This window comes from Porites lutea, chromosome 14, assembly GCF_958299795.1.
Source record: "Porites lutea chromosome 14, jaPorLute2.1, whole genome shotgun sequence".
NCBI classification, from domain to species: Eukaryota; Metazoa; Cnidaria; class Anthozoa; order Scleractinia; family Poritidae; genus Porites; species Porites lutea.
Window position 1 is genome coordinate 7,010,605 of NC_133214.1, and position 144,179 is coordinate 7,154,783.

General features: G+C 37.4%; 9 protein-coding genes and 1 pseudogene across 11 annotated transcripts; 7 read left to right on the forward strand and 3 right to left on the reverse strand.

Moving 5' to 3' along the window:
• Window positions 1–771, forward strand: part of LOC140925050 (arrestin domain-containing protein 3-like) — a 9,512-nt pseudogene extending 8,741 nt beyond the window's left edge.
• Window positions 772–1,153: 382 nt separating this feature from the next.
• On the reverse strand, window positions 1,154–8,370 carry LOC140924656 (uncharacterized). Of its 2 annotated transcripts, XM_073374686.1 has the most exons (4): window positions 8,245–8,349; window positions 7,172–7,205; window positions 2,704–3,015; window positions 1,154–2,326 (listed from the first exon to the last, which is right to left on the reverse strand). In XM_073374686.1, exons 3-4 carry the CDS (start codon window positions 2,986–2,988, stop codon window positions 1,463–1,465), a joined length of 1,149 nt encoding a protein of 382 aa, XP_073230787.1. In that variant the 5' UTR covers window positions 2,989–3,015; window positions 7,172–7,205; window positions 8,245–8,349; the 3' UTR covers window positions 1,154–1,462. The 2 variants fall into 2 exon arrangements, with proteins under 2 accessions (XP_073230787.1, XP_073230788.1); XM_073374687.1 differs by lacking the exon at window positions 7,172–7,205 and having other exon boundaries at window positions 8,245–8,370.
• Window positions 8,371–19,039: 10,669 nt separating this feature from the next.
• Window positions 19,040–19,582, reverse strand: LOC140925051 (uncharacterized). Its single transcript, XM_073375008.1, has one exon. It carries the CDS (start codon window positions 19,580–19,582, stop codon window positions 19,040–19,042), a length of 543 nt encoding a protein of 180 aa, XP_073231109.1.
• A 7,966-nt stretch (window positions 19,583–27,548) lies between these two features.
• LOC140924636 (uncharacterized) lies at window positions 27,549–87,320 on the forward strand. 2 transcript variants are annotated; one of them, XM_073374664.1, is made up of 6 exons: window positions 27,549–28,725; window positions 29,003–29,095; window positions 75,673–75,750; window positions 76,630–76,722; window positions 78,325–78,423; window positions 81,036–87,320. In XM_073374664.1, the coding sequence occupies exons 1-6, from the start codon at window positions 27,762–27,764 to the stop codon at window positions 85,040–85,042; spliced, it is 5,334 nt and encodes a 1,777-aa protein (XP_073230765.1). In that variant the 5' UTR covers window positions 27,549–27,761; the 3' UTR covers window positions 85,043–87,320. The 2 variants fall into 2 exon arrangements, with proteins under 2 accessions (XP_073230765.1, XP_073230764.1); XM_073374663.1 differs by lacking the exons at window positions 75,673–75,750; window positions 76,630–76,722 and having other exon boundaries at window positions 27,631–28,725.
• On the forward strand, window positions 31,531–37,551 carry LOC140924923 (uncharacterized). Its single transcript, XM_073374908.1, has 2 exons — window positions 31,531–31,717; window positions 33,557–37,551. Exons 1-2 carry the CDS (start codon window positions 31,531–31,533, stop codon window positions 37,549–37,551), a joined length of 4,182 nt encoding a protein of 1,393 aa, XP_073231009.1.
• LOC140924652 (D-inositol 3-phosphate glycosyltransferase-like) lies at window positions 47,333–52,832 on the forward strand. The gene is made up of 2 exons (XM_073374682.1): window positions 47,333–47,391; window positions 51,561–52,832. The coding sequence occupies exons 1-2, from the start codon at window positions 47,374–47,376 to the stop codon at window positions 52,815–52,817; spliced, it is 1,275 nt and encodes a 424-aa protein (XP_073230783.1). The 5' UTR covers window positions 47,333–47,373; the 3' UTR covers window positions 52,818–52,832.
• Window positions 87,321–90,345: 3,025 nt separating the features above from the next.
• LOC140924638 (uncharacterized) lies at window positions 90,346–111,559 on the forward strand. The gene is made up of 6 exons (XM_073374665.1): window positions 90,346–90,485; window positions 97,568–97,641; window positions 100,178–100,234; window positions 102,878–104,111; window positions 104,611–104,709; window positions 105,768–111,559. The coding sequence occupies exons 3-6, from the start codon at window positions 100,232–100,234 to the stop codon at window positions 109,577–109,579; spliced, it is 5,148 nt and encodes a 1,715-aa protein (XP_073230766.1). The 5' UTR covers window positions 90,346–90,485; window positions 97,568–97,641; window positions 100,178–100,231; the 3' UTR covers window positions 109,580–111,559.
• Window positions 111,560–112,242: 683 nt separating this feature from the next.
• Window positions 112,243–118,323, reverse strand: LOC140924666 (vesicle transport protein USE1-like). Its single transcript, XM_073374697.1, has 7 exons — window positions 118,195–118,323; window positions 118,016–118,065; window positions 116,964–117,042; window positions 116,195–116,375; window positions 115,833–115,866; window positions 114,471–114,636; window positions 112,243–112,520 (listed from the first exon to the last, which is right to left on the reverse strand). The coding sequence occupies exons 1-7, from the start codon at window positions 118,303–118,305 to the stop codon at window positions 112,341–112,343; spliced, it is 801 nt and encodes a 266-aa protein (XP_073230798.1). The 5' UTR covers window positions 118,306–118,323; the 3' UTR covers window positions 112,243–112,340.
• Window positions 118,324–122,348: 4,025 nt separating this feature from the next.
• LOC140925053 (uncharacterized) lies at window positions 122,349–126,143 on the forward strand. The gene has a single exon (XM_073375009.1). It carries the CDS (start codon window positions 122,349–122,351, stop codon window positions 126,141–126,143), a length of 3,795 nt encoding a protein of 1,264 aa, XP_073231110.1.
• Window positions 126,144–128,262: 2,119 nt separating this feature from the next.
• Window positions 128,263–138,499, forward strand: LOC140925055 (uncharacterized). The gene is made up of 3 exons (XM_073375011.1): window positions 128,263–129,028; window positions 138,335–138,398; window positions 138,496–138,499. Exons 1-3 carry the CDS (start codon window positions 128,263–128,265, stop codon window positions 138,497–138,499), a joined length of 834 nt encoding a protein of 277 aa, XP_073231112.1.
• The last annotated feature ends 5,680 nt before the right edge of the window (window positions 138,500–144,179 follow it).

Consider the following 144,179-nt stretch of genomic DNA (forward strand, 5'->3'; position numbering starts at 1 on the left):
TTGATTGGAACTTGTCAATATTTGTGTAATGTTCGGCATAGTAATTGAATAAACTCAAACAAAAATCGGTTCAAGCATGGCTTTAATAATAGAAAATCAGGATCGCTTCGTACACAAAATTACCCGCCCGGCGTAGCGGGCTTTATTTTGTTACGTATTATCATCTTAAATTCTGCTTGACGTTTTGTGTTCAGGTCCACCTGTCGCCAGCAGCAGCGAGAGACCTGGGTCTTCTTCTGGCCAGCCATATCAATATTACAGAATGATGTAAAACGCCATTAAAATAACAACAGCAAGAAAATAAAAATAAATAAATAAAAAATAGCAGAAGGGGGATCTAAGTATATAATCCATGTGTGTTTTTTAGCTTTTGTATATATATATATATGCAGGTAATGGTCTCCTGATATATGTAAATGTTTTTTTTTTTTTTTCATTAAATTAACACTTCAAAAACTCATAGCGTTTAGTTCGTTTTTTCCCAAGTCAGCTTGGAATTTTAGTAATGTACGATCTGTTTACTGTATTTTGTTTACTGAATTGATTTGCAATGATCCAGATTACCATTGGGGTGCTAGAGAATCTCAAAGAGATGTTTTGCCCATGGTATCAATTTTTTTGAGCAACTGCAGCAAATAGGCGTGCCAGTAGTTACATTACTGACTATGAACAGTTATAAATCTATGATAATTTGACCTGAAGATAAAATAGCAGGTCGCGAATTTATTGACACGGTTAGCTGTTACTTTCTGAAAATTTATCTTTCGTCGAATTCAAACCTATGCCTCTCAGATACTAACAGGGCGTTATTACTAACTGAGTTTCAGAGCCATATATTACAAGCCGGGCAAAACTCAGTGAGTTTATGAAGGGTTGCACCATGGGATTCTACAAGTTTGATTGGGTAAGGATCTTTGATACACTATAGTCAGCAATTACACCGCCTTTGGTTTTAACCGTTTGTGACGTCTTTTCCATGATTAGTAAGAGCATGTACGATGGTAACTTGTGGTCCATTTGCTACAGTTATTATTAAAGTCTTTTCACAGAATACAAGTGAATACTCTACACATAAGTTCCATTTTCTTTCATGTGTGCTAAAAAATGCAGTGGGAAGGATCAGGTATGTTGCTGTTTGAAAACATCATAAATGTTAGGTTTATGATTAAGTTTTCTTATACAGAAGCCGAAGGGGAATTGGCTCTTCATTTTTTGCTTCTCTCTTCTCATGTTCATAGCATGATAATCGATCATGATAGTAGTTAATTGTAATCATTTGAAAAATGAGTTACACATGATCTTAATCATTTTTTTATTCTTTTAATTGGATAGACCACCGATGCAGAAAATGCAACTTTCTGTATGCATACACAAAAAATGCCTAAACTAAAAATGTATGCATAAATTAAAAAGGTATTCTAGGTGCTTTGTAAATGAGCTCTCAGATGCTGACGGTGGGAGTCTAGGATTCGCGGGCAGGAGCTCCATCGCAGTCTGGGAGAGGATTCAAGCGTAGAACAGATGGAATACTGGAGGAATCACATGTATAAGGGCCCAAGGATGTATCTGTCAGTGTTGGTCCACCAGTAGTCATCCCAAGATGCTTACGGTCATCAGACAGGAAGGCGTTTCTGTTGTTGGCATCGTACTCTGTGGTTGTACCTCTTCCGTGTGTAGCTTGCACCCAAGGACCACGGTCTGTTCTGATCCATGCTGGACCCCACAAGCCCTTACGGCGGTAGCCATTTCCAATCCAATCTTCAAGAAACGAGTAGGGATTCTCCAATTTCTTGCTTGCTGCCTGAGGACGAACCTGGAATGATGCTAACAGTCGCCAGATATTCAGCTCTGGGATGCGGAACCAACCCGTAAAGACGACCTTGTCGCTCTCTTTTGCATCTGGTCTCACGTTCACCATGAGCTGATATGTGTTGCCTACCTTCCAGTCATAGGTAATATAACTCTGGCCACCCGTCCCTTCGCCTCCAAAGCGTTTAACAGTGACGCCTTCACCATGGGCAAGCACTTTGACCAAGTCGTCCGGTGATGCATTTGGATCGTCTTCTGTCGAGGTCTTGTCCCAAATGGAGAAGAGGACCCACTTAGGAGAACGATCTTGAATGCCCATGTAGCCTCCGGTGAAACCATTAGTCATGAAGTAACTGCTACCCGCTGTCTCTTTAACGATAACTTCGTTGTAGAACCAGGTAACCCCTTCCCGTTGTACTTCTCGATTGGCGGGCGCTGACCACCAAATATGAACCGCGGGTGAACGGTATGGCTGTTCAGCTACGACCCATTTATTTGAGAGGTAAACTTCACTGACCTGATAAAGAGATGTCATTCACTTATCACGAGATAAAGCAAAAAAGAAAGAAGGGTTCCTCCACGTAGATTTGTACTTTAGAGTTTAAGAAATCTTGGTTCTATATTCTTCCAGTAAACTCGTAAGAGACTACGCCGGTGAGCAAGGCCACATAGTATGTTCTTATACGTGACCATGGCTTGTCGAGTGAGCAACACAAAGATGATAATACGTACTCTGGACAGATGTGAACTGACTATATGTCCTGGCTTTAGGTACTATACTTTTAGGTTCGTATTCTTTTGGGAAGAAGGAAGGAAGGGAAGAGGGGGTATGGGTTTATTTATTCCTTCTCCCACTTTCGCAACAAAAGGCAGTTTCCTGACATCATCACTTACCTTGAATTTAGGGCTCCAATTTGCTTCATATGGTTCTTCAGCGGGCTTTGATGATTCAAATCCCCCTGTGCTACCATCAAGGACATCTTGCATGTACTGGGTTGCAGTAATTACCCACGAACTACCTGTGTAGAACATCATTCGGCTGTTACTTTGACAAACCCAAATGTTTTTATTTCGAACTTTGTCGTCTGTGAGAGAGTATTCTCCAGCACTTTTAGCGTAATCATCACCCTCCACCAGAACCAGCCTTAGTTTGGAAACATCCTTTAGTTTGGAGGCCATTTACGTGGTTTTTCTGAAGCTTTTCACCTGTGGAGAGAAAGCGGTAAAAATTTCAACCCTTTGTTCAATCCGAACGTTTCATAAGAAGATGGCATTATTAATTTTTTACCCCACGATTTATAGTTTTCGTACATCGTTATTTGTTTTTGTGGCTACATGTACTGCCTCCTATACCAGGCGAAGCGTGACAAAATCAAATGTGCGACTTTCAATGCATACATTTCTCTCAGTGCTATAAAATAATAGATTTTAATAAGGTTTAAACTTGAGAACAGGGAATGAAACAATTTTTTGAAATGCGTTAGAACAGTATTTTATTTGTTTTATAAGTTAGAAATTTCCCCATGGAAATCGGCGTGGTACTGTTGCTCTGCTCTTCTGTCATTCTAGAAGATGAGAGGTCATTGATAAAACAACTCAGTTAGGTAAATAAAGGGATTACAGCTGGGTAACAAATGAAATAACCAAGAGTAGAAAATGTATTTTATCGTACTGTCTCTAAAGATAAATTCAAATCGAAACAAAAGTCTTAAAAATCTGCTCTGAAACCCGCGCTAACCAAATTCGGCAAGTTGAGTGTAAAGGACAGAGGCATTGGGATTTTTGGTGTTGCGGTTTCGCTATTTCTTAGATCGGTTTTGCGGTTTTAATGTTCATTTTGGTATGCGGATTTTCCGTTTTTTAGCTTTTGGTTTTCGGATTTTGGTCAAAAATACTAACGGGTTTTCGAATTTGGTATCTGATGTGGTTTTAGGTTTTTCCCCTTTGGGTTCCGGTTTGTCTTGTCTCTCTTTAATCTGAGCGGCAATTATGCGCTTCCACTGATCTCGAATAACCTCTGTATTTTCCCTTGTCACCTGTATCGCATTGATTAGGATTTTGATAACTAGGGTGTGAAATATATCGAATTTGACCGTTTTGCACGCGGTTTTCGATTTTGATCGAATTTTTTTCGGTGTCGCGGTTTGCATGATTTTTTTTTCTAAGGTTATATGCGGTTTCTAAATGACCCCAAAGCCCCCTCGTAAAAGGAAAGTGCACACTGTTCGATATGTAAATTATTTGAAAATATTTGTGAAGCTGGACTTGAAATAAGTAGCATTATTATCCAACTGTGCTTCGTAGAGTACAAATAATGCGCGAGACGAGTACAAATATCGCATGATATTTGTACTCCAGAAATATCCGCGAAATTCGCCCGCACCGACATAACAATTGGCGTGTTGGATAATATATCTCTTATAAGACGTTTTGTTGTGTAGTATCGTTGAGTATTTTTACTTGTTTGTATTTTGACTCGCCCTATGGGCTCGTCAAGATATGGCAGAACTCGTAAAAATACTCAGCGATACTACACAACAAAACGTCTAATAAGATATATGTAGCTAGTAAACGTAATTCTTAGTTGCAGCGCAGACCTAGAACGAAAGTGGAGTAGATTAAAGTACTAGAGTAGGTTCGAACTGAAATACGATAATCAAAAATGAATCAAGGCTTAGACATAGGGTTAGCTTAGTAAACATGCAAAGAGATATTAAAATCGACTAAAAAAGTTTCCGAAAGTCTACATCGGACACAACAGGGGCACCCAACGAGAATATAGTTCCAAACCACTTAAACATAGCATTGTTAAACGTATTTTAGTATTTAAACGGCAGACATAGGCATATTTTTATCCCCTAAAAATTTTTTATTTGTTCGGATTTCCTAGCTGAAAGTCTAGTGATCCGAAAAATATAGGGATCAAAACTTACCTTTTCGAAAACTTCAGCCAGAAAAAAGGCTCCCGGAAATTCTAGGTGACCTTTTTAGGGTAAAAATCCGTTAAAAATGGCCAATTATACCATACACCGAATGCAAATATGGCGGACCTCTCGGCCGGCCCGGGTCTAGTTGCGCGAAAGCGAGGCTAGTTAGGCCTCGAGAGTTTTGTTTTGACTGCGCGTCTTAGCGATTGAGTCGATCGATATGGTTTGCATCGAGTTGCTGCATGCCTGAGGGCCACCAAAAAGAAGATTTTACTCTAGCTGGAATAGCCTTTACTTTCCCGAGATCTTTTCACAAAGAAACCTAAGGATTCATGCGATTCGGCGCGGCGATGGGAAGCACTTTACAGCGAAACTGTGCTCGCTCACTTGCTTTAGATGAGAAGACTCACGAAAGTATTTGAATGAAATAATCTTCACAAGAGATGGTGCTGTTCCAAGGTGTTTGCATGGTCTGTTATTTATCCAACAAAAGGTAAACATTCTCGAGAACGGGAGTATCCGCGGTGGACCGTAAGATCTTTTAGATTTCCCGCTGAAAACAGCTGCATTAAAATATAACAACAACAATAACAATCGCCTGTTAATCCTACAAGAGTGGTCTGTGAAACTATGTAAGAACCAGAAGAAAGCGACATATTTCAAGAACAGTCTTTGACCAAAATGCACTGAAAAAACTAACGGAGGAACCGTTGCCAACTAAGAAAGTAAGAAGAAGAAAAAAGGTTCTGGAAGAAAGAGAGCGTGCAAGTATTCGAGCATAGTATTTGACCTTGCGCGTGATGTATTTTAGCAACTTGTCGAATGGTTTCGAGATAAACTAACAGCGATTTTCCAAAAATTGCTTCTTTTATGGCACTGCTCAAACTCTTGAACACAGGATCGTGAAGACTGTGAAAAATCATTCGCCCTTGTTGTTTGTCGCTGTGTCCCTGAGAGCGCCTAAAGATTGGTAAGTCGCGACGGCGGATTCACTCATCCTCGAGGATATTTACCTTTCCTTGGTAAGAGAACGGACAAAGCAAACTTGAAACAGAACCATGAATCTTTCAGTTATTCACCCATTATAACAGTTTCGTGAGTCTTCTCTTCTGAAGTGAAGCGAGCACACTTTCGTTCTTTTAAAAGATAACTCCGTGATAGTAGAGTGCCTCCATTCGCCGCGCCGAATCGCTTGAATCCTTTTCTTTCTTCGTAAAGAACTTTGGCAAAGCGAAGATAATCAACTTTCGTCTCTGCTGGAGTTAAATCTCCTATTTGATGGCTCTTAAGCACGTAACAACTCGGAGGAAGCCATATTCATCGACTGGATCGCTAAGACGCGCAGTCAAAACAAAACTATCGAGGCCTCACTACCCTCGCTTTCGCGCAACTAGACCCGGGCCGACCGAGAGATCCGCCATATTTGCATTCGGTGTATATCTTAGATGTTCGAAAATCCTAGGAGAGGCAGGCAGGCACGAAATTTTACAAAAAATGTTCCGAAAATTCTAGATCTCAAATCGTCTTTCGAACAGATATTTTCCGAAAATTGACGTTGGGTGCCCCCTGACACAACTCTGACAGCATACAAGGGTGCTGAGAACATAAAATTCAGGTAGTGTAAGAAAACTCAACTAACTGTAGTGACTCTGAACATATTTAGATCACAAAAACAATGATTTAGTAAAATCAGACCATTGATACTCAATGGCGTGACGTTGGCAACACTTTTTAAAACGTTAAAAAAAATTACCCCGGCAATCGCCACTAAAACTAAACAGAAGGTAAACAAAAAAATCTTACAGTCAAACCTGTATTAAGCGGACACCCTCGGGGAATGCTGTACTGTCCGCTTAATACAGGGTGTCCGCCTAATACAGGTTTCGATATATAACGTCATATGAGGTGTCAAATGTAATTCAAATGAACAGTGGAAGCGTTTAGAATATTCCCAGAGACAATGACGATAGACGGTTGCATTAAAATTTCTTTATCATAGTGAACCAGTTGATCACAGTTACATAAACATGGATTGCCACTCAAATTTGAAGAAATCAGATGAGTGAAACAAGCTCTATACAAACAAAACGAAATAGAAAACAATACTGTACTGTGAAACTAATCAAATAAGCTCGTCAAGTCACGTTTTTGAATGTAAAAATCGAAAAATTTGTGGGTGGCAATTCGAGGCAATCATTCGCATTTCCGGTGTCTGGCATGTTGGGTGGTGGAATTTAATTACAAGTGTCCGTTTAATACAGGTTGGCAACAATGGAAATGGCCATTTCAGGTACTTTTTAGGTGTCCGCGTCCGCTTAGTAGAGGTGTCCGCTTAATAAAGGTTTCATTTAAAGTAAATAAGCGAGGTAAATTTTGGGACTTCGGCTACTGTCCGCTTAATAGAGGGTGTCCGCTTAATACAGGTTTCACTGTACTTTGTTGACAAATGGAAGCTGATCCTACGATCGTCTAGCGAGCCAATGTAGTAAACAAGCACACGTGATTACGCTAATCGTGTGACCTACGAAAAGTGAATTTCCTAAAAAGATCATTAATATTTTTGCATATATACTAAACATGTCACTTAAAAGCAGCGTAATCTGATAACGTGCACGTTTTGCTAAAGTAATAGCTCTAATTATGATCTGGAAAACCTAAAAAAAAAACGTGGAAAAAAGGGGATGTTTTAAAACTAACACAGACAAAACTAGGACAGAACAAGAGTGAATATTAGTCCCGAGGTTACTACTCGAACTATTCGAACCTCATCGGACTCAATATCTTTCTCCTTTCTACAGAATGGACGGCATAGCCTTTCATGTTTACGTAAAGAGGAAGTCAAGTCAAGTGGAAGTCTATGGGACTAGAAATAACATGAGAAATGGTTGATGGAGTTCTCAGGGGGGTAGGGCGGGTGTTTATTGCACTATTATAAAACTTTAAGTTTTAAAGCGAGAAGTGACAAGAATTATGAAAAGTATCTGGTACATAAGAGAACAGTACTTGATCAAGGACAAAATTCTTCGTGATTACATCGTAAGCAATGCATGAATGCCAATAAACAGCTAGACGAAATCATAAATTGTCAGTATAACTCGAAAGTAGGTCACATATATGTGTACATGAATGATCATGATTGAAGCTAAGACAATTTCTCTTCGTATTACGGTATTTGACTTAGCCTGTGCCAGGCTCTCAGATAGTATAGTGCGGACGTATTAAAACGAGCAAAGCGAAAATAAGACGAGATCTTAAGTTTCCTGTTTTTCTTAGAAATAATTTTACATGCATGACTGAATTTTCTAACATTTGACCAGTCTTTCTGGAAGCTCTATTCCCTTCAACCAGCTGTTTTCGATGCACTTGTAGCCTGAGTATCAGGCGTTTCTGGGGAAAAGGGGACTCCTCTCCCGTAGCCCCTTAGGAAGGCCTGATACTCAGGCTAATGCACTTGTGCCTAAAAGCTCTTTTTCCAGGCTTACCGTCCTAACACTCCCACATAACCTACCAGGACTATTTGCAGGAGTCCACTGTCTTGTGTTAAAATATCGGACAGAATTATAGTTAAACTCGATTTCCGCCGTCTCCCGGGTCCGGTCTATGATGGATGAGTGCGGGCTCATTTTCCCGAACAGCGGCTGGTAATCGAGCCTAAATTATAGTAGAACCTCCCTAAATCGAACTATCAAGGGGCTGGTGCTGAATGTCAATTATCCTGTTAATAATTGATAAGGAATCATGTTTTACCATTCTTGCACAATTAACAATCATTTTCGTACACTTGGTTCGTTTTTCTGATAACAGTGTTTAGTTTCGAAAGTTTCGCTAAATGTATCAAGTTTCACAAATGTTATATCACGTTCGTATCAATCGCGATTAAAGCCGAGTTGGGACGTGTCAATCAGCTACCTTCTGACATAGCTGATTGACAATAATGATGGGGGTAATTATCAAGTTCAAGTTATCAGGGTACCGTAAAATTCCGAAAATAAGCCCCGGGGCTTATATTTTTCAAAGATTCTTTTTGAATGGCTTATTTTTGGAGGGGCTTTTATTCGGAGGGCTTATCTGAGGGAAATTTACGTTTCAAAATCGATTGGGCTAGCCTTATAGTTGGAAGTACATTTACCGTTGTTGCTTTGTTTTACTTTGTATTTGAGGGCAATTTTCCAAGTACAAGCTCCCGGGGAGCTTATATTTGGAGGGGCGATTTAACGGAGGTTTTTTTGGCGTTACCGATTTGGGGGGCTTATATATGGAGGGGCTTCAGTTTCGGAATTTTACGGTATATTTGAGCCGAGGGAAAGTAAAATTAGTTTGAGTAATCCGCGAGTTAACCACCCGATTAGAAAATGACTGAAAAAGTAGGGTCAAATCCAAGGGAAATAGGAAATTGTTCGAGTTAGCAGGGACTTTGAGTTATCCGAGTTCGAGTTAGCAGGGTTCCACTACATATCTAGTACAGGCCTGCATCTAATATAAGCATGATTAATTGTGTGATAACCCGCGACTTAATAATTGGAATGAGTTTGGAAAGGATAACGCATTTATTTTTTTAAGCGCCCCAGCGTTTATTACTAATCTATTGCGTCTCCAGCGCACTGCTTATCAGCCGTAAATAGCGATTAAAAAAATAATCGTCATGTTTTTAAAACGATAACAAGGAAATGACCACAGTAAAACATAAATATATCATTCACTATCTCATTTTGGTTGGGTAAATGGCTTGCGCCTTGTATGCATGTAAGTATTTGGTTGATGGAGGGTAATCGATTAAATACAGTAATGATCTAGACTTTTACTTCATCATCACCGGGAATGTCGCTCTACTCTCTAAAGAGTCGACCGAGAATATCATTCTCTTTTACACAAAGAGGAACTCAAAAGCTCTTCTTTCAAGTAGTGGTCAATACGAGCACATAATTAACATAAGAAATGGGTGAACAAGGTTCTCAGGGAGAGAGGGGGGCGTTAATATATTAGTCAAACTTTTCCCCCAAACAGTTACCATCAAGCAGTTTTTCCCTGTAGCACCAATCCATTCTCAAATGCTGATGGGGGTTTCCAGAAATTGGTTGAGAAATGTGAAAATTAAGTGCACTATAGCTAATTGCATCTTTATAAAGTTCCTGTATTTCTGAGAAATCATTTCATACGCATGACCTAATTTTCCAATCCGTGAAAATGAATAATTTGACCTTCACGACATGAGTTACTTTTAGTATTCTCCTGACTGGGGGAATCATGTTATGATTACTTAATTCGAGGCAAATGAGATTATGGCTTCACAATACATGTATGTCATTGTCCTTCACTTTAAAGCTTTTCAAATCAGTATAATTTGTATATAAGAATGAAACGGCAGCAAAAAACTACCCGTAAATGCGATTGAACTTTGTAGATGATTCATGGATAAAAGCTTAAAAAAACATCGAATCACTCCAAACATTTGCACTTATCATCGATCGGCCGTAAGGTGGAGTGTCATATATCGTCTAATCGATTATTTTTCCCTTATTTTTTTTTACTAGCGCAACAGACTTAGCAGAAAAGGAAGGAATGCTCGTAGTCGTAGACAATTGCTTGAAATGTATTTGAAATTTCAAATAAGGTCCCCTGTGAAATTTCAAAATGAACCAGAATCCGCTTTTTCACGGAGCTCTCGCGCGCGAAGCACGCCAGCGGAGCACCACGGGTAGGAAAATGAAGTAATCTACCCATCCGAGAAAATTTGGTTATCACGTGACCGTACACCGCCCGAAAAATAAAGTAAAATAACTCAATCAACAGGTATGGCAACCCAAATGCAACTCGAGGTTATTTTCGCGGGAAATCGCATAGCCACCGGCGTCTTGTAAAGCAGAGACAACAAAAGAGTCAATAAAGACGAAAACGGAAAGCGAAAATTGTTTCTGCATCAAAATTGTCTAAAGAATTAAGCTTAGATATATATTCTCATATCCACAAATTTGGAATATAGAGCAAGAGAAAGACAGAGAAAAAGAGAAAGTGGGCGGCAGGCCAGCGAAGCTCAACGAGAAAAAGGGTGACAGGGATTTAGAGCGAGAGATAAAAAACCGAAGGAGACATTTTTTTGTTGGAAGAACAACATGAAAATTTTGTAGCGGTGACAAAATGAGAAATGCTAGCGGCCACCAATGCAAGGTGAAAATGAGCGGCAGTGAAAAAAAGTGAACGGGAACACGTACGACATTTCCTCCATAAAACGTGTAACGGAGAAGTTTCTGGAAGTTTCGTGTTGTAGTCGTGCAAAAGAACGGCAAAGAAGTGTACAAAAAAAGTATGTGCAAATGGAGGATAGAGCCTCGTCCCGTTTGTGAGGTCTGGCTGTCATTGTGGGTGTGAAAAAGGATATCAAAAGGGACGGGTGGGTGTCCTTCTTCATCATTTGCCACTGTGGTAAAAAACTCAAAGAGGCATTTACAACACGATAACTTCATTTCTTTCATCACCCTCACTACACCCATGTTCGAAAAAAAAAAAACAATAAAAAACCCTCCCTTGTGTCAGTAGGACTAAAACCTCGCCTCTCGCTTTCTGTCATCAGTACTCACAAGGCTTTGTCCTTGGTCCTCTACTGCTTACCGATACTCGATGACATTGGCTTATTCCTTTCTTCCAAAATCCATTCATAGCATCTAATCACCCATGCCCGAAAACAACACTTAAAAAAAGCCTCGCTTATATTAGAAAAACTTCAGCAGAAAGGTAATTATGGATTAAAGAATTATTCGCGGATGCCAAATCCTGACAGCTGCGCAAGTTTGTATTGTCCATTATAAGACCTTGTAACCCCTTTTTTAATGAAATCTTTGTTCTTGCCCTTTTTTTAATTTTAAGGTTAGTTCTATCAGGACTGCCTATTTCCCCGGAGCTAGCCTGTTCTTAGACGGTCTTCTTAGGCTCCGTAGCAAGCGTTTCCTTGCGGTTTCGGGCAAAGAGGGACGATGAACGAGAGCGCGGAGTTCAGATTGTGGGGACCGGAGCGTGTTTTAAAAAGCGTACACGGGGAAAACGAGGAGAGATTTCCTATCGCTTTTTTTTCCGCGTCATGTTTTCGCCCGCGCTCTTAGGCTCCTGGCTCTGTATTATCCTGGATTCTACTGAGGCACCCAGCGAGAAGTAGGCTGACATGAAGGTCCGCTGCTTTCTTTTGCTTGTTTTGTTTTGTTTTGTTTTTTTGGCTGCTTGTTATTGTCACTTTTTTGCGTTTTGTTGTGTCTTCTTCACCTATACGTAGTACATTAGAATGTAAACAAATTGTTCCATTTTCTCCGCATCCAAGTCCTCTTTCCGCTCTTCCTTTCTTCCAGCCTGGTAATTTTTCACGTGACACATCACGTGATAGCGTTTGACCAATGAAATCATCCCTTCATGCTTCTTACGAAGCCAAGGGGAGCCGAGGAGGAAGCGGTGCAGAGAAGAGAATCTGTACAATTTCGTGAGGAACTTTCAAACTTCTAGCTGTTTTCATCGTCTTGCAGTCATGGGCTGATTCAATCTTCTCACCAAACGTTTCCTTATGCCTAACTGTATCGATATGGAAGCAAAGATGGCCTCCAGGTGGCTGCATTTTCGTTGCAAGATTCCTGAAGTTTAGGTAAGCATTAAGCGTAAGCGTATTGAATTTATAATCTAACTTTCTTCCTGTAAATTCACAAGGCCTCCGTTGTTTTTACATTCGAAAAGAAAACTGCAACTTATAACTTTTCTATTAGGCCTCAAGGCATGTGCAAGCAGTGATCTTTCTGCGGTCGAGTACACGAGACATATCGCGTGACTCCAAGGAACTGAAATACGTCTTGCATTGTAAATTACAGCAGAACCAGCCATGCATTTTACAGCTTTTAAGTTTTCTCACACCTTATTTAAAACAGTCATTATGATTTGGCCCTTCGATGTGGCCAGTCATTGAAGAGATTTACAATCACCTTTACGGAAGATGCCAGACGTCAGACTCAGGTTGTGAGTTTCTCATAATTATTAGGGAATGAGCAGATGAAAACTTTGCAAAATAAAAATTAATATTCATTACTGTTTTCCTCTTATAAGCGCTTGGGCTCTTGTGACAAATTTCAGCTGAAAGGAGACGGGCACTTATTGGCAGAAGGTCACTTATCAAGTTTTCTTTTCAGTGGATTGTAGCTTTATTAGTTTTAGCTAAATTTTTAATAGAAAAGCAAATTATGAAAACGGTAAGCCAACATTATTGCCTTTCATCTGTTGAAAGAGTGGTTGGTAATTTTTAGTGTACCACAGGCCCATTACACACTTAACATGTGTACATGGATTGGTTTGCTTATTTTTGATCTCATTATTATCATGAAATATTGTTTCTCTCATCAATAGACCTTGTCACGGTTTTCGACGCCATCTTGACGAGTAGGCAAATGTGTGAGAAATTACAGTGTTTGTATGAGAATCTAGTGTTGAATAATTTCCGTAAAATGGCTGTTCTGAAAAAAATATCAGTTGTAAACTAAAGCTACAAAGCAAAGGATTGTCCTAAAAAATTTTGGGGGCGTACCTCTCTATATATAGGCTTGCTTTAGATTTTCCATATATATGTCTGTAATTTTCCCAGGACTTTCTTACAGACAAATGTATAAGAAATTTAAAAAGTGGTTCTAGGTCTTCTAGTGCATGTAACGCCCTCAAATTTTTTCATAAGAGTCCTTAGGAATAAAGCTTTAGTTTACAAATCATATTTTTTTCAGAACAGCCATTTTACGGAAATAATTTGAAATTTGATTCCCATACAAACCCTGTAATTTCTCACGCGTTTGCCTACTCGTCAAGATGGCATTGAAAACCGTGACAAAGTCTATTAAGTGGAAATAGAAACATGTTTTCCTTGTATCCTAGCTATTTAAGAAAGTGAAAGGGTGGGGAGGGGCCCAGAGGGGTAATCCAGATTTCAAGTGACAGGGATGCATGATCGAAGGATTTTTAGAGGTTTGGACATTTTAGACTCTGGGATTTTTTTGGGTTGAAAATATTGGCGAGCATTTTTTCTGGGAGCTTGATTTAACCCTTTAAGCCCCAATACCCACGTACAAATTCTCCAAACTGGTCTCTATACATTTCCATAAAGAATAAGTAAAGAGAATGTGATAAACTACCGAGGCATTTTCTCTTTGGTGATCATTTTATAAATTCTCATAACCATTTCTCTTGACAATCTATGAATATACTTAGGAGAAAACTGGTGTTGATCACTATTGGGACTTAAAGGATTAAGAAGGGATTTTTTGGGTATTCAAAATAATCTGAAGATTCAGATGGTATGATGAAAAAACAAACACAAACATTCAATTTCTATTATTCATATTTTTCGAGTTATATCATTTAAAGCCTGCTGCAAATTTTAAGGCTTAGAAATTTGGCATGGGATTTTTTGGGGTTAATTTTTGGTCCAGGGATTTTTTGGGGATTTTGTTGGAAGCCCTAAGGTTTTTTTTTGGTTTTGATTTTTGCCCCCATTCGATCATCCCTGTCACTTGAAATCCAGAGTATCCCCAGCCCTGGCAGGAGGGGGAGCTTATTCACAAGGGGCGCTTGTTTGATATTTTATATACATGTATGGCCTGTAAGGTGGGCACCTTTTTGGGGGAGGCCAGTTATTAGACCACGAGTTTATTCTAGAAAATACAGTAATTGCCTAAAATGTGGCAATGTGAATATCAAAGTCCTGTACACTGTACATGATACAAGCATGAAGCTACAAACCATCATAGAATTGAAGTAACTCAAAGAAGGTGTTACAAATACAAATAGAAAAAGGATTTTTACTTTTCCGTTTTGGAATCCTGGAGTCACATTTGCAAAGCCTACCAGTCAAATGCCCTGCTACAGTAATGGATATCTTGGCTGAGTGTGTGGGGGAGGGGGGAGGTTAGACTTTCAAAAAGTCCTTCGTAGGATTTCATATGGCGCGGGACGAAGGACTTTTCATACTTGATTGGCGCCAATTTTACCGACCCAAAAACGGGTTAGTGCGCTTGGACCAATCAGAGTAGCTCCCAAGGACCCTTGGGGATAAGGCTGTCACTCACAAGTCCTAAGGGCATTGAAATGTGACTTGCGGTGGGATTGATTGCGAGGTGAAGTTGACAGGCCAAACACGACTCATAAGCTCATGATAGTGTGATACGTGACTTTATAGTTTTGCTCTAACGAGAATACCTCCCAGCGATTTTGCTCTGTTATATGAAATGACGGCAGGCTCGTTGTATATTTCTCTCAGTAGTGGTTGATCTTAAATTAAGTGCCATTTACTCATTAAAATGTTTTTAAGGTTCTGCAAAGCAAGGTGGTAGGTGGTAAGGAAAGGCAGCATTTTCTTTCGCACTTCGTTGTTCTTTTGTAAACCTGACTTCCGATCAGTAAATATTACCTCAGAGGTGATTTTTTTCCATGAGATTGTGAGTGTAACCTCTAGTGCAAAGGCGTTTTTTGAAGTTGTATATGTTCTCATAGAAGGATTTAGCTGGTGAGTTAGTTCTCAGAAGTCTAAGGGCTTTGCCCTTTATGGGACATTTTCTGACCCCGTGAGGGTTACAGGAAGAGAAATGCGTGTAAGGTTTAAAAATTGTGTGCGGATGTCAAGGATTCCTTGGTTGTGAAATCTCTTTTCCCAATATTGACTCGAGATTGAAACAAGTTCTTGTTTTTTTCCGGCCGCCTGAGGTCGTCAACTTTTGCACAAAGTAAACAAATTTGCTCCTTCGATGATGGAGATAAACACACACGTTCAATAGATTTACTTAGAGTGGAATCAGCACATTCCACCATTGAAGTCAAGGACTCACAAATGAAACCTGAAACCCCAAATGCGAGTCACGTCACTCCCCATTTTTGGCGGGAAGTGCAAATGCAAACCCTTCAAGCGAGACAAGTCGACCTCTCGCGACTTCGTTGCTCGCGGCCAAAAAAGGTTCGCTCGGCTCGCCAAGAGGTCGACTTGTAGCAAGTCTAGGGGGAGGTTTATTGACTGGTGAGTAACAGTACCATCAGCCAGGCAGTGTAGCAGCACTGGTCCTATAAAAGCAATAATTATATGTAACTAAGCGAACTGCTCTTTGTCTTTACGCATTGCCCTTGATTTTATTGTGAAGGTTCCTGCTACCAATCAGTTCAAATTTCATGATGTGTGGGTTTCAAAGGTCAAGGATGCATGTACCAAGCTTTGGTAAGTTATTTTGAAATATTTGATGATTTTCTCATAATAAGAATTTTATTACTGCAGAAGAAATGTTTAGTCTTATCAGAAACTCATAAGGGGTTGAAACGTGTAACTCTCATATGTTTGCTTTGTCCAATGCTCGTAATTATTCATTTTCGAAAGTACCATATTTGGAACGAGAAGAAGAGACAATTGACCAATCAAACTTTGTAAACAAGGTCACGTAATTTTACTTCATCTTCCCGCGCCCTCTTGAAAAAAATGGCCGACAAACGGGGGAAAAACTCTCGAAAGCAGAGAAAGCTTTCAAAGGTTGAAACCAGGAATCTTACCGAAACACTGAGCAGGATATTATTGCCTCACCACCTGGGCCAAACATAACATTATGAAACCCATTGACGTCCTCGCAACTTCTTCAAGTTGTCATCTCAAACAACGATGCCTCGTTGACCCAATGCACAGTAAACTTATACTGCAAATAGGCTTTTAAAATTCTTATATTAAAAGTCTAGAATAAACAGTAAAAAATACTTTCGAATTAAATTCATTAGCTGCGTATCGAAAAGTGTGCAAAACCTGAACCTGACATCTTCGCAAAAAGTGATGCGTGTAATGAATGTGAGAAGCATTTACAGTGCGTTTCACAAAACTTTTGACGAACGGTTTCCGAAGTTCATTTCAAATTCCCGAAGTTCACCACGAACTTGGCAATTTTATTACATAGTTGTCAATCAAATCGCGAACTTGAGAACGAAGTGTTGAATTTCACGTGACAGTTCGAAGGTTCGCAAGTTACGAATTGCATTTGATGCGCGTGGAAAATTGAACTGGATAAATAATGGCAGATTTATCGAATTGGATGGAAACCTTCAAGGACAAAATGGATGATAAAAGTTATCAGATCATTTTTGAAACACTCGCTGCGAACCAATTTACGAGTAGGCTTCAACTAAAACTTCTTACCTCGGATCAAGTCGACATGATGTTTTCAAAGGAACAAACCTTACCTTTAGGTGCAAAAAGCTTGCTGATGTATCAATTAGATTTCCTTAAGGAAGAATCGCCGCTTCCAGTTCGAGCCCGGGGGCATAAAGCAGAGCGAATGAATATCGATGAAACGTCCCAACCCCGAGAAAAGAACTCGAAGTCTGAGGTGGAAACGCGCCGGGTAAGTTTGCACGTGTTTTAAGCGGGAACATTTTGGTTCGTTGTTGAATTCACCATTCAGTTGAGTCTTCGTCTAATATTTAAATCATTTCCGTTCTAGTGTGTTCTTCCAGCTTTGCAAGAGCAGGGAAAAAAATTTAAAGAACAGCTCGAAAGGGGAAAACAAGAATATCGAGAAATTGAAATGAACTTGGAGTCTATGATGATCCAAGTGCATGAGCCTCCAGCGATTGGAAGTGCTAAAATAGTCTGTAGTTATTGTCACCATAGGGGTCACCGCAATCAGATGACGAAACCATGTCAGCTGAAGAAGTGTGTCGACTATACGTTTTGCGGAATTAAGGAGAAACATCCCGAATATTTCAACAAGCTGAATTCCTTGAAGGTGGATCTCAAGAGAAAACAAAAAGAAATTCACGAGCTTGAAAACCAAGCCAAAGCTATGGAAGATTTTTCATCGAACAATGAATTTCATTTTATAAAAAATTTAACCCCTCGTTTGTATTCTGTGGATCCCTCGTATAAAACAAACAAACCCAAACTTATGCGAGATGTACGTATGCTGCGAAATTTCCTTGATGGAAAAATTCCGAAAGTATGTGCGGATGATCCCGAGCAGTTACGAATTCTCCTTGCAAAATGCAAAAAAAATCTTCGGCAGGTGGCCAATTCTCCTGATTTGTTCGAAGAAGGAGAAACTTATGCGAGTGTAGAATATTGTAAAGACATGTCGCCGGTTAAGTCTAGTTATTCTGCAGATGGAGGTAAAGAAAGCGCTAGTAAACAAGATACATTTAAATTACATTCGAAGGACGACACTAAAGATGACTCCACTTTATCAAGCGAAAGCGATGATTGCCGACGTAAAAAACGCAAGCGAAAGAGGAAGAAGATTAAAAAGAAGAGGCGGCACCATTCAAGTTCGAGTTCGACTTCTGAGAGTAGTGAGGATAAAGTTCGCGCGGCCCGCCTAAGCAGACATTCGTTTACACTGCCACACTATTACCACGGATATCCAATTCCTTTCAATACCGGTCACAGTGGAAATATACAGAATGTTGCCCTGAACACATCACAAGTACACGGTATGCACTTGGAAAATACACAACATCCGAATTTTGCGAATATGTTTTATCCACAAACTCCATTTCCTATTCCATTTCAACTTCCTGTTCACAGTTTTCAAGCGGCTAACTCAAATATTCTGGCGAATTCTACTTCTAGTACCGTTACTGAAGAATCGCGTGGATCCTATACCCAGAATCCCCAAAGTCCTGGAAGATGGGGTGGTTTAAATACGCTAGTAAATGTTGCCACGCACTTTGCAGACACTGATCCGAAACAGAGCTAATGTAAAACTTTCATCATGTATCATGTACTCTGACTCCTTGGCTGGTGTATAAAACAGTTGTGTTCAAAAACGTTTTGAATTTGTAATAGACTTTTGGTAAAATAGTTCACTGTGAACGACAGAACACTTTCAGTTAGGTTTTTATCGCTTGTATGAGTTTTGTTCTGGGAAATAAAGGAGATTTAATAATTTTCCGGGAAAATCCAGTAGATTCAGTGTGTCATTTAGACTGTGCTAAATACTTTAATTACTGTAAAAATTTAGAAACATTTCCATTGATCAATTTATTTTAACCAACAAAGCAAGCGAGGTTTATTCTATGATGTCTATGATGTTTGATCCTGAAATATAAAGTACTTGAGAGGTACTGAGAAACGACAGAGAAGTCCATCTTCACAGACGACCTGCTACTTTTAGATTGTTTACAGTGCAGCTATGTAAATAGAAAGCTCAAAAACACGAAATTGAAACCTATACCCGTTCCAAACTTTTACCGGATACTCGTCTGGTAACATTTGTTCAGTGGTAAATTTTTACAAAACATTTTTAGGATTACAAATTAACGGAAACTAGTAATTACTAATCGACGTAACCACAATGTTTGAAGAAATTGCGAGACATTCCAGGAGTGATTGTGCTCAGACCTTGGAAAATAGCAATATCTGTGTGAACTTCGGCAAACTTAGAGTGCCTTCGAAGCCATCCCTTCAATTGCCTGAAACAATGTTCGCAGGTATTATACTGGGGATGGTAGGGTGGTTGATAAATCAAAGCAATGCCGCGGGCTGCCAATATATTTCTTAAAACTGGTTCCACATGTCTGGCATGGTGAAAACCGCAATTATCCATAATTACGGTATCACCAACTTTAAGAAGTGGGTTCCCAAAAAAATCTTCTTCTTCTAATGCTTCTGCGAAGAAATTAAGAAGTTCAAGTCCATTAGAAGGCCCAGGTAACAAATTGACGTGTCCAACGCCATACATATTATGCAGAAGATTTACGGTAAAGGTAGCATTGCTTGCGTATCGCTGAACTTCCAAAGCTGGATGGCCTATTCTTGAATGTCCGTAATGTCTATTTCCAGTCGTCTTAACTACTGAAGACTCATCAAAAAAGTGCATTGTCCTTGGATCAATAGTCGCGCAAACTGTTAAGTATTCAAACAATCTGTTTTCATTTTCAGGTGTCAATGATTCTTGCGGAATAACGCTAATTTTCTTGTAAGAATAGCCCAAATCGTGCTTTAAGCTACGGCTTATCGATGAACGCGACGGGACATTTTCAGGCAAACACACGTTGTCTTCCACCAATTTGTTTTGGATCTCGCTGCTGTAAATGCTGGGCTTTAATTTTTTACAGTACTCAATATAAACATTAACATCGTCAGTACGCGCTAACCGAGTATTATTTCCCCCTTTTTCGGCTTCTGAATTCCCTCTACGAACGAAGTTGTCCACGATGTTGGCAATGGTTTGTTTCTGTAGACGTAGCTCTTTCCTTATTTGAGTTGGCCCTTTCCCTTCTAACCAGGCCCCGGTTGTTCAAACGTAGGATAGCGCTATCCAGCGGATTAATCACTATCCAGCGGATAACGCAATTGTTTCCCGTAATACGTATCCGCTGGATAGTGATTTATCCGGTGGATAGCGCTATCCAGCTTTTGAACAACCTGGGCCAGCTTTCAATAATTTTCTCCCTGACAGAACTTGGGATTGCTTTTCCTTGCGCTGTGAATGGATTCATTTTAATAATAATTACCAACCCAACGGCTGTTTAACCGAATAGCGTGAACTTCCCTTTCAACGAACTTGGCAACTTCCCAACGAAGTTCGGCGCGAAATTTACAACTTTGGTTCAAATTTCCCGACTTGATTGACAACTGCGTAATGAAATTGCCAAGTTCGTGGCGAACTTCGGGAATTTGAAACGAACTTCGGAAACCGTTTGTCAAAAGTATTGTGAAACGCACTGTAAGCTTAAATTCAGCTTGGATGTTGTAGTCACGATCATGTTTTGAGCTAATTTTATGAATGAACAAACTCAAAACAATAGACAGAGAAGTCGTTTCTTGAAAATTTTTATTCAAAATCCAAAAAGTTAATCCTTTAAAGCAATTCGGAAAACACTATCTGGATCGTGGATCCATTCACGCAAGTGAAATCGGCTGAGCACATGGCAAAATTCAACACAAAATCCATCTCAAATCGGGGCACATTTTGTAATTTTTCTTTAGCGCCGAAGAGAAAACTTTAAAAAAACATCTATGAAACATTTAAAAATACATAGCTTCCCTTTCAAAAACGTAAATGTCTTGGCCATAGAGTGCAAAATGTACCTGAAAATTCAGCAAAAACTTCACTGCCTTGGTTGCATTTCAAAACAGACCATTTTTGCGCTCCATCGTAAAGAAAACAAGGTTGAATTCCTCGAAGGACGATTTCTTGATGAAAAGCTTCCCTTCCTCCACAAAAAGAAAGCTGAGCATTCTTTTAAACTTTCTCTTTCCATTTTTTGTCCTTTAACGGTGTATTTTTAACCTTGAAATGCAGAACTCTTGTCTTAAAACATCTGCATGGTGCTTGCATGGCGGCCGTTTGTTTAAAATGGATATCTGCCACTAAGGTTTCCAAATATGGTAAAAGTGAATATTCACGAGCATTGAACGCGAGTTACAGGTTTCAACCCCTTATGAGTTTCTGGTCTTATAGTATTAAAATTCCCTGGGGTGGCAGGGATGGGGGCGGGGGGAACACTGAAGGGAAGTTTGGGTAGGGGTTTGTTGCCAAAAGGCCTTCAAACCTTCATCCTATTTAAACAAAAAACCATTCTCTTCACTTCCCTGTTTAAGATAAGAAAACTCATTTCATGACCCTGATCCATTTCCTTAAACTGGCATCAAGGGATTAGATTAAAATAATAAATGGAATCACACTTTTTGAGTCTTGTAGACTGTGGATCACCAAATATTCACACCCTGTTTAAGTAAGGGTCCGTGTAAGAACTGGGCAAAAAAACAATAGGCCAGTGCGATAGCGGCAGTTATTTTTTAGGTGCTAATTTCTCTAATCAAATTATATTTGAATGCTCTGATTGGTGAAGATCAGGGCAAAAAGTGTGAAGTTTGAATTTTAGAAATGAATTAAGATAGCAAAAGAGTCATTCAAACAACTTTTTATTTTGCCTACTGCTTTGATATGTTAAAAAATATAACATATCTAAAATTTAGACGATTTCTATGCACCAAACCCAAGCAAATTTAAACTGATATAAAATTACGTGAAAATGGCACAGGAATACATCAATCGGCGACCTTGTGAAAGACAGCTACTTCGGTTCTCACAAAGGAAATGACAAAATCGTGATCGGAAACAGCAGTTCTTCAAGCTCACATGGCGAATGCGCTGAAGCCGCGTGTTTTATTTTGCCACCATAAGGAACAACAATTTCATCAAATCATGTCGAAGGGTTATCCTAATGGCCCGCATTTAAAGAAAAAGACGATTGTCCGTACAGAAAAAAATTCACGGATGTTCGGAGAATTTGGTTGCAGAAGAAGCTCTCTTCGCAGTCTTACATGGTAGATATATTTTTAGTCTAAATATCTCCACAAAACCTACTTTCATTCTTAGAAAAAGTAAAGGCAACAGTTACAGTCAAACTTGCATGATCTTGCATACCAGGTAACACTCACAACTAGTGAGAACTACATTTGTATTATATATGATAATTAATCGGCTGCCGTCTTACAACTGTTGCAAAATTACAATGACAAATTTCAATTTGTTCGTCTTAAGTTGCACTTAGTTCAAGGAAACAGTCGAGAAAGAAAACATATCGAATTAGAGAAGAGTAAAGATACACAGAATACTGACATTTCGAAAAGGACAAAGTAACTACACAGTCACATCATGTGGAGATGCTAGAATTTATTGGGTTCAGCTTACCTCAAGCTCACTCAGGCGGCTTCACATTGCTTTAAGAAATTTAATTTATTTCTGTATAAAGAACAAATCTATTGCTTCTACTCTTTGTGCCCAGCTATTTTCCACAATTACTCTGAATCATCACTGAATCAAAGCGATCTCCTCTTGACAACATAAACAACTGCTTCGGTCCTACTTGTCCACATGGCTACTCGACAACAAGTTGCTGCAAACGCTGCTGCAGTAGGACTTTCACGATCACTCTGATGATAAAATACATTGAATAAAAGCAATAAACAATCGATAAAGGGAAAACTATATGTACTGTAGATTTAAGCGATGAAATTGACTATATTTCTTTAGGTAATAGACAAATTTCCTCATATCTCAAATATCACATCCAAGATGGTTCACAACAAGGTCACGTGTGTGTTGCACATTTTCCGCTCTTACTTTTGATTGGCGCATAGAACAATGCCTAAACTTGGCCGTGTTAAGAGGTAAACGATAAAAGAATGGCAAAGATAAAGCTAAAAATGTTGTTTTTGTCAGGTTTCTCGCTGTTTCTTTGGTAATTTTTTAATTTCAGCCAATCAGAACCCTTGATTTAATTGAAAGTAATGATTAAAAGTTAACACCTTTTAATCGATATTTTTGCCATCTGCCTGCGTAGTTTTTACACGGACCATTACTTAAAGCTCAAATTTAATAAAAGACACCCTGTTCAAGATGCTAAATAGTGAAATTTTATAACTTGTTTGAGACGTAAGACTCCCATAAACCCTACCCTGTTCAGCAGAACATGCCTGTTTAGGCTAAATAAATGAAGGAAGTGTACCCTCCCCCCCCTGGGGAATGTACATCTCAGTATCCTCCAGACAGTGGAGTCCAGGACTCCCCTTTCTGTCAGCATACTTATGGGATAAATACTCTTTTGAAAAAAGCATTAATGCTAATAAAGTTGGGATGAAAGAGGTTATTCTTTTGAAAAGTACACCTTTAAAAAGAATTAAATTGTTTATATGTAGTTGTAATGCAAATTAAGTTACCCTGAAAGTGCCAGCCCACTTATCACTACTTTATTTATATCTTACCTTGTGGCTTTTCATTTTGGTGGTTTTTGAAATTTTTGTGGTTTCCATCAAGATCCACATACAGCTGTAAGAAGTAAACCCAACCACTGGATAGAGATTTCATACATAGCACTATCCAGGGTTTGAAAAACCAGGGCCAAGACTTTAATATTATTTTAAACCTAGTTTGGTTCAGAATTTCCTTTCTTTCTTAGTCCGTGTTAATCATACAGATGTACAGTGTGTAGTACACAATAAAATTCTGGTTTACCCTGAGAACAGATTTTACCTACAACATTAATTTTCAAATGTGGGTTTACCTGTATGTTGACTCAAATAAAAAATATAATGCTGAGTTGTCAAGATTCAGAAGGAGAAAAACCAGACTGCAGCAATCCCAATATTTAGTTGTTGGAAATTATAAAAAATTGCCAATCCACAAATTATATAAATTAAACTCCCACAAAAGGAAAGTGTCAAATGGTACTTGACAACATTGCACCTTAATTTAGTATGTGTAGTTTCTTTCTCTGTTCCTGTTTTAGTGTTCATGTCTGCAGTGTTGAAGAATTTTTAGGATTCCTGTGATGTCAAGGCTGAAGGAGGTAAGAAAAATTCATTATCTGTTAGTTATAGTAAATGAATATATTTTTTTAAGATTGAAGATCCTATAAACCTCTACCACGCAGTCCTTGTCAACTGTTTAAAGTTTTCACACTAAAGATCAATTCCACTACTCAAAAGCAATACTAAATTCTCAGTGATTCTAATAGTGCATAAAAAAACATTCCTTTTGTATGTTACCAAGCACAAATTTCAAGAGAGATAATACAACTAGAAAAATGTATCCTGAGTATTTTTTTCTGTCTTTTTACATTTTCTCCTTTTATTCAAGGCCATTTAAATGATGAAACGTGATCTATGACGTCAAAAAATTATTTTGTAGAAAACAACAGAACGACTAGTGTCATGGTCTCAAAAAATCATGTGAATTATAAGGAATTACAGGAAAATACATAGTTTTTCAAAAATATAATAATTATATTTTTGAAAAACTATGTATTTTCCTGTAATTATTTCATCAAAGGGATAACATAGATGTAAGCAAAAACAAATGGTAAAGAAAAAATTTGAATAGTAATTCTTTATGAGCTTTAAATTGTAAATATATGATAAAAAGGTAACATTAGCCAACTTATTAAAAATCTAATATAGATTTTACTAACAACATAATTTTTTCTGAATTTTGTGGCTCACAGCCACTTTGATCTCAGTCAAGAAACTATTTCTCTCTTTACCTCTCCTCTCACAGGTCCTTAATTTTGTGGTATCCCATCCAGGGAGGGGTGGGGGAAGTTGGACTGTGAACAGTTCTTGGCAATTCATGGTACTCAAACCAAGATAAGGTGTACAGGTGTACTGTATTGTTTACATACATTTAGTCCACACCTCTTAGTGTGGTACAGGCGTACTGTGCTGTTTACGTACATGTAGTCCACACCTCTTAGTGTGGTACAGGTGTACTGTGCTGTTTACATACATGTAGTCCACACCTCTTAGTGTGGTACAGGTGTACTGTACAGTTTACATACATGTAGTCCACACTTCTTAGTGTGTTACAGGCATACTGTGCAATTTATATACATGTAGTCCACACCTCTTAGTGTGGTACAGGTGTACTGTGCTGTTTACATACATGTAATCCACATCTCTTAGTGTGGTACAGGGATACTGTGCAGTTTACATACATGTAGTCCACACCTCTTACTGTGGTACAGGTGTACTGTGCTGTTTACATACGTGTAGTCCACACCTCTTAGTGTGGTACAGGTGTACTGTGCAGTTTACATACATGTAGTCCACACCTCTTAGTGTGGTACAGGTGTACTGTGCTGTTTACATACATGTAGTCCACACCTCTTAGTGTGGTACAGGTGTACTGTGCTGTTTACATACATATAGTCCACACCTCTTAGTGTGGTACAGGTGTACTGTGCTGTTTACATACATGTAGTCCACACCTCTTAGTGTGGTACAGGTGTACTGTGCTGTTTACATACATGTAGTCCACACCTCTTAGTGTGGTACAGGTGTACTGTGCTGTTTACATGCATATAGTCCACACCTCTTAGTGTGGTACAGGCGTACTGTGCTGTTTACATACATGTAGTCCACACCTCTTAGTGTGGTACAGGTGTATTGTGCTGTTTACATACATGTAGTCCACACCTCTTAGTGTGGTACAGGTGTACTGTGCTGTTTACATACATGTAGTCCACACCTCTTAGTGTGGTACAGGTGTACTGTGCTGTTTACATACATGCAGTCCACACCTCTTAGTGTGGTACAGGCATACTGTGCTGTTTACGTACATGTAGTCCGCACCTCTTAGTGTGGTACAGGTGTACTGTACTGTTTACATACATGTAGTCCACTCCTCTTAGTGTGGTACAGGTGTACTGTGCTGTTTACATACATGTAGTCCACACCTCTTAGTGTGGTACAGGTGTACTGTGCTGTTTACATACATGTAGTCCACACCTCTTAGTGTGGTACAGGTGTACTGTGCTGTTTACATACATGTAGTCCACACCTCTTAGTGTGGTACAGGTGTACTGTGCTGTTTACATACATGTAGTCCACACCTCTTAGTGTGGTACAGGTGTACTGTGCTGTTTACATACATGTAGTCCACACCTCTTAGTGTGGTACAGGTGTACTGTGCTGTTTACATACATGTAGTCCACACCTCTTAGTGTGGTACAGGTGTACTGTGCTGTTTACATACATGTAGTCCACACCTCTTAGTGTGGTACAGGTGTACTGTGCTGTTTACATACATGTAGTCCACACCTCTTAGTGTGGTACAGGTGTACTGTGCTGTTTACATACATGTAGTCCACACCTCTTAGTGTGGTACAGGTGTACTGTGCTGTTTACATACATGTAGTCCACACCTCTTAGTGTGGTACAGGTGTACTGTGCTGTTTACATACATGTAGTCCACACCTCTTAGTGTGGTACAGGTGTACTGTGCTGTTTACATACATGTAGTCCACACCTCTTAGTGTGGTACAGGTGTACTGTGCTGTTTACATACATGTAGTCCACACCTCTTAGTGTGGTACAGGTGTACTGTGCTGTTTACATACATGTAGTCCACACCTCTTAGTGTGGTACAGGTGTACTGTGCTGTTTACATACATGTAGTCCACACCTCTTAGTGTGGTACAGGTGTACTGTGCTGTTTACATACATGTAGTCCACACCTCTTAGTGTGGTACAGGTGTACTGTGCTGTTTACATACATGTAGTCCACACCTCTTAGTGTGGTACAGGTGTACTGTGCTGTTTACATACATGTACAGTAGTCCACACCTCATAGTGTGGTACTGGCGGACTGTGCTGTTGAGACATTCTTAGTAACCTGCATCATCTTTGACCTTTCACACTACAAGTTGTCTCTGTCCCCCTCCCTTTCAAGCATATAAATAAATCATACTGGGCCAGTCCACATGAAGAAGTGTTACAGTACATAATTAATTAATACAGTGTATTGTTTAAGAATAAAGGGGGAGGGGAGGGGAGTGGAAGCTTAAAAGAGAGTGGGGGCTTAATAACTTTCTTCCCTGAAAAGGGAGGGGCTTATTTGGCGGGGGGCGGGGGGTTAATAGAGGGTTTATGGTATAGAGTTGCACATATACATGAGACACCACAGGTCACCCAAACTCAAAAAATGTCCTGCATGTTTTTCTAGTCAATTTTTTCAAGTGCACTCGCCGGCAGAAAAGCAGTGGAAGACAATGCTCAATTAAAGTTTACAAGAACTTACTATTAAAAAGGCTTTTTAATAACCTGATATAAGGCTCTAGTTTCGTTTCTCTTTGTAAATAACAGTCTGGTGGGCAAGGCGAAACGAAAAGAGAAATTTTAGCGGTACTATGTAAGAGAGAGTGTATGAGAACTGCTAAAATTTAGCCTGATCTCAGGTTAGCTTTTTAATTAACCCTTAAATAAATTTATACCACTTTTTTTAGGAATTGTCATCCTTTCCTAGCACAGCCTCTACATCACAGGAAGACCATGAAAGCATTTCAGAATCCACTTCCAGCAAATTGAGGGTAACTCTGTTAAGCAGTGAATGGAGATCAACAAAAGGAGGCTTGTCAACCATTAACCGAGAGCTGGCCATTCAGTTGGCTAAACACCCCAGCGTGGAGGTCAGTGTTTATCTCCCCAAGTGCAGCGAGGAAGATAAACGAGTTGCTGCAAGTCACAATGTGCATCTTATTGAAGCAGAGGAAATGCCAGGTTTAGAACCAAATTTCTGGTTATCTTGTCTGCCGGAAGACCATTCTGTGGACTGTGTGATAGGACATGGAGCCGTTCTTGGTCGGCAAGTGCAGATCATAAAACGACATCATCATTGCAAGTGGATTCAGGTCGTTCATACAGCTCCTGAAGAGCTTGGTATGTACAAGTCCTACGCAGATGCCATTTCAAGAGGCGAGAAAAAGCACCAGGCTGAGGTTAAACTCTGTGAAAAAGCTGATCAAGTTGTAGTAGTTGGTCCTAAGCTGGCTGAAGCTTTCTCCGGTTATCTCCGTGTCTGTGGAAAGGATCAAGATGTTCTTAATCTTACCCCAGGCGTCTTCTCTGAATTTGCTGATGTAAAGCAAGCTACTGAAGAAAGAAAAACATTCAGTGTTTTAGCGTTTGGACGTGGTAACAATGAAGACTTTCAGCTGAAAGGATATGACATCGCTGCTCGCGCTATTGCTGAGTTGAAAGACGAGCCACAGCCCTATAAGCTGTTGTTTGTTGGAGCTCCAAGTGGAGAAGAGGAGAAAGTAAAAGATTTGTTGCTCCAGCAAGGCATTGATCGCAGTCAACTAACTGTGCGTTGTTTCAATGAAAGTAGAGAGCAGTTAGCCCGGTTGTTTTGTGAAGTTGATCTTGCTATAATGCCATCACGAACTGAGGGCTTTGGTCTTGCCGCCCTTGAGGCTTTATCTGCTGGTCTGCCTGTGCTTGTCAGTGGGAACTCTGGTCTTGGAGAAGCTTTGAAAAAAGTTCCTTTTGCTTCAAGTTGTGTGGTACAATCCGAAGATCCTAAAGACTGGGCCAATGCAATCAAAGCTGTTCGTGGGAAAGATCGCAAGTTGAGACTTAGAGAGGCCAAGGTTCTCAGAGGAGAGTATGCCGAGATGTACAGCTGGCAGGATCACTGTAACAGACTTGTGGAACAAATGCTTGCCATTTCTCCAGGTAACAGGCCCACTTTGTTACATAAACTGGTCCTTATAATCTGTACTGCTGGCATTAGGAGATGTAGGCCGGCGCAATTACAATGACAACAGTAGTGAGAACCTCACCTCAACAAATTTTTCCATAATCTCGTTTGATAACTCCTTCAGAGAAGTCAGCCTACATTTACCAATATCACAGAGTTGTAAACAAAGAACGCGAATATAATTTTTTCGTGACGTCTTATTCCCGGCCCTGAGGCTCAGAGGTGAAGAATTGTATTGCTAATCTTTTGTAGGTCCCAGTGCAGATGAGCAGAACGTATCTAAGAAAGCCATTGTGATCTGTCAAGATGAAAACCCCTCTCCTTCTGAAAAACGTCTTCATAAAGGTACACTTGAATCTTAGAAACATGAGCAATATGTCCACAAGAGCAATTAATTGTTTTCCTTGTAGGAGATATACTTCAGTGTAATATCGGCTCAATGATTATTCCGTGCTGAGATCTTAAATTAACAAGGAATGGTTGAAGCCCTGAAAAGGACTCGTTTAAGACTAAATCTCAAGGTTATTCTTTGTCACATTGGAGCAGCTTCACACTGGTTACAGGTTAACAACGTTTGATGCCGACAAATTATACTCGTTTCAGGTTTACTCATGCTAAACAGGGTAATACACCACAGTATAAGGAAGTTGCATTTTATCATAGAGGCTTCGTAGTTTTGTATAGGTTATTTTAAGTGAAAAATTAATTTCAGCTTTGGACTTCTAAATGCTGGCCATTGCCGCGGTGTAGAGGTGATCAGTAACAATTGATCGCCCCATTCCATAATCCGGAAAATTTGTGCTAGTGGTATCAGGAATCCGGGAATTTTGTTTCGTGGAGTCCGTAATCCTGGACGTTGGAATAAAACGATTTGGATCCGGAATCCAAGTTCCACTGTCGAGGAATCCGGAATCGACAGCGCGGAATCCAGGTCCAAGACTGTCTTGGTGGTGAAATTGAGCTGCTCTGTAGTTGGTTTGATTAGTTCAATTTAACAGAGCTCTGCAGCGTCTGGAAATTGCAACCTTCAAGGCTCGAATAACAGTCAGGCCTTTTTCTGTCCTGTTCACAGTCCCTCTTTTTGACTATTTTGGAATCCCCCATAATACACTCTGTCTTCTCCCCAATTTTGCACAAGTTATTGTCTTCAAATGCTCTTTGGAAAATGTAGCACTTCCAGGAGCATTTGAAAACAATGGTGAATGCAAAATTTGGGGGGCAAACAGAGTGTATTAGGAGGGATTCAAAAATAGATAATTTTCTCTTTAGAGATCATCGAGCGCGCGCGGAATTAATGATCGCAAGTGCAAGGGGGTCGCGCTCCACGCTCTCTCGCTCGCTTCGCTCGCGTGCTCGTCGATTTTCGAGCTTTCTTTAATGGCCACATTTATGTAGCTAGTTCATACAATGTTTTAGTAGAAAAAATCGCAGATATAATGGATACGAGGATTGATTATCAGTGTATGAAGTGTAACGGTAAACAAAAGTATTGGGGCAGAATATAAAACAGTAATTGATTTGATCTTAGGCTTGACAAAGAAACGCCAGTCTTCCAAGAAAGGCAAAAGGCCGTTATCTTCAAGTAACATTCCAGCTCCAAAATGCTCAAGGCTGTTGAAAGATGAAGGTAAGGTTTGTTTTTGCTAATTCTTAAATAAAGGTTAGTTGTTTCTTTTTATATGTACAACTGTCTTAGTGCGGAAGATGTTTCTCAGGCAGTGATGCAGGCGGCTAGTAAGAAAATCCAAGTACACCCAAAAGGAGTCGAACATCTAACCATCTGTTTTCTAGTCCATATGCTCTATCACTAAGACAGGCGGCTCGGAAGAAAAAATTCAAGTATTCCCCGAATAGGAGTTAAACCTATGACCTTCTGGTTACTGGTCCAGATGCTCTACCACTGAGCCACCGGAGACTGGTGGGAGCTTAGGCCACTAAACTAGGTTCACGTGTCAAACATCTTGGGTACTGCTAGGAGTATTGTAGGACTACACTGACACACTGCATCGGAAGTACCACAATGTGGATGATTAGTGGATGGAGGTTAAAAAAAAAACATAAACACAAGTTTTGTAGGGAATTAGCTGGGGAGTGTATGGGCAAAAATAATTGGATCATCGCTAGTCTGGTTTAATTTCAGGTACAAAAAAGGGGAAAAGGCCGTTGTCTCCAGGTGGCACTCCAGCATCAAAAGTCCCAAAATCTCTGGGAGATGAAGGTAAAGTTTGCTTATGCATGATAAAGTTTATAACCATTTCAGTACTGAAAGCAACATAGGAAGAAGAAAGATCTGCATGGACGAACTTGTGTTCTTAAATTTTTTTGTGCCCCCTACCACACCCCTTCCCCCTCCTGCTTTAGAGATGGATACTCAAGATGCTGGAGTCAATCTTATCCGTTCAATAGCAAAACTTAAACTTCTCAAGTTTGATACACGCTCTCTCTATTTTGAGCGTGCTTCATATTTCGCAAAGTTGAACCTGGTGAGTACAGAATTTTTTTTATTTCATACATACTGGGTGATTCTGTTTGAGTCAACCTGAGTGAAAACATGGTTCCCGCCTTTATACAACAAATCAGAAAAGCGAAACGAAACGGCTTTTTCACGTTTGAGTAGAACGTTTCGACCAATCACAGCGCCCTCACCAAAAGCAACCGTGTTTTCGGTAGCTTTGTGTTTTCATTAAAGGTTTTATTCTGGCAGCTTTGTCAAAAAGTTAAAACGTTTAGATTTTTGGTTTGGATAATATCTCAAGAAAATTGCCAGAAGAAACTAAATAATGGCTGAAGGAGAAATCCTTCCCGCTTTGCAGAAATCCGTTAACCAGTTTATCGAGGAACAGAAAAAGAAACAAACGTTGTCGAAAGCTAGACGAGATGTTGGCTCGCTCTCCGAGTTTCTGAAATCCAAGCAAGAAAGCAGAAAAATAGAAGAGATTCAATCACAGGAACTCAATGATTTTCTGAGTGAGTTTATAGTTACTGTTACTGTTTATAGTAATAGAAACGCATCAAGCGAGTTCTCGATCGCGACTCATCCGATGAGGACAGCCCGCCTGCTGTACCATTTCAGAAACAATTTCTTGTCAAAGCTTTTTTATTGATAGTACTATTCGGTGTTTTAGGGGTCATTTAATGATGTAATCATCGTAGACTGAGTCTTGAGTCAGTAAATTGTATTTCATTTTTGATCAATTTTTTGTCAATATTTTAACTCACAACATTTGTAGAGCCCAACGAATGATGTATTTTTTATGGAATTTGGTTTGAGCTGGCCCTTGTTTCTTAAATTCGCTGGTCATTTTTTCTAAATAAAGAGAAGTTTTCTTAAATAAAAGAAGAAATGTTAACTCAGTATGTATGAAATAAATAAATTACTTCATGGGCAGGGGGCTTGTACAGAATTTTCACACTCGTTGTTTGCATCAGAAATCTCACTCGCTCGCTGCGCTCGCTCGTTCGATTTCTGATACATCACCAACTCGTGCGAAAATCCCGTACGCGCCCACTGCCCATGAAGTAATCTCTATGTTCGCATTTTGGCACACTTCCTCTTTGTCAAACGGTAGTCAAGTCCTGTTCCTGTCAATTCCTTGTAAGACGGTTTATGGTGAAGGGATTTATTTGTGCGAAGGTAGTGTGGCAAAATACAATGATGCTTTTCTGGTTTGATTGTTTGTTTTTTAACTAATTTTACGTGGTAAATAGGCCTCAGGAATTCAGAAGCTGAAGTATATTAATTCTTTCACCCCTAGACCGAGTTATGGCGAGAAAATTTGTCATTCTAAGATTTGAATCTGTGAACGAATTCCTATGTTGCTACCACTTAACTGAACTCTCTGTGGTAGAACTTTTCCTCAGTGATATTTATTTCCTGGGGTTTCACTAAAAAGAAATCTGGAATCTTTGTGAGTTTTCCCTTTTCCGCTCTTAGGAGTGAAAGGCAGTTAACTCTGTCGATCCTTTTTTTTATGTAAATGCAGGCAGGAGTGGCTGGAAATTGATTCCTTATAAAACAAATAATGAACTTTGTTTCTCAGTGGTGCCACGTCGGCGCGTGAGTGAAATACACAAAATTGGTTTTATCAACTGAGTCGTCATAATTAAATTGGCCACCGTGAAGAGGTTAAAAAGCTACGTTCGGTTTCGAGAGCTAGCCCCTTGTTAATTGTTTTCGTTATTCAACATTTTTTTAAAAGCCTATCTGTAATGAAAATACAGTCAAACCACAATGTGCAACCACCTCTCATAAGCGAGCACCACTCCAAAACACCAAACGTTACCCAGTCAAAGCATTTCTGTTGGAACCTCTCGTAAACGGCGATCACCACTTGTAAGCGTCCGCGACCACTTGTTAGGGCCGACGGTTTTATATTTTTGTTGTTGTTGTTGTTGTTGTTTTTAACCTCTCGTAAGCGACTACTCGATGCATGGCCTGATCTCTTTGTTCGCTGTGTGTACTATGCCACTCAGTGTACATTGTATATGAAGAACTTTTAGCGACAACATAAAACTACACATATCGTAACTAAGAAATTACATGCAAAACATTATCTTCTATGAGGTAGCTGAGTCCGGACCTTTTCTCGAAAGAGACCCCCTGTTGTTCGATTCTTGTTAGTGACCAAGTCCCGTAAGCGACCTTTAACTCTCTAACATTTTGGGTCAGTAGTAGCTTATTGGAGGTTTCCCTGTGTTTGTTTTATGTACAACTGAACGTCCAGGAAGAGAAAACAAAAACACTGACGTCGGCGAATACTTCAAGTAGCATATTATTTTAACTCCCTGTAAGTACTCAATGTAAAGAGAGTTTACAGTTATTGTATGGAACAAAGGGAGGACACCATTTTACAGATACCCCGTTCGTAGCGTCAGCTCCTCTTGTTTGTGGTTACTCACAGATATTTCCGATCTTCTTGCTTCCAACAGCTGGGGACAGCTTGGTTCTTGAGAATTTGCTAAAAATGGAGTACAAAAGGCGCTCGCAACTAAGACCACTTCTTTGGGATAGCACCATCCGGTTGCCCATAGAACAAGTCTACACAAGACTGAAAATCGTTTCAAGAGGAAAACTGGCCATCCAGCCAAAAGACGACGAGGTGAATGTGTTCGACATTTTTAAAGTTCCTGGCATAGGTGAGGATGTTATGACGATAGTAGAGGGCAGTCCTGGAATCGGTAAAACTACGTTTTGCCTTAAACTTGCTTATGACTGGGCTCATGGAAATATTCCATTTGAATTCGTGTTTCTTCTTAAATGTCGTGACATTGATGGAGATATAATGGAAGCTATCAGTGAACAACTTCTGCCCAGAGATATGGAGAAGTCTGTAGAGAAGTTGTTGCACTTGATGAAGGACATTCGTAACCAGGAGAAACTGATGTTAATCATTTTGGATGGATTGGATGAGCTACCTGAAAAATCACGGCACCATGTAGATGAGCTGCTTCAAAGACGAATTTTAGCCTTTTGCTATGTCTTGGCTACGACACGACAAGAAAGAGGAATCGAAGTTCGGAAAAGCGCTGTCTTTGACATTCACTTGGAAATCAAAGGGTACACGGAAAGTGACTCTATTGCTTACATCAGAAGACACTTTGAAACCATTGATCAGTCACCAAAGGGTGAGAAGCTCATTGAAGAAATGCAACAGAACACCTTTCTACATGCACTTCGAAATAACCCACTAAATTTACTTCTCCTTTGTGTTGTTTATGAGCACCACGAGGGAAAATTGCCGACTTCCCGGACGGAACTTTACCAAGTCATTGTGCAATGCCTTTTGAGACGATACTGCGCCAAACGCAACCAACCAGCCCCTAGGAATGACATCGCCTTAAAGAGAAAATTTGAAAAGGAAATTCTTGCCCTTGGAGAGCTAGCTTGGTTATGCCTGCTGAGTGATCGTTATGGTTTCCGCGAATCTGAATTGGATGAGTTTGAAAGTAGATACCCGGGATTGGTAGCACGTGAGCTAGGCCTTCTTTACAAGGAAGAAAGTTTAAAGAGATTAAAGCCTGAACATGAGTACTACTTCCTTCACAAGACCTTCCAAGAGTACGTGGCTGCCGCGTATATCGCAGAGAAGTTAGTAAATGAACAGTTTAATGTATTTGATCACTTTCCCTTTGCCGACTTGGTAACGAAATATCCACAAGTGTTTATTTTTGTTTCTGGGATGCTGGGCGAGAAGGCAGCTATCCTATTCACCCAGATTGGCGTGAAGTTAAAGAACTCACCTGGCTGGACCAACCTATTGTTCTGGGACTGGAACGAGGATTGCAGGGAGGAGACAGCTACTTTCTTTATTGAAAGCTTTAATGAAAGTGGACATCCTGAACAAATGGCAGCTACTCTATGTAAAGTTATACCTTTTCCAAAGGTCATAACCCTTCACCCAAGTGAAGATTACAATCCTTTTTTTGTTGATGTTTTAATGGCTTGTAAGAGCTTTTCAAATCTACAGACACCTGTTGAACTCTATGCTGATACAGATGGTTTTGGAGTGAGTGAATTATTGAATTATATAGAATCCTGCCCGCAGCTGACAGTCGTAAGTTATGCTAATAATGAGAAAGAGTTTACGTCCTCTGATACAGATCGTCTTTGCAAATGGTTTTCTGCGACCAAGAGTCTATCAGAGTTTACTTTTAAATCCATAGATCATTCCAACAGTGAGGAAAGTGACCTGCTGGTTCAAATTGTACATGGGTTGGCTTCATGTCGAACTCTGACAAAAGTAACGTTTTCTTTGTCTGGACATGATTATAGCGAGGGTTTTTTCAATGCGCTTGAAACTGGATTGGCACCGCTGACGTCTGTTGGTCTCGAGGTACATGGCTTAATGAAGTACACTACGACAGGGGCCTTAAAAAATTTTTTGTCAAATAAATCCTTGAATTCGGTTTCTCTTTGTATTGTTGGAGGCGTGCAGGATTTTTTATTAGCTGCTGTTAGTGAAGCCTTGGCAAGACAAACACTTTTAAAATCTCTTGATCTTCATTTTGCTGGACCGCTGAGTTCCTTTAGTGCCAGTTTCCTGGAAAAAGGGCTTATGGAAAATAGTTCTTTGAATTATATAAGACTGTGTGTCCACGGTGAGCTCCCTGGTAACTGGCATTCTGTAGTGGAAAATCTTCGCTTGGCGAAAAGGCGCCCCGTTTGCTGTTGTATTTATCCAAACACCTTTAACAACGTTGCAAATAATTATTTTCATCCTGTTCTGGTTAGGAAACGGCTAAATGTAAAGCAACACTTAACTGTTAACGTCTGGGGTGAGATGAAATGCGAAGCGGCAGAAGCTCTTTGTGAAGTCTTGGCGCCTTCTTCCATTACTGTTTTCACCTTAAACGTGCGTGGAAATTTGAAAAGTGAAGTTTCTAATTCCATTGCAAGATGTTTGGAAGAAAACAAGACACTATCTTCCCTGTCCATCAATTTATGGGGCGAGTTGACAACAGAGGGAGGTATTGTTCCTTCCAGCCTTTCAAAAAACAGTCGCGTTCAGTTAAATGTACATGATGTGCGCATAGGCCCAGATGAGTCGAACGATGTTCTTGTTACCACTAACGATAATCCTGCGGCATTGACAGTCTTTTTTACTAACGTCAAGGAGAGAAGAAAACAAAACGTTCGTCTTACAATCAATAACGATAATAATGTAACCAAGGAGTGGACACGTTGTCTAGGTGATGCTTTGGCAGAAAACACATCCCTGACCACGCTTGATCTTACAGTCAACAGCTGCTTCGTGGATGCAGATTTGGGAGAATACCTTGGGGAAAGTTTATTGCAAAGCACTTCTTTAACATCTCTTAGTCTCGCATTCAACTTTAGTAACATGAAAGCAGGATGGGAGTGCAAACTGGGTGAGCGTTTGATCAAAATGGCATCTTTAACCACACTCAGTCTTGAAATAAACGGCGACGGCGAGTGGAATCAGAAGGATAGTTTGAGTCCTACACTCAGCAGCCTTGACGATGGTGAGGAGAATCAGGAGAATTGTTTGAGTCCGACTAAACTGAGTAACGTGCTATCGGCAATCAAATCATTATCTTCCCTTTCTGTTGCATGCAGTATAAATAGCATGTATTCATTTTGGGATGAGGTTGTAGCTGACTGTTTGATAAAATGCACGTCACTTAAGGAACTTAGTCTCACATTGAACGTAGGTAAATCAGACAGTTGTGGCGGTCTTAGTGTCCTTTCTTACGGCTTGATGTCAACAAGGTCATTAAATACATTATGTGTCGCAATTTTTGTTAACGACCTTAGTGATACGGGTTTTTCAAGTACGTTGGATAGTCTTACACAAGGTCTGTCATTAAACTCGTCAGTAACTACAGTGACATTAACAATAACTGTGGCAGAATATCAAACAGGTTATATTGGTTTGCCGGTCACGTTCGATTATGGACTGTCAATGAACACGTCAATAACTACGTTAAATGTCACAATGAATGAGTATGGTGATGGAGAATCGCATATACCCCTGTTTCTGCGCTACTTTGGGGTGTTTAGAAGTTTGGAAGATAACACATCAGTAACCACATTCAATCTGACCGTCAACAGTAGCAAAGAAGTGAGTGATGACTGGTTAACAGGCCTTTCCGACACCTTGATGGCAAACACCTCATTAACTACTCTGAGATTAAAAGTGAACAACCATTGTGCTACAGGTGAAAGTCGTTTATATGACTTTAGCAAAATTTTAATAGAAAGCAGATCATTATCCTTACTTGAACTCGATGTAAGTTTCTATGGAAAAGAGAGTGGGTGTCATAAGGTTTTAATTCATTAGAAGAATACAGGTAAGATTTATATGCTTTCCAGTCCGCAGGAACATATGTCAGTATCAAATGAAAAGTGATCTACAATAGAAATGTGGTTTAATTTTTCATTAATCTTGAAGTCACCGTGACAACCGACCCTTAAAAATAAAGATTCTAATTAAAAATGCAAAATGGTCAATCTACAAATGTTTGTTTCAAGTTTGGACATTTTATGTTTTCTCTGTTTCCAAATTAAAACGACTTTCCTTCGGTCCCGCTGAAATATTTCGTAACCATTCTAGTTTCAATATGGTTCTCCGATCGCTATATCGCTTTCGTTAAGTTATCATTCATTAAATGGGTAGTCACAAATCCAGCTAAATTAATCTAATTGCTGCCTTAAATTACGACCACGCGTGATCAGAAAATCATTCTGTTCAAGCTACATCACACACGTTTCCTTTGATACCGGGATATTTTCTTCTGGAAGCTCAACCTGAGGTCCATTATGTTCACACCACTCTGTAAAGCGTTAACGTTACTAGATACCTTCAGGGGTGTCTCACGTGCAATTAATGTAGGCTATTTTTTCTTATGGAAGCCCAGCCTGAAGTCCGTTATGTTCACACTACTCTGTATAGCGTTAAGGTTACCAGATACCTTCATGGGTGTCTCGCGTGCAGTTGAAAATGGCAAAACCTCGTTCATAGCGCTTTGACTTTCGAAAGACTGGAAAAAGTCAAATTAGTTAAAAACAAATCGCTTTGAGATTTAGCTTTCGAAGGCCGATTCGGACGTACGCATTAAAAAATCGTTTACAAAAACCGCCAGTGCAAGTTTTATGCAGCGTAGTTTGGACATAACTCACTTTAAAAATTGCACTTTGTTGCTGATCAGTCTTTTAAAGTCTCCCATTGTCAATTCAACTTACCTTGTTGCACGATGCAACACAATCCCATTCCTCGTGAATCTGTTTCAGCTTTTTCAGGTCAATTTATATGGAAAAAAAGTTGTATCGGGTAGAAAGGATCAATCCGCCGCCTACCTGAGCTACCCTGGGTGAGCCACCTTTTCATACGTTCCCTTAACCCTTTAAGCCCTAAGAGTGATCAGCATCAAATTTCTCCTTGTAATACCAATGCCTTGTGAAACAGAGTGGTCATGAGAATTACGGACATGATCACACAAGATTATTTTGCTTGATATTTTATTAACTTCTCCCACTGCTTCTGTTGGAAATGAATAGGGGCAACAAATGAGAATTCATATTTTGATCTTATGGGTTAAAGGGTTAAAAAATGTAGCGAACCGTGTAAATGTGAAAAAAAAGTGGGTTTGGCCAGAAGGGTGACCCGCCTAGCCGCGGGTTCACCCTTTTGTGAAGGTATAGGGTCACCCTCCTAGCTGATCCAACGTTTCTCCATACAAAGACTTTAGCTCGACCAGCTAGGTCAACTTGGTCAAGACGAGACAATCAAAGTATGTGCGAGCACTGTTGACTCGGGTAAAGGGTCAACTATTTTTTTCGTTGACTCAGCTGGAGGCTGATCCTCTTTTTCTTGACAACTTTTCTTCATATGAATGGGGCGTAAAGGGATGAGATAAAACTACACATCAAGCGGCTGGCACTCCTCAGTGCTGTAAAGGAGTATTTCTGTGTACATATTTTGAAATTTTACATTGTTTTGAGTCTCAGACTGAACAGGCGGGATTAGCTCAGTCGGTAGAGCGCTTTACTGCAGGGCGGGAGGTCGCGGGTTCAATTCCCGGGCCTGGACCATTACTCAGGGTCTTAAAAAACTGAAAAATGAAGGTAATCTCTTTGCACTTCAAGCGGCTGAACCTTCGCGTGGCTCGGATGACCACGTAAAATGGCAGTCCCGTCTCCAGTAGGAGACGAAAAAATAGTGTCCCCAATTAGTACTTTCGTCGTAAATACATTTGCACGCAAGTGGAGTTGTACGCCTTCTGATCCAGTGAGGCCAAGGTTTATACAACACGAGTTACCAGTAGTTTTAGAGTTTGATAAATATTGTAACTGAGTATTGTGACTTGTACGCCTTCTGGTCCAGTGAGGCCAAGGTTAATACAACACGAGTTACCAGTAGTTTTAGAGTTTAATAAATATTGTAACTGAGTATTGTGACTTGTACACCATCTGGTGCAGTGAGGCCAAGGTTAATACAACACGAGTTACCAGTAGTTTTAGAGTTTAATAAATATTGTAACTGAGTATTGTGACTTGTACACCATCTGGTGCAGTGAGACCAAGGTTAATACAACATGAGTTATTAGCAGTTTTAGAGTTTGATAAATATTGTAACTTGTGATTGTGACTTGTACACCCTCTGATCCAGTGTGATCAAGGTTAATACAGCATGAGTTCCTTGTAGTTTTAGGAATTGTTAAATATTGAAACTAACGATTGGTATAGTATTCCTATATTTTAATAGAGTTTATTTGGTAGTGACAAATAAAAAGAAAAGAAATTATGATTTATATATTAAAATATTTAAACTGTGTTTCACCATGATTTAGTTTAGTTGGCGTTAAGCCAAGAGTGATTCTGTTGTGAGTCGACTGTATCTTTATATGTGAATCAGCAATGAACATTTATTACAAACAAGCAAGAGAGAACATTGCAAACTACCTTTAGCATCAAATGCGCCAAATTTGGTTTTTAGAATAATGTAGTATCATTTGAAACTCATCGAAATAAAGTTTTGTAAAATAAAAATGCGTAGTATTAAATTCTTTTTTGTAAGGCCTAGGCCAAACGTCAAACTTTTCATGAGACGAAACAAACTTAGTGAGTTAAGTTCATGAAATGATCCACGTCTGGTTCAGTTAAGTTTGTTTGAATGAATTTGGGTCGTCCATCACGTTGTATCCGTCTGTTTAGACGGGTAGAACGGGTGAAGATCGTCTCCGGGACGTCCGTCGACCTTCACACGCAACGAGCTAAACCAATAAAATAAAAAATTGTATAATAATGTATACTTAGCCTTTTTCGGGAGAAAACTTATTAAACTGCGTTTTGATCTGTTCGACGCGTGCTTAGTTCGACGTTTGGCCCAACAGACGATCTTAACTTATTTTAGCTCGACCCAAATGAGAGTTTAGTTCATCTTTTGAAAAGTTAGACGTTTGCACTAGGCCAAATTCGGCTTGCATTCGTATTCTCCGCAGCGATCAGGAACTAGCTTGCAGTCGAGGAACATGCGTCGGGGTGGTGGGGATTCTCCTCTTCAACTCCTTTATGAGCCCCGATTTCTTGCTTGTTCTAGACCATCAAATAGAATAGGGAAGTGGTGTATTTACGGTGTGAGTTTTATAGTGGCTACATGTACCTTGGTTTTTCTTCAATGTGGCCTCTTGGGGTGGTTGTTCATTTAATGTTCGTTAACATCCTGAAGTGCCTTAAAAGTATTCACGAACAAATACTCGCGAAAGTCCTGTTAAGAGCACAGTCGTTGGTCGTTCTCACACTAGAGACGGATTATAAGTCTGAGAAGGGTTATCCATTGGATAATCGCGTCCTACAGATAATATGTCTTAATTTGAAAATGGAACGGTTTTAATTTTGGATGAACAATCCGCCTGACTTTGTCCATCTGTTTATCCGTCAATTTTGACAGATTTTGAAGATGAATTATCCACCTTAATACCGGTAACAGGGGCAAACCGAGGATAGAACGAGAACCATGTGCTACTCTTGCAGCACAGTTTCAGAGCACGTGATTGTTAATTGGGAGACTCGGGTTCAAACACGGTTGGGCCATCAATCCGGCACAAGAAATGACATCTTTCTGGGTGAGCACAAATACCTTTGCGTCAGCTTAGATGTTCTCAGCCATGAGCCAGTGATACTGAGGCGTTGGGCTTGAATCTTACACTTGCCCAATCTGAGTCGCGGTAATTGACTGGAACTAGTTTACAATCGAGGCTCATTCATCTAATTACCACGCATTAGGCTCTGTTGCAAGCTAGTTGCAGTCACCTATCAACACTGCGAATGCGGTCTATTTAGTAAAAACGTAAATAAAGTCTCCGCTTTTCGAAAACAGCATTCGCCATTTGCACATCTCTTGTAATACACCTTGTTTATACCCTAAAATTTTGCAAAACTTTTTTTTATTATTTCTCCTGGGTATTATAGTCACCCCAAGAAAAATTGAAGGCAATGCGTATACTAAATGTGAAAGAGAAGGGAGTGATATCAAAAGGGACGGGCGAGTGTCCTGTTTCATATTTGCCACTGTGGTAAAAAACTCAAAGTGGCATTTACAACATGACAACTTTATTTCTTTCATCACACTCGGTACACCCATGTTCGAACAACAAAAAACATAAGAGATTATGTCAGTAGGACTAAAACCTCGCCTCTCGCTTTCTATCATCAGTACTAACAAGGCTTTGTCCTTGGTCCTCTACTGTTTACCGATACGTTTACCGATGCGTTTCTTCCAAATCCACTCATAGCATCTTATCACCCATGCCCGAAAAAAAAGACACTTAAAAAGGCCTCGCTTATGTTAGTAAAACTTAAGCAGAAAAGTAATAGTGGAATAAAGAATTATTCGCGGATGCCAAATCCTGACAGCTGCAGAAGTTTGTATTGTCCATTATAAGACCTTGTAAACCTTCTTTTAATGACATCTTTGTTCTTGCCCTTTTTTTAATTTTAAGGTTAGTTCTATCGGGACTGCCTCCTACCCTGGAGCTAGCCTGTTCGTAGACGGTCTTCTTAGCCTCCGTAGCAAGCGTTTCCGTGCGGTTTCGGGCAAAGAGGGACGGGGAACGAGAGCGCGGAGTTCAGATTGTCGGGACCGGAGCGTGTTTTAAAAAGCGTACACGGAGAAAACGAGGGGAGATTTCCTCTCACTTTTTTCTCCTCGTCATTTTTTTGCCAGCGCTCTTAGGCTCCTGGCTCTGTATTTTCCTGTATTCTACTGAGACACCCAGCGAGAAGTAGGCTGACATGAAGGTCCGCTGCTTTTCGTTTGTTTGTTTCCTTTTTTTTTCTGTTTTTTTTGTTTTTTGTTTTTTGCTGCTTGTTATTGTCACTTTTTTGCGTTTTGTTGTGTCTTCTTCACCTATACGTATCACATTAGAATGTAAACAAATTGTTCCAATTTCTCCGCATCCAAGTCTTCCTTTATTCCACCCTGGTAATTTTTCACATGACACATCATGTGACAGCGTTTGACCAATGAAATCATCGCTTCATGCTTCTTACGTAGCCAGGGGAGCCGAGGCGGAAGCGCTTCAGGGAAGAAAATCTTTACAATTTCGTGAGGAACTTTCAAACTTCTAGCTGTTTTCATCAGTCTTGCAGTCATGGGCTGATTCAATCTTCTCGCCAAGCGTTTCCTTATGCCTAGCTGTGACGATATGGAAGCAAAGATGGTCTCCGGGTGGCTGCATTTTCGTTGCAAGATTCCTGAAGTTTAGGTAAGCATTAAGCGTAAGCTTATTGAATTTATAATCTAACTTTCTTCCTGTAAATTCACAAGGCCTCCGTTGTTTTTACATTCGAAAAGTAAACTGCAACTTATAACTTTTCTATTAGGCCTCAAGGCATGTGCAAGCAGTGATCTTTCTGCAGTCGAGTACACGAGACATATCGCGTGACTCTGAGGAACTGAAATACGTCTTGCATTGTAAATTACAGCAGAACCAGCCATGCATTTTACAGCTTTTAAGTTTTCTGACACCTTATTTAGAACGGTCATTATGATTTGGCCCTTCGATGTGGCCAGACATTGAAGAGATTTACAATCACCTATACGGCAGATGCCAGACGTCAGACTCAGGTTGTGAGTTTCTCATAATTATTAGGGAATGAGCAGATGAAAACTTTGCAAAATAAAAATTAATATTACTGTTTTCCTCTTATAAGCGCCTGGGCTCTTATGACAAATTTCTGCTAAAAGGAGACGGGCACTTATTGGGAGAAGGTCACTTATTAAGTTTTCTTTTCAGTGGATTGTAGCTTTATTAATTTTAGCTAAATTTTTAATAGAAAAGCAAATTATGAAAAAGGTAAGCCAACATTATTGCCTTTCATCTGTTGAAAGAGTGGTTGGTAATTTTTAGTGTACCACAGGCCCATAACACACTTAATATGTGTACATTGGTTTGGTTATTTTTGATCTCATTATTATCATGAAACATTGTTTCTCTCATCAATAGACCTTGTGACGGTTTTCGACGCCATCTTGATGAGTAGGCAAATGTGTGAGAAATTACAGTGTTTGTATGAGAATCTAGTGTCGATTAATTTCCGTAAAAGGGCTGTTCTGAAAAAAATATCAATTGTAAACTAAAGCGACAAAGCAAAGGATTGTCCTAAAAAATTTGAGGGGCGTACCTCTCTCTATATAGGCTTGCTTTAGATTTTCCATATATTTGTCTGTAATTTTCCCAGGACTTTCTTACAGACAAATGTATAGGAAATTTAAAAAGTGGTTCTAGGTCTTCTAGTGCATGTAACACCCTCAAATTTTTTCATAAGAGTCCTTAGGAATAAAGCTTTAGTTTACAAATCATATTTTTTTCAGAACGGCCATTTTACGGAAATAATTTGAAATTAGATTCCCATACAAACCCTGTAATTTCTCACGCGTTTGCCTACTCGTCAAGATGGCATTGAAAACCATGACAAGGTCTATTAAGTGGAAATAGAAACATGTTTTCTTTGTATCCTAACTATTTAAGAAAGTGACGGGGTGGGGAGGGGCCCAGAGGGGTAATCCAGATTTCAAATGACAGGGATGCATGATCGAAGGATTTTTAGAGGTTTGGACATTTTAGACTCTGGGATTTTTTTGGGTAGAAAATATTGGCGAGCATTTTTTCTGGGAGCTTGATTTAACCCTTTAAGCCCCAATACCCACATACAAATTGTCCAAACTGGTCTCTATACATTTCCATAGAGAATAAGTAAAGAGAATTTGATAAACTACCGAGGCATTTTCTCTTTGGTGATCATTTTATTAATTTTCATAACCATTTTTCTTGACAATCTATGAATATCCTTAGGAGAAAATTGGTGTTGATCACTATTGGGACTTGAAGGATTAAGAAGGGATTTTTTGGGTATTCAAAACAATCTGAAGAGTCAGATGGTATGATGAAAAAACAAACACAAACATTCAATTTCTATTGTTCATATTTTTCGAGTTATATCATTTAAAGCCTGCTGCAAATTTTAAGGCTTAGAAATTTGGCATGGGATTTTTTGGGGTTAATTTTTGGTCCAGGGATTTTTTGGGGATTTTGTTGGAAGCCCTAAGGATTTTTTTTGGTTTTGATTTTTGCCCCCATTCGATCATCCCTGTCACTTGAAATCCAGAGTATCCCCAGCCCTGGGGGGAGGGGGAGCTTATTCACAAGGGGCGCTTGTTTGATATTTTATATACATGTATCGCCTATAAGGTGGGCACCTTTTTGGGGGAGGCTGGTTATTAGACCACGAGTTTATTCTAGGAAATACAGTAATTGCCTAAAATGTGGCAATGTGAATATCAAAGTCCTGTACACTGTTCATGATACAAGCATGAAGTTACAAACCATCATAGTAAGTAACTCAAAGAAGGTGTTACAAATACAAATGGAAAAAGCATTATTATATTTCCTTTTTGAAATCCTGGAGTCACATTTGCAAAGGCTACCAGTCAAATGCCCTGCTACAGTACATGGATATCTTGGCTGAGTGTGGGGGAGGGGGGAGGTTTATTGACTGGTGAGTGACAGTACCATCAGCCAGGCAGTGCAGCAGCACCGGGTCTATAAAAGCAATAATTATAATAATTATATGTAACTAAGTGAACTGCTCTTTGTCTTTACGCATTGCCCTTGATTTTATTATGAAGGTTCCTGCTACCAATCAGTTCAAATTTCATGATGTGTGGGTTTCAGAAGTCAAGGATCCATGTACCAAGCTTTGGTAAGTTATTTTGAATTATTTGATAATTTTGTCACAATCTGAATTTTATTACTGTAGAAGAAATGTTTAGTTTTAATTTGGTCAATGTAATTTAACTAAGTTAACCACCACGAGCTTAGCGGTCAAGCGGTTCATAAGATTAGCGGTCTAGCGGTTCACAAGCATAGCGGTCAAGCGGTTCACAAGCATAGCGGGCAAGTGGTTCACAAGCTTAGCAGTTAAGCGGTCCACAAGTTTAGCGGTCCACAAGTTAAGCGGTCAAGCAGTCCACAAGCTTAGCGGTCAAGCGACCCACGAGCGTAGCGGGCATCCAGCGGTCAATCCCATAAGTGCAGGCTCACATGGTTTGTGGTAGCTTTGTACACAGCTAGGATCTGTGAGTTCTTCATCAAGCGTTTGTACAGTGGTCTGTGGAGCGGTTCATTTAGCGTCTTCCCCCCCTCCCATCCCTATTTTTCTTCCTTCCACTGTTTCATGAGTGTGACGGGTGCCTGGCATGGGGGCTCATGGCTGGGTTGCGGGGATTTGCCAGCCATGGGGGCAGTTTTCTATCTAGGGGCTGGCTGGCCACAGTGGAAGCCCCTGGGTATCCCAGGCACCCACCTTCCACTTAAGCGAGGCAGCTGGTTAATAGTATTAAAATTCCCTGGGGTGGCGGGGATGGGGTGGGGGAACACTGAAGGGAATTTTGGGTAGGAGTTTAGCACCAAAAGGCCTTCAAACCTTCATCCTATTTAAACAAAAAACCATTCTCTTTACCACCCTGTTTAAGATAAGAAAACTCATTTCATGACCCTGATCCATTTCCTTAAACTGGCATCATGAGGTTAGATTAAAATAATAATAATGATGGAATCAGACTTGTAGACTGTGGATCACCAAATATTCACACCCTGTTTAAAGCTCTAGACACCCTGTTCAAGATGCTAAATAGTGAAATTTTATAAATTGTTTAAGACTTAAGACCTCCATAAACCCTGCCCTGTTCAGCAGAACATGCCTGTTTAGGCTAAAGAAACGAAGGATGTCTACCCTTCCCCCCTGGGGAATGTACACCTCAGTATCCCCCAGACAGTGGAGTCCAGGACTCCCCTTCTGTCAGCATACTTATGGGATAAATACTCTTTTGAAAAAAGCATTAATGCTAATAAAGTTGGGATAGAAAGAGGTTATTCTTTTGAAAAATACACCTTTATAAAGAATTAGATTGTTTATATGTAGTTGTAATGCAAAGTTACCCTTAAAGTGCCAGCCCACTTAGCACTACTTTATTCATATCTCACCTTGTGGTTCTTGATAAATCTTTATATCGCTGGTTAGAGATTCATCCATAGCACTATCCAGCATTTGAATGCTATCCACTTGATAAATCTCTATATGGCTGGATAGAAATTCATCCATAGCACTATCCAGTGTTTGAACAACCAGGGCTAGGACTATAATATTATTTTAAACCTAGTTTGGTTCAGAATTTCCTTTCTTACTTAGCCTGTATTAATCATACAGATCTACGGTGTGTAGGTGACAATGAAATTCTGGTTTACTCTTAGAACAGATTTTACCTACAACATTTTCAAATGTTGGTTTACCTGTATTTTGACTCAAATGAAAAATATAATGCAGTTGTTAAGACTCAGAAGGAGAAAAACCAGACTGGACCAATCCCAATAATAATAATTGGAATAGGTCTAACAACTAATTATTAGTAATGTTGCAAATTACAAAAAATCATAAATCCACAAAATTATTATATAATTAATTAAACTCCCACAAAAAGAAAGTGTCAATTGGTACATGTAGTTTACGACATTGCACCATTTTTTACAATGTGTACTTTTTTTCTCTGTTCCTGTTGTAGTGTTCATGTCTGCAGTGTTGAAGGATTTTTAGGATTCCTGTGATGTCCAGGCTGATGGAGGTCAGCAAAATTTGTCATCTCTTAGCTAATAGTATTAGTCAAGTGAAGGTTGATTTTTCTTGGTATCTTGTAAACAAGTTGTAAGGTTTGAAGTGTGAGAATTAGTTCTAGTTGTGGTTTTGAATGTTGGTGAAGGGGTGTTAATCATATCAGACTCTGAATCAGGGGAGGTCTGATTTGAAACCCCACTGTTCCATCTCTTGAGTTTTAACTCAGAAAAAACAGTCAGCAGTTGTTAATAACTACATATTGTCAAGACATCAGGACTAATTTCAGTTGCATGCGTGATAGATCTACACTGTTTACTCACTTTTCAGGGCAGTTTTTCAAAATATGCACAAACGTACTTGTCACCCATTTAAAGTTTTCGTACTAAAGATCAACTTCTCTACAATATCGTTCAAAAGCAATACTAAATTCTCAGTGATTCTTACATTGGGTTAAATAAAAAGGGAATCCACCAGGAAATTGAGTAATTTTAATTTTTAGTGGACAAAAATCCTGCACCAGAATAATTTAAAGCATATTGCATTGTTTTTTACATTTTTCAAGGGTAAGAGATGTAATTAGTCTTCTGTGATAACACCAAAGAAAACTTCTCATGGGAGCCCGAGAAAATGAATAATTATGTCTTCATTTTCTTGGAATCCCATGAGAAATTTTCTTGGGTGATATTATGGATGACCACTTACATCTTTAGCTCTTGAAAAATGTAAAAAGGATGCAATATTGTGAAGATCAGCTCCACGTAATTATCAACTTAAGATGAGGAAATAGTCAAAATATGACCTGGCCGCAAACTTGGCCAGAATAAAGCCTTATGTGCCCTAGTTACAGAATCGTTGGTTTAAGTACGATCGAGTGAATAATAATTTTTTAACGATTTTTTTTCTCCCTGAGGCCTTTATTATTCTGCAGGTACAAGCTTTTTGTCCACTGAGAATTAAAATTACTCAGTTTCCTGGTGGATTCCTTCTTAAACATTCCTTTTGTACTTTACCAAGCACAAATTTTAAGACAGTATTTTGACTATTGTGAGTGTTTTTTCTGTCTTTTTGTGTTTTCTCCTTCTAAAAGTAGATGAAACGTGATCTATGATGTCAAAAAATTGTTTTGTAGAAAACAACACAATGACTATTGTCATGATCTCAAAAGATTGTGTGTATTATCAGGAATTACAGAAAAATACATAGGTTTTTCAAAAATATAATAATTTCGTCAAAGGGATAACATATATGTAAGCAAAAAGAATGGTAAAGAAAAAATTTGAATAGTATTACTTTCTGAGCTTTAAATTCTAAATATCTGGTGAAAAGGTAACATTATCCGACTTAGTAAAAATCTAATTAATGTCACTATTCCGCTTAAGATACGCATGAAAAGGTAACACAGCTAAATAGCGCACGCAGGCAAATAAGACAATTGCTACAAGATGGCGTAATAAGGGGGGGACACAGCCCTGTGGCAGGTTCTAGCGACTTCTGGTTATGCGCACAGCAAAAACACAAGCCTCACTTATCGCCCCACTCCCGTGGGGTAGGACAAGAGTATTGCCAGAGCCTTTCTTATCTCCCCAGCGCCGCACGGGCTGGATCGGACAAGATTAAGGCAAATGAATAAGATGGCAAGACACAAGCAATGCCAAAAGCTTGGGGGAAGTCGCAACGCAGACTTAACCGCACCACAAGGAGTGACCCCCCAAACTTTATTGATACCTAACACAACAAAACTCCTCCATAGGGAGGGAGGGTGGGTAACAAAATTACTGTAACTGTTTGCTTTCATGCAAGCTAGGCGAATAATGACCAGGTCTGAAATAGCAGAACTTTATAGCTAGACAGTGTCTTAAATCTCGACCAATGAATACAGTTGTACCATAAGCTACCTAGTCTTATCATGATTAAAGTCTAGCCATGAATAGGGCCTTGAAAACAGGGACCAATGTGCGCGATGCTAAGAAAAATATGATGACAAACATACGACAAATTAGTCAGGTTCCAACCACGAACAGTTTTGTTTGTATCTTAAAATTAGCGTGCTTTCATTCATAAATAAGGCTTTAAAGATTGAACAGAGCATACATTGGGGCAGGCTACCTTAGCCTACCCCCCCCCCCCCCCCCCTGGGGCTTCATGTTCCATTAACTACATTTACCATCTGGTAAATGTCTTATTAAATATAGATTTTACTAACAACATAATTTTTTTCGAGTTTTGATCTTAGTCAAGAAACTATTTCTTCCTTTTCCTCTCTTCTCACAGGTATTTAATTTTGAGTTTTTTTTTTTAAATTGGCTACATACCATTGGGAGCTGCAATGCTGTGGTGGACTAGTATCCCATCCAGGGAGGGGTGGGGGAAGTTGGGCTGGGAATAGTTCTTAGCAATTCATGGTACTTAAACCAAGATAAGCTCTTACTGTGTGGGCTTCAATGGCTTGTTTCAACCCTTTAAGCACCAGTATCCACACACAAATTCTCCAAACTGATCTCAATGCATTCCTTAACCCTTTAAGCCCTAAGAGTGATCAGTGTCAAATTTCTCCTTGTAGTATCACTTCTTTATAAAACACCGTGGTCATGAGAATTGAGGACCTGATCACACTAGATGAATCTAATTGATGCTTCAGCAAATTCTCCTCACTACTTCTATTGAAAACAAATAGGGACAACAAATGAGAATTTGAATTTTAATATTAGGCTTTAAAGGGTTAAAAGAATTACATGTAGTTCAGAGAATTTGATTAACGATTAAAGCATTTTCTCTAAGTGATCATTTTATTCATTTCGTATCATTAAATTGGAAGTTTACTTGCATGTACAGTAGTCCACACCTCTTAGTGTGGTACATGCGCACTGCACTGTTGAAACTCTCTTAGTAACGTGCATCATCTTTGACCTTTCACCCTGTAAGTTGCCTCTGTCCCCCTCCCTTTGAATCATAAATAAATCATACTGGGCCAGTCCACGTCAAGTGTTTACAGTACATAATTAAACAGTCTAAAAGGGGAGGGGAAGGGAGGGGAGGGGAGGCTTAAAAGAGAGCTGGGGCTTAATAACTTTCTTCCCCTGAAAGGGGGGGGGGCTTATTTGGCAGGGGGTGCGGGGTTAATAGAGGATTTATGGTATTGGGGGTTTTCAGTGTCATGCAATAAAAAATAAAATTGCAAACCATTCAATACAGAAAGTCCAGAATCTAGGAGAAACGTCTTACCCAAATTTATAGAGCTTTGTATGGAGACGCCATGTTTGTGTCCCTTTGAGGGGCACAAATATGGTTGCCGGAAACCAACAGAAACATCTATTTTTGAGTTTTCCTACTAGTGGTGAATTCATCGCTTGAGAAAGTCATAAAGGATTAAAGTGATGTTTATTCTGAGACAAGGAATGTTTAGATAGCAAAATCTCCCAAAACTGGTAATGTTTTTAACCCACATAAGAGCATTCCCGGCCGCCAGCTAAATGCTGCGTGACGCAAAAGCCTAGAAATTTAAACGTCCTCTATGGCAAAATGAAGAACCCTTTCGAACCAAAACTTTGTTTAAATAAAGGTGTTTAGGTGCTGCAATACCTCATGAAACTCAGAAGAATCGATAGTTTCTTAGTTTGAATTTTTGGTGACGTAATGCGAAAACCGAGAATACATATACATGAGACACCACAGGTAGCCCAAACTCAAAAAATGTCTTGCATGTTTTTCTAGTCAGTTTTTGCAAGTGCAATCGCTGACAGAAAAGCATTGGAAGACAATGCTCAATTAAAGTTTGTAAGAACTTACTTCAGTCAAACCTCTTTAATACGGACACCAAAGGAACAGAACCAAGTGTCCGCTTTACAGAGGTGTCCGTATTATAGAGGTAGGGAATGTATGATTTTTGGCATTTCTGGAACCAAACGAACTGTCCGTAATAGACAGGTGTCCGTATTATAGATGTGTCCGTAAGGAGAGACTAGACTGTATTAAAAATACAAAATACTTTTAAATAACCTTAGATCAGGCTCTGTTTTCGTTCCTCTTTGTAAATAACATTCAGGCGGGCAAGGCGAAACGAAAAGAGAATTTTAGCGGGACTACGTAAGGGAGAATGTATGAGAACTGCTAAAATTGAGCCTGATCTCAGGTTAGCTTTTTAATAAACCCTTTAATAAATTAATGCCACTCTTCTTTTAGGAATTGTCATCCTTTCTTAGCACAGCCTCTACATCACAGGAAGACCATGAAAGCAATTCAGAATCCACTTCCTCGAGGAAATTGAGAGTAACCCTGTTAAGCAGTGAATGGAGATCAACAAAAGGAGGCTTGTCAACCATCAACCGAGAGCTGGCCATTCAGTTGGCAAAACACCCCAAAGTGGATGTCAGTGTTTATCTCCCTCAGTGCAGTGAAGAGGATAAACGAGTTGCTGCAAGTCACAATGTACATCTTATTGAAGCAGAAGAAATGCCAGGTTATGACAACCCAGTAGACTGGTTGTCCTTTCTTCCTGAAAGCCATTCTGTCGATTGTGTGATAGGACATGGGGCTGTTCTTGGTCGGCAAGTGCAGGGTATAAAACGTCAGTGTAAGTGCCAGTGGATTCAGGTCGTTCATACAGCTCCTGAAGAGCTTGGTATGTACAAGTCCTACGCAGATGCTATTTCAAAAGGTGAGAAAAAGCACCAGGCTGAGGTAAAACTCTGTGAAAAAGCTGATCAAGTTGTAGCAGTTGGTCCCAAGCTGGCTGAAGTTTTCTCAGGTTATCTCCGTGCCTGTGGAAAAGATCAAGATGTTCTCAACCTTACCCCAGGCATCTTCTCAGAGTTTTCTGATATAAAGCAAGCCACTGAAGAAAGAAAAACATTCAGTGTTTTAGTATTTGGACGTGGTGACAATGAAGACTTTCAGCTGAAAGGATATGACATCGCTGCTCGCGCTATTGCTGAGTTGAAAGACGAGCCACAGCCCTATAAGCTCTTGTTTGTTGGAGCTCCAAGTGGAGAAGAGGAGAAAGTGAAAGATTTGTTACTTAAGCAAGGCATTGATCGCAGTCAACTAACTGTACGTTGTTTTAATGAAAGCAGAGAGCAGTTAGCCCGGTTGTTTTGTGAAGTTGATCTTGCTATAATGCCATCCCGAACTGAGGGCTTTGGTCTAGCCGCCCTTGAGGCTTTATCTGCTGGTCTGCCTGTGCTGGTTAGTGGGAACTCTGGTCTTGGCGAGGCCTTACAGGAAGTTCCCAATGGTTCAAATTGTGTGGTGAAATCAGAAGATCTTAAAGATTGGGCCAATGCAATCAAAGCTGTTCGAAAGAAAAAACGGAAGCTGCGACTGAGAGAGGCTAAGCTTCTTCAAGGAGAGTATGCAGAGATGTACAGCTGGCAGGATCACTGTAATAGACTTGTGCAACGAATGCTTGCTATTTCTCAAGGTAACAGGTTCACTTTGTAATTCAAATTGGTCTTGTTATTGTGTATTGCGCTGGCATTAAGAAATGTACATTTGTAAGTTCACGCAATTACAATGACAACATTAGTAAAAACTTCACAACAACAGATTTGTCTCTCTCTTCTTAATAACTCCACCAGAGAACAGTACTAGAGAGGTTTGCCTACATTTGCCAATTTCAGACAGTTTCAAAATCGTGATATCTTTCAACGTCTTATTCCCGTCCCTGAGGGTCAAAAGTAAAGAATTATTGTATCACTACATTTGTGTACTCTTTTTGTAGGTCCCACTGCAGTTGGGCAGAATTTATCTAAGAAAGCCACTGTGATCTGTCACGATGAAAAACGCACTCCTTCTGAAAAACGTGTTCATGAAGGTACACTTGAATCTTAAAAGCATGTGCAATATGCCCACAAGAGCAATTCTTTGTTTTCTATGTACAGTGTTCAATCTAGGTAGCGTTTTTGAGCCATTGACGCGGAATACTCTGTTCGCACCCAAAATGAAATTATCGTGGAGTCATACTGACGCAAAAACGTTACGTCATATATAAGTACTTCCAAAGCAGTAGGTAATAATAAAAGTACATTTTAAAAAAAGGTGCGCTTACTAGCCTGAAATGAGCGCACAGAATGGCTGTCATTCAACTTCAGACTTCATGCTTACTATTATTTTTCATGTCAGGCATTCCATGCAATTCTGAGAGAGACCGGAGCGTACATTTGGACGCTCTGCATACATTGCTTTGCCGATTGATTCACACTCATTTGTTGACTTTGTTCTTTTGTTTTCATTCCATTATGAAACGGCAACAAAAGCTACAGTGTAAGTTCATTTTTTACAAAAAAGAGAATGGCAGTTTTAATCTGAAAGGGATGAAGATGTCCATTAGAGTTGTTTAAAGTTTTAATATCATGGTTTGACCCACTCCATTTTTGAATGACCAATTTCTAGATTGGAAACTGTATGTAGGAAGGTCTGGGAGATGTACTTTAATTTGGTTATTTCCAGAATCCGGGAAACTTTTGCTTGTGGAATCTGAAATCCAGAAAACGTTTTCCTTTGGAATCCAGAATCCAACTCAAGGAATCTGGAATGTCAATAATGATTGTAATCCGAAATCCATGCTCCTCAGTAGTTAGTAATTGATTCCATCCTACTCGCTCACTTTTATTTCTACATCATCTCGCAACATCGCTCTCTTGTTCACTCATTTCACAAAACTCATTCGTTAATCTCACTTCATTCACTTCATTCAAATTCGTTCGCTTCGCTCACTCATTTTCATTCAGTTCATTCAGTTCGTTTATCTCATTCGTATTGTTCCATTCGTTCTCAAGTAGTCGCTCACATTGCTCGAAGATCTAGAAACAAAAGTGAGTGAGTGGGTTGTAATCAATTACTAACTACTGTATAATAAAGTAGTTATAGTGAATTAAAAAAAAAAAAGAAATAGAAATATAAATGCTTTTTAAAAAAGTAAAAGAAATGGATCTTAATAATATATATAGGGTTGGAGGATTAATATTTTATACTGAAGAAGATTATCTTGTTTTTAAAAATATTGATAAAAATATCAATCAAATAGTTAAAACAGTGAAAGATGGTATCATTGATTTATATGGAATTTTTAATAATAATGAAAAAATTAGAGTAATAGAGTTTAAATACGAAGCAGGAAAAGAATTGTATGAATTGTTTGAAAAAGCGACAGATTTATTATATTATGAAGAAGATTCTATCGAATACAAAGTTGGTTCTCGTTTTTACGATAGGATTAATTTAATAAAATATACTGAGTTTAATGAATGAAGCAGAAAAAATAAATTTGATTTTAATAAAAAAATAAAAAAATAATATAGCAATGTCTCAGCAAAGTAAAATTCCTTCATATGCTTCCAATTACAAAAGAGAGTATCTTTTTGTAAGAGGTTTAAATAAGTATTTTAAGTGTTTTTCGAAAAAACTAGATTTATTAAATCATGGTTTATTTGAAAATAACTTTTCTAATACAATTAAGAAGTATATGAAAAGATTTCTTAGAGCACAAGAAAAAGGAAAGTTTAATAATCTTAATAATATTTGTTTTAAAAATGATGATGATGATGATGGTTATGATTATGATGATATTATTGAAATCTTAAAAATTAATGATCTTTTTAAAGGTTTTAAAATACGTTATGATTTTTTTTGTGAAAATGGTGATGATGGTTATGATAATGTTGATGGTGAATATTTTGTTGATGGTAAACCTTATAATGGTTTTGAAGAATTTTATGATATTTTTGAAAAAATTTTTAATCAAATAAAATTTAAAAAATATTATTGTGTTTGTGATAGTGATAGTGATAGTGATAGTGATAGTGATATTGTTACTAGTATGGTATACGATAGTGATAGTGATATTGTTACTAGTATGGTATACGATAGTGATAGTGATTAATTCTAAACTTATAACATTTTATGTTACAAGTTTTTTATTTAGTATAACCAACTAATAAAAATGGAACCAAGATCTAGAGAAACTACTCCTACAAAAGAGGATTTGGATTTTATAGTTGATGATGGTTATCGTCATGATGAGGATCCAGATTACATTCCACCACAAAGATACATTCTTGAAGGACCAGATTTTAATAGATTAACCAAAAATGCTAAAAAACTCGGTGCTGAATCACTTGATTATTCAACTCGTAAAAATAACAAATATATGGCTACACTTCCAGGTGGAAAGAAAGTTCACTTTGGGTCGACACCTAAATATCCAGACTTTACTATTCACAAGGATAAAGAGAGAAGAGATAAATATTTGTCTCGTGCTATGAAGATTAAAAATAAAAAGGGAGAATTAACCTATACTAATCCAGAATCGAGTAACTTCTGGTCTGTTAATTTACTTTGGCCTAGAAAATAAAATTAAATATTATGTTGAAAGAAATAAATTTTAATATAAAATGGTTTTCATATTGGAAAATGATAAAAAGTTTTATACTCATCCTATTTATGAAAAATATGCAGCAAATAAATATGGCGAAATTATGAATGTTAGAATAAGAAAACCTATGAGAGGAAATTTATGTCATAGTGGTTATTTAATTTTTGGAATATATATATCAAAAAATAAACAGAAAACTTATATTTCACATCGATTTATTTATGAGTGTTTTTACGGAGTGATAGAAAAAAATAAATCTATTAATCATATCAATTTTATTAGAACAGATAATAGGTTGGAAAATTTGGAAGTAGTAACAACAAGTGAAAATAATAAAAAATCAGCAATTAATAGAGATTATAGTTTTGTAAAGAATAATCATAAAAATAGGAAAAAAGTTAAGGGAATTAATTTGTTAACAAATGAAGAATTTATTTACAATAGTTTATACTCAGTTAACAAATTATTAGGTATTAATGCAGGTCAAGTTAAAATGATTTGTGAAGGTTTGAACTATTGTAAATCAGCCACTTCAAAAAAAGACGGTCAAAAATACACGTTTGAATATTTAAAAGTGGTTTAAGGATTATCTAAATATTAATAAAATGCAGTTGACAAGTTACGAAAATATTACCCAAGACAATATCGTGTTTAATGATAGCAAAGAGTACAAAGTAAAAGATAGCAAAATCAAATATAAACGTATTCCAATTGAGATTAAATATACAAATAAGAAAAAAGGTCCACTTGTAATAGAAACTCCAGTTCTTTTCTCTTTTGGAGTAAATGAAAAGAAAAACCAAGATACCAAAAAGTTAGTAGGTTACTCAATACCAGTATGTCTTTGGGCTAAAGATAGTGAACCCAGTACTAAAGAAAAAGAATTTTTTGATGTTATTAATAATATAACAACTGCATCACAGCAATATTTAGAAAATGAATATGGTCCTGATATGGCATCAAGTTTATCTTCACCACTTTACCATAAACAAATAGAATACACAGACAATAAAGGAAAAAAGAAAACAAAAGTTGATGAATCATCAGCACCAGTTCTTTACGCAAAACTTATTTACTCAGAAAAAACAAAAAAAATTTTATCTTTGTTTAAGGGAAAGGGAGGTCGTGATCTAAATCCTTTTAAATATCTTAATCAATACTGTAATGTTAAATTGGCTCTAATAATTGAAGGAATATTTATAAGTAAAACTGTAACATCTTTACAAATAAAAGTACATGAGTGCTATGTTAAACCACTCAAACCTAGAGAGTCTTTACTAGCATTTGAAGAGGAAGAAGAAGAGAGTGATAGTGAGGGTGATTATACAAAAGATGGTCTTGAAGCATTACTTGAAAAAGTTAGTGATGAAGAGTAATAATAGTATTTATTTTTAATACATTATTTTTGTATTAAAAATCAACCAAATCTTTTAAACTTACCCATGAGTTAAATTTATCAGGATAACCACTCCATTTTACTAATGCCATTTTTTTCTTATTATCTCGTCTGATAATCTTTTCTATTCTATATGTTTGCTGTTTTGCTTTTTGTAATTCTTGCTCGTAAAAAGAACCCTTAATATCTTCACCCATCAAATCAACAATACTATACGTAATAGGTTTTGTTGGAAGAACTTTATCAATTACAAATATTTCCTCTGTCCAGTTTGGTGTATAACCTTTATCAAATACCTTTCTCTTATATTTTGAAATTCTAACATGATCACCAATTGCAAACTTTGGTTTACCAGGTTTCAAGTAAATCAAATCACTGTACAAATTAGACCAAACTTTACGCTCATTCTTTTTTTTACTTGCTTCAATAGGAGTCATTTTTATACTGGAATGATTAGTATTATTATAATCATCAACTAGTTTATCTATCTTATTCCAGTAAACAGTATTGTTATTTACAGTAAACATCTTCCACATTCTGTTTTTCATTGTTTTATTCCATCTCTCAACAACACTTGATTTCTCTTCATTTTCAGTGTGATATAACTTAATTCCTTTACTTTTCAAAAAATCTTTAAACGTTTTACTTATAAACTCAGAACCTTTATCAGTCCATAACATTTGAGGTTTACGTTTACTTTTGAATATGACATCGAATTCTTTACTAACAGTTTCAGTTTTCTTATCTTTCATTCCCCTTATCCATCCATACTTACTAAACACATCAATAACCATTAACAAATATTTAATCCCTTTATTCCACTTACTAAACTTTTGCATTTCAACTAAATCAGCAGCCCAGATATCATCAATTCCGTTTGAGACTACTGATCTCTTTTGAAAGTTTCGTGTGATTGGTTTGTGAAGTTCGTCGGCTAATTGTTGAGACCAATCACTACTCAACGCCGTCTCGCGTTTAAACCAAGACCAAGTTTTTGTTTTGTATTAATCAAGAATCTAGCAGTTGAACCCCACTTTGGCATTTCTCCATATGGTAAGTCGTCTAATGATTTTACCATCTCTTTATCACAATCACCTTTGCTTCTACCCATGTCGTAACAAATATCGTGATAAGCTGCTATTTCATCAACTTTGTTATAAGGTTTAACTTTCCAATCTGTCACTTTTCCACTTATAGGGTCATAGCTTAATTGTTTTTCTAGAGGATTGTATGGTCCCATATACTTATATTTTCCTGGAGTCCATCCTGCTTTTGGTTTTGGAAGTTTTCCTATCAATTTGTGAACATCAAATCCTTTTCCAGATCTACCGTCTAATTCTAGTCGATTGGTTTTATACTTTTTATTCAGTCTAACTTGTGTTGACAGTTGATCCATTGCTGTTCCAACAGAATCTTGAATAAATGGAGTAAGTTTATTTATTCCATAGTTTACAGCTTTCTTTTGAACGTTTTTATTTCTCATTAACTCACTTGCTCCATATTTACCCATTTCAACTGCTTTTTTTCCCATCCAAGGTAAACCGTAATGTACAAATCCATCAACTGCTGTACCGATAACAGTATCAAAGACGCCCGCCCCTTCAGACGGGCTGATTAGTTTTTTGACTTTTTTTTAGTTTTTCTTTTACCACTTCCAGTTTGAGTAGCTGTTCCAGTTTTTACGTATCTAACTTTTTTAATTCCACAAACTGCACAATGACAGAAGAATTGAGTTCTACCTCTTTTATCTTTTTGGTAACCACTTGGTTCTGTGCAAGGAGTTACTCTTTTATCTTTAATGCAATATGATTCTTTCATTTAATATATGCTTAGATAAAAAAAATGACTACTAGATCTAATTTTCTTAAAAGTGAGCTTGAAAAGATATATAATAACCTTAATATGAGTTATGAATACGCTGATCATTCTAGATTGGAAAATGATAATAAATTTATAAAGATATTTGAGTTGCTTATGGAAATAAATGAGAAATCAAATACTCTTAACAAAGTTGTAAAAGGTAATTATCTATTTATATAATAAATGGAGGCTAAATTTTTTTCTGAGATTGAGAAAAATATTGATGTTAAAACAATCAAGGATTTTGAAAAAGAAGTGAGAACAAAAATATATAATGAGATGGAGAGTCTTAGAAAGAAAAATGATAATCTTTCAAGAGTGCTAATGGTTATTGAATGTGAGATGTGGAAAAAAATTAGAAATGAGGAATATTCATGGTTGAAATTAAATAGTGATAAAAAGAAGAAAATTTATAGACTTATTGACATTTACTTAAATTTTGTTGAAATAGTTGATAGTGTTAGAGATTTAAACACAAAAGTTGAGAAGGTTAAACTACTAAAGAATACACCAGTTGATAGTGAATAAAAACGGTTTAAAAATAAAATAAATAAGATAAAATGGAAGAAAGTTTAACTAAATTATTTAAACTAAATGAAACATTAATTAGTAAAAAGGATGAAATTAGAAAAAAACTTTTTGAAAAATGTATTATTTCGTTTGATGGTAAACATATTGATGATTCTTCTTTTTTATATAATATTTCAAGAGAAATGAAAGATAAAGATTATGAAAATCTTAGAATTAAATATCAAAGATTAAAAGATATAATATATTATATTAATCAGTTAGAATAAAAAGAAGTTTAAATATAATATTTTAATAAATATTATATTAATAACCAAAAAGATATAAATTTGGATTAAGTATCTGATTAGTATCAGTAGTATATTTATCTAGGATTTTTCTTTGTATTTTATATATTTCATCACTATCTATATCTACTTCAACAGTTTCTTCATATTTTGGAAGTACTTCTTCATGGGTTTTTAAACGCTTATAGACTGAACTTATCGTACATCTTTTATGATCTTGATGTCGTTCCTGTAAACTTCTACTTGTGTATCCAATATATACTTTACCATCAGGAAAGTGATATGTATAAATTTTAACTTTTCTAAATGGAGATTGGGATAATAAATATAAATTGTTTAAAATTTTTTTATTTTCTTTTTTTAGTTGTTTTATAAGTTTTTTTTTTTGATTGTTTATTTCTTCGTGAGTTAAATTGTAATAAGGCTCTTCGTGAATTATTTTTGGTTCTCTTCCTTTCATTGGATGGTTTAATTCCTTTATTCTTTGTTGAGCAGGTATTGGTGATCTACCTACATAGTATACTCCATATTTATCTTCTGCTATGTATATATATCCTGATGTTTTATCCATTTTATTTATATATTTATTATTTTAATCTATATTTATCCTCCAAAGTATGCTTTTATAAAATCACTATTGTCATCATCAAAATGAGGATTATGTATTACATCTAGAATACTATTACCCATCTGTCTCTCTAACAAATAGTATAAACACCAGTAACCGCAAAGAACAGTATTACGATTTTGTATTTCATCCATTGAGTAAACTATTTGTTTTCCAGAAGTATTAAAATATCTTAATGCTTCATTTGGCATTATTAGTCCAAATGGATCAAAATACTCAACTAAATTGTCTATATTTCTATAACAAACCCAATGTGTTCCAGGACCTGTAATATCATCTAGATTAATTATTCCACATTCTTTTCTAATCTTTTTTGGTAGTACATCACGACTATATATTCCTCTGAAATGTTTAATACCAAGTCTTTTTATCCATTCCATAAGGTCAAAGTTGGATAAAGGTTTAATTACAAAATGGTACCTAGAATGGGAATTGAGTTGAATGGGCTGTTTTTTCCTAGTAATAGTCCTTTTCCCCTGGATTTGGGCTTTTTTTTTTTAACTCCCATTCCTATTGGGTTGTTCCATGTACCTATAAAAGGTGGTGAGTGATAAGGATAACCTTCACCATAAGTAGATGGAGGAGGTGGAACGTAAACATTTGATGTATTGGATGAATTACTTCTATCTACTTGTAGTCCAGAACCAAACATCTTAGATACTAAACTAATTGCCATTGGTATACCAATAGAAGCAAGTGTTCCAAGAAATCCTCCTTCTATTTGTTTACGAGTTGGTTTAATAATTAATCGTCCACCTGTTTGATGTGCTTTGTTAATTTGGTTTATTTGTGATTGTGTAAATTCTCTTACAATAGGTGGTAGCATTGGGAAAAATTTATGGGGGATTGTTATTCCTTTTCCAAAAATTTTATTTAATCCAATTTCTCCAAGTGCAGTGGCAGCACCAGTAGCCAATGCAGGAACAACTTTTGATACTCCTTTTATAGCGTAAGGTAATACTTTTGCTCCAAGAGATGCGAGTGATGAAAATAAGTTTCCACCATGTTTTACAGAACGTCTAATCTGTGTTTTACTTATCTTTATATCAGATCCTGTACCATTTGCAATAGATTTTTTTATTTTAGAAATTTGTCTTTTTGTTAGCATTAACTCATCAGAACCTCGAAGTTGTCCATGTTTTAACCGAAGAGTTAGTGGTGATTTATTTAATATTGCAGAAGCCAATTTTGACTTTTGTCCATCTGTAAGTTTTACACCGTATTCAATATAAGTAGTCATTTTTATTTGATGTTTATATTATTTTGTTTTAATACTGGTGGTATTACAAAAGACGCCGTATATTTTTGTTTTATTACTGGTGGTATTACTGGTGGTGATTTTTTTAACCAGTAAAAATTATTACAAAAGACGTATATAATTTTTGTTATTAAACAAAATAAGATATAAATTTTTGTTATTAAACAAAATAAGATATAAATTTTTGTGTAATAACAACAGACGCCGCAATAAGTTGAGTTTTATCAATTCTTAATCAAGCTCTTAACAATAGTTTTCCATTTTGTTGTGTTATTTCAGCTTCAGTTTCGTGAAGTACCAGAGCATAAACATTGTAGTTAGCTGCAGTTGTTCCAGATAACTCATAATGAAATGCAAGTTTTGTCACCCCATCTTTTATGTCTAGTTTTTGCTTGGTTAAGTCAAAATATACAAACGGACATATACTTTCAAAAGTAGTTCTATTAAGAAGTGTACCTCCTTGAAAATCATTGTTAGCATAAACATACTTCATAACATCTCTAAAAACTCTTGAAGGATCTGTTGAAGGTTTGTAGTGAATATTAGGATATTCATTTCCATTTCCTACCTCAAGATAACACCTGTCAAGAGTTCTTGGATCTGTAGAAACACTGAAAGTATTATACAAAAATGGATTTGCTGTTTGTGAATCTATATTTGGTGTGTTAATTATAAAAACAAATACATGTCGTGGTTTTGATATACCATTTGTAATTCTAAAATTACCAGTTCTTTGATTTCCAGCAATGTTTCTCTCAACAACCTCTTTTAGATAGGTCCATTTATACGGTTTAAGATAGTTTTCCATAAATAATTTACTTCCTTCTGCATTGGATACCAGCCTAGGTACAAAAAGTTGAAGACGAGTAACTACTACTCTACATCGATTTCCTCCAGCCCTCCAAATAAGATTATCATCTTTTTCAATCTCAAAATTTATTTCGATTTTAGTGTTAGGAAGAAGTTTATCTTCAAGTGCCTCAAAAAATGAATACCTATTAAGTGGAATTTCACAGCGTACTGTGGATGATGTTCCAAGTAAAGCTTTACGCTTTGCAAATCCTTTATTATAAGATGATGGGCTGTTATCTAACATAAAACCTGCTTCATCAGCACCACCAGCAGCATTTTGACGATGAGTAACTTGTCTTTTAATAAATCTATTTTTATTAGCAGACGTTGATGTATCAAGATAATAAAATTCATTTGTTGCAACTGATTCAGCGTAAGTTTTGTTATATTCAAGTAAATTTTTTATATTTACACTATGATTGGCGTAATTACACTGATATAGTTCTTTTCCATTTGCTAATACTGATAATCTTGAAATAAAACTATTTGCTCCATTTACAATCCCCATTTGATCATCTCTATATGCAATATACTGAGCGTTTCTAGCAGCTGTAAGACTGTCATCATCTACATTAGCTCCAATAACAAAATTAGTTCCATCATGTTGTTGAACTTTAAAATCTATTGCTATTCTAGCATTATACCAATCAAATGGTGTTACTTCACCTGAATTGTCAGTGATAAATTTAAGGTTATTTCTATCTTGATCAGTGTCGTTTGCTGGAGCTGTATTAATAGCTTGTTCCAGATCAAAAACAACATCTTCATATCCCTCCAGATAATTTGGATTTCTAAAAGACTTCATTTTATTTTAATAATTATATAATTTTTTTCTTAGTTTAACGTACCTCCACTAAGAATGGAATTCACTCTTTGATTTATTTCTTGTTGAGTCATTTTTCTTGTTGGTAAACTTTCAACTTTTTTATTAAAAGTAACTTTTTTTGCAGGGGTTTTTCGGGTGGATTTTACCTTTTCTTTGGATAACATTTGCACTATTTTATGACCAGCCTTTTTACCAGAATATTCACCAGTTTTTGTTGCAGTCATTTTTAGTAATTTATCACCACTTTTTTGAGCACTTTTTTTAGCAGTTTTTTTCATTGTCTTTCCAAATATTTTTTTACCAAACGATTTAAACCCATCCATCATTCCTTCTCCATAAATATGTTGTCTTGTATATCTACCCAATTCAGGGTCAAGTTTCATTTTAAACTCTGATTGTCTCATCATTTTATTTTAATAGTTATATAAATATGAAGTATTACATCGAGTGAAGAAGTAAAGTCATATACCAATCTATACCGTTAAAATTTACTGGTCTTCCAACTGAGTCTGTAACAAATATTCTCATTTCATCAATTTTAAACGCAGAAACGTCACAATATAATGGCCTTTTAGGTTCGAAAGTAAATGGAAAAGATCTTGTTAAATTATCAGTTGGTATTACAGCAATGGTATTTGTATTTATTCCATTTACAATACTATTAGTTATTGCGGTTGTGTTTATATTTAACACATCAATAGAATTTGTTATATTTGGTAGTTTTGTTCCATACTCTGTTTTTGTAATAAGTTTTTTTTCAAATCCAATCAGGTCTCCAAATTCTGTTCCTCTCAGATCTAATTGATAATCACCCTCAATTGATATGAGAACTCTGTAAGTAGATAGTATAAATGTTATATTAATTGAATAAGTTTTATTTCCACTTGAACCTGATGAGTGAGATTTTTGATCCATATACTGATGAATGTAATCATTTATATCTGAGTAGGAATACATTCCATCTGTAAAAGTAATTGTTTGCCAAGTGGATCCATCGTGAGTATATTTAATCTTATTATTTTTATAATCACTTCTAATGTTGTACCAAGAGTAAGTCATGGACAACCGATCAAGAGCAAGTTGATGTTTCTTTTCAGGGTCAAGTTTCAAAGATGGATTAAACTTAATAGTAAAATCACCGGGTCTGCTTGTTCCTCTTTTTTCCCTATTTATTGAAGAAATATGAATAGCTCGTTCTTCCATTTATCTAATTGTTATATAAGTTTTTAGTAAATCATTTAGTTGTTTTTTTGTAATTACTTTCATTTGGTTTAGAAGATGTGCTAATTTAGAAAACTCAGGTATCACACCATTATTTCCAGCTAGAATTGATCCACCTAGTAATTCAAGTCTGTCTAGAAGTTGATGCGGGTTGTTAAAGAGAGTAATTCCAGAGCCAATTTTTTTTTTATAATTGTAAAGATCAGATAAATTTTTATAATATGTGCTTAATGCGTTATAATCATTAATATTAACTAAAGTTTTTTTTTGTGGGCTTAAATTTATTGATTTCGCTAATATGTAACCTTCTGTATTTTGATAAAAAATAGAAGTGTTTCTTAAATCATTTTTTAAATCTGATAAATTTTCTTGAATAGCCATCATTAAATTTTCAATATCTTTAATATCCTTATCTAAATAATAATAAGGTAAATTATCATAACCATAATTTTTTAATATATCAATTCTTTCTTTATTTGTTAAATATTTGTTTAAATCATCTTCATTAAAAATAGCAATTTTATCTTTACCTTTTACACTTGCTTCACCACTTTTTTCTAACTCTTTAGTAACTGAATCACTAAATTTAAAACTTCTAATTTTTTCACCTATACTAGGATAACTTGTACTAGGATCACTTGTACTAGGATCACTTGTACTAGGATCACTTGTACTAGGACTAAAACTTTTATTAATATCTTCTAATGCTTTAGTAAGAGCAAATCTGTTTTGATTAAGACCATCTGTAAGAGCAAGTCTGTTTTGATTAAGCCCTTGAGTAAGAGCAAGTTGATTAGCTTGAAGTTGTGCTATAGTTGCGTTTTGCTGCTCATCAATACTTTTTTTAACACTCTCTTGAGATTTAATAAGTGGTTTAAATGTTTCTGTAAAACCCTCTCTCATATCTTGTTTTTGCCATTTTGTTTCTTTTATAACATCTCTCACCTGTTTAGTCAAAGCATCAGCCTCAATTTTATTTCTTGCAAGTTTTTTGTATTCTTCAATATCCATTTTATATAATAAATATATAACTATTATATAAAATGGAAATACCAAATTATGATAGTGTCGATGACCCGGATAAAAAATATAAACAGTTATTTCCTTACATGCCATCAGATACATTTCGAATGTTAATCTGTGGAAACAGTGGAAGTGGTAAAACTAATTTGCTTTATCATATGTTAATTAAACCACTTTTGTATTATGATGAAATTTATCTTTACGCTCGTAATCTAGAACAGGATAAGTATCAAAAGTTAATTCAAAAAATGAGAGATTTAAGTCATAAAATGGGATATGAAATACTAAATGTAAGTAATGATGAAATAATTCCAGTGACAGAAATGGAATATGAGGATAATCAAAAACTTGTAATATTTGATGATTACGTATGTGATAAAAATCAAAGAGAACTTATTGATTATTTCATCCAAGGTCGTCATAAGAATTGTTCTGTAATATACCTAAGTCAATCATTTTACAAACTCCAAAGGATATTAGATTAAATTGTTCTCACTACTGTCTGTACGAATTTCCATCATCGAGAGAAGCAAACAGGATATCATCAGAATTAGGAGTTGATAAAGAGACATATCGATCAGCAACAAAAAAACCATTTACATTTTTGTACATTGATAAGCCTAAAAAACGTATTGCTAAAAACTTTACTAGTAGTCTAACTTAAAAAAAAAATATAACTATTAGATAAAAATGGGAATATTTAACGAACAAAAAGATAACTCATTTGCTAAAGGAATTCAAGGAGCACCAGGAGTTGGATTTAATCTTACTTCTGATGGTGATTATGATATGGTAAATAAAAAAATAAGAAATGTTGGTACACCAACTGTTAATACTGATGCTGCTACAAAAAAGTATGTTGATGATAATTCTAGCGGGACACCCACAACAACACGATTAACAGTTGATTCAAACATTGATATGAAAGATAGATTTCGTATTTTAAACCTTAAACATCCAAATGATGCAGATGAGCCAGCAACAAAACAATACTCTGACAGTAATTTTCTTAACAGAGATGGTTCACGAACAATGATTGGCAATTTAAGCATGAATAATAATAAAATAACTAATGTTGGTAAACCAACAGATAATAATGACGCAGCAAACAAAAAGTACGTGGATGATAAACCCACCTCAACAACAAACCTAACAATTGATTCAAACATTGATATGAGAAATACATACCGAATTAAAAATCTAAGCACACCACTGGATGGAAAAGAACCTCCTACAAAAGATTATGTAGACAATACATTTCTTGATAGAGATGGATCTTACCCAATGAAAGGTGATCTTAACATGGATAATCATAGAATTTTAAACCTACCAATTCCAATGGGTCCTAAACAACCAACACCATTAGCCTTTACAGATATAAAATATCTTCACGTTGGTGGAACAAATAAAATGTTAAACTCACTTAACATGAATAATAAATCTATATTTGGTCTAAGATCACCTTTTAACGATACAGATGCTGCAACCAAAAAGTATGTTGATGATAAAGGATTTACAACAGGTTATTTTAAAAAAGATGGAACGGATCGTATGACTGGAAACTTAAATATGAACAATAAAAAAATTATTAGTTTAAGTAATCCAACCCAAGACAATGATGCTGTAAATAAAAGTTATGTTGATAGTCTAATTCATCACACTGCAGTTCAACCAAGTCATTACAACGATCAATTTACTTTTCTTATGTCTAATGCAGCACAATGGACTGATGAAATAGATAGTGGAACTAGTTTTGTTATATCAAAAATAGCAGACTTACCTCCTTCAAAAGGTAATTTTCATAACTATAACCACAAAGTAATTTATGTAAAAATAAACAAAAATTCTCAAGGTGGATATAAGTACAAAATGTCAGTTAACTTTTAGATTAACCGCTAATGTTGATTACACACTATGTTTGGAAATACTAAACACTGACTATCAACTTTGGCATAAATCTCAAATAAGTGTAGACAAAGGAACTTCAACAGGATTATCAATTGAAAATGTAAGTGTAAAAAAACTTAGTCATAGATATACAGATGCAACAAATCAATCACAATTTATGTATTACCATAGAATAATAGTTAATTTTAAAAAGTTGTCAACTGGTAATAGGTTCTTTCTTCATTTTCTTGTTAATATACCACAAGAAGGTACTGATCTATCTGTTTATCCAAGACAGTTTTCAGGAGTTTATTTTATTACTTATGGTATTGTGGGTAAAGTAAGCAATATCGACCCAGATAAAGTTTATGACTATCACACAGCATTCGATATCAAACCAACAGAAGTTACATACAATGTTGACATAAATACAAATAATAAAAAAATATTAAACATTGATCTTGATAAAAATAATAATAATAGTGCAGCAACAGTTGGAATGGTAAATGAAATTAATACAGCAACAGTTGGAATTGTAAATAAAAATTTACCTTTTATAAAAAATTATGTTTATAGAAAATATTTTGATCATTTTTTTGACTTTAGCGATTCAAACTATTACGTTTTAAATAAAAGTTCAATTGGTGTTGTGTTTAATGCTTTGTCCTCTATTACAGGAAATTCTGCACAAAATATTACATTTCCAAGTAAAACAATGGATAACATAAAAGAAGGTGGATTAAGAATAAATAATTATAATATTTCTTTTAAACCACCAATTAAAAATACAAGTTACACTTTATGTATTGTTTTTTCTCATTTTAGAAGAAATAATTTTAGTATAAAGAAATATGATGTGTCTAATGCAAATTCAAAACAACAACTTTTATTTTTATACTATTTATCTATAACTAGTTTTCTAAACATAAATATTGGTAATGTAAGAAAAAATTTAGCAATACCATCTAGTTTTAATGGAAAAAAAATAGTTTTATGGTTAACAGAAAGTATTAATGATAATATTACAAAAGTTAATATAAGTAACTATTCCGCAGACTTAGACGCTAATATTGTAAGAACTTCAGCTAACCTTGAATTTGAATTTTTATGTAAAGAATCAGTGATAGAAAAATTTATGTACTCTCCAAACTTTTACGACATTGACTCTTCAGTACATCATCATATATTACTACAAGAAAAGATAAACGGAAATTATGTATTATAGTTTAACCTAAGATTATATACATAAAATAATAAAATGAAGGATATCTTTGATTTTAATCACATAGACCCATCTCTATCAAAATCAGATATTAAAACACTAAAAGATTTTTACAGTTACTACCATAAAAAATATTGGTGTTTTAAGAGATCTTATAAAAGTTATAAATTTCTTGATAATTTTTTTAGTATAACCGGTCTATTTTTAGTTACTGTAGGAACTATTTCTGGTGGAATTACACTTAATCCTGTTATTCTTGGAGTAATAAATGGAGCTGGAGTAATTGTTGCTGGAGTAGGAAAGAAAAATAATTACAAGAGAAAAATAGAAATGACTCGGATTGCTTACACAACTTATGAAAAAGTTCTTATTGAATTAAGAGCTGTACTTAGGGGGGATGAATGGGATAAACAAAAATTTGTAGATAGAATGAAGTTAATAGATGATATGATAGTTGATCAAACTCCTGAACCAGATAGATTTGAGATTAAATATCTAAATAAGTTTAAAGATTAACCCATTATCTAATCAATAGATAAAAAATGGCATCACAAGTTTCCATCGGAAGACAAATGAATAAAGATTTAAATGTGTTTAGTAATGAAAAACTTATTAAAATAATAAGAGACATGATGTATGATCATTCTACTTTATATCTTAAAGTTGATGTAAAATTAGAAGAAGATCCAACTATTGATGATGATTTTACACATGTATTACATTACAATTTTAATATTATAGGATATGAAAGAGCAGACTGTGGTCCACGAGAAACTAGAAATATTTCATTTAGTTATTACGATTTAGAAGACCCTGATATAAAATTTTACGAAACTGGATCTTATTTTTTTGATGACCCTCAATTAATGAATAGTCACGCTGATACTTATAAAAAGTTGTTATTAAAAAAATATGCATTACTTTCTTTTATTTATGAATACAGATACGATCTAAATTTAAATGAAAAGTCATCAGATATTATTTCCGATCAAATAAAAAGGGTAGAATCACATCTATTTTTTAAATTTTTTAAAAATGTAGACGAAAGTATAAATGACCCTGGTAGTGAGGACTTTAAGGAGTTTTTATATAGTTTTTTGGGTAAATCTATAAATAGTATAAAATATAGCTCTTATTACACTACATGGAATTATGACTTGTCTAAAGAACAAAAAATAGAACCAAGATTAGAACCAAAATCAGAAGAAGAAATAAATAAAGAATTAGGCAGAAAATTAGATTTGTTAAATTTAAAACCAGAAATATATAAAGATATAGACTCAAAATTAAAAGCATTAGGATTAAATTTAGAAGAACTAGAATAAAAAATCATTAATATTTATATAATTATTTAATAAATGATAAAAACAATAGTTCATTACGTTAACTTTTACTACCCCCCTCCTTTCAAAAATACTATTTATTCAGAAGATGAGATAAAATCAGCTTTAATATATAGATTTTTATATGAGACTACTTTTAAAAAAAATATTTCATTAGAAAAAATTATCTATAAGTTAGAAGGTTTACCTGTTAATACTGAAAGTAAAATATTACGTAATCATTTAATATTCCATAGAGCTTTTAAATCTTTCTATAAACTTTACAATCGAGGTAGAGGATGTGTATACGTATTTGATTCACCAATAAAGAGTGAAGTACTTGGTTATCTAACTGGTATTTTATATTGGATTTTTCATAAAGGATTAGATTAAATTTTATATTAAACACATAATATAAAATTAGATTATCATTTCTTTATAAGTTTCCCACCAACTATCATAAGTTTCTAAAGTTTTAGGACTTATTTTAAGCTCTAAACTCTTATACTTTTCACACCCCATTTCATCCAAAATTTTTTTTATTACATAAGTGATATTTATCATTCTCTTTCTAAAATATTGTTTGTTAATTATTTCCATAATGTAATTATCTATTTTTAATAGTCTGTTGTAAAGTTCACAATTTTGTTCATAAGTAAGATTTATTAGTTTAGAAATCTTATTAACCTTTTTATCGTAGTAATACTTCCTATGATAAATACTCTTTTTTCTATAATGTACCCTATCATAATCTTTCACATCATAAAATCCTAATACATGTCCGTTTACCGTTCCACAATTGTAACATATTTTTTGACCAAAATCAATGAAAAAAGATTCTGTATTTTTACAGCCTAAACATGAAGCTACTTTTGACTTCTTAACCCCCTCACTTTCTTCTACTTTATAATTATGTAAAATATTGAGATATTTTTTTATTTCTTCTTCTGTATATGACATTTATTATTTCTACTTATTTCAATCTTAAATCTAATATTTTTCTCTAATAGCTAGAGTATGTATTTGATCATTTAACACATGTCTCTTATCATCTTGATTACTTAGAGCTACTTTGTTAACCTCTTTTGAATACAGATCATGATTCTCACTTCTTATTATTTTCATCTTTCTCATTTCTTTTTCACCAGAAAATAAACATCTAACATAATCATCAAATATTAATGACTTTTTTACCACATTTTTTTTTATTCCTTTACACTTCTTTAATTCTTTTTCACCCTCAACTTTATAGCTGTATAGTTTAGGACGTAATCCAACAAAATGAGTTATCTGTTTTCCTGATGCTTCATCCTTAAACATACCAATCACTTTTTTGTTAACTCCTGTAGTTATTCCAGAAGGATGATCTGATGGATAATCGCTAGTATCAAATTTATTTTTTATATCATAACATATATCTTCATAAAAATCTTTTGTTTTAATCTGATACATTAGACTGTCAGTATCTGTAAACAACAATTCAGCTTTTTTTCCATATTTATCTTTGATATAATTATAATGAAAATCAAACATTAGAGTTTTTGATAAGTCTAAAATTGCTTGACCAACATATACTGGTTTATTAAAATACACTTCTGTCCTTTTCATATGAATAGCAATAAGATTTCGATCAAATATTGTACATCTATCAAAGTTTGGACGACTTGATAGTTTTAATGCTTTTTTACGATCATCAATAAGTACTATATTTTGACGCTTTCTAATATTTTCTATTGTTTTACCAAAAACTGAATTGTTCATTAGTTTAAAAAAGTCTTTCTCAAAATTGTTTGCAGCACATTTTCGAAGTTCTGTATTTTTTCTTATATATGGTTCCATCCAAGGAGACTGATAAAATGATATTCCTCTGTGAACAGCAGTAATCTTCATACCCAACTCAAGACATTGTCTAAGAGCTCTGTAATGAATAACATAATTTTTTCTTGGTTTAAAATGACATATTAGTTTTTCAACTCCATTAACCTTCATTAATTCAGGTGCAAGAGGATAGTCATTATGAAGATCCCATAAGTCTGGTGAATACTCCAAATCAACTTCAAAAATATATCCCTTCTTACCAGTATTTGCCATACTATCATTTGTTTTTTCTAAAATTTCCATTACCTTTTCTTTTGTAATATTTTTCATCATTTTAAAACCATGTGTTGGTAAATTCTGAGACATAGCCCAACCATAAAGATTGTTTGCGTCCAAATATTGTATAAATGTTGACTTCTTTTCAGGATTATAATTTTCCATATATTTATTATTTGCTTCTGCATACCTTTTTGATATATGTGTTATTCCTCCACGAATACCACGCTCAATCATCATTAACATATCGTAATCATGTAATAAGTCTAAACGTTGTCCTGTTGTTTTTAGACATGCATCCCAAGCTAAACCAGGAGATGTGAAGTAATGAGCTGGATCTAACTTGTAATGTTTAAGACAAGTTTTCCTAAAGTTTTCAAACACATCTGCCAAAAGCATTACATCAGATTTTAGGTAAAGATCGTGATAGTCTCTTATTGTTTTACACCCAAATGTATTCCAGACTTTAATCGCATGTTGATAATCTTCATCACTTATATCTTCATCATATAGTTTTGAATAGAACCCCTGTTTTGGTGGAATTTGTGTTTCTGATAGTTTTTCAATTGATGATACATAATCATAAGGATAAACTCCTTTACGAGTTAGTAATGAAGTATTATGCTTAAACGCATGTTTTGTAATATGAAAATCATCTTGGTTTAAATTTGAAACAAGATTGGCTAGTGATGTTTGAAGAAACTTAAATGAGTCAACAAATCTGATTTCAAATTTTATTGCTTTAATATCACCATGAATATCTTTATACTCTCCAACTTTAATAGATTTAGAAAATGAAAGATATTTTTCTTCAGTAGATGGAATACAACTAAGATCACCATCTATTTTAGCAAGTTGTTTGATAAATAGATGAGCATCATAACCCTGAAGATTGTGAAATATAACTGGTAGTATTCTTGGTTTTTTACACATAAGATTACATTTGTTATGTGCTGCACCACGGTACTTACCTGTAAAATGACAGTGATCTCTAACTTTATCTTTATCTAATTCACTACCACAAATATGACAATTAACAGCATTATTAAAATCTTTATTTGATTTTTCACTCATTACTAAAGGTTTTGGTTTACGATAAAAATCTTCATATATCCCTTTAGTCATTTCTGTAAGTTTTTCTACAAATATTTTAGCAATATCTTCATCATCTGATTGTTTTGTATAAATGATTGGTTTAATTCTTTTATTAACAATACCCTTTGTATAAAAACAAAATCCTGATGGTTCGTGTTTTTGATAGTTATAGTTGTAAGAATCTTTAGGATTGGGGGAACAGCTATTCATTGGTTTAGTAAAACATTCAAAATCTGCATATACAACAAAAGGAATAGGAAGTTGTCTATCATAGTTAGTAAAATGTAAAGTTTTGTTTTTTTCTGGCATTTTTACAAATGCTGTTTTATTACTAGAACAATATTTGATGTGTTTATCTAATAATCCTGGTTTTGTAAAATGACAAAGACATCTCTTACAAATTTGTATTGGTTCATTTGTTCTTGAAGTAATTTGACTACGTACAAGCCGGGAAAAGTTTTTAATTAGTGAATAATGAAATTTACCTTCTTCTTCATACAAAAATAAATCAATAGTATTTTTACAATCTTTCTCATTCATTCTCAAAGGATAAATAGTCTGTCCATCATTTGAAAAAACATTTACTCCTGGAAGATTTGGATTAAGTTTTTCAAATTTGTTAATGTCTTTTACTTTCATTGGAAATGTAATTCCTTTAGTGATAAGATCATTCTCATACTTTTTTAAATCTGTAAATCTACAATCATTCTTTTCTCTTGGATGAAGATAACGAAGTACTGACCAAATAAAACATTTATCATCTTTATTTCGAATACTAACAATTGCCTTTTTTCTCATAATCCAATCTGGAAGAGGAATATAAGAAGAACCCTTTATTGGTTTTAATTGAGTTGTATGAATTTCTAGTTGAATAATTTCTTTAAAATACCACCCACTTCCATTTGCTTGATAAATAGTTAATTTTTCATCAATTTCTTTATAACTTTTCATTAATATATCTTCTTCATCAGTTGAATTAAAATTATTAAAAGTATTAGAATTAAAATATGCTTTATCTTGAACTTTAAAAGTTGCATTAGCATCTTTCGCTAATTTTTCTTCTTTTTCCATAATACAAACTAAAACAAACCTTAATTTAGTATTACGATGATTTCTAAGAAATTTTTTAATAATATGATATTTATTTTCAAAAAACTGATAAGGTAAAATATCTGGTTTCCCCTTTATAATATATTTTTTAGCAAATTCGTTTAGAGCTGATTTCTCAACTTCGATTCCTTGTTCATATTCTTTTATAGCTCTTTCAAGAGCTTTTCGTAAATAATCCGGAGTATCTTTAGGAATTTTTTTATTTTTTATACATTCCTCAAAATAATCCTCAAATGATTTTATCTTTTTAGAATGAGGTTTTTTAACAATTTTGGGTTTTTTGTCAACTTTGGGTTTTGTAATAACTTTTCCTTGTTTAACTTTTTCTCTAAACTCTGTCAATTTTCTATATTTTTCAATCAATCTTCTCTTTTTTTGTAATTCCTTATAATCTTTCCTAAGATCTTTTTTTTCTTGTGATACAATCTTTTTTAATTCGTCCAAAGACAAACTCTGAAGTTGTTTATCGGTAAAAATTTGTTGAGACATTGCTTACTATATTATTATTTTATTTTTTTTATTTTCTTAAATCAATTTTATTTTTCTGATTCATTATCACTACTTTATTTATTATACAGTAGTTAGTAAATGATTACAACCCACTCACTCACTTTTGTTTCTAGATCTTCGAGCAATGTGAGCGACTACTTGAGAACGAATGGAACAATACGAATGAGATAAACGAACTGAATGAACTGAATGAAAATGAGTGAGCGAAGCGAACGAATTTGAATGAAGTGAATGAAGTGAGATTAACGAATGAGTTTTGTGAAATGAGTGAACAAGAGAGCGATGTTGCGAGATGATGTAGAAATAAAAGTGAGCGAGTAGGATGGAATCAATTACTAACTACTCTCCTCTGACAAGGAATCCGGAGTACAGTACCTGAAATCCAGAATCTAAGACTATCGTGGTGGCGGAATTGACCTGCTCTGTGTTTTTGTTTGATTACCGTAAATTCTCTGGTAAGCTCCCCTCTCAAATAAACCCCTTGCCTCAAGTAAGCCCACCCCTCCCTTTTCAGGGGAAGAAAGTTAATAAGCCCCCCTCCCCTAATTATTCTTCACTAATAAACGATAGACTTTATTAATCAATCACGACCACCTGAATCACAACTGTAAAGCTTTGTGTGGACTGATAGCCCCGGTAGTCTGTTAAACCTACGAGAAACCTCTTTCTGAAAAATGTCTTGATCGAGGTACATGTGAATTCCCTTTTTGAAAAAAAACATACAAACACAAGTTTTGTAGGGAATTAACTGCGGAATGCATGGGCAAAAATAATTGGATCATCACTAGTCTGGTTTAATTTCAGGTTCAAAAAAGGGGAAAAGGCCTTTGTCTCCGAGTAGCACTCCAGCATCACAAGTCCCAAAATGTTTGGGAGATGAAGGTAAAGTTTGTTTATGCATGATAAAGTTTATAACCGTCTCAGTATTGAAAGCAACATAGGAAGTAGAAAGATCTGCATGGACGAACTTGTGTTCTTAAAATTGTTTGTGCCCCCTACCACACCCCTTCCCCCTCCTGCTTTAGAGATGGATACTCAAGATGCTGGAGTCACTCTTATCCGTTCAATAGCAAAACTTAAACTTCTCAAGTTTGACGCACGCTCTCTCTATTTTGAGCGTGCTTCATATTTCGCGAAGTTGAACCTGGTGAGTACAGAATTTTTGGTTTGCATTGTGGCACACTTCTTCTTTGTCAAACTGTAGTCAAGTCCTGTTTTTGTCAATTCCTTGTGAGATGGTTTATGGTGAAGGGATTTATTTGTGCGAAGGTAGTGTGGCAAAACATAATGATGCATTTGTGGGGTGATTGTTTGTTTTCAACTGATTTTACGTGGTAAATAGGTCTCAGGAATTTAGAAGCTGAAGTATATTAACTCTTTCTTTCCTAGACCGAGTTATGGCGAGATAATTTTCTGTATTTTCTGTAATTTTGGTGGAACTCTTACTCAGTGTTTTTTTTTTTTTTTTTTTTTTTTTTGGGGGGGGGGTCCCAAAAAAAGAAATCTGGAATCTTTGTGAGTTTCCCTTTTCCGCTCTTAAAAACGAAATGCGGTTAACTCTGTCGATCCTCTTTTATGTAACTGTAGGAGTGGCTGAAAATTGATTCCTCCACCAGAGAAGTGCGCCTACATTTGACAAATTGAAATAGTTGTAAAAAACCGCGATAAGATTGAAAGAACTCGAATTTACTTTTTTCTTGACATCTTGTTCCCGACCCTGAGGTTCTAAAGTAAATAACTCTATTGCTACTCATTTTGTAGGTCCCAATGCAGATGAGCAGAATTTATCAAAGAAAGCCACTGTGATCTGTCAAGGTGAAAAACCTTTTCCTTCTGAAAAACGTCTTCATAAAGGTACACTTGAATCTTAGAAACATGAACAATAGGGCCATTTATACGAGGAAAAATAAGACGCGTCTTAAATAAGACGCGAACTGTACCATTTATACGAGCATGTCTTATCTAATAAGACGCGTCTTAGCTAAGCCGCGTCTTATTTTAGACGAAATGTGCCGTTTATACGGAAAGTTCGCGTCTTATTTTTCCTCGTATAAATGGCCCTAATATATCCACAAGAGCAATTCATTGCTTTCTACATGTATGTAGGAAGATCTGAGAGATGTACTTTAGTCTATTTCATGGGCTTAATGATTTTTCCTTGCGGGGAAGGTAAATAAACAAGAAGTGGTCGAAGCATTGAACAAGACTCGTTTAAAACTGACTTACAAGGTCAAAACGTTTTTACACTGGTTACAGGTTAACAATCTTAGATGCCGACAAATAATACTTGTTTCAGGTTTACGTTTTTCGTGCTAAATTGGATAATGGACCACAGCATAAGGAAATTGCATTTTATCATAGAGGCTTGGTTGTTTTGAATATGTTATTTTCAGTGAAATTTTCAGCTTGGGACTTCTAAACTGCTGGCCATTGCCGCGGTGTAGAAGTGTTAAGTAACAATAGACCTCTTTAGATTGTATGTTTTGCTTTCCCAATGCAGATCATGTGTGTTAACACATGATGCACGTGAATAAGGTGTAATTTGCACGTGAAAAAGATGTAAATTGAAAGAAACAGTTCAATAGAGTATTTTAGAGTATTTTAATACTCTATTGAACTGTTTCTTTCAATTTACATCTTATTCACGTGCATACATGCCTGTGTGTACGCATAAACAGAGACATAGCGTCAAGTTCTCTCTGGACCTCTCTATTGGGAAAAAGCTAAAGAGGGCTATTGATCGTCCAACGGTTATCCGGATTTCAGAATCCGGGAAGCTTTTGCTTGTCGAATCTGGAATTCAGGAATTTTTTTTTCGTGGAATCCGGAATCCTGGGCCTTGGAAGTTGACGACTGGAATCCGGAATCCCCAGCTTGGACTTCAGAATCCAAGTCTGTCTTGTCCTGTGTTTTTTGTTTGATTAGTTCAATTCAACAGAGTTTTGCAGCGTCTGGAAATTACAACGTTCAGGGCTTGAACGATTGACAGGCCTTTTTCAAGCTTTGTTTTTTAAATATGTCGGCTCGATTTGGGTCGCTCTCTCTGTCCTCCCCGAGAAGAGACAACTGGACGCGTGAGTGGTCTATCGAGTCTGTGACGTAAATTCAGAATTTAATTTATGCATCGTTAAGAAACATCAGAAATGGGAAATGTCATTACATACCGAACACATGTTGTGCTTTGCCTTGTCGTCGCTTTAGTATTTGCCATAAAAATCAGCAGAAACACGTACTGATTGTATTTACATTGACCTTGCATTACCGATGGACTTGACAGTAGCCTGTTCCAGGCGTTCAGATAGTGGGGAGCGGTGCGAACTAAAAATGAGTTCCCCTCTACTTTTCATCGCTTTCTTTACTTCGCACCGCTCTCCACTACCTGAACGCTTGGAACAGGCTAACTTGACAGTCAGAAAATTGGGGAAAAAACAACAGTAGTATTTGATTGGATTTTAGGTTCGGCAAAGAAACGCCAGTCTTCCAAGAAAGGCAAAAGGCCGTTATCTTCAAGTAACAATCCAGCTCCAAAATACCCAAGGCCATTAGAAGATGAAGGTAAGGTTTGTTTTTGTTCAATTTCAAATAAGGGTTAGTTGTTTTTTTTTTAAATCTATTTCTTATATGTACAACCGTCTTAGTGGGAAAGATGTTTTTCAGCCAGTGATACATGTGGCTCGTAAAAAAATTCAAGCACTCCCCGAACCTATGACCTTCTGGTTACTAGTCCAACCATGCTCTACCACTGAGCTACAGGAAACTCGTAGTAGGTATGGACACTAAACTAGGTTCACGTGACAAACATCCGGCATACCGTCAGGACTATAGGACTAGTATGACACACTGCATCGGAAGTAACACAATGTGGGTGATTTTGTGTTCATTGATTGAGGTTTTATAATACCCGTACGGCTCTGCTTCCGGTCTGAAGTTGGGCTCTCACAAGGCTTGAGTCGCTCTCATTCACGCTTGGAGCAAATTGTACGCTTCTCACGTCGGACTCGCTCTCACAATTTCGAAACCCTCAAGCTACAATCAGGCCAGTTTAGAATTTTGAGCACATTTTGGCCCAAAACGTAGTCAAGGCGCTGGCCCAAAACATACTCCAGTCGTGCTACTGTTCCTGGAGTGAAAGATTATGCATGGTCAAGGGTTTAGTTCCTATCTCAATGTTTTTTGTTTGTTTGTTTTTTGCGTCGCTACGAGAGGCGTAGCACAAAAACGTTTCGTCTTGGTTTATTTGTTTGTTCTCAGACAAGGAATTTCCCATCTCAAGTTTATTAACTCTAACAAGATAAACGAAGCCTTCCTGAGATTTATGACATTTGCCTATAGACTTCAATGGATCACCAATGATGTGTTACAAAAGCCAAATCAAGTCACTCTTATCCGTTCAATAGCAAAACTTCAACTTCTCAAGTTTGACGCACGCTTTCTCTATTTTGAGCGTGCTTCATATTTCGCAAAGTTGAACCTGCTGAGTACAGAATTTTTTGTTTGCATTTTGGCGCACCTCCTCTTTGTCAAACTGTAGTCAAGTCCTGTTCTTGTCAATTCCTTGTGAGATGGTTTATGGTGAAGGAATTAATTCGTGCGAAGGTAGTGTGGCAAAAGACAATGATGCTTTTCTGGTTAGATTGTTTGTTTTTCAACTGATTTTACGCGGTAAATAGGCCTCAGGAATTTAGAAGCTGATGTTGAGAATGAGTAATAAATCCAACTCCTTCGAAAGTGATCTACTGTATTTCCTTGAAGGACCCGTTCCGTACAAAAGCTGATTACATCTGAATATATCGCGTGAGCATGCAAACCTAAAAATACATCAGTAGCATCTGTTCATTGTTCCTGTTCACGATAAGAACCGACAACGTTGATTGACTTGATACATTATTCCGTTTACTATAATAACATCTAAACTATTAAGCGTAAAAGCGAATTATCTGTAATCCGATCAAAAAATGGTTAACTTGACAGCTCCTAGTAACGCAATAGCAAAGTAATAAAAAACAAAAAACGAAACAAAAACAATGTCACACTATTTCAGAAAGCTATCGACAGCTGAAGTATATTAACTCTTTCACCCCTAGACCGAGTTATGGCGAGATGATTTGTCATTCTTAGTTTTGCATCTGTGAACGAAACCCTATGGTGTTACCATTTAAATGAATCCCCTTTGGTAGAACTTTTACTCATTGCTATATTTTTCAGTCTTTGGATTTCACTAAAAAGAAATCTGGAAACTTTGTGAGTTTTTCCGCTCTTAAGTGTGGAATCTGTGGATGAAATCCTATAATGTTACCATTCAAATGAAACTTCTTTGGCAGTACTTTTGCATGGTTCTATCTGTTTCTTGGGATTTTACACTGTTATGAGTGAAAGGGTTAACTCTGTTGATGAAACAAAGCCTTTTTGAGAGTTAAGATGTTTACCTGAAGTGCTAGTTGGATCACAAGAGGGGTACTCAAGTAGAATGCATTTTTCATGTTAATGTAAGAGTGGCTGAAAATTGAACTCCCCCCCCCCCCGGTGCTGCCACGGTGCGTGAGTGAAATACACCAAATTGGTTTTATCAACTGAGTCGACAAAAGGAAATTGGCCACTGTAAAGAGGTTAAAAAGCTGACGTTTAGAGAGAGAGCCCCTCGTATTAGTTGTTTTCGTTATTGAAGTCATTTGTGATATTTGATTTGTGTACATCCAGGAAGAGAAATCTTTAACACTTACTTATAAGTAGACAATATAAAGAGAGTTTAAGGTTATTCTGTTAACCAAGGGGAGGAGAACATGTTAAAAACAAACCCGTTGGTAGCGTTAAATCCCCTGGTTTGTGTGGTTACTGACAGATATTTCCGATTCTTGTAAGTGACCAAGTCCCGTAAGCGACCTTTAACTCCTTACATTTTGGGTCAGTAGTAGCTTATAGGAGGTTTGACTGTATTTGATTTATGTACAACTGAACATCCAGGAAGAGAAAACAAAAACACTGACGTCGGCGAAGACTACAAAGTAGCGTATTATTTCAACTCTCTGTAAGTACTCAATGTAAAGACAGTTTACCGTCATTGTATGGAACAAAGAGAGGACAACATTTTACAAATACCCCGTTTGTAGCGTCAAATGCTCTTGTTTGTGGTTACTGACAGATATTTCCGATCTCCTTGTTTCCAACAGGTAGGAACAGCTTGGTTCTTGTTAAATTGCTAAAAAAAGAATACAAAAGACGCTCGCGGCTAAGACCACTTCTTTGGGATAGCACCATCCAGTTGCCCATAGAACAAGTCTACACAAGACTGAAAATCGTTTCAAGGGGAAAATTGTCCATCCAGATGGGAGACGACGAGGTGAATCTGTTTGACATCCACCCCTACTACACAAGACTGGATTTCGTTGCAAGAGGAAAATTGGCCATCCCTATGGAAGACGACGAGGAGGAAATCGACGATGTGAATGTGTTTGACATCTTCAAAGTTCCTGATATAGGTGAGGATGTTATGACGATAGTAGAGGGAAGTCCAGGAATCGGTAAAACCACGTTTTGCCTCAAACTTGCTTATGACTGGGCTCATGGAAATATCCCATCGGAGTGCTCCTTTCCGAAGTTCGAATTTGTGTTTCTTCTCAAATGTCGTGACATTAATGGAGATATAATGGAAGCTATCAGTGAACAACTTTTGCCCAGAGGAATGGAGAAGTCTGTGGAGAAGCTTTTGCACTTCATGAAGGACATTCATAAACAGGAGAGACTGATGTTAATCATTTTGGATGGATTGGATGAGCTACCTGAAAAATCACAGCACCATGTAGATGAGCTGCTTCATAGAAGAATTTTACCGTTTTGCTTTGTCTTGGCTACGACACGACAAGAAAGAGGAATCGAAGTACGGAAAAGGGTTGTCTTTGACATTCAGTTAGAAATCAAAGGGTACACGGAAAGTGATTCTATTGCTTACATCAGAAGGCACTTTGAAACCATTAAACAATCACCAAAGGGGGAGAAGCTTATTGAAGAAATGCAACTGAACACCTTTTTACATGCACTTCGAAGTAACCCGTTAAATTTACTTCTCCTTTGTGTTGTTTATGAGGACTACAAGGGAAAATTGCCGACTTCCCGGACGGAACTTTACCAAGTCATTGTGCGATGTCTTTTAAGACGCTACTGCGGCAAACGTAACTGGCCGGCCCCTAAAGATGACAGTGTCCTAGAGAAAACGTTTGAAAAGGAAATTCTTGCACTCGGAGAGCTAGCTTGGATATGCCTGCTGAGTGATCGTTATGGTTTCTTCGAAACTGAATTAGATGAGTTTGAAAGGAAATACCCCGGATTGAAAGCTCGTGAGCTAGACCTTCTTTACATGGAAGAAAGTCTAAAGAGGCTAAATCCTCAACATGAATACTGCTTTCTTCACAAGACCTTCCAAGAGTACGTGGCTGCCGCGTATATTGCACAGAAGCTACGAAACCAAACGTGTAATGTATTTAAGCACCTCAACATAAGCTTTGATGACATTGTAACGAAATTTCCACAAGTGTTTATTTTTGTTTCTGGTATGCTGGGCGAGAAAGCTACAGTTCTGTTCACCCAGATTGGAGAGGAGTTAAAGAAGTCATACGACTGGAATTGGAACGAGCGTTGCAATGAGAAGACTGCTACTTTCTTTATTGAAAGCTTTAATGAAAGTGGACATGCAGAACAAATGGCAGTTACTCTTTGTAACATTATACCTTTTCCAAAAGTCATCACTTCCAAGCTAATAGACAATTACAATGCGTCTTTTATTCAGGTTTTAATGGCTTGCAGAAGCTTTTCAAATTTAAGGACACCTGTTGAACTCTATGCTGATATACATGTAGGTTACTGGGAGAGAAGAGGCCGGGAGAGAGGAGCAAGTGACGTAGTAAATTATATAGAATCCTGCCCGCAGCTGACAATCGTAAGTTTTCGTGCTCATGATCTGGGATCTTTGACGTCATCTGATGCAGATCGTCTTTGCAAATGGTTTTCTGCAAGCAAGAGCTTATCAGAGTTTACTCTTAAATACATGTCTTATGTATCTCTTGAAAAATATGAGCTGCTGGTTCAAATTGGCCGTGGGTTGGCTTCATGTCGAACTCTGACAAAAGTAACGTTTTCTTTGCCTGGATATGCTTATAACGAGAGTTTTTTCAATGCGTTCGAAACTGGATTGACAACGCTGACATCTGTTAATCTCGTCCTATGGGGCTCAGTGACATACACTGCGACACGAGCCTTACAACATTTTTTGTCAAATAAATCCTTGAATTCTCTTTCTCTTTGTACTGTTGGATGTGTGCTGGATTTGTTAGTCGCTGCTGTCAGTCAAGCACTTGCAAGACAAACAGTTTTAAAATCTCTTGATCTACATCTTGATGGACCGCTGAGTTCCTCTAGTGCCAGTTTCCTGGAAAAAGGGCTTATAGAAAATAGTTCTTTAAATTATTTAAGACTGCGTGTCCACGGTGAGCTCCCTGGTAACTGGCATTCTGTTGTGGAAAATCTTGGCTTGGCGAAAAAGTCCCCAGTTTGCTGTTCTTTTTATCCAAATACCTTTAACAACGTAGCAAATAATTATTTTCATCCTTTTCTGGTTAGGAAAGGGTTAAATGTAAAGCAACACTTAACTGTTAACGTCTGGGGTGAGATGAAATGCGAAGCGGCAGAAGCTCTTTGTAAAGTCTTGGCACCTTCCTCCATTACTGTTCTCACCTTAAACGTGCGTGGAAATTTGACAAGCGAAGTTTCTAGTTCCATTGCAAGATGTCTGGAAGAAAACAAGACACTATCTTCCCTGTGCATCAATATATGGGGCGAGTTGACAACAGACGGAGATAATGTTCCTTCCAGCCTTTCAAAAAACAGTCGCGTTCAGTTAAATGAACATGATGTGCGTATAGGCCCAGATGAGTCGAACGATGTTCTTCTTCAAGTTACCACTACTGATAATCCTGCGGCATTGACAGTCTTTTTTACTAACGTCAAGGAGAGAAGAAAACAAAACGTCCGTCTTACAATCAATAACGATAGTAATGTTACCAAGGAGTGGACACGTTGTCTAGGTGATGCTTTAGCAGAAAATCCATCTCTGACCACGCTTGATCTTACAGTCAACAGCTACGTCGTGGATGCAGATTTGGGAGAAAACCTCGGGAATAGTTTATTGCAAAGCAGTTCTTTAACGTCTCTTAGTCTCACATTCAACTTCAGTAACATGAGAGAAGGATGGGAATGCAAACTGGGTGAGCGTTTGATCAAAATGGCATCTTTAACTACACTCAGTCTTGAAATAAACGGCGATGGCGAGTGGAATCAGAAGTATAGTTTGAGTCCTACACTCAGCAGCCTTGACTATGTTGAGGAGAATCAGGAGAATTGTTTGAGTCCCACTAAACTGAGTAACGTGCTAGCGGCAATCAAATCATTATCTTCCCTTTCTGTTGCATTCAGTAGTAATAGCATGTTTTCATTTTGGGATGAGGTTGTGGGTGACTGTTTGATAAAATGCACGTCACTTAAGAAACTTAGTCTCACATTGAACGGGGGTAAATCAGACTTTTTTCGCGTTTTTAGTGGCCTTTATAACGGCCTGGTGACAACAAGCTCATTAAATACATTATGTGTCGCAGTTTTTATTAACGACCCCAATGATAGCAATTTTTTAATTATGTTGAATAGTCTTAATCAAGGTATGCCATTAAACTCGTCAGTAACTACACTGACACTAACAGTAACTGTGGCAGCAGAAAAAACAGATATTATTTGGCTGACCAGTTTCGATCATGGACTGTCAGGGAACACGTCAATAACGACGTTAAATGTCACAATAAATGAGTGTGGTGATGGGAAATCGGATATATTCCTGTATCTGTCCACCTTTGGAGTGTTTGGAGGTTTGGCAAATAACACATCAGTTACCACATTCAATCTGACACTCAACAGTAGCAGAGACGTGAGTGATGACTGGTTACCAAACCTTTCCCACACCTTGATGGAAAACACCTCATTAACTACTCTGAGATTAAAAGTGAACAACAATTGTGCTACAGGTGAAAGTCGCTTATATGACTTAAGTAAACTTTTAATAGGAAGCAGATCATTATCCTTACTTGAACTCGATGTAAGTTTCTTTGGAAAAGAGAGTGGGTGTCTTAAGGTTTAATTCATTAGAAGAATACGGCTGACATTTATGTGCTTTCCAGTCCCCAGGAACATATGTCAGTATCAAAGGAAATGTGATCTACAATAGAAATGTGGTTTAATTTTTTATTATTTTCATGAATCTTGAAGTCACCATGACAACCGACCCTTACAAATAAAGATTCTATTTAAAAAAGGTAAAATGGTCAATCTACAAATGTTTGTTTCAAGTTTGGACATCTTGTTTTCTCTGTTTGCAAATTAAAATGACTTTCCTTCGTTCCCGCTGAAATGTTTCGTAATCATTCTAGTTTCAATATAGTTCTCCGATCGCTATATCGCTTTCGTTAAGTTATCATTCATTAAATGGTTAGCCACAAATCCAGCTAAACTAATCTAATTACTGCCTTAAATTACGACCACGCGTGATCATTTGAAGGTCACAGAAAATCATTCCGTTTCAAGCTACATCACACATGTTTCCTTTGATACCGGGATATTTTCTTGTGGAAGCCCAGCCTGAAGTCTGTTATGTTCACACTTCTCTGTAAAGCGTTAAGGTTACCAGATACCTTCAGGGGTGTCTCATGCGTAATTAATGTAGGCTATTTTTTTTCTTATGGAAGCCCAGCCTGAAGTCCGTTATGTTTACGCTACTCTGTATAGCGTTAAGGTTACCAGATACCTTCATGGGTGTCTGGCGTGCAGTTGAAAATGGCAAAACCTCGTTTTTAGCGCTTTGACTTTCGAAAGACTGGAACCAGTCAAATTCGCTTTGAGATTTAGCTTTCGAAGGCCGATTCGAACGCACGCATTAAAAAATCGCTTATAAAAACCGCCAGTGCAAGTTTTATACAGCGTAGTTTGGACATAACTCACTTTGAAAATTGCACTTTGTTGGTCAGTCTTGTCAAGTCTCCCATGGTCACTTTAACCTACCTGGTTGCACGATGTAACACAATCCAATTCCTCGTGAATCTGTTTCAGCTTTTTTAGGTCCATTTATATGGAGACACGTTGTCCCGGGTAGAAGGGTCAATCTGCCGCCTACCCAAGCTACCCACGTTCCTTTAACCCTTTAAGCCTTAAGAGTGATCAGCATCAAATTTCTCCTTGTAATATCAATGCTTTGTAAAACAGGGTGGTCATGAGAATTACGGACATGATCACACAAGATGAATTTGCCTGATATTTTACCAACTTCTCCCCACTACTTCTCTAGGAAATGAATAGGGGTAACAAATGAGAATTCAAATGTTGATCTTATGGTTTAAAGGGTTAAATAAAAGTGGCGAACCGTGTAAATGAGGAAAAAACAGGGGGGCTTGGCTAGCTAGAAGGATGACCCGCCTAGCCAGTTCACCCTTTTATGATGGTAGGGTCCCCGTCCTCGCTGATCCAACGTTTCTCCATATAAACACTTTGACTCGCCCAGCTGGGTCAACTTGGTCAAGACGAGACAATCTGAGCATGTGCGAGTACAGTTGGCTCTGGCTCTGTGTACATATTGTGAAATTTTACATTGTCTTGAGTCTCAGACTGAACAGGCGGGTTAGCTCAATCGGTAGAGCGCATAACTGCAGAGCGGGATGTAGCGGGTTCGATTCCCGGGTGTGGACCATTACTCAGGGTCTTTTAAAAACAACTGAAAAATGAAGGTAATCTCTTTGCACTTCAAGCGGCTGAACTTTCGCGTGGCTTGGATGACCACGTAACATGGCGGTCCCGTCTCCAGCAGAAGACGTAAACATAGTGTCTACAATTAGTACTTTCGTAGTAAATACATTTAGACTCAAGTGGAGTTGTATGCCATCTGGTCCAGTGGGTTCAAGGTTAATACAACACGAGTTACGAGTAGTTTTAGAGTTTGATAAATATTGTAACTTGTGATTGTGACTTGTACACCCTCTGATCCAGTGTGATCAAGGTTAATACAGCATGAGTTCCTTGTAGTTTTAGGGATTGTTAAATATTGAAACTAACTATTGGTATATTATTCCTATATTTCAATAGAGTTTGTATGATAGTGACAAATATACAGAAAAGAAATTATGATTTAGTTTACATTAAAAGATTTAAACTCTTTTTTATCCTGATTTAGTTTAGTTGGCGTTAAGCCAAGAGTGATTCTGTTGTGAATCGACTGTATCTTTATATGTGAATCAGCAATGATTATTTATTACAATCAAGCAAGAGAGAACATTGCAAACTACCTTTAGCATCAAATGCGCCAAATTTGGTTTTTAGAATGTAGTAGTTTCATTTTAAACTCAACGAAATAAAGTTTTGTAAAGTAAAAATGTCTAGTATTAAATTATTTTTTGTAAGACCTAGGCCAAACGTGGAACTTTTCATGAGACGAAACAAACTTAGTGAGTCAAGTTCATGAAAAGTTGGACGTCTGGCTCAGTTAAGTTTGTTCGAATTAATTTGGATCGTCCAACACTTTGTATCCGTCTGCTTCAGATGGATACAACGTGTGAAGATCGTCTCCAGGAGATCCGTCGACCTTCACGCGCAACGAGCTAAACTAGTAAATGAAAAAGTTGTATGATTTTGAGTATTTAGCCTCGTTTGGGAGAAAAGTTATTAAATTGCGTTTTGATCTGTTCGACGCGTCCTTAATTCGACGTTCGGCCCAACAGACGATCTTAATTGAACTTATTTTAGCTCGACCCAAATTAGAGTTTGGTTCGTCTCATGAAAAGTTAGACGTTTGGACTAGGCCCAATTCAGCTTACCTTCGTATTCTCATGAGCGATCAGGAACTAGCTTGTAGTCGAGGAACATGCGTCAGGGGGAGGATTCTCCCCTTCAACTCCTGTATGAGCCCCGATTTCTCGCTAGTTCCAGACTATCAAATAGAATAGGGAAGTGGTGTATTTCCGGTGTGAGTTTTCTAGTGGTTAGATGTACCTATTTGATGTACCTTGGTTTTCGTCAATATGGCTTTTTGGGGTGGTTGTTCATTTAATGTTCGTTAACACCCTGAAGTCCCTTTAAAATATTCACAGACAAATACTCGCGAAAGTCTTGTTAAGAGCACAGTCATTAGCCGTTCTCGCACTAGAGATGGATTACAAGTCTGAGAAGGGTTATCCAATGGATAATTCGCGTCTTTTTAAGATAGTAAGTCTTTTGAATTATAATTTGAAAATTGAACGGTTTTAATTTTGGATGAACTGTCCGCCTCACTTTGTCCATCTGTTTATCCGTCAATTTTGACAGATTTTGAAGGCGGATTATCCGTCTTAGTACGGGTGAAGGGGGCAAAGGGAGGATAGAACGAGAACCACGCGCTACTCCTGCAGCACAGTTGTAGGTCACGTGATTGTTAATCGGAGACGCAGGTTCAAACACGGTTGAACCATCAACCCGGAACAAAAAATGACATCCTGCTGGGTGCGCACAAAAAATCTTTGCTTCAGCTCAGATGCTCTCAGCCGTGAGCTAGCGATGCTGGCGCGCTGGGCTTGAATCTTACATCTGCTCATTCTTAATGGCGGCAATGCAATGGACTGGAACTAGCTTGCAATAGAGGCTCAGGCATCTTATTACCTCGCATTAGCATCGGTTGCAAGCTACAATCATGGAAAAAAGTCTTGGACAGTTGTACAGTTCGAACGCTTTTTAACACACACTAAATTTATATCCGCGGGCTACTTGCACTGCACGTCCCCACCCCACGGACAGTGTTGAAACCGTCAAGGTACAATTTCTTTGATCTTTCAACATTGTATTGAGTGGGGAAGGGGGAGGGGTTATGGATTTTTAAAACGATAGCACTACTTTTTAGAACAGTACTTGTGATACACATAGAACTGCTGTTATGCTCTTACTGTCCCAAGGACTTTTGTGCAGGATTGCAGACTCCGCTTTTCGCAAACAGCATTCCCCATTTGCACACCTCTTGTAATACACCTTGTTTGCACCCTCCAATTTTTTTAATTTCTCCTGAGTGTTACAGTCGTCCTAAGAGAAATTGAAGAAAATGCATATACAGAATGTTTGGGGGGCAAACAAGGTGTATTACTGGAGATGTGCAAGTGGCGAATGGAACCCAGTCCCGTTTGTGAGGTCTAGCTGCTATGGTGGGTGTGGAAGAGAAGGGACTGATATCAGAAGGGACAGGAAGGTGTTCTACTTTATCAATTGCCACTTGGGTAAAAAAAAACTCAAAGTGGCATTTTAATGCTACTTTGTCATGCTCTTAAAAGAGCATGACAACTTCATTTTTTTTATTACCTTTACTACACCCATGTCTGAAAAAATAATGATAAACCCTCTCCTGTATCAGCAGGACTAAAACTTTGTCTCTTGTTTTCTGTCATCAGTACTCGCAAGGCCTAATTCTTGGCCCTCTACTGTTTACCGTTACTCAATGCGCAGAACGGTTCATTTCTTCCAAATCCATTCGTATCATCTTATCACCCATGTCCGAAAATTGAACACTTAATAAAACCTCGTTTATATTAATAAAACTTGAAAAGAAAAGTAATAGAAGAATAAAGCATTATTCGCGGCCGCCAAATTCTGACAACTGTGCAACCTTTTTCTTAATGACCTCTTTGTCCTTGCCCTTTTTTAAAGTTTAACTCTATCAGGACTGCCTATTACCCCGGAGCTAGGCTTTTGCAGGCATTCAGATAGTAGAGCGCGGAGTTCAGATGGTGGGGAGCAAGTTGAATCGTACACGGGGAAAACGAGGGGAATACCAGGGGACATTGGGGCGAGTAGTTTTCCCTCCTCGTTCTGCGTAGCAAGCGTTTCCGGGAGCATTTTCGCACGGTCTTTGACTCTCATTCCTCGTTCTTTGCACCGAAACCGCACGGAAAGGCTTGCTTCACAGGCTAGGTCACCCCTCGTTTTTTTTCCTCGTCAATTTTTCGCCCGCACTCTTCAATCTGAACGCCTGGAACAAGCACCTGGCTCTTTAGTATCCTACCTCTGCCAGGACCAAGGAGCCTAGTGATGATAGGCTCCTGCCTCTGCTTGTTTGTTTTTGTTGTTTTTTTTATTTTTGCTGATGTCTATTGTCACATTTTACATTTAAGGTTTTTTGTTGTGTGTTCTTCTCCTATACCAAGAGCCATAATGGCTCTTGCCTATACGCGTTACATTGGAATCCAAACAAATTGTTCCATTTTCCTTGCGTCAAAGTCCTCTGTCCACTCTTTTTACGTTAAAACTCTGGTAATTTTTCACGCGACATATCATGTGACAGCGTTAGACCAATAATAACATTCCTGAATGTGAACTGAGGCGAGGCGGAAGTTCTTTCCTTTGCAAAAATCCGTTCAATTTATATTGGTAAATTTTCAAACTTCTAGTTGTTCTTATTAGTGTCGTAGTCATGGGCTAATTCAATCTTTTGACCAAGCGTTTAATTATGTAGCTGTAACGAGATTGAAGTAAAGATGGTCTCCGCGTGGCTGCATTTTCGTTGCAGAATTCCTGAAGTTTAGGTAAGCTTATCGAATTTGTAATCTTTGAATTCACAAGGCCTCTCTGTAGTTTTCAGTTTTTACGTTTGAGAAGAGAAAAACCACTTTGTCAGTTTGCCAACAGGCAAGCGATGATCCTTCTGCAGTCGAGTAAACGCAGACAGATCGCGTGACGCCAAAGAACATGAGAGAAGAGTAATTGATTTTGCAAATAGACCCTCTCACGGTTTTCGACGCCATCTTGACGAGTAGGCATACTTGTGAGAAATTACAGTGTTTGTATTAGAATCTAATGTCGAATAATTTCCGTAAAACGGCTGTTCTGAAAAAAAATATATTTGTAAACTAGAGCTACAAAGCAAAGGATTGCACCAAGAAATTTTGGGGCGTACCTGTGCTTAAATTTCTCCAGAGGCTTCTTTAGCTTTTCCATATATTTGTCTGTAATTTTCCCGGGACTTTCTTACAGACAAATGTATAGAAAATTTAAAAAAGTGGTTCTACATCTTCTAGCGCATGTAAGGCCCCCAGTTTTTTTCAGTAGAATTCTTAGGAGTGAAGCTTTAGTTTACAATTGTATGATCAAAGGATTTTTTGGGGGTTTGAAATTTTTTATTCTGGTAAATTTGGCAAGTATTTTTTTGGGTGGCTTGGTGTACATACAAGTAGGGACTTTTCTAGGTATTTAAAACAAACTGAAGATTCTTGGTTGTGCCGGTGTATCCCGCTGCAAACACAAACATTTAAGTCCTAATTTATTTTTCATGCTTTATCATTTATTTCTTTCTGGAAAATGTTAAGGACTTTCAGACTCAAAAATTCGGCATGGGATTTTTTTGATGTTGAATTTTTGTGCAGGGATTTTGTTTTTTTTTTTTTGGGAGGGGGGTTAGTGTTGGAAGCCCTAGGGAATTTTTTTTCGTTTTTGATTTTTGCCAACATTTGATCATCCCTGTCGCTTGAAATCCCTGGGCGTGTCATACGGCTTTTAAGTTTTTGTGGGCACCTTGTTTATTACGGCCGTTTTCATTTGTCAAGGCCACAAATTAAGGTGGCCCCGTCATTAATACTGGAGCATTTAGCTGTGACTAATTTTCTGTCAACTTTTTTGTTTTTAACATGATGGCTGCGAAACTTTGCAAAGAACAACAGATATCAATTGGCAATAGTACAAAATATTCAAAATTTCATTGATGGTAAATATGTCTTGAGAAATTAGCACTTAAAAGGACCCTACTGTTCAAAGAAAATCGCGTCTAGGAAAAAAATTTTCTGATATTTTTTACTGAAATTTCTGGTATCGGCTTTTTTTGATATAATAAATATGCTGGAGAAGTTAGAGAAAAATAGTTGGAGCAGAAGTCCGTAACTAAAATTTGCTCAAAATTCAGCTGTGAAATTGTTTTGTAATTTCAAAAATAAATTGCTATCAGGTAGAAGGAGCCACCAGTTTGAATCTTTGCAACTTTATTTGCAATGTGTGATATTTCCAACTTCCACTTTAGGTTTTCATCCAAAATTATGCCTAGAATTTTAATTTGTCTCCTTTACTTTTTTTGATTATCTATACTTATTTGAATATTACAAGTTCAGGGTTCTCAATAGAAGGCGGCACCCGGCGATTGATCGCCGCTTACTTTGGGATTTATAGCCGCTTACTTTGTGTTTAAGTCGCTTTTCTTTGCTTTGTTTTGACACCTCTGGCTTTGCTGAAGAGCCTCCTACTTTATCAGTGATCACCTCCTATTTAAAAATCTATTGAGAACCCTGAAGTTGAATGCTTTCGTCTTGGTTTAAAGACCATAAATTTAGTCCTTGTAAGATTTAGAGAAAGCTTGTTTGCTTTAAACCAGATTGATAGTTTGTCCATCTCCAAGTTTAACATATCTGAAAGATAGTTCAGATCTTTATGTGAAATGAATACATTGGTACCGTCATCAAACAATATCAGATTTAATAGATTAGAAGCATTGTTGATGTCGGTAATGTACAGTAAGAAAAATACAGGTCCGAGGATAGAATCCTGGGGGACCCCATAAGAGATTTCATTTCTTAATGAATGGTGGCCATTATATTCAACATATTGCTTTCTGTTTGAAAAGTAACTTCTTATCCAGTCTAGCGTTAAGCCATGGATACCGTAATGTTCGAGTTTATCAAAAAGGATGACATGATTTACAGTGTTGAAGGCTTTTGAGAGGTCAAGAAAAATACCTACAAAAAATTCACCTCTCTCAAAGACTGTGGACGGCGTGGAGATCTTATCGTGCAAGTCGACTAGCACGAGTGCAGTGGAATGATTTTTCCTGAAGCCATATTGGTTACCACAGAGGATGTTGAAATTCACCAGATATTGCATTAATCGATTGTAGATAACTCTTTCAAAGAATTTTGAAGCTCAGATAGAACTGTCCAGCACCTTTGTTTACAACCAGAAAATGAGCATGAGGCGCAGCTCTGCGGGGAATTCACACCTCAGCCAGGGGGGACAAATGACAATGATGCCCATGTATGTATTGCATGTTTTATTGCAGAGCAAAACATGATAATCAAGAAAAAACTGCCCATTCATTGAAGGCAGGAGTGACAAAAATTTCAGAGTCGTAAATTTATTCAAGGGCAGTATTTTTACGATAATTTTATTTTGCACTGTGATGTAATTCAGTTCACAGGCATGGGTGTCATTGTCGTTTGTCCCCCCTGGGTGAGGTGTGAATTCTTTGCAGAACTGCCACTTGTGCTCATTTTGTAGTCAAAAAACAAACAAAGGTGCAGGACAGTTCTATCTGAGCTCTGATACGAGGTAGCGTCCAATCTCAATACTTTTTTCCTGAGTTGGAAGCAACGAACAGCAGTAAAATTTGTTGAAATTGCATTGCAATACATCAAAATGTATGCAGCAGGAGTTTGAGCCAAAACTGCTAAGGGATATTTTAAAAATATTGAGGAACAAGTCATTCTACTTCAGAGGAAGGTTTGGAGCAATTTATAGCGCTTCTAAAACTAAAAAGTACCTTTTAAAGAATAGCACGATAGGCAATTGGCTTTTGTTTTAAGAATAAGCAAACATTGAATTTACTTGTCCCGAAAATTCAAACTGTTTCCTTGTACCTGATAGTAATTTATTTTTGAAATTCCAAAACAATTTCACCGCTGAATTTTGAGTGACTTTTATTTACGGACTTCTGCTCTAACGATTTTTCTGAAATTCCTCTGTCATATTTATTATGTCAATAAAAGCTGATACCAGAAATTTCAGTAAAAAGTATCAGAAAAATTTTTTAACCAGACGCCATTTTCTTTGAACAGTAGGGTCCTTTTAATCGCTAATTTAGCAAAATATATTTACCATCAATGAAATCGGATTATTCCGTACTATTGCAGAATGATATCTGTTGTTCTTTGCTAAGTTTCTCAGCCATCGCGTAAAAAACGAAAGAGTTGTGACGAAATCTTCGTCACAGCTTAATGCGCCTGTATTAATGACAGAACCACCTTAACTGGGAGAGATTTACAATCACTTGCTGCAAATGACAGACGTCAGACTCAGGTTGTAAATTTCTCAAATCAGGAAATAACCAGATACAAACTTTGCAAAATAATTGCGGGGGACAAGAGGAGCCCGCAATCCTAATCTCCAGGCTGTTATTATGCATGCATCACATGTATGTAGCCAGCATTCGTTTGGACTTCCACTAAGAATGTATGGAATGCACAGAACCCACTTTAATCACACACATTTGGAGATTCTACCACTCGTAATCTGATCACGCATGTGTTGACCCTCTGTCATGTGAAACTTATGCAAAGCACAGCGATATATAGCAAAAGCGTTTTGACCCTCAGTTGTTGTCACCTGGCACTCCATAACTTTTGGTTATTACTAGTTGTTTAGGACATAAAAACTGATATGAAACTTCTTATTTTTGTGGAAAATAATAAACAGTAAACAACAAGAAACTGAGAAACTTGGTCATATGTTCAAATTGATGCTTGGCAAATACAGTAAACATTATTCTATATCTCTCTATTTCTCAAAAAGGCTATGTTAATGCATCCCTTGGCTCCATTATAAAATTCCAACAGGAACACATTTGGGTGATTTTCCAGCTCATTCAAGGACTCACTGGATTCATTGGAAAATAATGAACAAACAAAGGAACCAGCTAACCCTAAACCATAAGGGCTGTGGTATTTATATGCTGTAGCGATCCAAATGAAATGAGAGGATGTATTTAAGAGAGGGGTTGGGAGAATTCGAGATAGTTATGCAAACCTGAGACCTGTCTAGAATTCTCCCAACGCCTCGAGTGTTTATATCAGGCTATGCAAACACAGGAAAAAAGTTTTCTATTGCTTTTATAAAATAAATTTCCCGAGAAAAAATGCAAAACTCTTTGTATGGCACTGATTAAAAGAGAAATTCTTTCCAGTCACAAAGTCTTGTCCACGAAGTCTTGCAAAAAGATGCTTTCCAAAATACGGACTTTTCTCACTTAAAATGTCAGCTTAAGCGAAAAAAAATTGATTTTCCAAGTTTCAGCCGACGAAGGAATGGGTAAATAAAGTAAACTTGTTGAGTTTTGAACTTGAAAACTTTTTCAAATTCAAGTTGTGTGATTAGTGCGCGAAAAGCAAAACATCTTGACACCACAACCATGTTTACATACTCTCATGCAAACACTCCTCTCAGCCAATCAGAGCGCATGTACGATCGCAGTTATTTTATAAAAAGAGTTGGAACATTACTACTGTAGAATTATTCATCTGCAAATATTTCACCTCATTATTATGGCCAGTGATAGGCAATGTGCATTTCAAAGGACGGTTATCAGTTTTATTAGAGCTCATGTAGACAACTTTTGCACCTGATTTTCTGTAGGGGAAGAAATATTTAAAACCACATCTGAATGAGCACAAGTTAGTCAAATAAACAGGCCTAAAAGAAAGGCACATTCTGTCCCAGAAAATTTTGTAACTTCAAAGTGCAATTTTCGGCGTTCTGGGGGCTAAATTTGAGGTCAAAAGAGCATGTTCAGCGTGTAGAGAGAGTAGTGTCTGATAGCCCGGGGCTAGTGGATTTTGCTATCGGGCTAGTGAATTCTGTTTTTAACTTCCCCGACAGGCAAGTGAGGTTTTTTGAGGAATTCGAATAACAGAAGAACTGTAAAATCAATTCTGCTTATCACAAAGCTTTTGGGGCTTGTTGAAATGATGTCTGGGCTAGTAAATGCTAGCTTCAGCTTGCCCGAATGACAAGCTGTAAAAATGATTTTCTTCACACCCTGGTGTTTTTCATTTAAGAAATTGTAGCTTTCAATTTATCAGTCACAATCAATTCCTGCAAGCAGTGGAACACGTCATAATTACATTTTCATTCAGATTTTATGATATGTTTTTTGTTTACAACATTATCGAAACTAGTTGCTTCTTCGTTCTAGAAAAAAAAAATAACCGACCCATTTTGTCAGCCGTTGGCGCTTATTGAAACCCCTGAGCCCCCCTCTCCTCAACCTTATTATTCTTCATTAATAAATGATAGACTGTATAAATCAATCACAACTGTACGATGTAAAACTTCATTTGGACTGATCTGGCATGGTTTATTTTGTGTTGGAAGTGCAGATTTATTTTTGATCCTTGGCTGCATCAGCTCCAACTTGCAGCGTTGTACTTAAGCTTTTCCACTTTGATTTCTATTTCTTTATGGAGAGCTGATTAATGACCGTCTTGGCTAAATTGAATAAGCCGGTCCCTACGTAAATGTGTTTGAAATAAATAAGCTCCCTGGGGATTAATTGATTTACGGTAAATGTTATTCTTTATTATTGCCGTACATCTGTTAAAACACTAGTGTATTGGTTTGCATGTTTATTGTCTCATCATTATCATCAAATATTGATTCTCTCATCCATAATGTGGAATAGAGACATGTTTTCCTTGTATCCCAGCTACTATTAATTAAGAAAGTGAAGGGTGGGGGGGAGGGGGGGAGGATTGGTGGGGGCTATTCAAGAGCGGTGCTTGTTTAATATTATGGCCTATGATGGGTAACTTTTTTGGGGATCAGGCTGCCAAGGTGTTACATATACAAATGAATTACAAATACAAAAGGATGATTTTTTTTCTTAATCCTGGACATGGTCACATTTGCAACTAGCCCACCTATCAAATGTGTTTGAAATAACCCCTGTGGGGTTAGTAGATTTATGGTAAATGTTAATTCAATGGGAAAAACTGTTTGAATGCAATAAAAAAATGCATAAAATAAAACTGACGGGTTCCTCTTGCCGGATCTCTAATTAAAGACATGCTGTAGGCAGACGTTACTTGATGTGTGAAATGAAACAAAACTGAATGCATGGCTGGCACTATATTATAGGGCTATAATAAATCAGCCCTTTGCGTAGCCAGCCTTCCATTCAGTTTTGTTAATTAAATATAATGCCTTTCATCGAGTGTTTACAACAGTGGTTGGTACAATCAAGTGTACGATAGGCCCATTACACACTTTACACTTATGTATTGGTTTGCATGTTTATTCTCTCATTGTTATCATCATTGAAGGGGGTGCTTAGTGTATTCAAGAAAAGTGCTTGTTTGATATTATGGCCCATGGGGTGGGCATCTTTTTGTGGGAGGCTGCTGAGGTGTTACAAATACAAATGGAAAAATGATTTTTTTTTCTTAATCCTGGAGATGGTCCCAATTGCAACTTCCACCAATCGAATGCCCTGCTCACAGTTGTCAAAAGTAGCCGGCTGCCGGTGTAAAGTGCCGCCTACTTGGTTAGTATCGGCCGGCTACTCTGCTTGGCATTTCTTTGCGGATGACGTATTTTAAATTTAATATCATTGGACTGGCTGCTTACTTTGACAACTCAGCCGTCTACTTCAAAACTTTCTGACAACCCTGCGTGCTACAGTACATTTATGTCTTGGCTCGGCATGGGGGATACTTCCATTGACTTGTGTATGACTTGCAGTACTATCAGCCAAACAGCGCAACAGTGCCAGTTCTAAAGGAATAAAAAATTTGTTATTATATGTAACTGGAAGAACTGTTCTTTGTCTTGATTCATTGCCCTTGATTTCATTATTAAGGTTACTGCTACCAATCAGTTCAAATTTCAAGATGTGTGGGTTTCAGAGGTCAAGGATTTGTGTACCAAGCTTTGGTAAGGTTTTTTTATTATTCTTTTGTTGTAATCAGAATTTCATAACTACATGTTTATAACAAAATCCCCCTGAGGGTAGGGTAGGAGACACTGAAGGGAAGTACTGCCAAGGCCTTAAACCTTATCCTATTAATTAATACAAAAACAGTTCATTCCTGTCTGCCCAACCTCATGGGGGTATACCTGTACATGTACACCTAAGTATCATCCGGACGGTCAAGCTCCTTCTGCCATTATATCCCACGGATGATACTGTATTTATCCCAGGGGTATACTGACTGAAGTAATACTCATGAAAAATAGCATCAATGCAAAAGACGTTAGCAAAGTTTGAGTCCAGGGGCGCCTTTTTGTTCAATTCCGGAAATTTTGGTTAGAAAGCAAATGGAACAGACTATCTTGGTTCGGTTTGGCCAGAATATTTGACAACACCATTGAAGGTGGTCCACTTTGGACTGTCCTACTGGTATGACTGAAATGACCCTTTCCATTTGACATAATTGTTGTCCCTGCTACAGCTCATCTGTATCCTGCTTACAAGTACCTACCCAAACACACAGTGGCTTGGGTCAGGTGTGTGGAATTTTTCAAAATATCAAACAAGAATTTTTGTTGAATGGAATGCACCATGAAGCTAGATGTGGTTGGGGTTCATCTGCTGTGTCTTGGGTTGACAAGAGGTTTTAATAAAAGAGGTTTTAATAAAAATAATTTGAAAAATATACCATTAAAAGCATTATACTCTGTCTTTGTAGTACAAGGTTACACCCAAAGTACTACGTATCCGGGGCTGTCATTAAGAGGTTTGGGCCGGGGATTTCCCCTGGCTACCCTAGACATTGCCTCTGGCTACTTTCATAGGAAAATAGAAGCAAAATAGAAGCAAAAGAAATCCCTAGCTTTTTGATTCCCTGTCTACTTGTTGTTTGTACCCAGCAACTTGAAATCTTGGTGACAGCCCTGCTTATATATATCACTACATTTTTTATCTTTATTATATAAACACCAATGAAATACCAGGTGAGCTTTTCATGACTAGCTTGTGATTTTCACATACACATGAAAAGATCAGCATTGTTATGGTTACATAAGAAATCGCACCTTGTGCAGTGGTGCCTCTGACAGCAGTGCCTTTGTCAAAGTAATTTTGGTGCAACTTCAAAATGGCATACAATTTACCTAACTGGAATCTAAATATTATTGGATGTTGACATGCTTACTACTCAACCAGAAAACAAAAATACAAAGAAAAAGATGATGTATGACCTGAACATTGTAGTAAAATTTCTTCGCGAGGTTCAGAAAGAAGAGAGAAAATTAGAGAATATTCCACCAGAAGGGGTGGCGAATGGTAAAATCCGAGACTCGCCAAGACGCCAAGATCCTAGTTAGAAATCCGAGCCCGAGACTCTTTGGTAAAAGTTTTCGAGAATCAAAAAAAGTAAAATCAAACCATGCAAAAACGAGACTTTGAGACTTATCAAAAACGCTTCCGAGATTTCAAGATCCGGCCAAAATTTTCTGAGACTCACGTTTTTTGAGGTACCATTCGCCACCCCTACCAGAGGAGGTGAATATATAGCTTAGTGAATTCATTATTGCTGCTAGAACAAAGAAAGGAGAACAATATGAGCCGTCTTCTCTCAGAGGAATCTTATCAATATTAAGCGTTGACTTTTATCTTACAAGGGGCAATGGGAAAAGGCTATTCACTGATCCCGAATTTATGAGGCAAAAAGAACAGAAAAAACAAAGCGCTCACTTGTGAAATATTTTTTCAACACTCAAAGAGAAATTGTATCTCCGCACTGCCATGTAATATGCTCTATATATCTTATACCTCGTATGGCTTGTATTTTTTGGGGGGTTTTAATTTTTGTAGTTTCTTTCCACTGTACATAAACAGTTGCAACCTAAGAACACATCCTGCAAAATGACTTCCACAACTCTAATAACTTAGAGAGACAACTTACATGGAGTTTTAAATTGTGTTGTAGGTAAAAATTCAGGTTAATCCTGTATTCAGCCTTCTGTGATTCAGAATTTCCTCTGTTTTTTAGCCCTTATCTTTCATAGGAGACAAAAAAGACATTTTGGTTTAACCTGAGAACAGATTTTACCTACAGTGCTTTCACATGTTGGTTTGCCTATATTTGTGACTCAATTTATGAAGGAATAGTTGAATGCAGTTGATAAGAAATAAATTCCCAAGCAGAAACCAGGTTATGGACCAATCCAAACATATAATTTGTTCCTGCAAAAACTCCCACAAAAATAAAATGTGAAAATAGTACTGACGACAACATAGACTTATTTGGCTAACTCAATGTTGTACCCAATTCAAACCATTTGGGAATAAAACGTTTTGTTTCCGGAATTTCCATATCTTTTAAATGTGAATGCCACATTATAATAAAAATACAATACACAAAGAATCTTATCCCCGGGAGATTTGAATTGGGTACAACATTGAGTTAGCCGAATAGATCTATTGCACCATTATTAAGTGTACTTTCTTTCTCTGTTCCTGTTGTAGTGTTCATGTCTGCAGTTTTAAAGGATTTTTAGGATTCCTGTGGTGTCCAGGCTGATGGTAAGTCGGAAAATAATATTATTGATCATCTGTTAGTTATAGTATTGGTCTAGTTAAGGTTGATTGTTAATTCTTGGTATTTATATCTTCATTCTCTAGTTGTAAGGTTTGAGGAGTTTGAGCTGTGGCTCTAAATTTTGGTGGAGGGATGTTAGTCGTGTCAGACCCCAATCAGGGAGGTCTGATTTGAGCCCTCTGTGTTGTCACTTTATGGATTTTCTTAGACAAGAAACTATTTCTTATTTTACCTCTCCCCTCGCGGGTGTTTAATTTTGTTTTTAAAGTCAGCATACTGCTGGGAGCAATAATGAAATGGTGGCCTAGCATTTCATTGAGTAGGGATGGAGGGATGTTGGGTTAGATAGTTCTTGATGATGCTTTGTGCTGCTCAAACCAAGATACACTTTAAGTTTTTGTTATGTGGTCCTCATTGGCTTGTTTTGACCCTTCAAGCCCCAAGAGTGAGCAAAGTCAATTTTCTTCTATATCTGTTCAACGCATCAACAAGAGAGAAGGTTATGAGAATAATTAAAATGATCACTCAAAGGAAAATGCTTTATATCTTTTATAAACAAATTCTCTCTACTTATTCTTTAACGAGGTGAGTAGAGGTCAGTCTGGAGAGTTTGTATTTGCATTTTGTTGTTTAAGGGTTATTAAAATAACTTGGGATACTGAGTTGGTGCACTAAGCTTTATGATCCCAACCTCAATACAAAGAGAGTTTTAGCAACAATGACAGCAGTGGCAACAAAAAACATCGCTATTAAAATGAATTTACCGTGTTAAACTTTGTTGAAAGTTTTCCACGACTGCAGTTATAATGTCAAATTAATGTGAATAAACTTCCTTGGAGTGAAATTCTTCTTCATCTACATGTAAACTTCGCGTTAGAAATTTTTCACATCATATTTGTGCAATAATAGCAAAGAGTGTAGCATAAAGTGTGCTACATGTGCAGAGTTGTTTTTTTTGCTCATTAAATCTATTACTTTTGTGATGTTCCTGTTGCTGGTACTGTCATTGTTGCCAAACATAGTTACTGTGTGACCGGGAAAACCACGAACACCTGAAATATTTCTGGAATGTTATTGTCATCCAAGAAAAAAGCCAATCATGTGTGAGAAAACTGAACTACAAGCAAGATCGTTAATTAGTTTGTGATTTTGTGGCCAGTTCACGTGTCTTGATCTTTGCTGTGATTGGTCATAACACAATAAACATTCCTGAGATATTTCAAGTGTTCACGGTTTTCCCTGCCACACTGTAACATGCTCCTCTCCTTTTAGTGTGGTACTGTAATTTTGAAACAGTCTTGGTAATGTGCAGCATATTTAAGTTTTTACTTTGCAAGTTGTCTCTGTCACCCCTCCCTCCAAATTATAGTGATATTCCCATGATAGTTTAAACATGTTATTGTCCTCAAGTTAAAGTAGAAAGTGAAGTTGATTTGTAACAGTTTTGAACTGTCACCGTTTTCAATAAGACGTTACTCAATTATTCGCCGAAGGCGAAGTTAATATTGTGGAATAATCAACAATTAAATCAATCAATTATTCAACAATATTAACTGAGCCTGAGGTGAATAATTGTTTTAGTATAACACACGAAGTGATCTCAACAGAATCAGAAAGGAAACCATGAAAAAAAAAAACGATTAGTTTGATTCAGGGGTGAATTCATGCGTGAGCATGTAGCCGTAAACAGCAGATGCACAATTATACAGTTGGATCTTTACAGTATTTCAAACATGGCAAATCATAGTTTTATTTTTGTTGTAAGCTTTAGCATCAATGATTGAAAAGAAAACGTTGAAAGTTTAAATAACTCCCCTTTCTGAGAAGAAACACAGAGCTTTATTTTCTTCTGTCAACTCTCTGTGAATGAGACAGTTTTTTTGTCGCTTCTTGCAAATGCTGTCAACAGCGGTTACGATCGAGGTGAACGTTGTTTATCTGCAGTGCATTGTTCCTTACCATGTTAACTTACTGGCACGTACAGTTTTTGAAAACATTTGCTTTCCTTTTTTTCTCCATAAATTAACTTCTATTTCCAGGCAAAATTGGTCTTGCGAGGAAATCTCAAGTTCACAAAACAGTGACAAAGCGCCTCGTTTTCCTCTGTAGTGATCAACAAAAACGTTGCTTCCAGCGTATGAAAGTCAACTACAGTAAATCATTTCGCAATAAAATCACGCTGTTTAAACACCATGAAGTCTTTTCTTACCTTCAAAATCATCAACCCTGGGATATTCTTGTATTTTAAAGAAGTTCTTACTCAGAAACTTGGCAAAACACCCAGTTCACGACAGCGATTCTGTTTTGCTTTATATTCACCGCCTAACACGTTGAATATTTAACAATTATTCCTCAAGCCTGACTGGGCTCTGAGTCAGTAGCCCATAAGGCCGAATGGGCTATTGACTCAGAGGCCATGAGGGCGAGAGGAATTATTGTTTTAGTAAAATCCAACTAGTTGGTCGAAAAAAATCGAGACAAAACAACTTCAGCTTGCAAAACGCGATTCAGCTGCCATTGTTTTGGTTTTCAAAGCCAGCGCTTTTCGCATTTCGCTTATGAACTTAAGTGTAGTTAAAAGGATTTTTATTAAACGCTCTAGTAAATTCATGCTACTCTTCTTTTAGGATTTGTCATCCTTTCCTAGCACAGCCTCTACATCGCAGGAAGACCATGAAATCGATTCAGGATCCACTTCCTCCAGGAAATTGAGAGTTACTCTGTTAAGCAGTGAATGGAGATCAACAAAAGGAGGCTTGTCAACCATCAACCGAGAGCTGGCCATTCAGTTGGCTAAACATCCCAGCGTGGAAGTCAGTGTTTATCTCCCTCAGTGTAGTGAAGAGGATAAACAAGTTGCTAGAGATCACAATGTCTGCCTCATTAAAGCAAGAGAAATGCCAGGTTTAGAACCAAATTTCTCGTTGTCTTGTTTGCCGGAAGACCATGCTGTGGACTGTGTGATAGGGCATGGGGCCGTTCTTGGTCGGCAGGTGCAAATCATCAAGCGAACTCATCCTTACTGCAAGTGGATTCAGGTCGTTCATACCGCTCCAGAAGAACTTGGAATGTACAAAGACTATGAAGAGCACATTTCCAGAGGTGAGGAGAAACACCAGGTTGAAGTTGAACTCTGTAAATTGGCTGATCAAGTTGTAGCAGTTGGTCCCAAGCTGGCTGAAGTATTTTCAGGTTATCTTCGTCCTTGTGGGAAAGATCAAGATGTTCTCAGTTTCACCCCAGGAATTTTCTCGGAGTTTGCAGATGTAAACCAAGCCACTGAAGAAAGAAAGGCATTCAATGTTTTGGTCTTTGGACGTGGCGACAATGAAGATTTCAAGCTGAAGGGATATGACATCGCTGCCCAAGCCATTGCTGAGTTGAAAGACATGACCTACAAACTTGTGTTTGTTGGAGCAACACGGGGAGAAGAAGAGAAAGTAGCAAAAAAGTTAGTCGAGCAAGGCATTGGTCCTAGTCAACTTAAAGTGCGTCGCTTTAATGAACGTAGAGAGAAGCTAGCTGATCTATTTTGTGAAGTAGATCTTGCTGTAATGCCATCACGAACTGAGGGATTTGGTCTTGCTGCGCTAGAGGCTTTATCTGCTGGTCTGCCTGTGCTGGTCAGTGGGAACTCTGGTTTTGCAGAAGCTTTGAAGAAAGTTCCATATGGTTCAAGCTGTGTTGTGGAATCAGAAGATCCTAAAGACTGGGCCAATGCAATCAGAGCTGTCCGTCACAAAGACAGGGAAATGCGACTGGGGGAGTTTGACGTTGTGCGTGGTGCATATGCAAAAAAGTACAGCTGGAAAGAACAGTGCGATAAACTTGTTGTAAGGATGAAAGTGATCTCTTCAGAAGGTCAGTTAAAATTAGTACTGTTGTATTGCGTCTTCTGTTACACATATATTTAGATTTAAAATGATCCCCCAAATAAAGCAAACTCACATCGCTCTTTACCACTGGCGATGTTTTGCGGGAAAGAATGATGAGAGGCGGCTTTATTCGCAGGCTAAATGTACATTTAATACTTAATAGTTATGATCTATTGCATTCATCCACTAAAATGATGTGGTGCACTCATTAAACGTGAACGCTCATTTAGATGTTGAACGTATCACAAACCACTGCACCTGTTTTGGCAGAAATAGCCGTATTATTAGAACGATGACTAAATAAGAATATTTCAGTAGAGTTCGACTGGAGTTAAAACGCTTTCTGAAACATTGATAGAAAGTTAAGGTACACTGTACACGTGAATTCCCTGGTTGAAAACAAAGAACACGTTTTGTAGCGTAACAGGTGGAATACTGCTACTGGCAAACGTAATTAGATCAACACGAAACTGATTTCATTTCAGACTCATCAAAGGGACTTCCGCCTTTGGACAAAGGTAAAAGGCCATTATCCCAAAGTGGTACCCCAGCTTCAAAACGACCGAGATTGTTGAGATATGCAGGTAAACCATGTGTTGCTGTAGTATATCATTTATTAGATTATTCAGTCGATACATGTATTGTACGTGTAGTGCTGTCTTGATTTATATCATTTCGTTTGGGTATGAGAGGGCTTGTACAACTGTTATGCATAATATGGGGCTTCATTATTCAGGTCTTTGGGCTCTTTTATCACTATAATTCTTTGCTATGTACGGCAGCGCAGCTAAGCAGTGTACCATGGATTTTAATGACATTTGGAAGCTTTCATTGTTTACTGAGAGCTTCTAAACGAAAGTTGCTCGAAGGGCCTTAGCTAACTGTAAACCAGCCAAGCCCTAAAACTAAACAAAAAATAAACAAAAATAAGGCTACTTTCACATAGCCTGTGACAAGAGGGGGCGGCTGTACACAGGCTACTTTCACAGGGCATCAGACAGACCGGCTGAAAAATTTGACCAGACTATTTGTTCACACGAAACCATTCAATATTTCGCCCTGTTCACGCAGATTTGTCAGCGGTTTTACCATCTGCTCATGCACAGAGCGCTTGTTTAGTAAATCCTTATACCTTCACCCAATTGAGTAACTACGCATCTATCCTATGCAACAGCGCCTTTACCATGTCAAAAGGTTTTGACGGAAATGGTGTCCACACCGCGCAGGTCAAATTTTCGACTGTGCCGGGTAAAAATTGTGTTAACGAGAAGCCTATACTTGTCAATAAAGCTCATCATAAAGGTACGCTTGAATCTTATAAACATGAGCAATATGCTCGCGAGAACAAAACCTTTTTAAATGTATGCTTTTATGAAGCAATTGTTTCCAACGTATTCTTCATTCACCCGGACGATCGTACTCAACCTACTTACAACTTATTGTAATGTACCGTAATTTGTACAATCAGCTCCTAGAAATGTTCTTTTATTTTACACTTCCTTCTTCTTCGATCTCTCCAGTGTCTTATCATGTTAATCGTGATCAAGAGATCATAACATATAGTAGTAATCTCTTGTCCATTTGAAGTACAGTGAATGTCAGGAAAACATTAACAGATTGTTCGGTTTTTTGCTCCCAGCAGATACAGAAAACTCAGGTGTTCTGAAAATGCTCAGAGCTGAATATGAGAGACGGGCAAAGTTGAAGCCACTTTCTTGGTTAAACACTATGCAATTACCGCTTAAAAACGTCTACACGAGACTGAAAATTATCTCAAGAAGAAAAGCAGACTTCCAGGTTGAAAATGACGAGTTGGGCATGTACGACATCTTCCAGACCCTTGGCGAAAGCGAGGATGTCAAAATGACGTTAGCAGAGGGAAGTCCAGGAACCGGTAAAACTACGTTTTGCCTCAAACTTGCTTATGATTGGGCACGGGGAGAAATGCCAACTAATTGTTCCTTTCCTAACTTTGAATTTGTACTGCTCCTTAAATGTCGAGACATAAACGGAGATCTAATGGAAGCTATCAAAGAACAGCTTTTTCCAGAAGATATCAAGGAGGAGACCTGGACAAAGTTGTCTGACTTCATCACGGATATTGATAACCAGGAGAGAATTTTAATTATTCTGGATGGTCTGGATGAGCTCCCTGAAAAGTCACGACCATGTGTTCATAAACTCCTCAACAGAAAAATTTTACCATTTTGTTATGTCCTGGCTACATCCCGGCAGGAGACAGGAATTGAATTTCGTAAAAACTGCGAATTTGATCTTCTTCTGGAGATCAAAGGATTTACAGACGAAGATGCCTTTCAGTATATCAGGAAGCATTTTCAAAACATCGGCCCGGGGCATACTTCAAAAGGAGAAAGTCTGATAGTGGAAATTAAAGAAAACGATTTATTGAATGCACTCCGAAATAACCCGCTAAGTTTAATCCTCCTCTGTGTTGTTTATGAAGACTACAAAGGAAAACTACCAACTGCCCGAACTGAACTTTACCAAGTAGTTGTCCAGTGCCTTTTGAGACGTTATTGTGTGAAACACAGCCTTGTGGCCCCGGAAGAAAACAGCGCCTTAGAGAAGCAATTTGAAGAGAACATTCTTGCCCTTGGAGAGCTAGCTTGGCTTTGTCTACTTAAAGACCGTCACGGGTTTCGTGCAAGTGAATTAGCAGCCCTTGAAATCAGATACAACGGACTGGTAGCTCGTGACATTGGCCTAGTTTACAAGGAAGAAAGCCTGAAAAGGTTAAATCCGCAACATGAGTACTTTTTTCTTCACAAGACCTTCCAAGAGTACCTGGCTGCAGTCTTTATTGCTCACAAGTTGCGAGGAAACCAGTTAAGGTTGTTTGAGCGTCTAACTTTTCATAAACTAGTGAAAAAGTATCGAGAAGTGTTTCTTTTTGTTTCTGGTATACTTGGGAGAGATGCAAGCATTCTATTCACTCAGATTGGTGAAGAGCTGAAGAACCGGGGAGAATGGGACTGGGTCACCTGCACACAGTCTGGGGTAGGGAAGATGGATGACCGAGAGAGGGAAGATGTCTGGTATAACTTTTACTATTTTAAAGGCTTGGAAGCGGCAACTTTCTTTACGGATAGCTTCAGCGAAAGTGGACACGCTGAAAAAATGGCAGAGACACTTTGTTCCTACATACCCTTTCCTCCGCATGTTAAGATCGAGCTTGGCAGTGCCCAGAATGCCCTTATACATCACGTTTTAGAGGACTGCAAAACCTTTGCAAATGTGCAGAAGCCAGTTCAGCTTACTGTTTGTGATTCAAATGAAGACATTTTCAGCTATGAGACTGTTGCAAAGTCCATACAATCCTGCTCGCAGCTTCAGACTCTTACTCTACAAGTGTGTGACAGTATCCCTTATGACGCAGCAGTTGCTATCGGTGAATCGTTAGGAGCATGCAAAGCCTTGAGCAAAGTAATACTTCAACTTGACAGAGTGAGGGGTGAGAATTGGACGAGTGCTATTGAACCTGCTTTGTCTGCGGACACTCCTTTGAAGTCTGTAGACCTCCAGGTTCGAGGATCATTGAGTGATACTGCGGTCTATGGTTTAGGAAAGCTCTTATCAAGTAAAACTTTGGCCTCATTTTCCCTTAATATCTCTGGAGATGTGCTAGAATTTGTAGCTTCTGTTATTAGCAGAGGAATTGCACAACAAACTACACTCAAGGCATTGGCGTTTAGTGTTGACGGCAACCTTAGTCTCTCTAGTGTGACTGCTCTTCAAAACAGTGTTCTAGAAAATCGTTCTTTAAGTGATTTAGTACTGACTCTCCGTGGAGAGATTCCTGACAACTGGCAGTCTGTTGTGGAAAATCTTCGTTCAGTAAAGAAGGGGTCAGTTAGCTGTACTTTTCATCCAGACCCAGGCAGCAGTGTTACATGTGATCAAGTGGCTCATTTTTGTCCTGCTGTGGTAGAGAAATGGTTGGAAACAAAACAATACTTAACTGTGGTCATTTGGGGAGAGCTGAAATGTGATGGAGCAGAAGATTTATGTGAGTTCTTGGTGCGTGTCCCCCTGACAAGCCTGACTTTGAAAGTACATGGAAATTTAAGTGATGGTGTTGCTAGTATTATTAAAAGATATATCGGACGACAAAATACATTGTCCTCCCTAACAATCGATATTTGGGGAGAGTTGGCCCCAGCAACAGGAACTTTACTTCAGGAACTATCACGTGATAATAAAATCGTTCAAGTGAAAGTGCATGGCGTCAGTGGTGTTCCTAATGAAATGTGCAATGCTCTTGATGTCTCTATTAACAATCCTGCATCACTGACACCAATGTTCTCTGAAGTTAAGAATACCAGAAAGGAGAGGATCAATCTTAGAATAATTAACGACGATGAAGTAATTAGTGACTGGCCACGTCTGCTAGGTGATGCTTTGGCAGGTACCACATCACTATCCACGCTGGATCTTACAGTGAGCAACTACACAATGAATTCAGGAATATGGAAAGACCTCGGGGATAGTTTGCTGCAAAGTTCTTCATTAACAGTTTTAAGTCTCACAATCAGCAACTACAGTACCATTGCAGAAGGCTGGGAATGCATGCTGATCAACAGCTTGGCGAAAATGGAGTCATTAACTACACTTAGTCTCTCAGTTGACGATCGTGGCAAGGTGGGGAAATTTGAAGAAGATTTGATGGCAGTGAAGTCCTTGTCTACACTTTCCGTCGTAATCAACGGTAGTGAGTTAACTTATTTTTGGGGTGAATTTCTGAAGAAATGTTTGGAAGAAAGCACTTCACTAACAAAACTCAGCCTTACAAGCAACAACTATAAGGAGAAAAATAACAGTGCAACGTTCTATTACCACCCCTCTGACGATTCAAAAGAAATGCCTGTGACTTGGGTAGAAGGTCTCCGTTTTGGACTGGCAAGTACCTCATCTTTAAAGGAACTAGTCATTATCCTTAACCACATCACCTGTAGTTATTTTGACTGGGAAGAGATATTAATTAAAGGACTCTCAGTGAACAATTCAATAGCGTCCCTCACTGTTACAGTCAGTGGTTACGAATACTTCAGCTGTGTATCGTGGGTAGGCCCTCTGAAAGAATGTTTAGCAGAAAACAAGACATTAAGTACACTCATGCTGACAGTAAATGACATCAGTAAAGGTGAAGAGCATAATAGCTGGCAATGTCTATCAAGACGTGATGATCTTCCAGAAAACAGGTCATTAACTGATCTCAATCTAACAGTCAACATCTGCAGTGAAGTAAGGGAAGACTGGTTACCAAGCATTTGTGACTATTTAATGATGAACTGCTCCTCCCTGAGAACAGTGAGATTGCAAGTCAACAACCGTTGCGCTTCAAGCAAAAGTCGTATATATGACTTAAGCAAACTTCGGTTAAAATACCGATCATTATCCACATTTGAACTCTCTGTAACTTTCTATGGAGAGTAAAATAAGGTTCAAAAGCATCATGACATTGTAGCCAGGTGTGGCATTGAAAGTAGACTTGTAGACGTAATTAGAGTAATGACTACATGATGACATTGTAGCCGGCTGTTCATCAGTATAATGCCCAATTAGTCAGGGAATTCTAGCGCAAAACGTTTTGTGTTCTTGTCTCTCGGTGCTGTATTCATAGACATTGTCAAGAAAGTTTTTTTCAGTTTGTCTCCCACTTCACAGGCCCAGTTGACAGGATATGCATAGCGCTTTCTACTATCTACTGGTTAATTCCGCGATATCCAGCTCATAATTATTTTGTTAGGGAAACAACCTATTTTATCAAGTACACTTGAGGTTTGTCCTAAGGACCATTGTTTACTTGGAGATGGGGGACCCCAGGTAGATGAGGTAACCCACTTTAGTGGGATAACCCGCCTGTCCATACAATCTCTCATTTTAATTTGATCACGTTTACATGATAGGTGGGGTGACCTGCCAAATGTTACCTCATCTATCTGGGGTCAACATCCATGTAAACAGGCCCTAAGGCTATGTCTGCACTATATACAGGATACCATTTTGTGCCAACATGAAAAGTTATCTGGTATGATGTGAACAGCAACTGCACAGAACTGAAATTTTGGTGCACTAAATACCATCTTCACTTACGTCTCAGTACGCTTCCGGTCATCACTCCTACTAATTTACTTCTGCTACGGTGCGAATACTTGTTCACATTGCGACGAAGAGGGACAGAAACCTATCTGATATATCACGATCCACTTTCAAGATTGGCGCAGTGCAGCGCTGTTCCGTTACAAAAATCGAGCTGAAATCACCCGTTGTTATGTGTGAACATGTGGTTTTTCATGTCAGCGCCAAGACCTATCCGGTATAGTGTGAACATAGCCTGAATGAATAAGGGAATACTTTTTAACAAGCTTAATACTCATTTGACTTGTTCTTTTCATTGCAAGCCAAAACGTATGCATTTATTTGTTGTATATTTTTCACTTTGGAAGCCAAGTTGAATTTGTGGTTAATCTTTTGTAGAATCTATTTTCGTGTGATTTAACTTCGTATTTACACGTGAGAGCCTTGTTTTTCAGGTGAACTTCATGTAAGTTTAACAGCTTATCGTGAATGATGTTATTACACTGCAACTTTATCTAATTCCATTTCTGTACATCGAGATACAACTCCCTTAGGAGAATTCAATATTTGGCAACCCTTAGAATATTGTAGCCTGAATTTCATCCAATTACTTTGAGTCGTTATTACTCCCTCAGTTACTAAGAGAGTAATAATGACTCGAAGTAATCGGATGAAATTCAGGCTAAGAATATTGTTAATTGCAATTACTACACATGTACTGACTTCACCTCGGGAAAACATAGAGCAAGTGTAGCACGCAAGTCCACGCTCAGATCAGGTAGGAAATGAAAAGGCAATGCGAGGGGAGAAGACAAGCAACCATAAAGTTTATTTTTGTTGTGAATTGTTGTTGCTTAGGAGATGTCTATATTTGTTTGGCACAAAGCCATGATTTTGTAATCTACAAGTAAATTCTTTTCCTAACTTCAGTTCCATAGCAAGTAAGGACACGTGTTAAAATTAAGAAGACTTGCAAGTTGCATTCTCTTTTTGAAACTGTAATGTGAATTGGCTAGGTACTTTATTTAATACTTTCAGTGGACAAAATATAGTTACGGTTGACAGTGTAAATAAATTGTAAAATTTATTGACGTACATTTACCTGAGTGAATAACACTGTGAAGGCAGCAGGAATATAGTAGATCATGAGTCAAATCCTAAATGCATGTAGTATATTGCATTAAGGAGACGGTTTTTTAGCAAAAACTCTTTGAAAAAGCTGATTTCATTTTCAAACTGACTGGTCTGATCATGGTCCAGCCGGCCGGCCAGTTCTGACTTTTTGAAAGTGCCCTTGGTTGCTGGAGCGCTTGATTGCAGGGTTCAATTCCCAGGTCCACTGTCTCTGACTAATACCCAGGGATTGAAAATAACTGAGAACTGAAGGAACCGCCTCTGCCCTTCAGATGGCTAGACCTTTGTGTGGCTTAGATGACCAAGTAAAATGGCAGTGTAGTCTGGTCTCCAGAAGGAGATATAAAAATAGTGTCCTCTATTAGTACTTTCATGCTAAATGCATCAACACTTAGATTAAGTGGTTCCCTATCCCATTCCCTATTCCCTATCCTATTGGAAAGTGCTATCCAGCTGCGGATCCACACCGGTTTCCACCGTTTTACGGAAATCGGTCACATTTTTCATATTAAATATATTTTAAAAAGAAAAACACTTTCCAAGTTGAAATCTGGCCAATATCCCATCTGAATGACTCGGAAACCCAGGAAAGGGGACTTTAAGGAGTAAAAATCCAAATAATTTCTTGGGGGAGCCAGCCCCCGGACCCCACTTGAAGCTTGTGCCTTCGGCGCTCGTTTAGGAAATCGGTCAGTATTTATCTTAGATCCGCGCCTGCTATCCAACAGATAAATCACTGTCCAGCGGTTAAGTATTGGGAAAACCAATTGAGCTATCTGGTAACAAGAGATTTAACCAATGGATAGTGTTATCCACCTTAAAAATATCTGGGCCCAGAAGAATTTCAGTTCTTGATAAATTAAACACAGTAAGCTGAAACAGTCTTCTCTATAATAATATTCTTTTATTGAAAATTATTGTCAAATTGTAATTCTTGTAACCTTTTTTGCTTTAAGAGTTCTGCTTTAAGGTTATCACTATATCACTTCTTTGGGAAAAGTCTAATAAATATAATCATCCACATAAACACAATACACACTGTAATTATCATAATCCAAATCCACCAGGAACATGGTGTCTGTGTTAATTCCTCAAGTCTTTCTGATTCCCGTTTTAGTTTCTCAAAATTTGAATCTGCAAGCTTTGTTGAATGCTCCAAGGTCTAAAAAACAAAACACAAAATTGAACAGTAAGTTTTTCAAAGTTTATCTCTGGTGTCTGTACATGGAGCCTTTCTAAATTGACCACTTTGTAAATACGCCTTCCTTGTTGTTAACGCACATATCTATTTGTTTTGAACATTAGTTATTATTTTTAATAAATTAAAGTCCAGATCACTGAGGTGGAACAGGAGATCCTTATTATGAATTGCTGGTTCTAAAACAGTGGAAAAGTACATTAAATAATACCCCTTGGCTCAAAAGGCCTTGTTAAAAATAATGACCTCGGGTGCTCAGTCATTATTTTTAACAAGGCCTTGGGGCTCAGACATTATCCTTTATATCTGCCGTTTTAAAGCCTTTACTTAAGTCCACATTAACAACCTTGAAAAACCATGTTACCGAAGCTTTTAACACATTGTTTTGAATAACATCAACCAAAAGTGGACTTATTAGGGAAAGTTCATTTAATATGACAAGGGGGGGGATGAAGATATTGAGGGGGGGCTCCGAAAATTTTTAGACTCCCGAAGGGGGGGCTCTGAAAAAATTGTTGCGCTAGGAGGGGGGGCTCCGAAAATTGTTATACTTCAAAATCAACACATGACATCATCATACAGATCGGATGGTTTTCAACTCAACAATTTAATGACCTCTGCAACTCAGCTATATCACGTGGTTTACAGATATAACAAATGTAGTCTCAGTTATTATTACACTCTTGTTCATCTTAAAAATGCTTTAGAAAATTGTATCACAACTGTATCTCAGGTTTGTCATAGTATAAACCATTGAAGACAATAACGGTAAATATATTTAATACAGTCTAGCGATCTTTTTTCAGGGGAACAAAGGAATTGAAGGAGGAGAGGGGGGGGGGGGCTCTGAAATTTTTTCGACTACCAAGGAGGGGGCTCCTAAAAAGTTGAACCGCTAGCGAGGGGGGCTGCTAAAATTTCAAGCTTCGAGTTTCAATATCTTCATCCCCCCCCCTTGTCATATTAAATGAACTTTCCCTTATTGCATTCTTGGCAGTGGTTTTGCCCAAAATTTGGGTCTACAATAGTAAAGAAACTCAGTGATACGAATTTACATGGCTGTCACTAAGATTTCAAGTTGTAGGAAACAAGAAGACAGGGATTCAAACAGGTACGGATTTCTTTTCGTTCTAGTTTTTATTCTATTAAATTTATAACAGTAGGCAGGGGTCACCTTGGTAGCTGATCATATTTATGACAGCCTTCAAATTGTGTGCACAAAGCTTGGTATTCAAGGACAATGTGTTTATCGTAACACTATTTTCTTCACAACCGTGTATAATAGAACAATTCTTCTTGGATTGGTTTTTGGGATACCGTATTTCCTGAAATAATAGCTGGGGGCGATTATTTCTTTTTTCGCACCTAAAGGGGGCGATCATTCGAAGGAAGGCAATTATTCGAGGGAGGCGACTGTTTCAAATATTGCTGACTAGAAGTCATCCCCTAAATATTTGTTCTATTTTCCCATTAAATAAAAAAATAATCACATCAGATAAAAGAACTCTGGCATTTAAAGTGTTCCAAATTTGGTTCCTTGATTAATTTTTGCTTTCAATTTCTGTGGCATCAGAGCTTAAATCATCACCGATCAGTTTTGCTGAATCAGACTCCACTTTAACTCCATCCGCCAAGTTCCACAATGGCTATCCCTAGTGGGTGACGTATAGAGCTGGGGGAGGCCATTATTTTAAACATTTCCATCAAAGGGGGGTAATTATTCAAGGGAGGCGATTAATTGAGGGACGGCTATTATTTAAAGAAATGCGGTATTCGCAATAATCAAAGTCTCAGTAAGAGTTATCAGCTTCAGCCAATAACATTTACTTGACCTAGTCTGTTTCAGATGTCAGGTAAAGACCTCATCCAATAATTTATTGTTTACTGTTATTAAAGGACAAACATCCTAGTAACCTTGTTATCTTCTTTAATAATGTTGCTGGCCATGACAGATGTATGTTTTATATGCTGAGCCATTTTTATCATTTCCTCTGCTATATTTTCCTGTAAGTTCTGATGGTATTGTAGAACTGAGTCAATGCTTTCATCATTTGTGTCACTTTTCTTGTTGCCTGTTAATCTTTAAGAAAAAAGGTTGTCAAAAACAAGTAGCCTGCATGGCAGACACTACATGTACAGCCGTATAGACTAAGGGTGAGTTCCTTTGGGATGATCCAAGTCAGAGATCACTCGGCCATTGCCTAGTTTCAAATCGAAAGGGGCTGAGTACAAGTCGGTTTATTATGGGATAAACAACACGAGATCCACATGGTCAGAAAAAGCACATTGAGGTTATGAAAGTGTGGTGTCGATCGCGCTAATATCGAGCAAGATACAGCTATCTGTAAACTTGAAAATCACTTTTATAAGAGATGTACATGTATGGATTGCCGGTCACATCCTCTGTACATCTATTTATTTTGTTCAATATAGGCCCGATAGACACCAAACTTGAGAATGTTGCTATTTTGCTTTTTCTGACTATATAGGTCTCGTGTTGTTTAGCCCATAATAAACTGACTCGTATCCAGCATGTCTTGATAATATTTTGAAGCGATGCAATGGTACATCAAGTGAACTGATGAATCCTTTCCCAGGGTTGATTCATCAGGTCCTTTGATGTGCTCTATTCTGAGTGATCACAGGTCACTGATCCTTATTTGGATCATTCAAATGGAACACACTCTGAGGGTTTAGACAATGTGTGGGAAGGAGCTGGAACACAGGCTATAAAAGGCAGATTGTTCAACACTAACCAACAATTCATTTGTTTCCACTGACTTCTATTTTTGGAGTTTCCACATAATACACACTGTTTGCCTCCCTACAATTGGTGACAAAATCATTTGAGACACTTTGCCCTAAAGAGGCTTTCTGAGGTTTTACTGACTTCAAAAGGTGAAAAAGTCAAAAGCTTTTCCTCCCCCATCCCCTCCATGTAATGTTGTGCTGCTGTTCAAGCTACGTACAGAAACAAACACCCAACTTTGAATTGTGTAGGGGGGAAGGGTGTGCATTCTTTTGTTCTCTGAAGTTAACCTATTTGAATAATTTTATCACCGATTCAGGCTTTACATATAAATAAAGTTTTTGTTCTCAAAAGCCCTTGGAATTACACAGTTCTCCCAGGAGCATTTGAAGACTATAGTTTATGCCAAGTGTTGCATTGGGAGCAAACAGAGTGATTATGAGGGATTTGAAAATAAAGAGTTATTTTTTACAGCGACTAAGGGACCAAACTAGTAATATGCAAGTGAAATAATTATAATCAGTCACCTGTTTTGCACTCCATGACTGTCTTTCTTATTGTCTGGAAAATAAGCAAGGTTCCTTGTTAACTTTTAATACTAATAAATTAATTAAATTTATCATTCAATTTACTTTTAAAAAACCAAAGTATTTCAAATCATAAAATGACCAGAAACAAGGCAAAATGAATGTGCGGTGGTAAGGTGCCCTGAAAGTCCTTAGTTCTGTGAAAATATTGGGCTATTAAGAAAACCTTTGTAATGTGTCGAGGAATGTAAGCCAGTAATGTGCATGATCCTGACAAAAATCAACAAAAATAAATATCAAATAAACTAACTTACAAGTTCATTGTATCAGAAGTGAAATATTTTTAGCTGCATTATTCTCACCTTCTCCCAGAAGTTCACTTCTCATCTCTTTATTAATCTGTGACTTTGCCCTGATATGAAGTTCTTGTGCTCTGTTTACTGTTCGTCCTTTGTCTGCCTCTGTGGTCTGCTGTGCATTGGATGTTTGACTCAGTGGACGCACTAACTGCCGACTGGCGAGAAGTTTTTCTGTTGGTGTTTTCTACAAAACAAAGTGAAGGTAAGTCTTATTTTACATGGATCTACACTTGTATTCAACTGCAATAAAAATTTAAAGGGAACAAACCCTTGGAAAGGAGAATTTGAGAGCTTCTAACAAACCTAAATTATCAAGGTATTTTCAGAGCCAGTAGAATTTGAAGGGTGCCTGGATTTTCCCCTTATGACTGATGATGGATTTCCACTGTTGCATAATTTTTACGTGCATATGCATGTAAGTTTTACTCACGTAAATAAAACACAGACAATGTTTGGAAGGTCACGTGTAAACGTAAATGGAATATGAGCAGACCATACCAATCAAAAACATATTAACAATTACCTTTGGTGTGACAGTTTGCTTTAACAGCATGTCAGGCACCCTATTAGAACATGTTTTTTTATCTCGTGTCCACACTTACATGCAACCAATGGTAAAATACTTAACATACAAATGATATACAATTTACTGTACTTGTATATTCTCTGATGACAAGCATTTCCTAGTTATTTCTATAACAATATTTTTTCCTATTTGAATGTAACAACAGATGCTCATCTTAAGATTTCAAAACATTGATCCCTGTCTCACCATTTTCTGTGTTTCTATTAAACCTTTAAGGAATTCTACTTTCTTGTTGTATTCAGTCATTGCATCTGGACTTGGTTTGCTGTAACAAGATAAAACATACTTAATATTTAATGTTTTGATTACTTCAAGTAAATGGGAGAAAAAACTTAAAATTTAACATTTTGATTATTTCAAAAATTGTATGTTGTATGTGACTCAACAAGCTGATGGAACCAAAATACTTTGATTTCCCAGTTTTGGAAAAGGTACGCTTTTTTAATCATAAGAGGCATGACCTGAAATGCTAGCTACACTTATTGGTGATGCAAAAAATTAAACAACCACCAGTATCTTCATTAGAGGTTTTTTTTTCACCTTTTGAATGTTTGCTTTGAATTGAAGAAAGTTTAGTTACAGAGTGACAAAAAAGTGAAACTCAGAAGCTGATACCAGCCAACCACCAGGGATGTAACTTAAATTTATAACCGATGGGAAATGGCTTTTGATGGGCAGATAACATGAGAAGAAAACAGTTGCCTTTTTAAAGACTGCAATTTTTTTCAGCTGGAAAAATAATTTTGACAGCCAGGTATTTTTCCCAGCTCCAGGCTATTATCTACGTCCCTGACCACTGATGCCTACAGTACGTTAGAGACACAAGTCACCTGCCTTTCAGAATGTTGTATACTGCTAGACAACTTAAATTTAGCTCAGGCCAGCCAACCGCTGCCTGCTACCAAAGGGAGATGTCTACTTCAGTCCGCCATATCGGGGTACCAAAATTAAACAATGAACTAGCTATGTCCATCGTCGGTATACCAAGACGTTGAACTCTTTCCTTTAATATGGAAAGACTTTCTTCTCCTTTATTTAACTGGGTCAGGTACTAATAAAAAAGTTCTATTGTGATGACTAAAATATTAATAATAAATACAATTGACCCGACATAAAGACCCGTCAGAGTAAAGACTACCTGTATCAGCTGTTTTAGGCTTATTATTTAAAATCACTATTTTACATTGACATATTGCTCGTTTAACTTTTATCTTAATACTCTGCATTTAAAAACTAACCTTTCTGACTTTTTTAGTTCGGCAGCTTGCCTCTGTAACGTTAAAACATACTGCAATATGGAGTAGAAAAACGGTGAAAAATTGTTACAAACCCGACCAGACAGCTGGGGTCGACAGTTTGTTCAAATACTAGAGAGGTAACAGTTGAAAACAGTTTTTAGATGAATGGTATAACTCACTTTTTCTAACCTCCAGCTTACGTTTTCTTTATTCTCCTGGATTTCTGAGGCCATCGCTTCGCAGCGTTCTAAAAGACGGCGGAAATTGATTTCGAGCTTCGGGGCCGCCATGTTGGTAAACCTCACTATGTACTTCGTGTAAGAAAAATATGTGTTCGTCCTACGACCGCAAAGCATTTATTACCGAAATATGCTTGTAACGAAGTTTTTAAGAAAATCGATCTGAGGTCTGAAGTCTGTACGCGAAAAAACGCTGAAATCCTTTTTTTTTACTTCTCGTATTTGAGCTACATGATAAAAGGCCTAGAAAGTCTAGAAATAAAGTGGTTTATGTTTTAAATAAAATCGAAAACAAGCCTGGCCAGACTATAAAAATATCGAATGGTCACATTGGATCCTTTTAAAGGTGTTTTAAAACATAAGTTATATGATTCCGGCAAAAATTTAAAATTTCTTGCTCTTCTGTTTTTGGGTAAGATAGCCCTAACAAACGTTTGGCAATGTTCCACTTTAATAAGAAGGTTTTTAGACAATAAAAATATCGATTTTACAAAGTCGCCATCCTAAATTAACTTAAAAAAAATTGGAAATTTCTGACCAAAATCATGGGTTAACCGGTTCGAAAATTGGGATTTTTGGCCTTATGATAGGTTCCCATTTCTTATAGTCGAACAAACTTTTAAAAGCTTCGTTTTTATCTAGAACCTCTATGAACAATTGCGATTTTTGGCCTTATGAAAAGTTTCCATTTTAATACTCCAGATCATCAAGAAACTCTATTTTTAAGCTTATTTTGGCAAAAACAAAGAAATTTTTTTAAATTTTTTTTTACCAAAATCATGGGTCAGCTCCTTTAGAAAATTGTGAATTTTGGCCTTATGAAAACGTCCCATTTTTGTGGTCTAAAAAGGTTTCTTTTTTATTTATTACATCAAGAAACTATTTTCAAGCTTTTTTTAATCAAAAATTAAACAATGAAAAATTTTAAATTTTTGACTAAAGTCGTGGGCTAACCCCTTTCGGAAATTGTGGTTTTTGGCCTTATGAAAAGATCGCACTATTGTCAGGGTCTAAAAACGTTTTTTTTTTTTGTTTAGAAGGTAAAGAAACTTTATTTTTAAGGGTATTTTGAGAAAAACCAAATAAAAACGTTTTGGAATTTTTTGGACTAAAATCGAAAAATTTGAAAAATTGCGATTTTTGGGCTTATGAAAAAATCCCATTTTTGCGGTCTAAAAGTGTTTCTTTTTTGTTTCGAACAAGAAGAAACTCTATTTTTTGGGGTATTTTGAGAAGGAGCGAATACAAATCTTTTTCGGAATTTTTTTTACCAACATCGTATGTTACCCCTTTGGAAAACTGCGAATTTTGGCCTTATAAAAAGATCCCATTTTGTGGTCTAAGAAGGTTTCTTTTTTGTTTAGAACATGAAGACGCTCTTTTTTTAAACGTATTTTAAGAAAAATCAAATACAATTTTTTGCAATTTTTTTGACCAAAATCGTGGGTTAACCTCTTTGGAGAATTGCGATGTTTAGCCTTATGAAAAGTGAGCATTTTTGTGGTCTAAAAATGTTTCCTTTTTATTTAGAACATGAAGAAACTCTATTTTTAAGATTATTTTGGGGAAAAACAAATATAGAAAATTTTGAATTTTTGGATTAAAAATCGTGCGATTAACCCCTTTGGAAAATTGCGAATTTTGGCCTTATGAAAATCTTCCATTTTAGTGGTCTAAAAAAGTTTCAATTTTATTTCTGAACATCAAAAAACTGTTTAAACTTATTTTGGCGAAAAACAAATGAAGAAAAAAATTTGAATTTTTTGACCAAAATCGTGGGTTAACCATTTTGGAAAAGTGGGATTTTTGGCCTTATGAAAGGTTCCCATTTTTGTGGTCTAAAAAGGTTTCATTTTTGTTTGGAAGACCAAGGAACTCACTTGTTAGCTTATTTTGACAAAAAAATTATATTTTTGTTTGGATTGTTGGACCTAAATCATGGGTTAACCCCTTTGGAAAATTGTAATTTTTGGCCTTACGAAAAGTTCTCATTCTCATTTTTGTGGTCTAAAAAGGTTTCTTATTTATTTAGAACATCAAGAAACTCTATTTTCAAGCTTTTTTAATCAAAAAACAAACAAAGAAAAATTTTAAATTTTTTGTCACAAGTCTTGGGTTAAACAATTTTTGGCTTTTTGAAAAGTTCCAATTTTGTGGTCTAAAAAGGTTTCTTTTTTATTTAGAACATCAAGAAACGCTATACAGCTCAAGGAACTTGTGTTGACTACAATCACAACAGGAGCAAAAGAACAGTCAATTTGAGCACTGACTTAGTATATACGTTGTGTATCCTAGATTTACAGAGATCTAGGAAGCACTTGAGGATTGATGATCACAACAATTGTAGAGAAACAGTCAGTATGATAACTGAATGAGAATACATGTTGGCCGCTCTTCTGGATTTTGTAAGATCTGGTGATGGGCTGTTCAACAGTTAGGTTGACACCGTAGCAAAAAGGGCAGGGGCGGATCTAGGGAGAGGGTGCAGGGGTGCGCACCCCCCCCCCCCCCCCCGATGACCTGCGGTTTTCTAATACAACTGGTATTCTGCAAAAAAAGAAAAACAACTATGTGGTTTATTGGCGTTGAAGTAGAGCAAGAGACGAGTGCACCCCTCCTAAAAAAATCCTGGATCCGCCCCTGAAGGGCAGGCATCAGGCATCACAAGCACCCAGCCACAGTCAGCTATTATCTTGTGGCTGCTGTGATTTTTTATTAAGGAGTTTGATCCTGGCCGAGAATAATCTCTTTTTTCTGATATCTACTTGTCTAACAAATTGCATAATTCCTCTTCTGATCAGTTACTAAGATTCGGAGGATTCGGAAACTCTTACAGCATTACGGAATTTGCCGACAACAATCGTTTAGGACGGTTTAGGCTTATAGAAGGAGGTATTTTGACAGTACCTGCGAGTTTTTCCCCTACCGGTTCTACCATGCATAAATTCTACTTCACAAGAAGGCGTTGATTTAGTTTCTTTTCATCGAAGCGCGTTTTCTAGCTCGTTATCTTTTAGAGTGTTTGAAAATTAACACCTGATTAAATCAAAGGTAGCAATAGAACTAGATTAGATTTCTTTTTCTTCTTGTTTTCATTTGAACGAAAGTGAATTTTGAGCTTAATGTGAACACGTCATTCTGTAATTTGAACAAACTAGTATTGCCTTTTACATTAAATAGGAAAGAGTAACCAAAAAATATATTTCATAAAAATGAAGCGACAGTGCAAATAAAAACTGCAACACTATCCTTTTGTTGTTTTACTAGCTTATCGGCTACTCTTGTCTAAAAGAATTTTCAGGGTGTCATGTTCTTTTTCATTTAACGTTTCTTGGAAACTGTCCACCTACCCCTCCCCTAAGCCAGCATTAACACTTACTTCTCACTTAAGGCAAAATGTTGGCTTAGGGGAGGGGTAGGGGGGCAGTTTCCCGGAAACACATAATGATCCCTTTACCCAAACACAAAATGCCCTTGCAGAGTTATGACGAATATATGAAACAAATTTCATCAGGGAATACTAACTACAACAATTTCTTTGGTGATTTTTGAAGGCATACCATAAGTTAAAACTTGAAAATGTTGGCTCAACTTTGTTAAGTTTCAATCCATGTCCATCCTTGCCATCCATAGTCAACAGGAAACAGTTTCAGTACCTAAATAAAGCCTTATAACAAATGTGTACCCTTGTTTTTGGAATTCAAGTGATGCGAAGACAGGTTTAACTGTTAGAAATTATTGCGTCATTGTGGCGGGAAAACTCGTCACGTGATCTGAAAACTGAGCTTTGCACAAGAGTCTTAGAACTGTGTAGTCGTTCGGAGTCGTGCAGCTGATAGAGTGTGTGGATTGAGTTTAGATCATCGAATTTTTACGCGAATTGATGTCGATGAATCCTTTAAGTGTAGAACAGAGTACAGAATTCTAAATTATGAACATGTGAAGAAATATGCTTTAATGGAGTGAAGAATTAAAAGCTACAGAGAACTGATTATATATACAACATTTGGTTACATGGTCCTTCGAGCCGGATCGGCGAAACAAGTTTAATCAATTAATCGTCAAGAACAGGATTACGGTACAAGAAGAAAAGTATGGACAACGGAAAAGCAAAGAGAATTAGAAATGCCCACAGAGCTTTTGTGGAGAAAACGATGGAAGGTGCGACGAGGATCTTAGTCAAGCAGACTGCCGATCACGCGGAAGATTCATCAAGGGAAAAACTTATGGGACTGAAATTCACCCTCAATGAAAGGCTAGAAACTGTCCAAAAGCTGGACGAAACAATTCTGGAAAACAGTAAGGGGAGAGACATTGAGAAAGAAGTCGAGGATTGCGGTGAGTTTTGTGCAAAAGTTTACCGTATTTTGGCTAGAATTGACTTGAGGTTAGAGGATGCTAAAAATAGCGCACACGTGGGAACTTCACCAAGCTTCAGTCAAATTAATAACAATGTCAAAAGCAATGAGGGCGCGAAAGTTAAGCTACCTAAACTAGAACTAAAGTCATTTTCAGGCAACTACGAGGAATGGCAGAGTTTCTGGGACACTTTCGAATCTGCGGTTAACAGAAACACTGACATTTCAAGAATCCAAAAATTCACCTATTTGAAGAGTTGTGTGACAGGCGCAGCCGAATCTGCAATTACTGGGTTGCCTCTCACTGAAGATAATTACGAAACTGCCATTGATATACTTAGAGATAGATTTGGTAAACCACAGCTGTTGATTTCTAACCACATGGACGCTTTGTTGAAATTGCCAATAGTCAGTTCAGTGCATGAAACGAAGAAACTCCGTGATTTGTATGACAAGATAGAGATAAACATTCGAAGTTTGAAGGCACTAGGCATCGAATCAGAGTCCTTTGGAAATTTATTAGTTCCAGTTGTAATGGAGAAAGTTCCCTCTGAGTTGAGATTAATCATCAGTCGCAAGTTTGGCAGTAAAGAAACTTGGGACCTTGATGTCCTGTTAAATGCACTGAAATCTGAATTGGAGGCAAGAGAAAGGTGTAATGTAGTGAAAACAAGTAGTCCAACCAATTCTAACCCTAGATTTGACCAGCATAAGGGAAGATTCAAACAGCCCCTTTCCTCATCTGCACTTTATGCGGGCAGTGAAGAGTGTACTCTGCAATGTGTCTTTTGCAAGAAAAATCACAAGTCCATCACCTGTAGTACCATTACTGAACCAAAGGCTAGAAGAACTATACTGAGACAAAGTGGCAGGTGTTTTGTTTGCTTGAAAGCAGGGCATATTACACCAGGTTGTCAGTCAAAGGCCAAATGTTTTAATTGTGGAGCTAGACATCATGTGACTATCTGTGAAAACCCTAAGAAGCCTGTCCAACCTAGTAGTTCAGGAGCTGAATTAGCATCACTTAGTAGATCTGAAATTTCCCAGGAGAGATCCAGAGATGTTGGAACATCAACAATGCATGTTGGCAGCAATAATAACTCTATACTGTTGCAGACTGCCCAAGCCTTTGTTTCTAGACCAGATAATCAAGAAACTGGAATGTATACTCAAGTCATTTTTGACTCTTGTAGCCAGAGATCTTATATAACCAGTAAGACACGTGTGCAGTTAAAATTACCTACTGTTGGTAAGGAAACCTTGCTAATCAAAACATTTGGTGACAATTCAGCATCTGTAAAGGAATGTGACATTGTGCAATTGTGCATCAGAACAATAGATGCAATGAGTGTGTACGTCACTGCTTACGTTGTACCAGTGATATGCAGTCCAGTATCAAACCAAGAAATTCTAGGTGTAGTAGAATGCTATCCATACCTTCAAGGACTACAGCTTGGATGTGGAGCTGTTAATGGAACAGTTAGTGTTGACTTACTAATAGGAACAGATCACTACTGGTCTTTCTTTACTGGAGGAATAATCAGGGGAGATCCTTCTGGACCTGTAGCTCTTGAGACCAAGTTGGGATGGGTACTGTCAGGACCAGCTGCAGTTCCAGCATTGACAGAGTCATGCACAGTTAACCTAAGTGCTACACATGTTTTGAAAATCGAGTCATCTGACATCAGCCATGTGCAAGATGATTTGCAGAAATTTTGGGACTTGGAAACCTTAGGCATAAGGGACACTGAAACTTCAGTTCATGACAAGTTTTCTAATGAGATAAGATTCACTGGTGAAAGATACCAAGTCAAGCTACCATTCAAGGATAATCACCCTATGCTGTCAGATAATTATACAAATGCATCACGAAGGTTGGCAACTGTGATTAAGAAGCTTAAGACCCAACCAGAAATACTGGAACAATATGATCAAGTGATTAAGGAGCAATTAGAAAGTGGAGTAGTTGAAGAAGCGCTGCAAGATCAAGTCCTAGAACCTGGAAATGTACACTATCTCCAACACAGGGGAGTTGTGAGACTTGACAGAGATACAACAAAGGTGAGAGTTGTATATGATGCCTCATCCAAAGTGTTTGGACCAAGCTTAAATGACTGTCTGCAAGTGGGACCTTCATTAAATCCTCTTCTACTGGACATTTTGCTGAGATTTAGAGTTCATGAAGTTGCTGTAACTGCTGATATTGAGAAAGCATTTTTGAATATTGAGATTGATCCAGAACACAGAGACTTTTTACGCTTTCTATGGGTAGATGATGTCGATAAGGAATCAACTGAGATTAAGTTACTTCGCTTTACAAGAGTTGTATTTGGAGTGAATGCTAGCCCCTTCATTCTCAATGCTACCATCAGACACCATGTTAATACATGTATGCTGAATGACAATGCATTTGCACTTGAGCTTTTGAAGTCTTTGTATGTAGATGACTTCGTTTCTGGGGCCAAGGATGTGAACAATGCCTTTTCTTTGTCGAAGGAGATAAAACTCTGTCTCAAATCAGGAGGGTTCAATATGAGGAAGTGGAACAGCAACTCAGCAAGTCTTTTGCAATCACTGAAACAAGATTCAGCCTTCAGTGGAGACTTTGCTGTAAACAGTAAAGAATGTGTTCAAGAGGAAGATGAGAGCTTCTCAAGGTCAGTTTTTAAGCAAGGTACTGAGAAGGAACAGAAGGTCTTGGGAATGCTTTGGAACCCTAACCAAGATGAACTGATCTATGACTTGACTAAGATATTGGAGGGTGTGGACGTTCAGCCAGCTACAAGAAGACTGATTCTCAGTACTGCTACGAGATTCTTCGATCCCTTGGGGTTAATATCTCCTGTGATTCTACCCTTCAAGATTATGTTTCAAAAACTGTGCAAGGCACAAAGGGACTGGGACGAGTTAGTGGATACCGAACTCAACCAAGAGTGGTTGTCAACTTTGTCAGACCTAAGACTAGCTGGAAGAGTGAGTTTTAAAAGGTGTTATGCGGAAGGTCTCGGTGGGAATGAAGTTAAATCGCTCCAACTTCATTGTTTTGCAGATGCGTCGGAAAAGGCGTACGGAGCCGTTGTTTACATGAGAGTAGAATATGAGTCAAGAGTAGAATGTGAGATCGTGGCGTCAAAAACCCGAGTAGCTCCGTTGGATGAGCAAACCATACCGCGTCTAGAACTGTTGTCTAACCTTACTGCGTCAAGATTGGTGAAGAGTGTGAGTCAAGCTTTAGAAAACGTTGTGAGAGTTGATGACGTAGTCAATTGGACGGATTCTATGATTTCTTTGTGGTGGATTAGGAACACTGATAAGGAATACAAGCAATTTGTGGAGAATCGCGTGAGCGAAATCAGACGAAATGCACCGCCTGAGCAATGGAGGTACTGTCCTACGTCAGAAAACCCGGCTGACATTGCATCAAGAGGAATTAAGGCCACTGCACTCAAAGAAAGTAGTTTGTGGTTACATGGTCCAGAATTCCTGTCTAAGGAAAGCGCCTACTGGCCAGTCCAGCCTGTAAATGTATAAGCCAAGGAAGAGTTGTGCGAACTGAAATCAGCCAAACCTACAGTCTCCAGCTTATTGAACACGTGTACCGGAAAACAAGAAGCAAATCTGGAGAGTATCATCAATCCTGAATCCTACAGTTCCCTTACGAAGCTCATAAGGGTTACTTCACTTGTGTTGCTATTTGTCAAAAAATTGAAAAGAAGAAGGGACGGATCAACTGAGCAAGAAGAATCCTTGCAAGTGTACAAGCAAGCTGAGAAGAAGTGGATTAAACACGTTCAAAGGGGTATCCTGAACAGTGACAAGTACCAGCAAATGAAGTCGACTCTGGGACTTTATCAGGACAGTGAAGGTGTAGTCAGATGTCAAGGAAGAATAGGTCTGTCGTCGTTACCCTATGATACCAAATTTCCCGTACTTCTGCCTAGAAAACATTGCTTTACAAGATTGGTGATCCTCAAGTGCCATGAACAAGTTATGCACAATGGAGAACAGAAACACTGATTTCCCTATTACCTTCGTGGGAAATGCTGAACAGGAACATGTTAGTGAACATTAACATTAAGTCAAAGAACAGCGAACCCGTTTCCTTTCATTTGTTATTTTATTCGTTTCGTTGTTGATTGACCTGTGTCAATCAAGGCGGGGAGTGTGTTAGAAATTATTGCGTCATTGTGGCGGGAAAACTCGTCACGTGATCTGAAAACTGAGCTTTGCACAAGAGTCTTAGAACTGTGTAGTCGTTCGGAGTCGTGCAGCTGATAGAGTGTGTGGATTGAGTTTAGATCATCGAATTTTTACGCGAATTGATGTCGATGAATCCTTTAAGTGTAGAACAGAGTACAGAATTCTAAATTATGAACATGTGAAGAAATATGCTTTAATGGAGTGAAGAATTAAAAGCTACAGAGAACTGATTATATATACAACATTTGGTTACATTAACCTTTTTAAAATGATAGCAAACAGCGAGACATAGCCCCTCTAGTTTCAGATTTCAGGTGGAAAACTCACAAGCCGATAGGACCAATCACGTCCCTACTAAGTTGCGAAAGCTCCACCTCTGAGGAGATGTGAATTCTGATGTCCTTTGAATTCTCCAACTACGAAATCCTGGAAAACCTTATCATCTGATCGTGTAATTCCTGCTAGGGGTAGTTGGGCACTTGGACAATTTGGCCTTCTGTTCTCGAGTGGGGAGGACAGCATGCCAGACGTATCGATAGTAATCGATATTAGTCGATGATTGATATTGATTTCCTATATCAATCGATGGAAATCGAAAAAGAAAAAAAGTTGTGGCTTCGATTAATATCGATGATTTCCGATAGAAATCGATAACGATTTTTTATCGATTCCTATCGTTTGTTATCGATTTTGTTAATCGATAATAATCGGTAAATTATTTTTCTGAATTCGATTTCTATCGATTTCCGATATCAATCGATATTAATCGGTGGATTAAATCGATTAATATCAATGATATCGAGTGATTTCCGATATCGATATTTATCCATTAACTACGTGTGGAGCATGGAAGAAGGTGAGAGTTTACTTCCCATGTCTTAACCCTTTAAGCACCTCGATCAACATACAAATTCTCCAGACTGGCCTCCATACATTTCTTGAAAAATTGGTTGAGATAACTTGTTAAAAGATCAAAGCATATTTCCTTTTAGGGATCATTTCATTCATTCTGATAACCTTTCTACCTGTAGCCTCCCACGCAGGCGTTCTTAGGCCTTCGTCAAACCGTCATTTCTTCCCTTTTTCTATCAAATGATTTATGATTGGAGGTACTTTGCTTTAGCGGATTCCTTTGAAAGGTCATGCGCAAATCTCCCTTAAAATGGCGGATTTTGGTAACCCTCCCACGCAGACGTTCTTTAGGTGTTCGTCCGCACAATCACGTTATAGTCTAGAGAGCCTTTTTTATAAACAAAATCATAAAAATACATATCTAGGGCTTTTTCAAAGAAAAGCAGATTCGAAACAAATTTCGAATTTTTGACCAAAATCATGGAGGAAATGCACATATCTGAAAGTCCGCTTTTTATCTACAACATCATAAAAATACATGTCACCCTCGATCAACAAAACGGACATCTTCGCATGCTTTGAATTGATTAGTCAGAGGATGTTAAAGAACCTCAAGGAGAGCAAGGACACGGGCAAACTGGCTACGGAACTGTCACATTTGGCTCACACGTACGTATCATCATATCGACCCACGGCCTCGGATTTGAAAAAGCACAGGATTCTAAAAGAACTAAGAAAGAACAAGAACATTGTAATATTGAAACCGGATAAGGGTAATGGGGTAGTAATTTTAGATAGAGTAGAATATGACAAGGGTTTATTTAAAATCATTAACGACACTACTAAATTCAGGGTCCTTACATCCGACCCTACTCTTACCCGGGAAGGGAAACTACAGCGATATCTCAGGGAACTTAAGAAAAAAGGTCACTTTGATCCTGACATCTATGAGACCATTTATCCAAGTGGATCTCAGCCTGCCAGGATATATGGTCTCCCTAAGATGCACAAACCACGAGCGCCAAATTCCACCCCTCCATTTCGGCCCATAGTTTCCTCTATAGGCACCTACAACTACAGCTTGGCTAAATACTTAAGTAATCTCCTCCAACCTCATATTCCGTCCACATTCATTGCTTCAGATTCCTTCACTTTTGTGAAGGAAATCAATGATCTATCTTTGCACGGGATGTTTATGGTCTCCTTCGATGTTGAAAGCCTCTTCACCAACATCCCTCTAGATGATTGTATCGACCTTGCCGTCAAATATATTACTGAGGGTAATCCAGGGTTGAAACTTAGTAAAAATGAGCTCAAAAGGCTGTTTGAGTTTGCTACCAAGGAAACTCACTTCCTGTTCAAAGGTAACTTCTATGATCAGGTGGATGGTGTAGCCATGGGGTCCCCCCTTGCCCCTGTTCTCGCCAATCTCTTTATGGGTCACCATGAGAATATATGGTTGGATCAATACGGGGATTCAGAGGTATTATTCTATCGTCGCTATGTAGACGATACATTTTGCCTTTTCCACTCTGAACGGGATGCAACCCTTTTCTTCAATTACATCAACAATCAACACCCCAATATACGCTTTACAATGGAGCGGGAAACTGACCATGTTCTACCTTTCCTAGATGTTCTAATCAACAGCACTGACCCACACCAAAGTGCAACCACCGTTTACCGGAAAAAGACTTTCACAGGTCTGCTCACTAGTTATCTGAGTTTTTGCCCCTTTACCTACAAATTGGGGTTAATCAAAACCTTGATTCATAGAACTTTTAAGATAAACAACACTTGGATGGGGTTCCATACTGACCTTCAAAAATTGTCTGTCATTCTGCGGAGGAATCTCTTCCCTGAAAACCTTATCAACAAATATATTTCTAAATATATTCAGACAGCAGTCAAGGGAGGGAAAACACAGCCCTATTCAGGAGTCGAGCCCCAGGAAACGCCTAAGTTCTTCTTCAAAATCCCTTACGTTGGGCACTTCTCTGTCACGGCACAGAGGAGTATACGCAAACTTGCTAACCGGTTATGTAAACCTATTGATTTAAGGTTAGTCTTTACTACTTTCAAAGTCAGGAATCTTTTTAATGTGAAAGATGCTGTCCCTGAGGGGTTACGCACGCGTGTGGTCTATAAATTTTCGTGTGCAAGTTGTAATGCTTGTTATGTTGGTGAAACCAGCCGACACTTCTCCACACGAGTGCGCGAGCACTTACTTTCAGACAAGTCTTCGAACGTTTTTAAACATCTGCAGGGTTCAGAGTTTTGTAGAGCATCCTGCACACCGGATTGCTTCGAGATCCTGGACTCTGCAGCCACTAAGTACCAAGTGAAGCTTAAAGAATCCATGTTTATAAAATGGGAGAAGCCCGATCTCAACCAGCAGGTGAAACACATTAACCTGACTCTCTCCCTGTAAAGAACTAAGCGTCACTCATTTAACTTTGTTTTAGTACGCAATATTGACAACGCAATGTAACGAACTTTGTAAGATCGCGCGCGCTTTAAATTCAACGGCGATTTCAAAATATGTAACACTGAAGATGACGGATGTACCGTCGAAACATGTCTGGAAAATTAAAGAAAGTTGTTATGTTTTTACGACTATCTATATTGTTGCTGCTATCTAGACCTTTTGGACATGTCAAGGTATTTTTAAAAGAAAAGCAAACTCAAACCGAATTTCGAATTTTTGACCAAAATCACGGGAAACCTTTGGAAAAATGAAAAATGAAAATTTTTAAAGTCTGAAAAGCCTTCTTTTAAAAAGAAGGCTTTTTAGAATCTTTATCATATACAACATCACATTTCACAAATTTTTTGACTATGTGAAAATGACATTTTTATAGTCTATAAAGCTTCCTTTTCTATAAACATATCATAAAAATACATGTTTAGGCCTTTTTCAAAGAAAAACTAGCCTGCGTGGCAGGCTTTCGAAAAGGAAAGGGAAGGGAATTAGGGCGCGAGACCACGCGCGCCCCTCGCGTTTCTCTCGCGCCTAAAACTCCCTTTCCCATCCCTTTCAAACGCCTGCCACGCAGGCTAAAGAAAAACAGACTCGAAAGAAATTTCGAAGTTTTGACCAAACTTTGAAAAAATGCAAATTTTTCGATTATGTGAAAATGACATTTTTGTAGTCTAATACATGTATCTAAGTCATGTAGAATTGTAAAGCAGAATCAAAGTTAAGATTTGATAATTATAAAGGAGGAACAAAAGTCTAAGCCTATGCTCACGAACCAATGATACCATTCGTAAAAAGAGCTGAATACTTAGTAACATCCATCTGGACATGATGCAGTTTGCGGTGATGTAATTGTCTCCCGGTCGTGTAAATATAGGAGCTTCAGGACCTATAACGAAATTTAGTAAAATCCAACTAGTGAATGCTGCGTTCTGATTGGTTGAGCTACTACTAGGCTATATGTTATAGCCCCCTAGTAGGGAAAAGCGCGAACTTTTTGGCGGCAAAAAAGGATTAAAGTCTAGCTTTAACTAGCTAAAATTTTTTTATTCTCGATATTTTTGACCAACTAGTTGTATTTCACTAAAACAATTATTCCTCTCGCCCTCATGGCCTCAACGAAATATATTCGCCAAACTTTGCGTTACTTCCTGTTGTCTCCAAATTTGGCGCGCGAACAAATAGATCTGGCTAGTCCCAGCCCCCCGGTGGGTTATTGGCTTCACGCTACGATTTTTTGAAAACTGAGAAATGCGGCAAGGAGTTTGTTGCGGGTTTTGCCTAGAATGAAAGCTTGTATCGACGAATTTTGACCAAATACAAGTGAAGAAAATTATTTTGAAGGATTCTGGAGGATAAGAAGCGAAAATCGAGGTAAGAAAACAGTATAGAGAATCTTTGTGTGCAATTCGCCGAGCCGGCCATGTCTTCCACACATACTCTCTGATACTCTTCAAACGCGAGGAATTCCTTCCCGCTTAACTTTTTGCCTTCAAAGCCTTGTTTATTTTGATGAATTCTATCAGTAAATTCATGTTTGCTAGTTTTCAACCCGATATTTCGTTAAAAAACGAAAAAAATGAAGCGTCTTTTGAAGGTAAACAGCAAACCACGAGGTGTTGAATTTCATTATGCTAATAAGCTTTAACCTCATTAGCATAATGTAACAGCGTCAGAAAATAAATTTGTAGAAAATTCCTTAGACTGTTCACAGTCCTCTATTTTTCTGTAAGATCTTTGAAATCACGCGCTTTGCGTTACGGGGTGCTATCTTGCATGAGTGTTTGCAGTTTGGGAGGAAGCGAGAAAAATAGAGGGACTGTAGTAACATCACTGCAGCTCGCATTCAGGAGGCGTGACAGGAATTTTACACCTTTTACCATTCATTAATTAAGAAACTCTGCTGGTGATGAAAAACATGCCAGACACTTTTAGCATCTATTACACATGTTTACAAATATCTCCTTTTGAAGCAGTGATTTCATACACTTTCTGGACCATGCCTCCAAATAAAATCAACAAACATGCACAGATGAAACATTTTCCTAATCGAAGCGCTAAGCATCCTTGCTTCACCACAGATTAAAACGATTAACCTCTTGATAACCGGTGTAGTGTTAAATTTCAGTTTGTTTGGCAGAAACTGTGTACAATATTCCCTGGCTGGGCTGCTTCAAAAGCATGTTGGCTTACATGATTCGTTCTCAGAATACCAAGAATCCTTCATGTGTTGGCGCAAGATGTGCCTTATGGTAGTACTATTATGAAGCGTACGTTTTATAGAAACAACAACTTGTCAACGACTTGTCAGTGTCGGCAACTTAAACTAAACTGTTGCCAATGCAAATTAACATCTATTGTCTAATGACCAATCAAATGCCTGCATTGCTGGTACAGCACGCCCTGTGAACGCGAGCTGCAAACCGCAAGCTGCTCTTATTACAGTCCCTCTATTTTTCTCGCCCCCCTCCCCCTACAGCTATAATCCCTAACGCCTTCCCCCTCGGTACATTTGAAAATCAAGATGGCCATCATTAACAGTAATATGCACTATATCTCAATGATTGCACGAATATATAGGGGACTGTGAACTGTCTAAAAATTCCTAGTCGCTCTTTATTTTTGAACAATTTTCGGGTCTGTTTTGCATAGATATTATATATCACACAAAATAGACATCTTTCCTGGCAAAATTAGATTCTCTGTTAAATTTTTAAAATAATTATGCAGAAATATGTCTTGTTTATTTTTTTTTTTGTGGAATATGATGGGTTTCCGCAAACCATTCCATCGTCACCTGTCCTAGCAGTTTCTCCAAGGCCAACTGCCGCTCAAACGGATCCAGTAACACGAACGATCGCAGCAAGCGATAAAGTCAAGCTCCAAGCGAGGAACATTGCGCCACCAGTTTCTACCCCCATTAACATTGATGTTTTATCAAAGGAACTTTCTGGTCACCCAGATAGTCATTTTGTAGCTAACTTAATTCATTCCCTCCGTTATGGCACACCTGTTGGTTATATAGGTCCCCGTCAGCCCCGGGTATCCCGTAATTTACAATCGGCTGCTCAGCACCCAGACGTAGTTTCATCCAATCTGACCAAGGAGATTGCACTGGGTCGCGTAGCAGGCCCCTTTCGGTCTCCCCCACTTCCTAATCTCCAATGTCACCCGGTGGGGGTAATACGTAAGAAACATTCTAACAAGTGGCGGACTATTTACCACTTATCCTATCCTGAGGGCGATAGTGTTAATGACCATATACCCAAGGATCTCTACACCCTTCAGTACGTTCGGGTGGATGATGCTATTCGCATTCTTAAATCCCTCGGACCAGGGTCATTCATGGCCAAAACCGACCTCAAATCAGCCTTCAGGCTAATTCCCATCCATCCCGACGACTGGGATCTCTTGGGGATTCACTGGAACAATCAATATTACGTCGATCTGTACCTTCCCTTCGGGCTTCGCTCGGCCCCGTTTCTCTTTAATCAATTATCGGATGTCCTGGAATGGGTTTTGAAGCATAATTATGGGTTAAAACACATACTCCATGTCCTAGACGACTTCTTTATTGCCGAACCTACATGTTTAAATTGCTGCCCTCCTTTAGTACCTTGCTTTGCTTTTTTATGTCGGTTCATGCCCCGGTGGTCGCGTCCAAAACCCTGGGCCCCTCCCAAGTACTAGAATTTATGGGCATAGAATTAGATTCTACACGCATGGAGGCACGCCTTCCTGAAGATAAGCTACAGCGCACCCGGGATTTGCTCACATCCTTTACGAAATGCTGTTCAGTTCACTTAGTTGAACTCCAGTCCCTTATTGGCACCCTTCAATTCGCGTGTAAGGCGGTCGTTCCGGGGAGAACCTTTTTGCAGCGAATGATTAACCTTACCAGGGGGGTTCCTAGCTGTTTTCACCATATATGACTCAACAAGGGATTTTTTAAGGACCTCACCATGTGGAAGGCCTTTCTCTCGGGTTGGAACGGACGTTCCTTCTTCTCAGACTCTACCGTATTCACCTCCCCAGACTTGGAGCTATACACGGACGCGGCCAGTTCGGTCGGGTTTGGGGGTTATTTTAATGGTCAATGGTTCCAGGGGAAATGGCTCCCTCATATGCACTTAAGCCCCACCAAGGGTATCAGCATTGAATGGCAGGAACTTTTCCCTATAGTAGTGGCATGCGCACTCTGGTTCCCGCATTTTTCTGGGAAACGAATTCAATTTTGGTGCGATAACCAATCAGTAGTCGCCATCATCAACTCAGGCCATTCAAAGGCCCCTCGTATAATGGACCTCCTGAGGTTCCTTGTTCTCCTTTCTATGAAACACAACTTCTTTGTCAGGGCTTGCCATGTCCCTGGGGTAAATAACGACATTGCTGATGCCCTCTCCCACTTTCAGGACGAACGTTTCTTGGCGTCGTCTCCCAAGGCACAAAAAAACCCCTGTACCATCCCGCCTTCTCACGGCTATAGCTGGGAAACTACTTATATAATAGCAATCCTTGTTTTTGTTGCAGTTGAGGCTAGTTTCTAATGTATCGCTTGTTTTGTATTGCTAGTAAAAATAATTTTCCTCATGCATATCTCGTGGAGCACTTTAGGTGCACGTTCTGTTCTGTAGTACTGAATTTTTCATTGGCTTACCTTGTGATAGCACTCGGACTATAAAAGGCCTAGTAAAAGTCCTGTGTCTCATTCCAAGCTGTATTGCGAAGTTGGTTACTTCAACCGTCCTCAAGTTTTGTAATGCCCACCCTTCCCTCCCTTTGGAGGCTTTGTTGCTGTTCCTAATAAACACGGGCTCACCGCTTTCTTTCGCCTTCGGTTTAAGTCTCACGGCGACTTCCCCAAGCTTTGATTTTAACGCAAACTTTTATATTTCATTGTATTCCAGCACGTGCCGGCGGAGGCGGCTCGTAGTGCTGATAAGATAAAGTTCCTAGAACAAAATATTTGCCTACACCGTTCCATCAAGTTGCATGATGCTGGCCGGAGGTTTCAGCTCGTAGTGCCGTGCAGTGTTAGGCCGTATTAAGTTTGTTTCTTTCGGACCTACCTGAACTTGTCCGATCAGGCGTGTGTAAATTAGCGCCGGGGCGATAAGTAAGGCTTTATGGTCACGCTATGGAAGTCGTCCACCACGGCGATCGCGGAGCGGTGTACCCCCCTTTACGCCATCTGTTTGTTGTCTTATTTTATTACACTTTATTGTGAAGTCTAGCTAAAGGAACTACGACATTAATTTTTTTTTGTGGAATATGATGGGTTTCCTGAGGCATTTTTTTTAAAATTCCTACATAAGCTGAGTCTTAAGAATTGTTCTACTAGTTAAGAATGTGTGTGGGAAAATACTATATTTGTGTATTTTGATTTCTTAGTCTCGAAATGTCACTGGAAAACTTTTTGATTTTTTGGATCTATTGTAATAATTAAGATGATAGGAATGACATGGTACTGGAAACGGTTTTTACTGTGAGATACTAGGGCTTGATACTAAGTAAAATTTATAGTCTGATAATAATGAAACACATTTATTTTTCCAGAAAAATGTCTGTGTGTGGCAAATTGAACATGAAGCGCACATTGTAATCCTCAGGGGCCACTAGCATGCAAACCTGAACCAAAAGTTTGCCTTAATCAGCAGAACTGGTAGGTAACATTGCAAGATACCAGGGTCCGAAATTAACTTTTTTAATACAGGTGCCAACTGGCTATCAAGTTTAAATTTTTGGTCACCAGAGGGAAAATAATGGTCGCCAAAAATTTCCCCTCCCCTTTTTTCAAATAAAAGTTTAAACACAAATAAAAAATGCATGGTATGTATGGACTTTTTTATGCTAAAAAATTGCACTACTTCTGCTCCCGATACCACAAATTACTTTTTAGAGATATAAAGCTGTCTGACCTAGGACATAGGAACAGAAAGCTATCTGCCCATGACTGCACTGAACATATCAAAACTCCATTTTGTTCCAATAATTACCATGAAACACGAAATATAAACATGAGTCAACCCGCTGTGTTGCTCGTACCAGGCCACAACCGTGGATATATGGGTACAGTATAATTACACATACATAACGTACTTAGCGTATTTCAGCTGAAAGCACCATGGCGACTTGGAAACTTTCAACTCATATTGATAGTAGTTGTTTTGGAGGTATTTTTAGCGGAAGATTTGTTTCACTTTTAATTAAAAAATACCAGCAGGACAAAAAGTACATTTATTATATACATACTGAGATGTACTCACAGTTTTCTTCATAAGAAAACCCACTTAAAAAATTCTGATAGCCAATCACAGCAGCGAAATGGCTTTCTCACATGTGTGTAAAGTGTTTCCTCCAATCAGGAGAGACTTGTTTGTTTTCACAAAACTCACTCACTTGTAAAGCCTCGCTTGTTCGTATTGTGAAAACAAAATCTTGCGTAAATATCGTACGTCAGCACTTTCCACGAAGAAATCTATATGTAAGACACTTTTTGGCAAATATCTTTGTGGTTTCAAATGTTTATCACTTTCTTCAAACGTGAAAGTCCACAAGTTAAGTCGCCATCTGGTGACCTGCTATGAAATTCTGGTCACCAGTACTGAATTTTTAGTCCCATTGGCAACCGGGAAGGTGTAATTTCGGACCCTAGATACTGCTACAAGATAATGTTATCTTGAAAACAAATTTGCTGTTGATGCATTGATACCAAGCAGAATGCATGATGCAAATGTAAAGCCAATCACTGTGTGATAAACAGTGAATTAGACCAATTTTTGTATTGATGTATATGTTGTAGTTAATTTTTTTCTCTCAGGTAATTTTTAGTTTCCTTTTGTTTTTGGGTATGACAGTGTTTGCTAATCAAGTTGAAACAAGAAGGAAAATAAAAATTACCTGAGAGATTAAAAATTAGCTGCTATGAACCTTGCAAGAAGCATATCTATTACTGTGTAGTTCCAGAAAATATCCATACCCCCCCCCCCACCCCCCTGGAATTTCCATTATACACTGTAGGGGGTGCTTTTCATAACCCCCCATCCCCTGGAATTTCTGTAAATTTTCAACTTGGTTGGGTACCCTCTGGAAAGTGTATTTGTGTCAAAAATATTGTTGCACTGTATTATTGTCCACAAAAGATAATTTTTCTGAGATAATATGTCTAATAATCTCAAGGACTTTCTTAGCTAATAATTAACCATATATAGAGGCGATACCTTACACTACTGACTACGTGAATAGTGCCATTTTCAAAAGAACCAGTTTCATTCAAACTAACCACCATCATTACTTCATTTCAGTTAGAACATGTTACAGAAAGGCTTCAAAGTGAACACAACCAAATTATGGTGCATCAAAAAAAATGTGTAATGAAGTAACAGCTAGATAACGGGAAGTTCATTCATGAGCTGATGACAATTGTATTAAAGAATACTAGGTCAATTTAGGTTTCGGGTAGCCCACCTACCCCTCCCCTAAGCCATCATTATCACTTACTTCTTACTTAAGCCAAAATGTTGCCTCAGGGGAGGGGTAGGTGGGCAGTTTCCCAGAAACCTAAATTGATCTGAATACTTTCGCAAAAATTATTTGTCCAGAATAATGTTCATGTTATACATCTCTGTCTTTTTGTAGGAATAAAATGTTCAGGCAAAAGGGAAATGATACATGTCCAGTTGAAAGTTGTATAAAAATCAGATTTCAACATGTCCATAGGAGAAAGCTTGGGAGGAATAGAAAGAACAGTACTATCTGGTATGTTCAAACCATAAACTCCAATGAGCATTAGCCCAAGTAAAAGGAATTTGGGAACCACATGAGGCAAAGAGGACAGTTTTTGACCTCGGCCTCGCACCTACGCACGATTTCCAAGTTGGATCTGCTGTTGCTCTACTGATTACACTGTGAACCCTGCTTGGAGTGAGTCGTGGGTGATTTGTGTGGTGGATTGTGTAGAGGGTAGAATGTGTAACTGTACATATCTAATAATCTATTATCTGCCATGTACATTGTTGGCACTGTGTAGCAAATGATCGACAGACAATTATCTCTGTCCAGAGTGAAAATTCATCAAGTTCTACAAAACTCCATTAAACCCCAATCAGCATTACCACTACTTTGTGTATGTACCCTATTTTAATAAAAAGACTACTACAACGAATATTTCAACTTTTCGTTATCATTTCAGGGTTTCTGTGGCTGTGTTACTGTGGAAATGATATAAAAGCTGCTCCCTCTCGGCCTTTCAACAGGTGAGTGCTTTGAGTTTATGGGAATCCTAGTTTCTTTGTGAACTGATTTTCCCAAATTGGAAACTTGCGCTAACTTAGTTTCTTTTTATCTCTACAGGTGATGATAGCAGGCGTTGGGACTGTCAAGTAAACTTTATTGATCATGATTCATATTTTTCCGCTTTCTTCTTTAAAGAGAAGACGGGTCACATTACTCCAATCTAAAATTATCAACGTGGACAATGAGAATCCTGGTTTCTCTGGGAACTGATTTTTTGTGGAAATTTGACGGGGTGTATAGGCGTTGAAACGCATTTGGCGTACACCGCTGACACTCTAACCGATATTACACAATAAATCAGGGAACAGAGAAGCGTAGGGATACCAAACTAAAATTATCAACGCGGACAATGGGAATCCTGGTTTCTTTGGGAACTGATTTTTTGTGGAAAGTCGACGGGGTGTATAGGCGTTGAAACCCATTTGGCGTACACCGCTGACACTCTAACTGATATTACACAATAAATCAGGGAACAGAGAAGCGTAGGGATACCAAACTAAAATTATCATCGCGGACAATGGGAATCCTGGTTTCTTTGGGAACTGATTTTTTGTGGAAAGTCGACGGAGTGTATAGGTGTTGAAATGCATTTTGCGTAAACCGCTGACACTCTAACCGATATTAGACAATAAATCAGGGAACAGAGAAACGTAGGGATACCAAACTAAAATTATCAACGCGGACAATGGGAATCCTGGTTTCTTTGGGAACTGATTTTTTGTGGAAAGTTGACGGAGTGTTTAGGTGTTGAAACGTATTTTGCGTAAACCGCTGACACTCTAACGGATATTACACAATAAATCAGGGAACAGAGAAACGTAGGGATACCAAACTAAAATTATCAACACGGACAATGGGAATCCTGGTTTCTTTGGGAACTGATTTATTGTGGAAATTCGATGGGGTGTATAGGTGTTGAAACGCATTTTGCGTAAACCGCTGACACTCAAACCGATATTACACAATAAATCAGGGAACAGAGAAACGTAGGGATACCACTCAATTCATCGGATACTTTTCAAATTGGAAACTCATACTGGAGATAAAAATAAAATAACCATAAGATACCCCTCTCACTGAGGTTTTTTCCAAAGCGAAAACTTATTCTAACTTTTTAGTTACTTTATATTTCTACAGGTAATGGTTTAGTGAATTTTCTTCCTAGATTTCTAACATTTTTTCTTCTTTGTCTCTAGTGTTGTTGTTTTAGATTGGCCATAACACTAGGCTTTGTAGGCTTTGAATTTTATTCAGTCTTTCTAGGTTAAAGTGAATATGTGCATAATTCGAGCTTAGAATTATTAGATGGAGATTTGGAGTCCTGAATCCTGACTGACCACACATGGCTGCTTTTCGTTGAACTGTTGTATCTTCAAGTTTTATAGTTTGGCTGGTATGAGTATATCACGTTATGAATTTCTTTTTAATATATTACACATGTAGAAAGGTTTTTTATAGCATATACTATCATGATTTCCCTTAGCAACGGCTGGCTTTCTCTAAGAAGCCATATCCCATTAAGATATGTTTAGAGTTGAGGCTAAACAAAGTGATGTTCTTTTGTGATCGTTTTTAACTTCCAACAGATTGTTATCTATTATTTTATCTGAATAACCTCTCATATTGAGTCTTGTCATCCTCTTAAATGTCTGAGTGCACTCTTCTTTTTTCTAAGAAAGTTGTTTTTGTGGCCCATTATGAATATTCTTAGAGTTCTTCAAATTTTAGGCTCAAAATATTCTTGTATTACTCTTAAATTGAAGTTTCATGCCATTTCCGTTTTAGCATATATTGGGGTATCAATGTACTGTTCATCGAACTGTTATTAGCAGTAAACATTTAACTTTTATAGTTAGTGCATTTTTTAAAGGGAACCTCCACTCTTACTACAGAATAAGTTTAAATCGAATAAAATTATGTTGATAAACAAATTTGTTCGAAATTTGTCCTTAAAAAAAGTGTTTATATCAGGAAAAGTGAATTTTAAAATCACTTATTTTCTCTTTCAAATTTCGCGGGCGCCGCCATCTTGAATAATTGTGACGTGTTACGGTTGCTCTATTGTTCTGACACAAAGAGCTTTTGTTTAATAACAATAGGGCAACCGTAACACTTCACAATTATTCAAGATGGCGACGCCCGCAAAATTTGAAAACAAAAATAGGCGAATCTAAAAGTTATTTCTTTCGGATACAAACGCTTTCTTTAAAAATATTTTAGATTGACTTGACTGTAACAGTTATTTCCTGTGATTTAAAGTTATCTTTTTGTTGAAGTGGAGGTTCCCTTTAAGTTTGCTTGTTAGTTTTTTGTTTAGAGAAAGGATTAATTATATTAGATAAGTTTAAAACATATAATTTTATTTTAGTAACAGATTTTCAACACATAAAATTAATTATATCTTGTTGAAAATCTCAGCCTTGGGTTTATTCTCATAATATTCTTAAAATTTGCAGATTTCAGCCTCAATATGTTTATAAAATCCATTCTGGTAAAAAAAGAAAGAGTATAGTCTTAGGGCCTCACCCTTAATAAGTTATTTTTCAACCTCTAGTGGGGAATTTGTAAAGAAATGTTTGTATTGGAAAATCTCCTTCGGTGTAGTGGTTTTTAGATGCGTCAGCACATAAAAGATTGATTCTGTTTTAATCCTTTCTGCTTTGTTTTTCTGTCCTCGTTTTCTAACAGGTACGAGTGTTGGCATTTTGAATTTATTGCTTGCCCTGCTCGTGAAGTCTACCTGTTATAATGCGGCACTTTGAGACATGGATGCATGAACAGGTATGATTTTGTTACCTTCTACTAGCTTTTATCCTCAAAGAAAATCAACTTATTTGACTTTAAATTGAAATGTGTAATTTAAGGCGGCAAAAATCGTTTAAACATTCTTGTTTGCTAGGGCTGTAGTCGTGTTCTCGTTTTATCGATGAGCCCTGAGTTTATGTTGTAAACTCTTTTATGAGTGAAAGTTTTTTTCTGATAAAATGGCTTGGTGGATATTTTATATACGTCAGCAAACGTTAGATACACAGTAAGCCAAGCTTAGGGTTACAATCCCGTTTTCGGTTTAACTGATTATTTTTTCTGTCAATTTATTTTCAAACACTGTTTACAGTGGAAACAGGTCGAGAGCCCGAAGCCCACAGACCCCAGTAAGGAACGGAACATTTTAAACTTATGCTCATCAGTTACTGCTGTCGCTCTGAGAAAGAATGTTTACACTTGTTTTCCTGGCCTTGTTTACAATGAATGTCAAGTTACCTTGCCTTTCCTACAAATTTACCCTTCTATGAGTGTACCAAATAACAGTTACTGCAAGAGGCTACTACTCTCAAGGTGGTCAAATGTATGAAATACCATTAGATTTGGAACAAAAACCTGCCATGATAGAACATTTTTTCTCTTAAAGAAAACAATAATTATTATACCCTGCACTGTACATTTTGGAATAATTATGCGATATCAGCCAGGACCCATAAAACTGTCATTTTTAGCTTAGAATTCTCCTTTTTTCAAATAAGCTCACTGTATATTACAGATGCTTATATTACTGACATTGCAGCTAATCAAATGATTTGTATTGGTTAGTGTTGCCCTCTTAGATCTGAGACAGAGTTATAACAGCTAATTTATAATACTTCCAGCTATCTGTCAAGCAAAAGAACAAGATTAAGAAAGTGGAAGAGGAAGATTAGGAAAACTGGACAAGAACATCATGGATAAAGCATCGGCAACACTGAAGCGAAGTAGATTTACGAGTCTTTGGCCAAGAAAAAGAACGGGAAAAGCTTACTCAGTAAAATGTCCATCAAAAGAAGAGGCTTTTTTCCCCACTGTTGACGGGAAAGACCTTAGAGAGGGGAGGTCGTTGAAGGAAAGTAATTAATAAATTTTTTCCTATCTAGAAAATCACCAAACACTATTTCTTGTCGTATTTTCAGCACTCAGCACAAAAAATATGAGACAACAATTCACATTTCAACAAATTAATATTTTTTAAGACTAGAAATAATCCTTAATGGCTTTGAAGAGAGAGAAGAAACCTTTTTTGACTATAAAAAGGAGAATTTTTCGAAGTCCCAACTATCGCATTTTTCCAAAGGGGTTAACCCAAGCATTGGCATTTTTTGACCAAAAGCTTTGGAAAATGCGATTTTAGGAACTTTGAAACATTCCGTTTTTATAGTCAAAAGAGGTTTCATTTTTCTCTACAAAATTAGTAAGTACTATTTCTAGTTTTTTTCTATCTAGAACATTATTAAACCTGACTTCTCATCTTATTTTGAGCGAAAACAAATAACGAAAAAAATTGCATTTTTTTAACCAAAAGCATGGGTCAACTCTTTGGAAAAATGTGATTTTTGAGACGATAAAAAATTTTGTTTTTATAGTGAAAAAAAAGGTTTTTTTCTATCTTGGAACGGCTTGGAAACTAAAATTTGATAGCATTTTGTTTTGAATGAGGGTATGGGCATGATTTTCAGTTGAACATGCCTAGCGAGCGTAAAAATTGCATTCAGTCTGAGGATTAATGAGAGAGGGAAAATTTTATATATTTAGGCATGACAAAATTCAAGGGAACATTGGTACTTAGAAATTACATGTCATAGGCATGGAAAAAATGGGTTCATGCCCTCGCAGCCCAAAATTGACCCAGCTAAACTTAGGTCCCAGATCTCTCGCCGGGTTGATAATTCATTCCCAGTTTTTGCTCCTCTGGTTTGGCATGCCGGGCATAACACCGCGGCAAAACGCACTGCGCATGAGCACAAAATTTAACATCCGGTCAGCTTTTTATTTCCGGTCTAGTATATAAACCAATTGCGTAAGCATGACATTGCCGTCGCACCAAGTTTAAAAGCAAAAAGGGCGAAACAGACAAAAAAGGGGGCCAAAAAAATCACTTCAATCGAAAGCTTATATATTTTTCTAGTGTCAAACTTTTGCACCACATGGTTATCTGTTTGCACCAACGGTGAAAATGATGTTTGAAGTTTGCAGGTCGCGAGCGCTCGACAAGACGAAATTGTTTTCACTGGCTTTCTTGCATGCTACTGGTTTGGCATAAGTTAATTTGGGAGAAGGCGATAACTAAGAAAAGAATGGCAATACTTATGAAAGAAACCAAAATAAAGACGTCATCATTATCATTAACACTAGAATCAGGAAATAACATTTTAGTCTGTTCAACAACTTTTTTATTATTAGAGAAAACAAGAACTCAAAACAAAAGATGTGCGGGATTTAATAACAACCACGACTTTGATGACTGCAGTCACGAACACCCGGAGCTTTCAGTGCCGGGACTGTGCCTATAAAGACTTTCATTCAAGAAAATGCCTATTTAATTCTTTTACATGGTTGTTCTTTGGTTGTTCTTTGGTCGGTGAAGACTTCAATAATTTCAGACTGTGCGGCTCGGCTGCATCTCACGCAAACACCAAACTTTCAGCTACTAAATACATGGCATGAAATTTCGACTTCTAAAAGCCATCGAACCAGCTTTCGCTCTCTGATTCTGAGAATGAAAAAAATAAATAGAGTTGTCAACTTGCAGCCAACTTCAGCAGTATAATTAAGCTTATGTTTCATGGCAATCAACTCAGAAGAGTTTCGTTTCAAAACACGAAAATAAAAAATAAATAAATAAAGTTCGAATCTGCTTTAAGGCATGAAGACTGAGATACTGAAGAACTGAAAATTAGAACTACAATACACAAGCTTGCAACGATAACTTTTTA

What these genes read in the sequence shown, in the direction of transcription:
- LOC140924656 (XM_073374687.1), bottom strand. Translation starts at nt 2,988, where the DNA reads ATGGCCTCCAAACTAAAGGATGTTTCCAAACTAAGGCTGGTTCTGGTG. An exon ending in ATTGGAGCCCTAAATTCAAG is followed by an intron (nt 2,327 to 2,703) that starts GTAAGTGATGAT and finishes TCTCTTTATCAG; the next exon opens with GTCAGTGAAGTTTACCTCTC.
- LOC140925051 (XM_073375008.1), bottom strand. Translation starts at nt 19,582, where the DNA reads ATGCACTTTTTTGATGAGTCTTCAGTAGTTAAGACGACTGGAAATAGA.
- LOC140924636 (XM_073374664.1), top strand. Translation starts at nt 27,762, where the DNA reads ATGCCAGGTTTAGAACCAAATTTCTGGTTATCTTGTCTGCCGGAAGAC. An exon ending in TGAAAAACGTCTTCATAAAG is followed by an intron (nt 29,096 to 75,672) that starts GTACACTTGAAT and finishes GTTTAATTTCAG; the next exon opens with GTTCAAAAAAGGGGAAAAGG. An exon ending in TGAAAAACGTCTTCATAAAG is followed by an intron (nt 76,723 to 78,324) that starts GTACACTTGAAT and finishes ATTGGATTTTAG; the next exon opens with GTTCGGCAAAGAAACGCCAG.
- LOC140924923 (XM_073374908.1), top strand. Translation starts at nt 31,531, where the DNA reads ATGGCTGAAGGAGAAATCCTTCCCGCTTTGCAGAAATCCGTTAACCAG. An exon ending in GGAACTCAATGATTTTCTGA is followed by an intron (nt 31,718 to 33,556) that starts GTGAGTTTATAG and finishes CTCAATGTAAAG; the next exon opens with AGAGTTTACAGTTATTGTAT.
- LOC140924638 (XM_073374665.1), top strand. An exon ending in GAAAGTGATCTCTTCAGAAG is followed by an intron (nt 104,112 to 104,610) that starts GTCAGTTAAAAT and finishes ATTTCATTTCAG; the next exon opens with ACTCATCAAAGGGACTTCCG. An exon ending in GAGATTGTTGAGATATGCAG is followed by an intron (nt 104,710 to 105,767) that starts GTAAACCATGTG and finishes TGCTCCCAGCAG; the next exon opens with ATACAGAAAACTCAGGTGTT.
- LOC140924666 (XM_073374697.1), bottom strand. Translation starts at nt 118,305, where the DNA reads ATGGCGGCCCCGAAGCTCGAAATCAATTTCCGCCGTCTTTTAGAACGC. An exon ending in GAACTAAAAAAGTCAGAAAG is followed by an intron (nt 117,043 to 118,015) that starts GTTAGTTTTTAA and finishes ATCTTGTTACAG; the next exon opens with CAAACCAAGTCCAGATGCAA. An exon ending in TAATAGAAACACAGAAAATG is followed by an intron (nt 116,376 to 116,963) that starts GTGAGACAGGGA and finishes TTTGTTTTGTAG; the next exon opens with AAAACACCAACAGAAAAACT.
- LOC140925053 (XM_073375009.1), top strand. Translation starts at nt 122,349, where the DNA reads ATGGACAACGGAAAAGCAAAGAGAATTAGAAATGCCCACAGAGCTTTT.
- LOC140925055 (XM_073375011.1), top strand. Translation starts at nt 128,263, where the DNA reads ATGTTAAAGAACCTCAAGGAGAGCAAGGACACGGGCAAACTGGCTACG. An exon ending in AACTCACTTCCTGTTCAAAG is followed by an intron (nt 129,029 to 138,334) that starts GTAACTTCTATG and finishes TTATCATTTCAG; the next exon opens with GGTTTCTGTGGCTGTGTTAC.